The following is a 115,714-nucleotide window of genomic DNA, read 5'->3' as shown; positions in this document are numbered from 1 at the left end:
ATTATAAAAAAAAGTCCTAAAATCATAAAAAAAAAAAACACGTATGGGGCTTTTTACTGTCTCTTTATTCAGGCAGGCAGAAGCTAAAATGTGTCAGAGGGACATTTTTGGGCACAAAGTTGCATCACACAGTTCATCTTGAGCTCAGAGTGAAACTGTTGAACACTTTATAAATACTCTCTGTCTGTTTACATCGTTACATGTCACAACAAAGCCTCTTTCTGACCTGAGACAGAGTCAGCAGCTGGGACAGAGAGCATCAGGAGGAAACAGGGACATAAACACGCAGAGACGGAGAGAGGGCAGCGAGTTCACTGACAGTCGAGGGTTACATCATGAGGAGCGTAACATCCATCATGGACCCAGAATCAGGAAAAAACACGAGACTGTGCCGCAGCGCCTGAAGATGAACACTGTTAATAAGCAGAGTGCACGTCTGCTTTTTCTGCGTAAAAATAGACACACAGAGGAAGGACTTTGAGGAGGCAGAGAGCTGCACCCCGGGGGGTTAACACACAGATGAAGGGCGGACAGTGTGATGTGTGGAGGGTTATGTCATGCAGTGTGCAGCACGGACCCCGCTGTCAGCTGTGCAGCGGTGCAGAAGCAGATGAGGAGGAGTGTTATGTAATATTCCCAGAGCCTCTTTACTGAGTGAGAAAAAGTCTGCATCGATTAGCGTAAGCTGCCATGACTGCGGGGCTGAGGGGGTTAAAATAAAACGGTTTATAATCTGTTTGACCTGTGAGACGGAAACAAAGAGGCGGGGGATCGATTTCACTCACAGCACTGCCATCAGATCACCGACTGATTCAATAATCAATAAAAACAGTGATACCCGGCTTCATTTGCCCAGGGGCCACTTTTTAAAAATAACCTGGTGCCAGGGGCCGTTTACAGCAGGCCCTCACACGTTTCTGGGATTTTAGGACATTTACCAGATTTAAGGACGTTTGTAGGATTTGAGGGCCAGTTTTTGGATTTTATGTTGTTTCTCTGAGTTTTTAACATTTTTTTTAGGATATTTCTTGGATTTTAGGATGTTTCTAGTAGGCCTATTTTAGGACAGTTCTCAGATTTTGGGAAAATTCTTAGATTTTAGGACATTTCTCAGACTTCAGGACATTTCTCAGATTTTAGGACATTTCTCTGATTTTGGGACAGTTCTCCAATTTTTGGACAACTCTCAGATTTTGAGACAATTCTCGGATTTTAGGACATTTCTCTGATTTATGGACATTTTTAGGATTTTAGGACATTTCTTGGATTTTAGGATGATTCTCAGATTTGAGGAAATTTCTTATATTTTAGGGATATTTTCATTTTAGGACAGTTCTCGGACTTTAAGCTATTTCCAGGATTTTAGGACGATTGTAAGATTTTAGGACATTTCCTGCATTTTATGGTGTTTCTCAGATTTTAGGACGTTTCCAGGACTTTAGGACATTAGGGGTTTAGCTGGGACCTCGGGGGTTGCGAGGAATCCTCCATTGGCAATTATCCAAATAAAATAGTCGGTCTTGGTAGCAAATACAATACAAGATCAAATACAGGCAAGTAAATGAAAAGCTCAACAATTAAAACAGGTACATAAATAGTACAGTAATTAAAATATATGTAAATCTTGAGGAGATTCAACTTTTAATTTGGACTGACACAGAGCGTCCAGTGTCACAGAGTCTTCTCAGCTTTAATTTTGTCTTTCTTTATGCTCTAATCCTTTCTTTCCTTCTTTATTCTGGTTTTTTTTTTTGTATTCTTCTTTCATTTGCTGCTTTAATGACCTGATGAGAAAAATATGGTGTGGACAATAATCTCAATAATGTCAAGATTTCAGACTTTTTGTCCTAACGTGATGCTTTCACACACACAAAAGTCAAACAATGAAATCTTGTCAGAAATATTTTTTGTCTGACTGCACAGTGCTGCACAGATGCAGTGAGGGGAGGACTGGGCTCTGGTCCGAGGTCCATCTGTCTGCTGTGTTCATGGTGAATAATTTTGCCGGAAACCTCGACAGAAAAGCATTCGGCTCAGGACGACAGCTGGAGGCTCATTTTTTATCTCCGCTGAGAAATTCAGTGAGTTAACAGAATTTATGCGCCGTCAGTTTGAGACAGATCTCAGACGGGGAAAGCACCGTTTCCTGTTAACTTCAGGATGCTCGGGAGAAGAAAAAATAATCTGAATGAAAATAACATTCATTGAGATCTTAAATCTCAGTCAAAGTCCCCCAAAATGTCTCATGTCTTCTCCTATTCTTCTGTTTTTATGCCTAAAATTCAGTCTTTACTGATACAAACAGTTCATTAATAAGAGCCAAAAATGACTTCTCAGATTGTATAATTATTGTAGTTTTTAAGAATATTAAAGTTTAAAGTTTATAAATGTGTGTATATATATATATATACACACACACACATACAAGAAAAGGGTTAAAAGGTCAAATTCATCCCTCTTTTTTAGGGAGATTAGCATTAAATGAATATTTATTTGGTGCTTTTTGGTGCATGGTGCTTTAACGGTGTTCAGAATGTAGCATTAAAGTTTATTTTGAACAATAAACACTGGCATTAAATATTAGATTCAGTCCAAAAACACTTCTATAAGGATTTAAACTTAAAAAAATATCTTTATAAAGTGCAGTGATCTATGTCTGTATCAGATATCAGTTATGGATCACTGGTTTTGTCTCCGTGGCTCTAATACCGGTACCTGACAGTGATGGGGACGGTGCCGTATTTGGCCGGTTGCCACGGTAACAGCAGGCATTACTCACTCCTCCACGCAGCAGCTGCCCTCTGTTTGGCCCGCGGATATTATTGTGTGTCTCCACTCCCACGTTTTACATCTGCAATTCACCCTGAGAGCCCGGAGAGCAATCTGAGGAGCGAGGCAAAGTGCAGCGGCACTGGCAGATAGGAGAGGGAGTTACCTAACCTGACGGAGATTTGAGTGTCATAAAAGGTCAAATTTAAGAAGCCACTGTGGGGATTAAAGTCTGATTTTTCTGGAATTAAAACAGATGTGGTTATTTATCTTTCACCTCAACAAAAAAATACATTTCATTTCCTCGTGCAGAGCTTTGTTTTCTGCAGAAAAGGACTTTGAAAAGTCGCGCTTGCATTGCATTTTCTGTGCATTGCAGCATGTACAGATAACTAAGAATAGCATGAGTGCCTGGATGGGTGAGAGCATGAATGTCATGTTTTATTCACATCCAGAAAGTCTAATGCAAAGTGCAATTTGCTGCAATATCGAGCTGGGAAACAGTCCACTTTGTTTACTTGTCTTTTTCAAAAACATAAAGAAAAACGCAATAAGCAACTTGACAAGAAATGTCCTGCAAACTGCAAGAAATTAGTAGAACTCGAAAAAAAATCCAACTATATTTCTGGATATCATGAATATAATTAATTAAAAATGATAATTTTTCAAATTTTATGCATTTTTTTAACTTTCCTGTTTTTTGCGTTTGTTGTTTTTTTGGATGGTTCAACTAATTTCTTGCTAATTTCTGAGTAATTTATTCTTGAAGGGTATGAATGGACTCTGGGCGCGTGTAGTCTGCAGAGGTGGAACCTTGTACCTCCGTCCTGACGGTTTCAGTTCATAGTCACCATAAAGAGGGTGTGGCACATCATCAGAGAGCGGACGTCTCTCTTTCAGGACACTGAGGACTCTTATTGTAGCTGTTGTCATTGCGGGAGGCTGGCACACCTCCGTCTGAGCTGCAGGGGGCAGCCGATCATCGTGCCACATCCAAGTCTTTCTCACCTTGAATAAGATAGGTGCTGTGCTCTTAGATTTTAGGACTTTAAGTGATAGAAAATTGAAAGTCAGCCTTTTTTTTCAGTTGCACTTGTGCTATAATTACAGAAGCCGAGTCTAACAGGAAGTGTGGAAATCCTAAAAGGGATTAAAAAAGGTTGTGAGTTGAGTTCAAGCCGTCTGCACAAACAATAAGGAAGTGGAACGAGACAGAGCCGCGATGTACATCCTCTTTTTGGATAATGATTGGAGGGAGAATGTACCAGCTGCCTTTAAAAAAGCTATAAAATCCACTTTTACAGCCTCATATAAAAATGCTGAACAGTTCCTGCACCTGAATCCAACTTTAATGTGTTTATCAGATGAAGTGCAAAGTCTGATGACGGTCTTATGACTGAAATTTCATAATGAGGCTCATTGACATTGTGTGTATTTAAGATTTGCTATTAACCAGTTTCGATTCTGGAGTTGGGTAGTGGCGGGTTATTTTTTACTCCTTATTGATAAACTTTTTTGGTTTTATTTGCACACTTTCCTACTTCTGCAAAGCTATTTACCTCAAGAACAATACAGTTTTTTCTTATCTCTGATGCTGCTCCTTTTCAAAAACATGACACTTTGGTAATTAATGTTTCACAAATTGCAAAAAAACAACAAAAAAAAACCTTTATATATGTATATTAAAATATGTATAATTATCATAAATGCATATTTGTATTTGCATTTTTTCCAGTTCTTTTTAAACTTTTAATTTTTTTAATTTTCTAATTTATTTTTTACAAATTTCAAGTAATTTTATTGGAATTTTCACTAATTCCTTGCTATTTTTTTGGGTCAGGTGTGCAGAGGGGAGCAGGGTCAGGCCCTCGAAGAGACTGGGATCACCTGTTGGACAGTGAGAGCGGAGCGGACACCGGTGGAGACACTTGCGGAGACATCAGCAGAGAATGAGACCAGAGTGGACACTGATGGAGTGGACACTGGCGGAGACACCGGCGGAGACACTGGCGGAGAATGAGAGCGGAGCGGATCAGTCAGCATCAGTAACTCATCCCCAGGCACTGAGTTTATGATTATTTCTCTCTTTATTTGTTCATTTGTTATTTTCAACGAGCAACATGAAGAAAGGGCGCTAACAGGAGCAGCAAATTATTTGCTTTTTTTTTCGGTCGTTTTTCTAATAGCGCAACCATTGAGGCCCCTCCAGCGTGTGGCGCTCTAGGCGACCTCCTATATCGCCAATTTCATGGGTCGCCCTGGACAGTATATTTCCTCCTTGGTCACTGATGATCTAAATAAGTCGCTAAATGTTTCTCCTGTTGCGTTTTTTTAAAACAACGCCGCTGAGAGGGTCCAAAAAGCCACTAAATAGCGATAAAGTCGGCACATTAACATCATCAACAGTGTCCCCTACACTACAGCGAAAATGTATTCTCGGAAAATATCGTCCCTGGCAAGGAAAGAGTTAAAAAAAAGCTGCTGACTGATGACATGTTGTGGACTGATCTAGCAGCAGTTTGACTCGCAGCGTAATGCAGTGTGTGTAGTACTGGTGGAGCGAAACCATGGCAACACGGGCGAAATCAAAGCAATTTATGCTCATTATTATCGGTTCTATTTATTGGCCAAAATTTTATAATAGGAATGATGTCATCAGTCCCATTATCGGGCCGATAATTATCGATCCGATAATTATAGTGCATACCCAGGTATAACAAAACAAAATTTTATATTCTTTTCTTTTGCTTTTTTAATGCAAAAATACTGATTTTGTAAACTGACCAGTAACTACAACTTAAAGATAAATGTTGAGGTAAAAAGTAAAATATTTCACTCTAAAATGTGGTGGAGTAGAAGAATAAAGTGGAATGAAAACAACAGCCTCAAGTTAAGTAAAAATACCTCAAATTTGTACTTAAGTACGATTCTTGAGTAAATATACTTAGTTACATTCCACCACTGCAGATAAATAGACTTAAAGCAAGGCACCTGATCAGGCTTCAACCACTTTTCCAACTTTTATTTTTGTTTCGTAAAACTCACAAAAAACTCTAACCTGGGTCAGTGTGGACTCACGATGTGACCGTGTGGAGCTGACGCTGTAAACGTGCGTGCTGCTTCCTGCATGTTACTGCAGAGCCGCTGCAGTGTTGCCTGTTTGGCCAAAGTCCAACATGCGACTTCACGTCTGTCCTCCTGCCTCGCCGCACGTTCACACGGCGGAGGACAAACACTCTGCAGCAGGAATGTGACACACCTTCCTCTCAGAGCCGCAGAGGCTGCGCCCCTGTGGAGCTGCAGGATGGCCGCGCTGACACCCCAAATATCTCAGCAACTGCTGGACGGATTGTCAAGAAATTGGCTTTACACACTAATGATTTCCACATGAAGGTTCCTGCAAACCACTACACCACTATAAGGTTCACATGATTGTTTTTTAGTGAAATTTTTAAACAAATTCATATTCGGATTTTAGCTGCTGTTGAGCAGAAGATCAAGGATCATTTTCTAGATCAGAAACAATCAGCCAATAAAGAAAAGTAAAAAGTTCAACCATCAAAGTTTTTACAACGTTACAGAATAATCATCATAATGTGAATAGTCAACAAAATATGGCCTTATAAAAAACCACTTTAACCCCCCATCACTTTTCTTGTGCTGCTTCACAAGTATCTAAACCTTCCAAATCTGTGCAAATTGGTCGACTTTTTTCCACCAAAACATGGAAAAATAGGGCAATAAGCACCTGGCAAGAAATGTACCGCAAATTGCAAGAAATTAAAAGGAAAAAAATATTAAAATAATGTTTTAATTCATTTTACAGAATCACAGAATTAATTTATTAAAAAATATTTTCCCTATAAGCCTAAAAACTCTATTTATGATTATCATAATTATATATCTAAGGATATTTTACAGTTATTATTATTTTTCACTTTTTTTCTGGTAATTTCTTTGTTTTTTTGTTTGTTTTGTTCTCTTACTTTTCTTTTACTTTATTTCTCTTTTTTTTCTTCTAATTTTCAGGTAATTTTCTTGTACTTTGTGTTTCAAATTTTTGCTATTTTTTTAATAGTTTCTCCTCATGTTTCTCAGTGTCTTTTACCTATGTTTTTGAAAGGCATGAAACCAAAGTGTTAAAGACCAGTTTATAACAATGCATAATGGACCTGCTAAATTTAAAGGAGCAGTTCAATGTTTTCAAAAATCCATGCAAAAACCCAAGTGTAACTAAATATTCCTTTGAGCTGCTTTTCCTTGCAAATGAGACGGAAATTTCAGCAATATTACCAACTAATAAAAAAGTAGAACTCATTGCAAAGAGTTCTTACTCTGTCGAAGTGACACATACATTTAATGTTTTAAATGTTTAACTATTATCTCTACAATCTGTAATTCTGTGAGCGTAGGTGTCACTTTTTCCAGCCGCCGCAGAGATAAAATTCTTCTTCTTTAGTTTCTATTGTTAGCCAGGTGTGAGCTGTCTCTGCCTGCAGATCATCAGTCAGCTCAGACTCATCCTCGTGTTTCCTATTTTCTGAGAAAAGCACAATGTTGAATGCTTCTCTTTGCATCCCATGACGCAGTGACTCACAAATACATGAGCTGCACGCACTCAGAGGAAAATGTACGTCTGGTTTAGCTAATACATGACTTGTCCCATGTTTGCAGGATGTGCAGAAGCTTGCAAACATGATCATTTTTAACATTAAAAGGAGATAATATTTTTGTGTTTACAGTCTGTTCTACCTCCCCATGTGTTTTCCATTGAATTACCAACATTAATTTAGCTGATTCTTTATCAGCTGATGCTAAAACCCACTCAGTTATGGTTTGGAAAAGATCATTTTTGGGTTTAAAACACCTGCCTTTGGTGTCAGAATCAATGTTTGAAATACCGGCAAAAAACAACCGCTTTTTGCATTTTTAAATGGTTGTTTTTTTCGTATTTTTGCTTCTCCTTCAGCAGTTTTCAGGGTAAGCTCCCTGCAGAGTGTTCAGTGAGTGCAGGAACTGTAGTTATGATTATGATCTACACGTTGAGTCTGTTGCCCTTTAAAAAAAAAGGTTGAACTGTGACGGTCGGTATGTAAAGTCCTGCAGGCGGCGATTAACACGGAGCCAACATGCAGGTCACTGGGTCCTCGCCTCATATCGCGTCTTTATGACTTTCAGCTTCCTCAATGACACAAGTTCAAACAGGTGACATCACCAGCAGCCAATCAGACGGCCGGTTACAACGCTATGACGTGTTTTTATATTCTCCTGATAAACTGGTGGTTTGTTTAATTAAATATTTTGTAAAACTGTAACAAAGGAAGAGAGAATTCAACCTGCGGGTGTTTGTCAAAGTCTAATTTCTATTTTTTTTTTTTAAGTTGCCAGTTGTTTATTTCACTCTTTTGCTATCTTACTCTGTTGTGGTGTAATTTATTCTATTTTATTTTTTTCGCCCATTTTAGGCTTTTTGTATCTTTGCTCTGAGAGGTGCTGCAGATATTAAAAAAAAAATGTTCGTGAGACACAAAAATGACAACCTGGGAATCAACTCATATTGACGCCGGTATTCAGCACCTGTAACTGTAAGATTTACTCACATTTTTAAAGCACATTTTTACATTTAATCAGGAATAAAAAGTGACTTAAATGCCTCAAAACATCAAGATTTATTTTGTGCATTAAAAATAATCTAACAAGCATCTTGATGTTGTTTCCTTAAGACAGTTGTGTCATTTTACAATCACCTTCCCGAGTTTGACTCCACACAGTCACCTCTGCAGGACTGTGAAAGATAACGGCCTGCGTTCATGCAGCATATCTGCTCTTATATGTACTCAGTCTGCAGCCACAGAGCACGCTCCGCATTTACACGTAGTTCAGATTAGATACTGACGGCTGCAGTACTTTTCCTTCAGCTTCATGTGCATGCAGCATGTTCACTTTCATATAAAAACAGAATAAAGGACACAGATTTACAACAAAGGAGTAACAATAAAATATAAAAGCTGAAATTAAATTATTTAAAATGTTAAAAAATGTTAAAAATGTGTTTGAAATAAATACATAAGTTCAGTTAATCAAATCAAACATTGTGTCACTAATTTTTCTGTAAGCATTTTTGTTTTTTGTGTCTAGTCTCAGCACCGTGTCACTGTTAGTCAGTGGTGGAAAAAGATTCGGGTCATATAAAAGTAAGTAATTAATTAATTAACAAGTAAATAAGTAAGCTAAGTAAAAGTACTAATGCTTGCCTGTAAAAATACTCTGATACGAGTAAAAGTCTTACTTAAAAGTCTAGTATGCAGGTTTTGGTGGGATATACTGGCAGAAATGGAATATAATATTCATAAAATATTTTCTTTAGTTTATAATAAAATAAGAAAAGTTGTTCATTTGTCACCGTAGAATGAGCCGTTTATATCGACATACGGAAATCGACATGTTTCACCGCCACGTTTCTACAGTAGCCCAGAACAGACAAACCAAACCTTCAGTAGATTTACGTGTTAGAAAAAGTCAAATTATTGTGTTAGTGCAACTAAAACTGGACTTTTAAAATACGTGTAAACGTGTTTTATCGCCTGAAATTGGACTAAATCAAATTTCTCAGAGTCGGACAAACACAGCCAGATAATCTGCTTGAAATTTGACTAAAGCTGTCAGATAATTGTAGTCTTGTAAAAAGTATAATATATATTTCTGAGGTACAGCGAAGTAGAAATATTAGGTAAAAGAAAAAAAGTTACAGTAAATAAATTTAGTTTAATTTATTGATTTCTTTTAAATCACTTCCTAAAGCCCATTTTCATAGACTCAATTTTATGTGATGTCTTTTTATTTTATTTATCTCCTTTCGTTTATTTTTTATTTATCTTTTATTTATTTTATTTCTGGTTGTATTGCGTTCATTGCTTTTGTTGGTTGCGGTCTATTTGTTTGCATAATTTTATATTGACATTTTGCATTCTGCATCTTGCATTATTTGTCCTCTTGTTTTAAATTTATCCCAACTCGTCCTTTGTTTTGTCTCGCTTGTGTTGTATTGCCTTCTATATTTCCTATCAATGCTTTCGTTCAGGTTGTCAAGGCGCTTTTAAACTCTGTTTTTAAAGGTGCTTTATAGATAGAGTTGTTACCTGTGACTTCATCATTATGCTACATTACATTTCTGCAACATGTGAATTATTACTCAAATATGTTGCCCTCTGAGGGACGCAGTATTTAATATCCAGTTTACAAACATGTAAGTATAAATGTGTGAGTAATATTTAATCCTCTTTAATCCCCTCTGAGCTCTCTGTGCTGCAGAACACAGGATCCATTTTCAGAGCTGCAGAAACTGTAACAAAGACTCAGCTGACGCCTCGCTGACGTCAGAGCGAGGCAGAACAAAAGCCTGAACGCTGATAACACACATCCACCACGAGGCAGCCGGAGACACAAAGACGTACAGTACAAGTACCACACACTCAGACTGTACTCATCTCAGCGGGCGAGGACGCTTCCTGTCTGCAGATTCATGATTTATTTATCTGCAGATTTTTAACCTCATGAAACAAAAACAAAATGTTTTGAAGATTTGATATGAAGATTTGGGTTTTACATTTTGTTACTACAGTTTAACAATAGAGGAAAAAGTACTCAGATCTATTCTTGAAATTGTGCTTTTGTAAAATATAAAAAAGCACTGTTTTGTAAATGTACAAAAGCACAATGGTATTTGATTTGCAAATAATACCAATTATCACAAATAACACTAATAATAATACTTTAAGTACCAAATGTAAATGTACTCATTTGGCAGAACGGCATATTTTAGAATAATTCATACTATATCACTGGATAATTATTGTTCATGAATGTGTTCAAATGTTGCAGCTGGTAAAGGTGGAGCTCTTTTTTTATGATGCCAGCTAGCTTGTGATTTTCACCTACCGATCAACAAAATATCATCTTTATGCATAATAATACATTACAATTTAATTGTTGATCATATTTTGTATTAAATTATATGAATCTGTAAAGTAATTACATTTATTTAAAAAAGATAATAGTGACATAAAACATACAATATTTGTCTTTGATATGCAGTGAACTGGATTATTTACATGATAATATATGTGTATTTTTAACATTAATTTAATATTTTGTAAAATTTATAAATATCATTAATTAATATGTTATTTTTAAATATAAGAATTATTGTGAACACAGGTTTACTGCAACACCCCTGATTTATATTATATTAATGAATTATATGAAAAAAAAATCCAGTAATAGCTACAGCATTTAATGCTTCCTAAAAAGCATAAATTCTTCTTTATTTTTTCTAATTGTTTGCATTTGTACACAGATTAAACAAACAAGATAAAAAGCTTTAATAATGAGTTTGGAGGTGTTGGTTGAACTTGAGATGAGAAAGACGAACTGTTTCTCAGCTTTGAGTCTTTCTTTAAGATTAGTCGTAAAATTCTTTGTTTTGGATGTTTCGTTATTGGATTTTTACGTCGGCGTAATCTGGATTAATCTGAGTCTGTAAATGTGTCACACTGCGTCTTTTCCAGGTCAAACAAACACAACAAACCCTCTGTTCCCTGAACCCATACTGGTCCCCAGTGAACCCACTGCTGAGTGCCCAGTTTTCAGAGGCTGGACTGCTGCCAACCCGTTCGTCCATTAAAAGAAGACGAGCGCAGAGACACTGATGAACCCGCCATTGTTGTCCCACTTAGCAGGCGACCCCACACCTCAGGGAAGAGGACGATTGGCCGCGATCCAAACTGTGTCACGGGAATGTCGGTGGAGACGAGGGCGGCGTTGAGTTTTAATGAGGCTCGTTCCCAAGGGAGAATAAAAAGCTCAGAGGACGGTTACGAAACGCTGAAACTATCCTTTAGTTCAAAGATTTATCTCACAGTTAATTCAGTCTTAAGTGTTTTATCTTGACGTCGCTGGAACATGTTACAGAAAAACATCTGAAGTGACCGAACAGCATCATCTTTTAAAGTTAAGCTGAAGACGTTCATTTCTTAGCTGCACATTGTAGTAGTCTGGTTCAACTATTTTACATTTTTATTTTAATTTAATTTATTTTAATTTAATTTAATTTAATTTAATTTAATTTAATTTAATTTAATTTAATTTAATTTAATTTAATTTAGTGTATGTTTTTGCTTTTACTTGTTTATTGATAAATATAGTATTTAGTCTATTTTTTTACTTGTGTGTTATTGTCTTTTATTGGTCTATTTATCTTATTTTATAATTAGTTTATTATTTTTTTTATATTAATTTTAATAAATGTATATTATCCTCTTTTTGTGGTCTACATTTACTATTATTACTTTACTTAATTTTAACAATTTGTTTAATCAGTTCTGACTCACACATCTTTGTATTTTTTTTAGTTTATTCTTCATCATAATTATTAGTTTATGAGATTTTATTTTTAATGGATTTGATTGGCTTTTATAGTCAGTTGACGGCATTGCTTTGCGCCTGCAGTTGGACCTTGCACTTTGTGCTTCCACCTGGAATCAAATGTGTTATATAAATAAAGTTTTGCTTGTTTTTTTTCATTAGTGTGTTAGGATTCGTGCTCCTGCGTGCAGGACAATGAAGAAGCGTTCGTTGCATGTGATCAAGGACGGTCGAAATTTTGAAAATCCAACAATAATTTCTGTTTTTACAACAACAACATCAACAACAACAACCAAACGCCAAAACACCAAACCAAGATGGCAACAACCACGATGCCAAACTCATAGTTTCGAAACAGGAGTCAACAAACCAGTTGGTGAAGTCAAAATTGTTTTATCCATTTTTTTATACCGTCTATGGTACAAACTTTTTATGACAATACATCCAGTATTTATAGTTAATGATGTTTCAGGGTTTCGAGATATTGTACCTCACGGTGGCACAAGAGGGAACGTCAGTGAATCATCAAATTAATTAGGATTCATCCTCTGGGGAACATGAATATTTGTACAAAATTTCATCCAAAAGTTGCTGAGATATTTCAGTCTGATTTCAGCGGTGGACGGACAGATTCATCAGAGCTAAAAATGAGAAATATTTGCTGAATTTAGTTTGTTGAATATGAAGATTTGCTGCTTTCTCTTGTTTTTTTAAAAAAAATTATTTTAAACTGAATATATTTTGAACTGTCAGACGGACAAAACGTGAAAACGTCACTCTGAGAAGTTCTGACCGAGCACTTTGAAAACATGAAGGACGACTTCCATTAATTTATATGTACATTGAAGTATTGATCAATAATTCATCGGGTGAGAAAAATGCAGCCTCATTGATGAAGCTGCAGCTTTCCAACATGGAAAGTCAGTAAATTATTCATGTGCATACACAAAAGAGCAGAAAGAGGACATAAACTGTATAAATCCAAATAAAATATTGCAGATTAGATGTGTAATTATGAAACATGAACGCATCATCATCGGGTTTCCATCCCCAAAACTGATCGATAGTAATTTAGGAGACAGCTGGAACGGATTCAAACAAGCTGCTCATCAATATTTCACACAGTGATCAGAGCGGAGGAACGGCCCGAGGCTTTATGTGGAAACATTTGTCCCTCAGTGAAACTGGGTCACAGACGTTTGTTTTTTAATTACTGCTGGATCCTCAAACGAGAGGAGCAACACGTTTGTGTGTTACTGAGCTGCAGAGAAATCTTCTGTTTTCACTCAGCTGTTTGTCGTTTTTACGTGTTAACACAGATCTGAAACGCTGACGCTGACGAAACGGCGAAGCAGCTCACCTGCACCAGCTAAAACACAACCTCATGTCAAATTTATTTATGTTTATCAGAGTTTTCTACTGAACACACCACATTTTTCAAAATCGCCACGTTTCATCGAGCAAAGTCACACCTAGAGCTCAACTGTTCACCGTTTTTGACTCTCAATCACCTGAAAAAGGTTGATATTACACGTTTCTGCAAACCACACATAAGTTACATTTGGTGTAACTTTGTAGTGAATACGCTGAAATTTTAGGCACAAAATCCACTCGGATATTATCGAGGAAAATATCGTGTTTTTGGTGGCACAATCACAGCTGGAGAAGCTGCGGTGTCTCTGCAAAAACAAAATGTTAGAAGACGCAGAGTTGACTCGTTTTTGGTGTCGGCCTCGAAAGGTTATGATGTAGCAGATTCGTTATAACTTCGTTTCATAATGCTTTGGTCACTGTTTAGTTACGTTTAGGCACAAAAAAACCCTCTTAGTTATAGGTGGAAAAGATCATGATTTCGCTTGAAATACCCAGTTTTGGGTTAACTCGGTAAAAACAACTGCCTCTCGTAGCGAGGAAGCACAGCGACGCCTCACAAAAAAACAACAGGTTTTGTTTGTTGGTCTTGAACATCACATCATCCACCATCCCCTAAACCTCTGAATGACAAAGTCAGCTCATAAAACGTCACCTGAAACTTTGATATGATACAAATTAAACGTACAAATGTACAAATGTTAGCAGGAAAAAAGTCCCACTGGATTAAAAGCACATTTCTCCAAAACACACACTCCCTGAAGTAAAACAGCCCAAATGTCAGAAAAAATGAGTTGTCTGTTATTTTCTTGCAGATAAGCTGAAGGTTTAATTTCAAAAATGCTTTGGTTAATGTGTGTTTCAGGCACAAAAACCACAAGCAGACGCTGAATGAGGTGTTACTGCATCACAAAAAAAAGTTGAACATCTATCGTGGAATATCACCGACCAGAAATCCCTCATACGTGGGAGCGGCCACGCATGAGTGGCTTTCCTTTCCATTATCGCTCACATAAAACGACTCGACTGGAAATAATGACGACTAGTGCGAAGGCTGCAACAGAAGTTAACGTGCTAATGTTTTGAACATCCATCGCCGTGCTTCTTAAAATCGAAGTCACAAACATTTCGCAATTGCGTTTATTGTCATTTTGAAAATATTGCTAAGTTTTGCACATATCTGTAATGGAAACCCGCCTAAAAAAAAAAATTAAAAAATCACTTTTCATGCTACTAACCTGGCAGAAAACGCAGAGATGTCTCAGTAAAAATGATCACTTTTTGTGGCGCTCTACCTGCGACAAACACAGCAACGAGTCACTAAGAAACACCCACATTTTTGGGGGTAAAAAGCTGCTGGAAATACAGCGATGTCACGTGAAAAAAACAACCAGCTTTGTTGTTTTCTGGTCTTGAAAAGTCGTCTGCAGCTCGGCCTCCAACTCACAAACACAAAGTTATCTGATCCGTCATGTAACTCGTGTAAATATTATAAAGTTTCTATACTGCATTACAAGGAGTCTGCAGATCTGACCTTTGCCACAAAATTACTCAGATCACTTCAGCTCTAACTGGACCACCAGCTGCACAAACTCCTCGTGTTGAAACGTCCTTGAGCAATGATCCAGACTGCCGCTCCGCTGACCTCCGGCTGCAGAGGTCAGGAGAGAAAAAATAATCAATTATCTCTGATCATATTGTTTCTGGGAACTCTTCTTACTGATATAAATACCTCGTACTCTCCTGACTTTCAGGCTCACTTTGTCGTGACTAAACTCTGCTATTGATCTGATTAAAATCCATTTCTGCTGCCGTTTTCACGGCGACAGAGACTTGTGTAAGAGGTTTATTTGAACCATCGAGCAGCAACAGCAGCTTTCCTCTCTGAGTCTCTTTTCAGCCTCTAATCTCATCATCGTTACGTTCCTCGTCCCTCGCGCTTTTAGTCCCACCGGGATTAAAGGGTTAAAAGAAAACTGCGGCACTGTTACCTCGCCGAGGTTTCACTGTCCTCTGTTGATCGCATACTGTCAAAGAAACGAAAATACTGCAGCGTACATACATGTCAGCTGCTGACGGGGAAACACTGATGCATTTTAACTCCCTGCAAACAGTCTCCATTTAATTCAATTAGCAACTAACATAAATCCAATTTAAGCAATTTAACAAGACATAGCCCAATAATTATCAAAAAAAAAAGTTAGATTATATAATATATTATATATATTATTTTGATCATAATTAAAAATAGAGTATAGTTTTTTCTCTACTTTTTAAAATTATTTTGTAATAGTTTTTGCCGCTTTAAAAAAAAACCCAAAACTATTATTATTTTTTAAATATTTAATGAAAACCCCAACCTTCTGCATCCAGTTTCGATGGATTTTTTTCTCTTTAAATTACCTTAGCTTCGGTTTTAACTGAAAATATAAGGGTATATTATAATAAATGTTCCTTTATAATAAGTAACCATCAAACCCCAGTGCCCATCAGCTCACCTACCAAAAACTTAATCTGCTTTAATTCAATTACAAGCATTTTTTAATGAAAAAATACTGGTCTTAAATTTTGAATTAGTGTCTTTTCTTTCTTGTTTTAAACTTTTTTTTTTTTTTTTTTTTTTTACATTTTTACAAAAAGGAACATGCACTAACATATTACTCTATATGAAAAGCTAATAAAATAGATAGTAAATCCTAATAATTGATTTATAATAATAATTTATGGAAAATAAATAAATAAAGACGCATATAAAGGACAGACGTTCTCTGCAGAGCAGGGTCAATCGAATTAGTGTCTTTTCTTGAACAGAAATCCATTAAATCTCAGTCACTCAGTTCCCAAGAAAACCTGCAGCTATTTCCATCTAAAAGATGATAACTCCGAGCTCTCGTTTCTCAGAGTGGAGGCCCAACACGACCTCTCGCCTCTGCCCGCGACCTCTTCGCGTGCCACCCTGTCAAATCTCGTGCACGCCCCCCTCGCTCTCAGGCGGCGTGGTCTCAGGCCCGAGTGTTTGCAGAGTATCAGCGCTCGGCTCAGGAGGGCAGAAGACAAGCTGATTAAGCGGCAGGATTTTCCAGCAGATCAGAGCTGCTATTCCCGGCCGCGGTCGGCAGATTAAGACCCTCCGGAGCCGCCTGCTGCTTCTGGTCTGCGGGTGGGAACGATTCACGGAGAACTCGGGCGTTCCTCCAGCTTTCACTCAACTACATGACTCAGTTTTCTGGAAGCTGACCAGAGAAGCTCGTATTTATTTAATGGAGGATTTAATAACTTTCTCATAAGCCTCCTAGTGGTGATTTTAAGTCACACGTGGGGCAACATTATCTCATTGCCAAATTCACGTTTTACAGCTTCAGCTGCATGCAACACAGACTGATTTTTTCATGTGATTTCCTGCAGCTCCAGGCATCCATTTGTTTCTACTCTTGCAATTTTAGAGCGGGCCGATTGCTCGATGCCTGGCATTGCTGATGCAGCTGTCTGGAGAATCGCTCATTTAAACAAATTCACACTCAAATAAGCAGCAACCTCTGAAGCTACGAAATAAAGCCAATACAGAAGCGCCAAAAACTGCAGTTCATCAAATGGCCACTTGAGGCCGGCTCAAAGAGTGAGTCAATCCTCTTAGACCCCCCGTGTGTTAAAATACCAAACTTTACAACAGAAATAAACAATAAACAACAATAACGTTTTTTACCATTAACGACTGTATACGGGTGGGTTTTTTTTATATAACTACCCAAATGAATGTAAATATTTTTTAATATTTGAAATTACATATCTCTAAAGAGATTTCCTTATGTCACCTTCTGATTTTTTTTTTTTAAATTATCTCCTTTGTTCTTTTTTTTAAAAAAAAAAAAAAAAAAAAATTAAATATTTTTTAAGCAAATTTTAAGGAAATTTTTTCTTTAACTTAAAGTTGTTTTTTTTTTTAGTTTTAGTTTTGCTCTCTAAGTTGATTTAAACATTAATGACATCTGTATAGGGATGAATTTTAGATAACTCACCCATAAATGTTTTTTTTTTTTTTTTTTCATATTTGACATTATTATTTCCCTGTGTCATTTTCTAATTTTTTTTTAAATGGTCTCTTTTGTTCTTTTTAAAATTAATTAAATAAATATTCTTAGGTAATTTTCTTGTGCTTTTTTAGTATTTGTTTGTTTTACTTTTTAGTTTTTGGTCTCTTTAGCTAATTGCAACATTACAGACATCTTTATGGGGGTGAATTTTTACATAATTCACCCATTTAAATGTAAATAGCGAAGGGTCCACTGGCCCTCCACTTTATGCCTGTGTCACATAACTTATTTTAAGATGTTTTCTAGATAAATGCTGTATGAGACGAGGAAAAAGAGGAAAAAATAGTCCAAAATAACACCACAGCAGCTCTAAACCAGCAGGTTTCTGATCTTGGTGGTGAAATATTCATCTCGATGATTCACTGTTCACATTTTCTCTCCCTGAACGCAACCAGAAGATGAATGTGAAGGTTTAATCACAGAAACACCCACCTCCTCATCAGGGAGCGTTACTCACTTCCTCCACCTACACTCACACTCCCGCTGATACCTGCAACACACACCCGAAAACTCAGCGACAAAAATCACTCTTCTCTCCAGATCAACCACTACCACTGTTTTCACTGTTTACAAGCAGGGGATTATTTTATGTGCTGCCAGTTTTTTAAAGTTTGAACCCTGAGCTCCTCGATGCGTTTTCCCCAAAACATTGGGAAAAAAAGACAACGAACATCTCGGTAAGGAGTGTTTCTTAAACTGCAAGAAATAAGTAGAATTTAATATAAAAGCTAGGGAAAAATGTCTAAAGAAAAAAAGAAAAAAACTGGGAAAAAATGTATTCATCATTTTCATAGTTACATATTTAAAATTGTATATTTATAATATTATTTTAAATATTTGAAATTATTATATATTTTTAAAAAAGAACCATGTCATTTTTCGATATTTTTTTAAAAGTCTATTTTTTTCTGTTTTTAAAATTAATTAATTAATTTTTAAAACTAATTTCAGGTAGTTTTCTTGTACTTTTTTGTTATTATTTGCTAATAATTGGGTCATTTCGTCTGTAGTTGCTCGTTGCCCCTCTTTTCATGTTTTTGAAAGACATCAAGCCAATGTGCTCAAATTTCAAAGGGTTAAGCAGCACAAGAGTAAAAGTACTTAGTTACATTCCACCACTGCCAATATATTAATAATAAAACAAGGTGTGCTAGTCTTTGGCCTGTCTTTTTCTCACTCAGACACTCAGTCATAAACACCCAAATAATCAATAATTATATTAAGGTTTTGTTTGTATAGTGCTTTAAAAGGTACTCGATTACATGGTAATGAAAAAGTAAAAGCAATAGAGTATAAAAACGTGACACCACAGAGATGAAAAAAGAAAGAAGCGAGGGAGTTATAGATCACAGATTAAAAGCAGATTTAAATAAGTGGGTATTGAGATGCATAGACCTGTCCAAAACAGCAGACTAAAACAACCACAGACCTTTTTATAACTCACAGTAAGCCTCTGGGATTATACCGTGTAACAGGCCTGAAACGTCCCGACCGCCTCTGAATGCAGCAGGAGGTTTTGACTAATAACAGCAGCAGCAGTCAGGTCAGAAAAAAACTGATATAATGAGACACAATCACATGAAATGTCATTAAATGAGCATTTTGCATATCAGATTTCTGCAGTTTTAAACACGGACTGTCCGCCAGTGAAGATTTAAAAAACAAAAAACCTCCCTAATGATGAATGAGAACACCCAGAGTCCAAAAACTAAATACAGCAGTAATGATTTTCCGGAGCTTCTTGGTGCTCCGGAAAAGCTCTGGGAAAGCTCACGTCAGGACGGTAATAGTAATAGCAATTAGTCAGAGCTGGTTATCGAAAGGTGGCGGAGAGAAGAAGACGCTCGTCTGTGTTTTACTGCAGACATTTTTTTGGTGCTGAGCTTCAGAGAAAAGTCGCAAGTTCACCAAACATGTCAAAGTGTAAAAAGAAATCAGCGACGAGAGGATGGTTAAATAATTAGAATTACTGCCTCGTGGTTGTTTGCTTCTACTCAAATTTCTCTTCCAGTTTACGTCCACGTCTGTGAAAACATCACAGAAAATCTCTACAATCAACAGTTTCAAGATTAGTGTCACAAATTCAGTTTCTGACCAAATGTCTCCAATTCTGTTCCTGAATTATGACGCTATGACATTATGACATCACAGTGAAGCTGACTTTTTTTTAAAAAGTGACACATTATTGTTGGCTGATCTGGAGGGAGATCCGTGTCTCCCTGCAGGACACTTAAACAGGTCCTGTAAGGGATTAAACCTTTGACCCACTTTGTATTTCTGCTTGTGGTGCAACAGAAGACAGAAAAACTAAAATCTCTTCACTCATTTATTGTATTTACTTGAATACAAAAGTGCAAAAAAACACTAAAAATAAAAGTAATTATCTCCCAAACAAACAAAACACTGATTAAAAGAGATTTTTTTTAATAAAAGGGGAGACACAAAGTTTTAAATTCTCCACAAATTAAATCACTGTCGGTTTGAATTTCACTCTTGCTTGATGCAAGCAACAAACCGGTGCCAAGTGACAGGAGGACAGAATTATGTAACCCCAAACGGTAAATCCTCTTGGTGCTGCGGTGCCAGGCGGGACCTGGAGGAGCCCGGTACCCCTGCTGGATTATCACAGTCTCATTAATGTACACGCAAAATACACTGGAACGAGGCAAAGAGATTAGAAACCTCATCCTGTGTACTGGTGGTGAAATAAAGACAAATCTCTTTAGGTTCTGGGTTTGGTGGCGAAGGTGAGGTACCCTGTGTGACCCGGGATCTCTCTCTGGCGGGGTGGTGGTCTTCAAGGAGATGGACGCCTGTCCTGGAGGTGTTTTCTCTGCGCCGTCGGGCTCAGTCTGAGTGGAGGGGTCCGGGCCGAAGTCGGGCAGCGGCAAAGAGACGGTTCGGACGTCGTGGACTCGCAGCAGGACCTCAACGGTGCTGATCTCCTTGAAACCCTGATCCGCCAAGGCCTCGCATGTTCTCTGGACCTGCTCGATACACGGAGAAAACGAACACACCCGACCTCCTGGGGATGAGACAGAGAGAGGACAGACAACAAAACAATAAAGACAAGACAGTAACAAAGATGTGTTCTTGTTGCTATGACGACGGCACGCATGATCATGCAGCAGCCAGTAGCTCCTCGAATCCTTGCTACTTTTTTGCTATATTTTCCTATTTTTTTGACCCCTTCTGCTGAAGCACGACTGTTCTACAGTAGAGAATCAACGTCAGGAAAAGTGAAGTTTGGGCTGAATGCAGCGGGCCACAAGAGGATCTCCTCCACCACATCATACGCCGAGCGGCCAGTCAGACCAGAGGGGAGAAACTAAACTGAAAGCGCCGGACAAAGAGAGGGAGGAGAGCTGGCATCAGGGCGAGGCTGACCCGGCTTGGACCGAGAGCAGCTCCTCTACCAAACCTTCTTCTGGCTAATGTCCACTCATGAGAGAATAAAGCTAATGTGATTAAGGCTCACTCAGCAACGGGAAATCAGAGACTGCTCTGTGCACATCTTCTGAGACATCGTGGTCAGTTCAGGTCAAGACTGATGCAAATTAAACAATGCACTGCAGGATTTGAATGATGCCACCAGCAGCAACATGCCCAAACAACCGGATGAAATCTTCATAGTAGCTGCTGATTTTAAATCAACTCATCCTCCAACTCCAAAGATCAGGATCAAGGACAAACGGAATTTCGTTTTTTTTTTAAACAAAGTTTAAAAAATGTCGAATGAATCTACCTTCCCTCTACTTCCTCTGGGACAGCCAGGCTCATTTTTACCCACAACAGTGACTCAAAGGGAGGCTGTGTTGATTTTTCCACCACTTTGGTCCCAACCAAAGTATCTCAACAACTACTAGTAGATTAACGTTAAATTTGTACAGATTTTCAGAGGCTGAATCATGCAGAGTTAAGTGATCCTCTAACTTTTCCTCTGGTGCCACAGACAAGTCAAAGTTTGACTTGTCCAGTGAAGCACTGATCAGGTCATTCATGGTCCCCAGAGGTTCAATCATGCAGACTTCAGTGACCCTCTGACTTTTCTCTAATGCCACATACAGGTCTACTTTGACTTCGACTTTTCCAGTGAAAAAACCTCTTGGATGACCCGACTGGATGGACTCGTGGTTCTCAGATGATGCATCGGATTCACAACAAAAGTTTTATTCTGAGGTTGAACCGTGGGGACGTTGGCGATCCTCTTCCTCTAGTGCCACTGTGAGATTCACATTTGTAGTTTTCAGTGAAATGTCTCAAAACTATTCTCCTAAAATGATGACACATTAAAATACTCTAAATGTAAAAAAATGAATAAATAAATAAAATGTACAGTGAAAAAAATCATTAGTTTATTTAAATATCTGAACAACTTGTGTTCACTGGGATTTTTTTCAAAATGAGATGAATTATTAATTTTATTTATTCAGCACTTTCTAAAAAAAGTTAAAAAGTGCTTTACAAGACAAAAAAAAAAAAAATTATTGTGCAGAATTATCAGTGTTTATTTAAATATCTGAACATCTTCGTGTTCGCTGGGAATTTATCAAAATTAGATGAAATATTATTAATAATAATAATAATTATTATTAAATATTAATAAAATAATCATTAATACTTTATTTATTCAGCACTTTTAAAAACAAAGTTACAAAGTGCTTTACAAGACAAAAATAAAAAAAAACTAACTAAATAAAAATAGCAGACAAACAATAATGAAAACACTTTAAAACCATTTTAAAGTAGGCCTGCACAATCATATGAAATATTATTTTAAATCACAATATGGCCAAGCTCAACTACATCAGAATTAAACATGTTTACAGTCTGGGGGGAATTAAATGAAATGCTAAATTTCTGCATTTTATTTTTATTTTTTTTAAGTAAAAATAAAAATAAAATGCAGAAATTTAGCATTTCATTTAATTCCCCCCAGACTGTAAACATGTTTAATTCTGATGTAGTTGAGCATTTTTACGTTTGTCTTTGAGGATCGACTTTGTTTTGGAGCCAGCCGCAGGTGACCATTAAAGGAACTGCAGTTTTTGGTGCATTTGCTTCATAATTTCAGCCTCGGAGGTTTCCGTTTGTCCGAACCATTGTGCGTGAGAGACAAAGCAGCAGGAGTCACTAGTTGTAATTAACTGTGAGTGATTCTCTTAAACAACAAGATCACCGCAGATCCACTTAACTCAGGATCTGTTGTCACGACCTTGTCGTCTAAAAGTCTGTTTGTGAGACTGAACTGTGGCTTTATGATTGAGGAAACTTAAAAACATGACACCGTTTGTCATCAAGTTTCTCTGGTGTTTTTGGGACAAATTAAAGCATCAGATATCTCAGAAAGGAGTGACGAAGGTGTTTTCACTGTAAGAGTAATGTTAAAAAAACAGCCACGGACAAAGAAAAATGATTCAACTTAACTTAATCTGGACTCAGGAGACATTCAGCCTCCTCCAGGGATCCCATGATACTACTACGACTATTAATAATTTGTTTTTCTTACACCTACAAGCACTTTTCAAAGCATATCGTTTTCCCTAACAAAGCAGGCCTGTGACCTGTCGGGCTCGGGGCTGTAGTTTGTGGATCATCGGGGGATGAACGGCCGCTCTGATAAACACAGATCAGCTCTCTGCTGCGGGCCTCTCGGCTCTAAACGAAACCCCGCGGTGATCGGCGGCGGGAGGTCGGAACATCGAGCCAAGAAAACTTTCACCGGGTGACCTGAAGAGCGAAGAATGTGACTCTGACCAGCTGTCCTGGGAGAGAGGAGGGGTTAACGAAACAAAACGACTCGATATGTTTGAGTGATGTTTGATGATTTTGCCGTCAAGAGACGTAATTTAAAGGCGTACTGCACAGAAAAACGAGCTTTGTGAGCCATAAAGCAAACGCTGGTGAAATTATAAGATTTCTTACCAAACTTAAAAAAGTCGACATGTTACGGGTTGAAAATGGCTCAATGTTTCATCTAATGTTTTAACCCTTAGCTTTAATATCACACACTCTCATAACTCTCTGCACACAGAACGCACTTTTCAAAATCAAGCAAAAAATAAAAATATTATACATTAATAATATTTTCAACTTTCAATGAGTTAAAAAACAATAACATCAGTGTTAATCATAAGTATCAATTAATCAGTAATATTTTAACCCTTTTAAATGCCAGTTTTGTTGCCAGTATGTTTTTAGATTTAAAAAAAAAATCGAAAAAAAAATCACAAAAATTATTTTCAATATACTACACGCTAAGTAGATTTTCTTTTCCAATTATCACTGTTTGGGATATGTTGATGTTAAGCAGCAACATTGAATTTAACACATACACCATCATTTTTGGTGCTGTGTAAAAAAACTCACACTCATTCCACTCTATATATTAATATAATTCTTTCTTTGGGTTTATTTTTTTAACCAACATCAATCTTAATCACAAATATTAAATATTTATTATTTTTCAGACTTTTAACCCTTTAAGTGCCAGTTTTTGTCATGATGCCACTATGGTTCTACATGGAAAACAACACAAAAGTGAATTATTTTCAATATACTACACATGCAAAGTAGATTTTTTTTTAAATTACAGCCTGGGATATGTTAATGATTTGCAGCAACACTGATGAAGCACCTGATGGAAAACGTGTGTATTTTCTCCATTTGCCAAATATGGTAAAAATTGTTTAAAAAAATATACAAATTCCGAGGCAAAAGCCCAGAGTGTTTTTATGCTTTGATCGCTGGAGGATCAAAAATTGCAGTTTGAATGGGTTTCAATGGCGCATTTCTTGTTTTGGCACTTAACAGTCTGAATGTCACAATTTAGTTTCCACAGTGCATTTTAGACTTACTGTAGGAGCTGAGCTGGAAACTCCAAGACTAAACAAAAATACACAAACTTGGGAAAGTTTATACCATATGCATGAACGCAGCCAAAACAGCCCCTGAGGGTTAATCTTACTTTACATTTCAGAGGCGAAAAATCTGCAGTCTGCGGTGATAATGTGAGACAAACTGATGCCTGATGGGAGACAACATGAGATTCAAACTTCATATTCTGAAGTCATCAACATGTAATCACCCCAAAACTCAGAGTTACTGAGTGAAATAAAGTGGAGTCTGCAGAGGGCAGCCTTGCTGAAGAATCTGCAGCGTCTGGTAAACAGTAAACTTTGGGATGTTTCAGATAGCAGTCGTTCCTTCAGCTAACAGGACCAGTGTTCTCCCTTCGACACAGTCATAAACACAACTCAATGGTCTCCTAGCAACCGGGGTGAACACACAGGGAGGGGCCGGGTCGATGATTATACAAGGGCGTCTCGGGCGGGTTATTAATAGCTTTGAATATCAACGGTTCGTCCGCGACGACGAGCATCTATACATGCGTGAAACATATAAGTCCTTATCGGGCGGCTGAGTGTTTGCTTCATGGTTGCATAATAAGAGTCTTACAGCGAGCGGGGAGGGAGGGCTCGATGGAGTCAGGGTCCGTCTCAGAGACCAGGCCGGGCTGCAGGCCAAAAATTAGAAGAATTACAACTCTTACATTCTGTCCACTGCAGCCCAAGAGCAGATCTGACAAAAATGAACAACAAGGTGATGAATTTGGGCTGCGGGTGACACGTCTTGCCTCCTGTCGTTTCTACTCTGCAAACATCTCGCCCGCTAAAACAACCGGGTATCGCAGGGTTACTTTTGTTGGGCCTTTAGGTTGTTTTTCGGGGGAAAGAGGTGCTCAGCCGCCCCGAGGCTCTCAGGAGAAAACATCCAGTCAGAGCGGTGGGAAGTAAATCAAGCCTTTCCTTATGGAGCCACATTCACCGGCTCGCTCTGCCTGCAGCATAACCCTGTATGGTCATGGGACTGCTTCTACAATGGCTGCACTCTATTTATCTGTATCTGTGTGTGTGTGTGTGTGTGTGTGTGTGTGTGTGTGTGTGTGTGTGTGTGTGTGAGGGTCATGAAAGGAATATGTTGCAGTGGCACCATAAAAGGGATTTAGAGAGGAGGAGGCAGAGCAGCATTCCTCTTCATATTGGGGCTTAGTTTTTAAAATCGTGCTGCATTTATGCGTCTCAGGAAGATGAGCGTGTTTTCATAAACCACTGATCCTGTGCATCCTAACAGGACGGAGGACAGAGACTGTCGGTTTATCGGATAAATTCATTTGAGTAGCAAGATTTGGTGGCAGAACACAATATTGCTTTTTTAAATGCAACATCCACATTAAATATAGTTTTCTACAGTGTTTTATTTTAGTGTTTCCTCTATAATTCAAACATGTTAGAGCTCTGAGTTTTCAGCACCGTGGCATCCCTGCCTTCATGCTAACTTATAAAAATGACACCAATCAGTTCAATACAGTGAGGTCTATATCATTTTCAGTTTGGGAAATGTTGGTATTGGGTCAGTTCTTTGTATCAGAAGAGAAAAGTTGGATTGGTGCATCCTTCACAAATAAGGGAAGAAAAAAGAAAAAACGAATGCACATTTTTGCAAATCTGGTGTTGGTGTATTTGCACCTATTCTTTCTAGAGGTCGACAGATAAGACGCTAAAATTTACGCCGTAAGTATGAACACTGCCAAAATGATCAAAAAATTAAGAATGAAAAGCACATAAGATGCATCAAACAGTCTCTAAGGGTTAATTAATCTTAACATTATAATGTTTATTCATATTATGCAACAGTCCGGTGTGTGTGTGTGTTATAGCGGGTGGTATTATCATTTGTCGTTTATACATAAAGGACACTCTGTCCTTCAAATAACTGCTCACACTGAGAGCGTAGTGAGAAAGGGTTAATCTTTATGTTCTACCTGCATCATATAAGCCGTGACCTTCTGATCACCTCAGTGAACCGCCGACCTGCCCCGACATGCTGCTGCTGCTGGTCGTCACAGAAACCCCAACACACACACACACACACACACACACACACACACACACACACACACACACACACACACACACACACACACACATACGCAAGGACAAAGTTAATGAGAGCTGTGTCGGCTCGGATCGATGGTCGCTCTGTGAGTGCAGGGCGAGGCGAGACGGCCGCGGGGGGAAATAAACTCGCTGGCTGATATTTTTAAAATGTGCTCAGTCACAGTCATGTTCCTGCTGTGTCAGGACGAGTCACCGAAAAGTCAGCAGCAGGTGATGGGAATGTTCCACACACATGTATTTTATTTTTGTTTAGTCGACAGTGACCTCCAGTCATTGGAGGTCATATCCGAACGCATTCAGGGTTTGTTCTTATTTTGTTAGTACCCATTGATTTTTGGGATTCGCCATTTTTTTCTTTTTTTTTGCTCTTCTCTTAGATAAGAAAATTTTACGGTCCAGTGCACTACCAGGATACCAGGATAAGAGAAAAACATTTTCACAGACCACAAATTGTTGCCCAGCACCAGGAAAAATACGTTTTATATTACATTACAGTTTAAAAAAAACATGAATATAATTTAATCAAATTTAGATCATGTTTTAAAGTAATTATGTTATTGAATTTCAGGGCTAAATAAAAAACACTATACTTGGTGCATTAGTCCCAATTACTGTCATTTCAGTTACCGTGCGCCCCTCTGCTGACCACAGGTGAAATGTAACTAAGTACATTTACTTAAGTACTGTACTTAACTGCAAATCTGAGGAACTTTTACATTACTTGAGTATTTTAATCTCATGCCACTTTTCACTTCTACTCCACGACACTTCAGAGGAAAATACTGTACTTTTTTACTCCACAACTATAATTAGATATCTACTTTATAAATTTAGGGTTTTGCACATCACATTTTAGTCTTAATTTGAGTTTATCGTTAAAAAGATGATAATAATAAAAACGGTAATAATAAAAATCCCCCGCAGTGGAGTCTTACCTTGTTTCTTCAGAGCAGCCTTGGAGTGTCTCACCGCCTCCCAGGGGCTGGGGATGTCCAGGAAGACGGCGTCCGCTATCCCGGTCACTCCAAAACCGTCTTTGCACACGTCCTGGTTCCTGACGGTGACCAGATGGTCCACGCGGTGCTCCTTAAACTCCTCCGCCACCTTCTCCGCCCGCTGCTGGTGGAACTCCACCGTGTGCAGGTGACCTGTGGGGGCGATGGTGCGCAGGATGGCGTGGGAGAGGGAGCCGCTACCGGTCCCTGAAAATGCAGACATCAGCATGAGGGGATGAGTCTGAGAACAGCAGGTTTATCGACAGAAAATTTATAAGCAACTATTTTGTAGGGCTGTAGTCAAAGAAAATCTTGGTCGACTGCATTTCTACCTTCTCTTTAACAAACAGATTGGTCGATGGGTAAAATAAACCTGTTCCTAATCTCTAAACAGGGTTCACACACATTTTCATGAACTAAATTTCAAAACTTCTTCATGACTTCTCAAGGACCCGTGACAAAACAACCTCGCTGGACGGCTGCGGCTCACACGCTTGCAGTGTTCACACTGACAACATTGTTGCTGCAGAGCTGCTACAGAGCTGCCTGCCGCTGTAACTACTCTATTTCTATAATTATACACACATATTCTTCCACACATTTTTGAAGCCATACAAGACACTGTATTGTCAAAAACTTGGCCCTGAAAATATTTCACAATAAAATACCTTGTGTCAACAACTGAAGAGATTCTGTTGACAGATATGTCAGGGTGCTTTTATTCTGAAACTGAAACAGTAAAGGTTGAGTAAAACTAATATGTTTGTATTTCCTTATGTCTGTGACGGATGAATGCAATTGTGGTTGTAGTTGTATAGAGTCAATATGATTATGAAAACACAATTTTCATGGTCTATTTCTGCGCACAAAACCGCGTGAGTCATGCAAAACTCCGCCCCTCCAGATGTGCTGCAGCTGAGCAGCAGCCTTTCCATGCCTGAGCAGTGCTACTCATGCGGCAGTGCGGCTGCTCTAACCTGGTTAAATGGGCACCAAATTTAAAAGAAAAACAACCGATTACGCAATACTCACCAGGCAGTGTGGCTCCACACACACTCAGGAGAGTCTTGCTTCACATGATAAACGCCACCACGCTACGTCACATACACACTTTAGCTGTCTTAAAAAGGAAGTCAGCAAATAAGACATCACAAATCTTTTGATGCAACTATAAAATCATGCGGCTCTAAGACGACACATATTATATTTACGTTGTCAACAACTAAATTACAGAAATTGCCAATATGTTACATTACACCACATCACCAGATTACTGGAACAATTAATGTCATTACACACAACAAAATTCGATGACTTTTCCAAACTTTTCAGTGATTTGATCTAATTCCATAACTTTTCCAGGCCTGGAAAATAAAATGATCTAACTCCATGACTTTCCCAGGTTTTCCATGACTGTGGAAACCGTTTCTGAACTAACTAACTCTGCCACAGTGTGCTGAGTGCACTCTACCTGGGAGGTTTAGGTCTCCACCAGAGTGGTTTTCCATTTTTCATTTTCATTTTTTGCATATTTACACTACGCTACAAACGCCAGCAGTTCGACGAGGCGCTGAGTGTCTGTTTTGTGCTGAGAGCTGCACATTTGGCCTTTTACTGGGTCAAATTTTTTATGGCCTACTTCTTCAGCTGCTGCAAGAATTCACTGAAACACATTGTGATAAAACTATCCGCTGAACAGTTGGTAAGCACGAAGAACCAGGACAGATAACTTTGGGATCTGTTTTAGACGTCATGTTGCACATTAACTCAGAAAATGAACTTTCCCATTTTTCTCACGTCATTATCAAATCTTCACACCAGATAATAAAAAACGATCCAACTCGTCTTAACGTCTTGTTATGTCTCAGAAATGACGCTGAGAGCTTCCCTCGGTCTACAGTCTACACAAAGAGCTCACAGCTGTTACTAAAGCACGCGCGCACACACACACACACACACACACACACACACACACACACACACGCACACACACCCTCACACTGCCTCACTCGGGCTGATAAGTGGATGCTACATTTCTGAGTGTAACCTCTTCGGCCTGCAGCGCTCTGCTCGCTCCTTGATGCCTGCTCCTAATGTGCAGTTTGGTGGAGAGTAATGTGTGATTTCAGCAGATGTACAGTAACGCTGGTCATGTGACCTACACTTAAAGCCGAGGTGGGGGATGAAGCATCGAGAGCACAGCTAGAAGCCGGCAGATCCTCCACACCCCCTCCTCTTCTTCTCCTCCTGACATTACGTCACCGCCGCCTTTGTTCGAGTGGCGACAAAGAGGGCAATGTTTACCCCACAGCAGCACTCTGACTTGCTAAAACCTCGCACTGCCGAGCCGGGCGGAAACGACAGTAAATGCGGGAACTGCGGATGGATGGAGTAAAGTGAAGGAATGAGGAAACACAGATGTGAATATGCAGATTAAAACAACAACAACAGCTGTCTGTTACAAAACCAGAGAAATAAAGAGAGCGAGAGCTCATAACACCAAGATAAGGCTTCTGTTTGAACTTCCTCATTAATGATAAAAAACATTTCTTTATCATTTTGGGTGAAGGACAAACTGTGCTGATTGTCCTCACTGGACTTTATGTTGATATACATACAGTGACTCCAAAAAAATACACGATATGCTCAACAAAAATCTGTTTTGTTGACTGTTTAACCCTTAGGGCTCGCTTTAATATCACTTTTATCGCTCTGCGCACAAAATGGGCTATAAAAATCAAAAATATTATACATTAATATTATTTTCTACTTACATTGAATTATTTTTTAACCAACACCAGCTAATTATAAATATGAAATATTCATTGTCAGAATTGTAACCCTTTAAAATGCCAGGTTTCTGTCATGATGTTTTTAAATGAAAAAACAAAAAAATAATTATTTTCAAAATACTACATGCAAAGTTAATTTTTTTGGATTATCACAGCCTGGGATATGTCAATGATTAGCAGCAACACTGATTGTGACAGTGCACCTAGTGGAAATAGCATGTATTTCTCCATATGCCAAATACGGTAAAAATGGTGTTAGAAAATAGTAAAAATTAATTTGAAGGCAAACGCCCAGAAGGACACCCAAAAAAAACACAATGCATGTTTTTATGCTTTGATGTGGGGTCAAGAATTGCAGTTTGTATTGGTTTCAATGGAGCATTTTTTGCACTAAACGTATGAATGTAACAATTTTGTTTACTTGGTGAATTTTAGACTTATTGTAGGAGCTGAGCTGGAAATTCCAAGATTAAACAAAAACACTAAATCTTGCTAAAATTTATGCAATATGCATGAACACAGCCAAAATGATCAAAAAATGAAGAATGAAAAGGGCGTAAAATGTGCGTAACAGTCCCTCGAGGTTAAAGGGGTTTGGATTCAGTTTTTGAGGTTCTGTTTTTCATATTGTTTTTGTATTAGACTGCATCACTATATCATAGGCAAGGCCAAAATATCAATATTACATTAATATCTTGATATGAGACCAGATATATTCATCCATATATTCACATTTCTGATGATTATTTATCAAGAATCTCATTGTATCAATATTTTGGGAAAGGGCCGATAGACCGATAACCATGACGTCTGGCTAACAATAAAAGTCACTTCTGGGTAGAAATCCGACTTATCAGATGAAATAAGCAAAGTTTTGATGTTTTTTTTTTTTTTCAAACAGCAACTAATCGACTAATTGAATGTTAATTTTACAAAAAACAATTGTGTTCTGATCAACACTCAAAAACCAAAAGATTTTAAATTTACAATAAAAAAGCATATTGTTAAATATTTTAAATGATTATTTGGTTATTAGAATAGTTGCATTTATTTTTTTGGTTGACAAATTAATTGTTTAGTTTCAGCACTAATCGACTTCATTGCATTTCATAGATGTGACGCTACAGCAAGTTTTGTCTTAAAGGCTGTATAATTCAAAACAACTGCACCACAAACTGCAGCCTCACGTTGTTGCACATCGAGAACATTTCAATGGGCTGAAAAGATCGATCCTCGTCTGTAAAGCAGAGTTTACTGTTGAGAGGAAATGGCTGAGAGTCTCCAGCTGAGTGATGGGCGAGCCAGGGGCTCACACACTATCTGAACTCGAGCTGCATTAAACAGACGATCAATCAGCGCAGAATGCGACTCTGGAGTTCAGGCTTCATGCCAGCGTGCTGACGGGTTGAGTTTCCATCCAAGTACAGCGCCAAGTCCACCACAAGTACACTAAACATCAGCAGTTTTATATAAAATGATGTCAGAAATTTACAAACAGAAAATGAAATGTGATTATAGAGCCAACATCTTTCAAATTTGTTCAAAAAATTGGCATTTTCATTCATTGGAGAGGACAGTGAGTGCATTTCTGGGACAGGCTAATTTAATATAAAGGGATCTGGTGCTTTAAGTGTGTAACTGGAGTAAAATTGTTACATAGAGTACATGACAATCGGTTGGTAAACCAAGAGTACTACTGGTCAGAGATGCACCTACACGCTGACATTAAGGAAAGCTGGCTGTTGGTCTGATACGAGCCAAACAGCAAGAAAAAGCTTGATTTACGATCTGATTTGAAGTTTTACGAAGAGAAGGAACACATGGTAATAACATCTCAGCTGAGCAGAGATATTTCACACCAAAAACGCAAAAATGGCACAAAAATGATGAGAGGAAGAAATATTAAAAAAAAAGCAGTGAGGCACAAAACGCTGCCACCACACACAGAAAACTATAACAACCTCTTTCCAAAGCTAAAAATGCGAGGTTTTGAGTCTGAGCAGCTGTTGAGTCATGTTGTGACTCAGTGTTGACATTTGAGAAGAGCTGTACTGAAGCTTCATACATCACGTTGACATTCAAATTCAAAATCACCATTAAAATGCTATGAAGCTTCTTTTGTCTTTTCTACTCATTGTTTAAACCAAACCCTCGGCAACAGCGCTGGGCTTTAAAGGGATAGTTCACCCAAAAATGAAAATTCGGTCGTTATCTTGGATGGAAAGCCGGGTGAAGTTTTATAGTCCACAAAACACTGCTGGAGATTCACAGGAAAAAGGTGTTACACTAATCTCCCAAACAACTGAAGCAAATAGTGATCAGAATTTAAATTTTTTAAAAATACTTAATAAAACCACAAAAGCCAAACCGCTCGTCCGAGGCAATCCAGAAGACCTGAAGCCCCAACGTGCCAAGTTGTTTTGAAAAACATCACTTTTGCATAGCCTGTAGCTCCTACTGTGCGAAAAAGAAAAAAGATTTTGATCATTAGTCATGTGACTTGTGTATTCATCACATCTGTGAATACTCATTAATTTCACTGAGCGGAACTGAAGAAGTTGCGCTATCTGCAATAATTAGAAATAAAGAAGTTGTATCCGACCACGTGCACATGAAGAGGAAACACTACTCCGTTTGACCCCTTGGACGTGATTCAGCTGTACGATCTGGTGGCCACGTTAACCACCAGCTCTGACATCTGCTTTTTTTCTCCACTGCAGTTGGTTGTAGGTGATCAGAAGAGAAGAGTATTACGCAAACGATGATGAGCTGCCCTTTAACGAGATCTCTGTGAAGTAAATGGTCAAGGCAACCCATGAGTCATATCAGAGTTTCTATTCGGTACAAGACGTCAAGTCAGTGGGCAGCCACTGTACGAGAGGAAGAAGAGGAGGCAGATGATGGTGGGGGAGGGGGCTGCTGGCCTCAACTGTAGGTCATCTCTGCTTTCTGTTCTCAAGCACGATCAGAAGCAAAAAGCAGGCCAGAGGTCAGACAGCTTAACTTCCCTGCAGGCAATTTAGAGAGCGAATGTAAGACGTCCCCCATTATTAACCCACTTCTGTCTCTGTAGATTTCAGGAAACCTCTCAACCATTAAATGTTGGAGTGAAGGCTGACTGTAGGTGGCTGTGTTCGGGCTGATCTCGACAGTCAGTACGTGATGCACAGTTTAGTCGAGCTACTGTCAAAGCTTGATTACGTCATTTAATTGGACTACTGTCATTGTCCTAGTATACAAACACCAATGATTTATTGACGGAAGTATGTCCGACTCCGCCACGGCAGGTGGAGATACGCCCTCTTGCTGCTAGTTGCAATGAATCGGTATTATTTATAACGTCTATGATATAGACCAAATCACAATCATAACTGTTTATTTACAGTAATAATTATAATAAAACCACCGCGTCAATAACATATAATCAAACGAAGCTGGGAAAAAACTGCCTTCATTGATTACTTAAAAGAAACCTTGAAAAATCAATATTTTGTATATTTTCACCTCTTAACCCTGCAGTACCACAGTCCTTACCAACGGGGATAACAGTCATTTTACTCCACTGAACGACAGAGCTGCTGCTCTACTGCTGCCTCCATCAGCTGTTGTAGAGGGTAAAGGGGAGCAAATACTGAAATATACTGTACACTTACACTGGTATTGATTCAGTCCCTATCCCTAAATACCAAGGGAGGTCCACAAGGCGACTACGAGCACGTGCAGAAATCTGAGTCCAGTTAAAGTCAGTCTGTCAAGTGTTTACATGACAGAATAGCTCAACTTACAATCAAATTATCTGGGTGTGTTAGTCCAGTTTCGACAAAATTTAATTTAGCCCAATTTCAGTCCAACTAATATGTTTACATGAATTTTAAAAGTCCAGTTTTGGTTGGATTTACACAATAATTTGACTTTTTCTACCATCATGTGAACGGACTGACTGTATGGTTTGACCAATGTAAATGTTTTAAGACTTATTCTACAGCAATGGATACACATACTTCTGCATTTAAGCAGCCAATTGCCATTTTCTCTGCCCGAGAATCACATTACTCAGAATTTAGGTCACAGACGGTCATTTATGTCATAATGAAACGCCCCTGTAACGAGAACATCACAAGATGACACCAGACAAAATGAGACTCCTTCAGGGCAGGGAGAAAAACTGTTATACAGAGAGCTTTTTTAGTCATCATATCAGAAGTGAACGAGACATCTGATCCGACGCTGGCCCAATAAACTGGCAAAAGGACATGCTAATGTAACAAGGATTAATTACAAATACAGATCAACTGAACATTTTAACTCGAAAGAAGATCTGTTTGTATTCTCTATTTCTGTAAATCAAATCAAATCAAATCAATAAATTAAGTTATATTTTCTTAGTTTTTGAAGTGAAGTGAAGTTTTTGGCTTTAACTTGTCAGTATGAAATACATGAATACAAACATATTCCACTGATCTACAGGTAACATGCCAAGATGTGCTGCAATATGCCAAAAACCTCCCAGATAAAGACAAAAAATGCTAGCTTGTAAATGCAGATGTGATGAAAAAAAAGAAAAACTGACACTTACAAATACATTTTATTATTAAATGTGGGCAAATCTAACAAAAAAGAGCTTGTCCTATGTCAGCCTGAATGTACGATGGATGTAAACAATGTTGGACTCCTAATGAACAGTCCAGCTCAAAAAAATAGAAAATCTATTTGTGGCTGCAGATATTTTAATCATGGCAGGCCGCCACAAATAGATTTTCTATCTTTTGAGCTGGACAGGAGTGCTGTTAAAATATACAGGTTTAAGTTACTTATTTCAGCACACTCTTGGAGAGCAGAGAGTACTCTGGGCACAGACGGAGCAGCAGAATGTCAGGCACAGTGCAAGTGAAACTTAACAGTTTAAAAAAATTGCTTTCACTCGCCTCTGCAGCAGCTCCTCCTCTTATCCATCGATCTGATCAGCTTTGATCGGGTCAAGTGGTCCGTTTTTAATCTGCTAATCAGTGTACACAAATTGCTGCTGAGGAAAAATAACCTCCTAATGTTTTTTGGGTTTTTTTCAGTGTTCCAAGAAAACTGGAAACCTCAGAATTTAAAGAGGGGACACAGAATGACAGAAAGGGACACACATTTGCAAGTTTGCAAAAATAAAAAACAGCCATAATTACAACCTGGACTTAAACCACGGGCCTCGCCCCTGTTCCACCTATGTGCCCTCTGCCCGGCTGAACTTGCCATATTTGCACAGCCTCAATACTATGACTCAAAAGCCCTTGAGTTTCAATGAGTATTTACCTAGTGAGTATTTACTGAGCATACCGAAGCACTGATACAGGTGGAAAAGCTTCCAACACTCGGCCAAGGTGACTCCTCAACATGACCGGATGCTCCTTCAGCGAGCTCAACATGTGAGAACAGCCAACAACATTATCGCCTCTAATCGCTGTGTGTTTACACAGCTAGCTGACAAAAAGTCTCCCCTCCACAGGACAGCACGTCCTGGTTATAGACTAGCAAGCCGAGCGTTATGAGTCACCACTGTGTCGTACAAAACGCCTATTAGCACCTCACCGACACATAACGACGCTCAAGTGTTGCTCTGTGCAGCTAATGAAATGCTGCACGCAGGAAGAAATTTAATAAACTGGTACTTCATCTCATATTCAAACCATTATCCTCCAATTTTATATGTGATAAGATGGTTTAATCTAATGCATGCATGTGGATGCAGTGTTAAATATGCAGAGTAATGCGATACGATGCAGATAGTGCAGCCTTCTTGCTGACTAAACAGATTTCCTGTTGAACTCATTTATCACCCAAGAGAGCCTTCGAATCACACGCACACGCACACACACAATTTCCATTAAGTACAATCAATAAAGTGGCATGCGCAGGGGCTGGCAGCAGTAAAACATGATGGAGCACTGCACCACCGCACACATATTAACATCCTCTCCCATCCCCGCCCCTTCGCTGCTCTTGGACGGGAAGAAACTGCAGCTACAGCTCACCCGAAAAACACGCCAACACGCTCTGAGTGATTGCAATTAAACAAATGGGAGGATGGTGCTGAAGGCGCGAGACAAAAAGTGACAATGTGAACAAATACTGTATTACATAATTGTGTTTGGCACATCTGTGAGCCGTCACATGATGTTCATTATCAACAGCTGAGGCTCAGAACAAAACATCAGGCTGAAAAGGTGCGAACAGGAAGATTAAATTTAACCAGGCGCCTCTTAAAGCTGCAGCGGTGAAGATTTAAGGCCGTCATAAATAATAAAACATGGGCCGCATGAGAGCAAAATACCCCATCCATCATATGAGAACAGGGGTGACAGAAGTATTCAGATGCTTCTCTTAAAAGTACTAATACCACACTGTGAAAATACTCCACTGCAAATAAAAATCCTCCATGTAAAACCTTATGCCTACAATAAATAAAAGATTATGACATGCTTTTAAAAGGCAAATGTTTATTGTGAGCTTTCAGTCACACACACTAAGATTTTGCAAAGACTCTTACTGTGGAGATTATTTACCATTCTGCTCCTGGTGCAAAATATTATGTATTATATTAACAATTCCTTAAATGTCCACAAAAACACACAACTTTTTATTTTCATTGTAAATGCATATCAGTCCCAAACATCAGTTATTGGTGCCATGAACTACCAATAAACTATTTTAGTATTCGCCCTGAAAAACCAGTATTGTTTGACCCCGTGTCCTTAAATAGATCGAATAGACCCTCACCTGACTCGCAGACGATGGACCCCGGCTTCAGCTCCAGCATCATGGTGATGGTGGCGATGTCGGTGGTGTAGAGGATCTGCGTGCGGTGCGGCAGGGTGACGGTCCACAGCTCAGGTGTGGGGTGAAGCACGCGGACCCAGCCGCCTTTGCTGCAGGTGACCTTCGCCCCGTAACGCTGGCCGATCAGGTCCGTGGAGTGGCGAATGACTCCGTAACGTGTCTGCGTTTGGGCGCCCTGCTGCACCTTGACTGGCATCATGGATTCATGGCCCAAGTAGACGATGGCGACGTCTCCGTCCTGGATGAAATCTGAGTACTCCACGAAACTCATGGCGAGCACCGTCACTCTGCAGCAGGAAGGTAGGAGATTAAAAAAATCAGCAAAAAAATACCAAATGTTTATCATGAAATAATGTAAAATAGATGGTATGGTAAGTCCCAGGTATTTGCATAGATTTTTCTTATTCTGATATTTTCAACATACATGCAAGAAAAACTGTTTTTAGATCTAACAACAAAGAGTACAACCATCTTTAACTACTCCTTCTGACATATTTAAATGTACTTTAATACTCTAGCTTAAGTTATTACGTTTTTTTATTAACTGAGTTTGTTCCACATTCTTTACATATCGTCTGTTATGGCAGTAAACAAATATCCTCTATGTGTCAAAATGCATTTCAGGTTGTTTATTTGCATTTACAGGACGGTTGGATGGAAACAGCACTGAGACGTCTTATGGAGTGTCTCTGGTGGACATTCCCACAGTCAGCAGGATAACTGCACACTCGCTTAATACTTGCAACATCTGTAGCATCCTGTTGTTTAATCAAACTGCACATTTTTGATCCCAAAGCCATCAAAGTATAAAAATATGCATTGTATTATTTTTGGGTTTCGTGGGCTTGTGCCTTAGAATTTGTAATTTGTCATTTTTATCATATTTGGCATATGTAGAAAATACATGCTGTTTCCACAAGGTGCAGTGTCACAGTCAGTGTGGTTGCATATTATTGACATATCCGAGGCTGTGATAATTTTAAAAAGTCTACTTTGCATGTAGTATATTTAAATTAATTCATTTTTGGTTTGTTTTTTTACATCTAAAAACATAGTGGCATCATAACAAAAATCTGGCATTTAAAGGGTTAAAATTCTGAACATTAATGAGCATTTGATATTTATGATTAGGACAAAAGCTGGTTAAAAAAATAAACTCAAAGTACAAAAAAACCCCCCCATTTTTAAGTAGAATATTTTTATAGCCTGTATTTGAAAAGCGCGTTTTGTTTACAGAGCATTATGAGTGTGAGTATTAGAAACTGCACAAAAAATAATAATGTAGGCTTTAAAAATCAATGTTGCTGCTTATCACTGACATATTCTAGGCTGATAATAAAAACAAAAATCAACTTAAGATGTAGTATACTCAAAGTATTTTTTTTCATCTTAAAACATAGTGGCATCACAACAAAAACCTGGCATGTAAAGGGTTAAAATTCTGAAAATGAATGAATATTTGAGATTTATGATTAGGACTGATGTTGGTTTAACAATGAACTTAATAAAAGTAAAAATATAGGTATACATTTTCTTTTCAAAGCTTTATTTTAAAAAGCGCACAGCAATATGAGTGTGAAATATTAAAGCATGCCCCGAGGGTCACTATGTTTATTATCAAATACCACAACACCGAGACCGACGTCCTGTACTGGAAAACATACTTAATAACCCTGATTCTGATGCAGTAATGCTCCCAAAAAAACCTGTAAACATACTGATGTGCAATAATTATTGCGGTTCCTCTTTTAACTTTATGGTGTAAATGTAACCTGAGAAGTCAAAATATACAAACGTGAAACAACAATGATTTCTAATAAGTACACAACAATGTGATTCAGTTCTTATTGTCACTTTTGGCTTGTATTTCCACCATTTCCCTGTTATGTGTTTATTTTTATTTATACAGAAACTGGACTCTTGTCAGCAGTTTAACCTCTCAGCAGGTGGATGGTGACAGCAGCAGGACCGCCGTCTCCATGGTAACAGATCTCCAGGCCCTGGTCCTTTTAAATCACCATCACGCGCACAAACCGTTATTTTTTAAAAAGAAGAATAACCGTCGTTTCATTTAAAAACTCACTAACGTTTCACCTCAGAGAGAAAAGATTCACTTTGGTTTGCTGCTTCACGACAGAAAAGAGACGAAAACATGTCGGACAACATAGAGAAAATGTAAGAGATGATTTTTATGAGTTTTGTTTGTGTTTCTAAAGGAGAAAAATCCGGTTTTGTGTTTTCCGTATCGTTGCCCACCGTGATTGAGGTTAATCTAGATCTTTGATTAACTTTTAGTTAGTTAGCTAACTAGCCAATGCGATTAAGAATCAGTTTATCCTCAGATTAAAGTAAAGGGGGCACAAATCGATGGAGAAACAGACTTTAACGCAACACTTTTAACTGTTTTTAAGGTGACGTTATTTAAGCTAATTTAGCAACGTTAGCCCAACTGACGCTAACGGCTATCGAAGATGTTAAAAAGTCAGTTTTAATGCCGTTTGGGAAATATGGCTAACGTTAACCCTTTGAAACATGAGCACATTCGTTTAATATTTACTGAATTTACACAAAAAAGACACGGGGAAAAAGGCAATGACCAACTTGTTAGGAAATGTCTCACAAATGTCAACAAGTTAGTAAAAAAGTGACAAGAAAATGACCACAAAATTATTGTGCAAAAAAGGGTAGAGTGAGGTGGGGTGGTATTTTTATTTATTTTTTATTTTCAAAATGAGTACATTTCTTATAAACTACATATATATCATAAACTTGCCATGTCTCAATGCCTTGAGGAAAAAAACAGCACTTTTTGGGGGTCACTTTCTTTCCTTTTTTTTTTTTTTGAAAAACTTATTTTAAGGTATTTTCTGGTACTTAAAAAATATTTTTGTGCTGATTTTTGGGCCATGTATTGTGTGAAAAAAACATTAAATAATTAATTAACATTTCCAGCACTTTTAGGTCTATTTCTTCTTTTTGGCGTACTTTCAGGTAATTCTCTTGTAACGTTTTTGGAGCAATGTCTTGTGTGAAAAAAGCTAAAATTTTCAGTATTTTTTGGGGGGTCATTTTATTGTTTTTTTAAAAATTATTATTTACCTTTATTTATTTCACTTTTTAAGAACTTATTTTCAGGTATTTTATTTTTTTCGTCTTGTGAAGTTGCTCATTGCCTTCTCATGTTTTTGAAAGAAATCAAACCGATGTGCTCAGCTTTCAAAGGGCTAACTTTAACGCCTACTTTTTACATATCAAGAACACAATATCTAATCTCAAACATACAGAAAGGTCACAGTGCAGACAGTCTGTAAAAACAACTTTCCACCGAGTTTCTAAATGTTGTGTTTGAACGTTAACTGCTGCTTTCGCTTGCTATCAAGCTAACGAGCTAACATGCTAACGTTAGCTGCCATAGCCGCTAACTCCCCTCGGCGGGTAAAATAACCGTTACCGGACTCTGGACCTACCGTCTGCAGAAGAAGAATTCGCTGGAGCTTTTAAACGAACACAACCGCTGGTCAGTAAACGGTAAAACGTGATGTTAAAGCCGTTGAAAGTGCATGTGGACGGAGCTGACAGCTAACTAACCACCCATTCATTCCTCCGCGCACACGTGGTGTTGTTTTCAGAGGAAGTGGAGGAGACGCCACCGGAAGCCGATTCGCTTCACCGATTTGTAAACTCCCTCCGCCGGCAGAGTAGATTCGAAGAGGCTGCGCAGATGTTTTGTAAATCTGCTTCTCACTTCCAGACGCTACAAACGTTTTGTGGCGTAATCTTGTGAAAGCCCCACAATAATATTTAATGTGGATTTAAGTATTTATAGTAATAACAATCATCACCATCATAATAATAATAACTTTATTTATAGCGCCTTTAAAAGCAGTTGTTTAGAAAGCGCTTTGACAGACAAAGCAAAGGCAGGAACAAGCCAAACAGAGAAAAGTGTAGACCAGTCAAATAAAAACCACAAAATGTTTATAGAGGACGTCAACAGGAATAAAGCAAATACAAGTAATGAAACAGACAGATCCCAAAGTCAGTTAAAGAACTAAATGAATATAGTTTTAGAAAATATAAGAATAAAAGCAAAAAGATGTTAAAAATAAAATAAGACATAATATAAGAGGACGACATCATATCAGTGGGGATAAAAAGAAGCAATACCATATTGTAAAAACACACTATTACTGGTCTGGGACTGGTCTTTATTTATCAGAGGAGGGGGGTGGCTAGGGTTTGACTTCTTTTTTTATCCTCTCTGAAGCTACAAATATTTTTCAATCAAAGGGTTAATTTTTAAAATCAAATAACGACTAATTTATACTGGAGGGAGAAAAATTAAAAATATATGCAGCCTCGGGGAGTGTCAAAAACAAAACCAACAAAAAGAATACAAGTTTTAAACTTCATAAAATGAGAATAAATTGATTTATATGAAATGTCATCATTTTAAGCTTAGATATGTTTCAGTTTCTTTTTTATATAGATTGGAGCATGTTCTTTATTTTAATTTACAAATTAAGATTTTTTGCACCAAAAGAATGAATATGTGGTGTTATATGTGTGTGGAAGGAGTCCCCACTCCAAAACAGAGCGCGTCCAATTAAATGAATGGACTACAAATACCGACCAATGGGAGGAGAGACGGTCCTCTATAAATTACGGTCTGGAGACCCCATCAGTCTGACCGGAGCGCTGCTGGGACGCTGCTGGAGGTTTGTGAGCTCCTCGGCCGGAACAATAGGGATCTTTGTATCAACCCCTGGTAGTAGTAGTAGTCCTCAAATCCGACAACAGGTAAGAAAATGATTTAATACAACTCGAAATTCCGTCACACTGAGAACTATTTTTCATTTTTAACGATTAAATGATATCTGGGCGGTAGAGACTTTGCCTTATAAATATGAACGATTTTTTTTTTTAGAACAATGAGTCATGTTAGCGGTTTATTTTTTTTAATTAATAAAAGTGTAAATTAATACGATGCATTAAATTTCTCGGTGCACATTTCTGCACCTGAAAACGCCTTCAGGACACTCTGTTCACGGCAGGACATCTCATTGTCTCTGCACAGCTTCAGCTAAAATGTAACATCCATAATAATCTCGGCGTGTGCTGTCGGTTTATTTTTCACCGTCTCTCCCCTCCATCCTCCGCTCAGGGATCAACCATGCCTTTCGGTAACACGCACAACCAGATGAAGATGAAGTACGCCTCGGAGCAGGAGTATCCGGACCTCAGCAAACACAACAATCATATGGCCAAGGTCCTGACTCCTGCCATGTACGAGCGGCTGAGGAGCAAACAGACACCCAGTGGATTTACTCTGGATGATGTCATTCAGACTGGGGTTGATAACCCAGGTAAAAACAAAAGCCGCTTTTCGGCGGAACAGCCATCTGTTTTGCCTCATCGACCGCGTTTAATGGCCGCAGCGGCGCTCAGAGCTGCGCGTCCCTGTCAGCGAGCACTCACAGCTCTCTGCACTGTGACCCTGCCGAGGGATGACCAACATTTACAGACATATGGAGAGCTGAATCAGTCAGTCATCCTCCTCTTAACAGGGCCTCCACTATCAGAGCACATTACAAGCTTTTATAGCAAATGTTAAAGATTAGCAGTTACATAATGTATGCAGGGGCAGCTGATAATCCACTGCTGCTGCTTTCCCTGTTTTATTATGTCACTTAGATCAGTGGTTCCCAGCTGGTGCAGCCACGGGCTCCGGATTTCTCCTTAGTCATTAGTTTAAAGTCCACATTTAAGAGAAATTACCACATATTCAATTTTAATTGAGTAATTGAAAACAATGCATGGGCTTAGAGCAGAATGAAATAAAACATATTGCAGGACTAAGGTGTAATTAGTTAAAACCAGGGGCATTTCTAGGATTTTATGACACTGGGGCTTAGCCTGGACCCCTTCTTTTTATTTTTGCCATTTCCCCCCCCTTTTTTGTGATTAAATTTTTTTAAAAAAAAATTCCCCCAATTAGCCCCCCCCCCCCCCCCAAATTTTGTTGTTGTTATTTTTAAAGAAAACATGTCTTCCATACCCACCAAAATAAAAATGGTCAAAATGACACCACTTATCACAGCGAACAGAAATTCTCATTGGATTTTTAAATTTCTGATGGTCGCTTCATATATTTTCCCCGAGTTGCTCAGGGAGTCTCAAGCAAAACAAACTTTGCATCTCACACGACAAACAGGAAACCACACTTCAAAATAAAATCTCTTTGCTGCAAATTTACTGTACGAACCTGACATGGTCGCGACCCACCAGGTGGGAACCACTGAGTGTGTGTAGTGTGTGTGTAGGTTGAGCGGTGTGTGTTCAGACGGTCACTGCGGTGTAGCAGGCGTCCCCCTCACCCTGTAGACTGTGTCTCTGTTCAGCTGTGAGAATATGGCCAAGCTGACGCTGAAGAGGCTGTCAGCTGAGGACGAGTTCCCTGATCTCAGTCAGCACAACAACCACATGGCCAAGGTCTTAACCCTGGACATGTACAGAGAGCTGAGAGAGCGCGCCACGCCCAACGGCTTCACCGTAGATGGTGTCATTCAGACAGGGGTTGATAATCCTGGTACAGTAACGGTCTGAGACCTGCAGCACATTGAGACAGTGTTGGTGTCTGTCGGTCCACTGTGTCCTCTGTGACCCTGTCCCCTCTGTGTGCAGGCCACCCCTTCATCATGACGGTGGGCTGCGTCGCCGGAGACGAGGAGTCCTACGAGGTCTTCAAAGAGCTGCTGGACCCCGTCATCGAGGACCGCCACGGAGGATACAAACCCTCAGACAAGCACAAGACCGACCTCAACTCAAGCAACCTGAAGGTACGGCGTCCTCCGATCAGTCAACACGTCCAACTGTCACTCTGAGCTGAAGCTAACAGGTGTGTGTCTGTGTGTGTGTGTCTGTGTGTGTGTCCTCCACAGGGCGGCGATGACCTCGACCCCAACTACGTCCTGAGCTCCCGAGTCCGAACAGGTCGCAGCGTCCGCGGCTTCTGCCTGCCGCCTCACTGCAGCCGAGGAGAGAGGCGCGCTGTGGAGAAGCTCTCCATCGAAGGTAAACAAAACACCTGAAGCTCTAAGTGATGACGCAGGTGCTTCTGTCACAGACACACAACGCCGAGTCACAGACACACACACGCCGAGTCACAGACACGCACACAGAGAGTCACAGACACGCACACAGAGAGAGTCACAGACTCGCACACAGAGAGTCACAGACACACACACAGAGAGAGTCACAGACTCGCACACAGAGAGTCACAGACACGCACACAGAGAGAGTCACAGACACACACACACACACAGAGAGAGTCACAGACACGCACACAGAGAGAGTCACAGACACACACACACAGAGAGAGTCACAGACACGCACACAGAGAGAGTCACAGACACACACACACACAGAGAGTCACAGACACGCACACACACAGAGTCACAGACACACACACACACACAGAGAGTCACAGACACACACACACAGAGAGTCACAGACACACACACACACAGAGTCACAGACACGCACACCGAGTCACACACACACACACACACACACACACACACACACACACAGAGAGAGTCACACACACAGAGCTCTGCGACACGGTAACATCTGACAATTGTTTAGGAAACCAATATCCCTGAAAAATGTAAGTAAATGTAACTATTAGTCTTCATTTATGTTAACTGTACATGCAATTGATAAGATGTAGTTATATTTACTTGATTTTGTGAAGTTGTTGCAACTTAAAAATGACAAGTTTAGTTAAATCAATCTAAGTTTAGCACCTTCAGTATACCGAGCTGACTGTGCTTTACATCTGTATTCTGCTGGTTGTAAACTCGTCAATCATATTTGCATTTCCTGAAACATGTTAAAACAGAGCTCACAGATCTCCAAACTTCATCACCGGCAAAACCCTCTTTGTGATGAAGTTAAGTCAGACTAACTTGATTTACTGAAGTTGCTCACACTGAGAAAGAATAAAGTAGGTCTACTTGTCATTTTTAAGTGGCAAAACTTCACAAAATGAAGTAAAAACAGCTACATTTCAAGTAAACTTAAGACTTCGATATGAAGTAATTACACATGAAGATTTGTATTTGTAATTACTTTTTCAGGGCAATCAGTTAAGATTATTTTAGGTATAATCAACTGTGTCGGATCAGAAGGCTGCGGCCTGAATTCAGTGATGCTCAGTGAACGCCGCGTGATACTGGACGTCTGTGTGCAGCGGCGGGCGCCCTCTAGTGGTGGCAGCAGGAGTTACAGATTATTTTACAAAATGCACAAGTGCTGAATGGGTATTTCTGTTTTGGTTTGACATTTTAAGACGCGTAAATCTCTCTTCCTGCAGCTCTGGCCTCCCTGAGCGGCGACCTGAAGGGGAAGTACTACGCCCTGAAGAACATGACGGAGGCTGAGCAGCAGCAGCTCATCGATGACCACTTCCTGTTTGATAAGCCAGTGTCCCCTCTGCTGCTGGCCTCAGGGATGGGTCGCGACTGGCCCGACGCCAGGGGCATCTGGTGAGACTGTCGTCTTTATCGTCACAAAACCTTATGTTTTTTTCTTTTGGGAGATTTATTTGGACAGACTGCTGATCTGGTCCTCTGTCTTCAGGCACAACGACAACAAGACATTCCTGGTGTGGGTGAACGAGGAGGACCACCTGCGCGTCATCTCCATGCAGAAAGGCGGCAACATGAAGGAAGTGTTCGAGCGCTTCTGCACCGGACTCACCAAGGTGAGCGGGAACTCAAGTTCACCTGAAGTCGGACTCTGACTCGTGATCTGCGTAATGACCTCATCGTCCTGGTTCTTTGTTTTGTAGATCGAGACCCTGTTCAAGGAGCGAGGCCACGCCTTCATGTGGAGCGAGCACCTGGGCTACATCCTCACCTGCCCGTCTAACCTGGGCACCGGCCTGCGCGCAGGTGTGCACGTCAAACTGCCCAACATGAGCAAACACGCCAAGTTTGAGGACATCCTCAAGAAGCTGAGGCTCCAGAAACGTGGAACTGGTTCGTACGACCGTCAGATTTCTCTTCATTCTCACGTTTTACCATCAACACGACGGACGTCGTTCACGCACTTTTGTGTTTCTGTGTTTTTAAACAATGTCAGTAATGCCAAACTTTGGGAAGAAGTGGGCGGAACCTCAGTCTTGTTTTTAAAATGTGTGTCTTGTTCAGGTGGCGTGGACACGGCCGCAGTGGGCGGAGTGTTTGACATTTCCAACGCCGACAGACTCGGCTTCTCCGAGGTGGAGCTGGTGCAGATGGTGGTCGATGGAATCAAGCTGCTGGTGGAGATGGAGAAGAGGCTGGAGAAGGGCCAGTCCATCGACGACATCATGCCCGCGCAGAAGTAAAATCACCCCGACAACCTCAAACCTCCCCTCCTCCTGCTCCTGCTCCTGCTCCTCCTCCTCCTGCTCCTCCTGCTCCTCCCCTCTGTCTGAATGAATGTTTGACTCTGTCCCAAAATGCACTCTGTTCCACACAGTTTGTATTTGTTTGTATTTAAGACGAAACGGTTCCTGCGAGGATGGAAATAAAATAAAAAACGTTCTGGTTCAACGTGTTTGTGATCACTGAAGTCTGTCTTGTCTGAAGAGTCGTAGATTCATCAAAATATCCCAAAACTACACGTGCAGCGCCTCGAACTCGAGTTTAAACATTCACCTTCACAAGACCCTCAAAACGAGAGCTGAACATCGGTCCCTGAATGCAGCACGACACCACAGCTGATGTCTGCATGCTGCACTGAAGCAGCTTTAACATAGGAAATGTGTTGAGGGTAAAAATGCTACAGTTGCATTATGGGAAATGTAGGCTCTGGTGTATTTGTAGCTTTACTCGGACTAAAACAGTGAGGATCTTTTTCCATCTGCTGGGGATTTTTGTTCTCGTCTCCTATTTTGAGGCACAATTATAAAAATCTGAAGTTTTAATGTACTTTATTGTTCTGCAGAATATAAATGAACCAAAAGTACCTTAACCCTTTGAAAACTGGATCAACACCAACACAAGTATTTAAATATTTGAAACCAAAGCGATGTGATTTCTTTTGAAAGCATAGAAAAATGCAGTGAGCAACTCGTTAAGAATCGTTATACAAATTAGACGTTTTTTAAAAGCTAGATCATGTTTTAGGGAAAAACTGTATAATGATCATAATTACATATTTAAAATTGTTGCATATTTTTTAGGCACTTTTCTAGGTCATTCTCTTTATTTTTACATTTAATACCACAAATTATGCAACTAATCATGAAGGGACAGAAAAGAATTTGGGATTTGTAGTCCTGAGGACATCTTTGTATTCTGGTTACACCTGATATTAATTAGGTTGTTTTTTGGGGATCTAGATGCCGAAACTGTTTTCCATCCAATTTAAACTCAACACAAATTTTTTTTTTTAAATCTCAGAGACACAATACATCTAAGAATACTTTAAACAAATACTGCGTAACAAAGATAAAGAGTAACCAGATCAACAAATTACTAAAACATGAACTCACAGGTGGAGTATTTTTGTAACATACACGCCTGCGTCTATAACTTTTTCATTTGAACCATTATTGTTTTACTTTTTGATAATATTAAAACTGTTGTTTCAATTTTTCTTTCAAAAACTGAAGAAATAAATTAAAATACTTGAGTTAAAAGTCCAGTGTGCAGGAGAAATCAGCAGAAATGTTTAGCGTTTCATCCCCGGAAAATAATCTGTGAACTGTGTTTTCGTTACCTTAGAATGAGCCGCCTTTTTTGCCGAGCGTGTCCTCGTCCTCGGAGACCGCCATGTTGCACCGACATGTCTCTACGGCAGCCCAGAACAGACAAACCACCAGCGCTGGCTCTAGACAGAGCTGAAAAGATTTAGAAAAAGATCTTTAACGTGAAACTGCTTTATTCTGTTTTGTTTTGTTTTTTTAAATCACCACCTCTGTTTCTTTGGAGAGGCGGATGATTTAACTCCCAGTAAAAATTATAACCGGGAGAAGTTTCAGCTGGTTGCAATCTGCAAATCTCGCCACTAGATGTCACTAAATTCACACACTGTTCCTTTGAAACAGGAGCGACGTCACTGTCACACACATTCAAACCTGTGATCTCCGAGCAAACGGGTGCAATTTCTTTCAAAAACGTGAGGAAAAAAACACACAATGAGCAACTCGATAAAAAATGTTCCACAAACTGCAAGAAATCTTTACACTTAAAGAATTTCATTTTAAAGGTGAGGAAAAAATGTCTAGGGATAAAATAAAAGAGCTGGGAAAAACTTTTATAATGATCATAATTACATATTTAAAATTATATTTTTAAGGCACTTTACTCAGTCATTTTTTTTGAAACAGAAAAATTACCATTTATTATTATTATTTTATTATTACAAAATTTCAGGTAATTTTTTTTTTTTTTTTTACTAATGTCTTGCAAATTTGTTTTCATCTTTTGTTGCTCATTTTCTTCCCCTCACTTTTTCCAGGTTTTTTAAAAATAAAAAAAATGTATTAATAATAATAACAACAACAATAATATGTATTTTTTGTTTACAAATTTCAGGTAATTTCCTTTTACTTTTTAATAATTTCTCACTACTTTTTGGGTAATTTCTTCATTTGTTGCTCATTGCCTTCTTTTGATATTTTTGAAAGAAATAAAGCTCCACACAGAAGCAGCGAAATCAGCCAAAATGTTTCTATTCTCGTCTTTTCAGGACACAAATGATCATCGTGAGACGTTCAAGTTGACAGACACTTTAATTGAGACATGAGTGACCCTTAAACCATGTGAGCATTTACACGGACTCCCCATCATCTCTACTTTTCAACGAAATACAAAAGAAAAGAAAAAAAAAAAAAGAGTATTGCAGTGAAGCCGTCTTGAAAGAAAAGATACATTATTTACACTGAAAACAAAACAGAAAAAAAGCTACGTAATTTTTTTCTTTTTCCAGGAGAAAAAATAAAACAAAAAAAGATTAAATAAATAAGACTAGAAATGTTTCTTTTTTTGTCCACATTCACAGCATGACAAATCATATTCAACTCGTTAATGTCGACCCCGTGTGGCCAGAATAGACTGAGATATTAGTAGGTAATTCAGTGATTATTGCCAAAAGCCTTAATCTATACATTATAATGTTCAATACATACTCTGTATTTTGTTTAAAAAAGGAGACATTTGGAAACTGCTACTTGGATGATTGTACAGCTTAAATACTTCTAGATATATATATGTATACTTTTAAACCCTTTTGTTCATAGCTTTAACTCGTTGGCAACTTTGGAAGCAATGTTTTTGAAAGCGATGGATGATCCGGATATCCGTTTGAACCTGACGCCGTTGAGGGAGAGACGGGGCAGCTTGCAAACCTCCATCTCCCACTGGACCAGGTTCTCGGCTCGCCCGTCCCCGTGGACGCAAAGAAGCAGGAAACTCTCTTGCTGTTCGTAGTCGCAGTTGTTGGCGTCGAGCACCTTGCGAATCTCCCGCATGATATCGCAAGGCTCCATGGAGCTGGTGGTCCTCATACTCCAAGTGAATCTGAGGGAGCGGGGTTTACTGTCTTTATTTTCCCCTTTTTGATCCCCAGGTACATGGCGACTGTCGGGAGAAACACACACAAAGACCAGCTTTAGTGTCGAAATTTTTATTTTTTTTTTTAAAATTATAATCACAAAGCGGATTTCCGAGATTCAAACAGCTGCTTTGACTGTTTCACAAAAAGACGTTTTTATTCTTTGGTAGCTTTGAAACGTGAGCAAACTGGCTTGATCTTCTTTCAAAAACACTGGAAGTTAAAAGAAAATTACCAAAAAATAAAAACACAAAAAAAGGAAATAATTATAAAAATACATTTTAAAAGGTTTAAAAGGCAGAATATCACCAATATAGATAAGAATAGTTAATAATAATCTTAATTATTATAAATATTTTTTTTTATATATATATATTCTTTTTTAACTATTACCTGTAATAATTTTCTCTCTCTCTCGTCAAAACAAATAAAAAAAAAAGAAACAATATAATAAATAAATATAGCTATGATAATAATAATAAATAAATACTATTATAAATATGGCTATCTGGGCATTTTTTCTTTTTTTTTCTTTTTACTAATTTTGTGTCTCTCCCTTGTTTAAAACAAATAATTACTTTTACCTTTTCCTAATTTCTTGCAAACGCTGCAGTTCATTGCCTTTTTAGTCATGTTTTTAAAAGAAATCAAACCAATTTGCTCAGGTTTCAAAGGTTCAAACGCACGTCAAAGACGTCGTTTCGGGTTTGAAAAGGTTAAATATATCGTGCCTTTTGAGTCGAAGCAGCCGGTTGAAATTTGAAGGAGTAGTTTGAACTTTTATTGGCTTTCTTGCCGAGAGTTCGATGAGGAGGCAGCCGTTCGCTCAAAGAGATGAGAAACAGCGATCCTGACTCTGAATGACGCGACGAAACTCCAGCAAACGAACAACACGCTGTATCTTGTGCATAAAAATGACACATTAAGAAGGTTTGTTTGGTATTTTACAACCTGGATCCTATTTTCTCATGTTTTTGTGTGGAAGTAACTAACGGCAACAAGTCTGTTTAAGTATTGAGCAAAAGTTCTGCAGTTTAAGTGTTTGTTTTGTCTGACAACATTATAAAAATGATCCTTACAGAGAAAAACAGTTTGTCAAACAGTAAGATGTTTTTTTTTTTTTTTTTTAAATACCAGAAGCAGCCCCAAAATCGCCATCGCCAAACCCACCAGACTACATATATATTTTTAAAACAGCGATTTTATCATCGTAAAACAGCTGGACTGATTTTTTAGGTCAAAGCTGATACTGATATTAAAGTAAAAATCAATCAAATAACGATTTATTGGCCAATATTGCGTGTTTCTAGTATAAACATGCAATAGAATTACAAAAACACACTTTTTTTTGCAGTTATCTTTCAAACATGGTTATCAAACACTTGAAGATTTAAAACAAAGGCAAGAAATTTTAGCGTCTAACAATAAACTTCAAAAATGACCTCAGTGAACTGAAACAGAACATTTGAGCATTTAAAGATTAAAAATTATCTTTAAGCAAAAAAACATTTTATATCAGTGGACAACATACAGGCTGATACTGATTTAGCTGTGATGGGCCGATATCGTGTGATTTTATCGATCGATGTTTTGGTCGGGCTCTAGAAACCAACTAAAACACACAAAAACATCTTTTCACTGTACCTGAATTATTAGCTCTGCTTTGGCTGAAATAAACTCGTAATTTACCCAGTCAGACGTGATAACACGCAGGCGCTATACACACTCAAATGACGTTTATTTACATGGAGTCTAGTTAGTTTGGCGATGTTGATTTGGGAGTCGTTTCTGGTGAAACAAAAACGATTTTACTCTTTAAAAAAAGGTCTTTTTTTGTAGGGATCCTTTACAAAATGACGTCAGACAATCTGAGTCCGTCAGCGGCAAAAATCAGCACTTTTATCAGACATGCTGGTTACACTGCAGCCTGTCTCGCTCAAAAGTTTACCAGTTTAAGAAACTGTTGTCCCCATGGTCACCTAAAACACAAAAACACCAGTAAATAAGGTTGAGGTTGAAAAATTACAAACTTACCCTTTGAATCAGAACGTTTTTTGACCGTGTTTCTTCATCTAACTCTCAGCAAGAAAGCAGCTTTTCATAAATGTCTAAAACTTTTAATGTGAACATTATTTAGCTTTCGGCTGGTGTTTATTTCCACCAGCGTCCCACATTCACGAGCCCCAAGTTTAAGCCTTTCACATCCAGTATCATCATTACATCAAAGTCACAAAGCTCAGCATTTTATTTTGTCCGGAAACAAAAACAGCCACGTTTGATAATTACAGAGTTTTGCTGATCGGCTTTCACCACTTTTCTGACGATATTTTCAGGTTCGGAAAAAAGATTCTTTTAACCAACTGGATGAAAAAATATTCAGACAAAAATCACGAGAAGTTTGTCACTCGTTTCTTCTCAGAGATCACGTTTGTGCTCAATTTGTACAACTTGAACAAAAACGAAAATGATACAAAATCACTTAAACCTGTCTGTGATGATGATTTTAAATATGGTTTTCAAGATTATTATTATTTTTTTAATTATTACGTGCTTAAATATATCCAGGACGTAGCAGTTATGCTACCGTTTTTATCCAGTAATTCACTATTTCATTTTATTTTATTTTTAAAATTTATATTTTATTTCGTGCAGTACAGAGTGGGAAATATTGAACTCATTAAGTTCATACAATTAAAGATGACAGGGCTAAATTTCATATCAATTTTTTCTTTTAAATTAATTAATTACATTGAATAAAAATAATTAAAAAAAAAGATAAATTTGTTGCACAAGTGGATACAAAAAAGAAAGAAAAAAGTCCTTTTTTTTGAGACATTTAGAGTTCCACTGATTTATCAAAAACTCTTCAAAAGATGGAAACTCAAAATGTAAACTGTGAGCATAAATATTTTTCTGAAATAGAACAACTTGTTCTGCAGAAATTCAATATTTTTGTCCTTTAAAATAAAGCAAAAAATCCCATAAAAAATAAATAAATTAAAAAATTTAAATGTATTAAAATCTTTTTTTTGTTTATTTTTGTATCCAGATGGTTAAAAGACTCTTTGAGGATTAAGTGTTTTTTATTATCTGTATTTATTTCCCAGAAAATGTGTAGTTCTGTGACTGAATGTAATGTAAACTGGGGCTAGACACATTCATGCTGTATTATTAATGGCAGTTTTTTGGAGGTGGGGGTATTAGCTGCATTTCTCAGGGTGACAAAAACATGCAGCACACGAGCACAGAGCCATGCAAACACACAAATACATCCAAAAACGTGCCAAAATGCAACACAGAGGTTTTTTCGGGGCCAGAAACAAAGCAGAGAGGGCTTCCTACGCGAAGGAGGGTCGAGCAGCTTGCAGACGAGGACAAACTGAACGCTTATTTGGGGGGCAGGTAACCTCACCTTGAGCCCTCAAGTCTCCCGTTTCTCTCAAACTCGTTGAGACTCTGAGGCGCATGAGAAGATCAGAGGAGGAAGAGGAGGAAAAAAAAGAAGAAAAAAAAGATGTGGATTGTGTACGACAAGAAATCAATTTAATACCAATAAAAAAGAGAATATGTGACAGATAAATAAGGAGTGACACCGACGTGAAAGAGCCACCACCACTGAAAACACAAAACAAAGAAACGGAAGATTTTTTCTTAACTTCCAGAGAAAAAGAAACAAAAACAGTGATGGATGTTCAGACGGTGATCTCAAACTTAAACCAACACACAAATAAAAACTTAAAACACAGAAATGCATCTCGGGATCTGGTGCGAGCGCGTCGACCCAAAACATCAGGAGAACAACATCGACTACGGCCGACAGGTGAGACTCAACAAACCGCTCACAGACGGAGGCGGCGCTGCAGTCAGAGCATTTCTTATACGTTACTTTAATTTATTCCTCATGAACATATTTAAAATCTAAATCTGTTCCCTTTTAGCGGCTTTCAGGTAATGATATGATTCAAATTAAAATGATCAATACGTTTATGTATGAAATAAAAAAAACAAATACATATTTGTGAAAGTGAAACTTCATTTTTGGAAACAAACACACAATAAATCTAATTTCAAGGTCAATCTGACGCAGAATTACAGCTGAATATTAAGACCACATTAAAAAAAGGAGGTTTTAAAAAGATTAATTCATAAAATTCAGGAATAAAGTTATAATTTTATTTAATTTCTATGCATTTTGCATAAAATTTCAAATTGGTTTACATAAATTAAATTACAACTTTATTCTCTTAATACGACGATTATCAAAATTACAACTTAATTCTTTATAAATTACACCTTTCATTCTTAAATTTTTTTCTAAAAAACTACAACTCACTACTTTATTTTCATTTAAAATATGATTTAATTCTTATTAAATTATGACTTTATTCTCATTTAAACTACAACTTTATTCACATAGTATTAAGAATTTTTTCCCCAAATTATGATTTAATTCTTACTAAATTATTATTTAATTGTTATTTAAATAATGACTTAATCCTTATTAAAATACAAGTTTTACAAGTTTTTTTTTTTTTTTAAAAAAGACTTTAATCTTGTAATATTTTGTCTTAATTCTCGTAATAAAAGAATCAATTTAATCTTTTAAGTACTTTTTGCATCTAACAGTTTTTTTTCTTTGAATAGTTTTCTTGTTGTTACTATAAACAAAAAAGAAAACTTAAAAACTAACATACAAATATATGTATTCTTCAGTCATTTAAGAGGACCATGAGCTGTGGTTGAGAGCTCCAGAAAAAGACTCATAGTTGCTCAATGTTCAACTGCACTGTCACAAAGTGCATTAAAAAAATCCTAAAAAGTGCAACACAAAGCCTCACTTTGTTCTATTTTAATAAAAATGATGTCAGAATTTAATATGTTAATATAATTTGTGAAACATTATTATCTGATGTTTTTAAGGCGTTTGTGATTGTTTTTATTGACTGTTAGTTGTCTAACTTCACATTTTTATTTATATTTTCAGTGAGTTTTAAACTCTGAAATATATTAAAATTCAAAGGAAAAGCAACGTCCACAAACAGAACTAGGACACAGACACAGTTTGCATCTATTCTGGGTTGATGCAGATGGGAAACGCTCCCTGCGACAGGGAGAAACTCACGGCTCCAAAAATAAAACAAAATGTTCCCCGATAACGGTTTCTGTCCTTGAGACACATTCAGCGACTCAACATTATTTTTTTTTCTTTAAAATACGGCAGAGACTCAACAAAGCTCGCCATCGTCGTGTGGGAAACTGTCAGCGTCAGGAGGAGTCTGACATATGAAAAAAAACACTTTTAATTCACAAATAAATAAAGTTAAAATAAAGTAGAAGCTGACAACTTTAGCTCGTCGGGTTCATTTAAACTTAAACAGATTTTTTTTTTCATGATGTTTTTATTCATGTTTATATGTACCCTGTTTCACTGACTGCTCCGGACGGTAACTTACAAATATTTAATAGGTGTTTGATCAAAGGTTATTTCTTGATTAATTGTTTATATTAAAACTGGCTCTATTTTACTCTTTATCTATTAGTTAGTTACGAATTTTACTCTTTTAACGTCTTCATTTTTATCTGATTCAGTGAGTGTAACTTACAAATATTTTGATTAAAAGTTTTTTTCTCAATTAATAGCTTATACTAGTTGTATAATTTATGTAAACTTCAAAACCTTCAGTAAAAAAAAACAAAACAATTTAAATGCAAAACTTTCTAAAACAAAATGTTTCTGTCATTTGTGTTGATGCGAGTTTTATTCGGCAGCTCTGGTTTTATGAAAAGGACGCAGTGCCGAAAATAAGTTAAACAGAGCCACGTTAAGGCTGAAAATATATTGTGATATTTTTAAAATCTTCTCAAAAGCACTTCATCAATGCTAGAACTGGGACCCCGAATCCAACATTACAATTTATTATTATTTTTTACCAAAACTACTCTTTAATGTGACAATAGTCGACTAAAAAAACCTCCCATTTATCGCAATAAAGTTTGTTTTGTGTTTGTTTGATTATTTGTCTTTAAATTTAATTTTCTTCAATTTTTTTCCCCAAAAATGACTTTATCTCTGTACTTTATCTTAACATACTCAAATAAATATGGGAGAATAAAATTAGAAACTATGAGAGATTTTATCCACAAGGTTGCCAGAGAGTCATTTTTTTCCAGAAACACACACCGTTTATCTGGTGTGTGTTCAGTTTGATCTGCTGGTTGTTCGCAGTAACTTTTACTGGGTTTATTGGACAGAAAGAAACAGTCTCTGAATCACTACAAACAAAGAGAAGACGTCTGAGGAGTATCAGAGAAGATTAAAGGGTGAAATAAGCAGAAAGCTCCCTGCTCCTCTGATAGGACGGGTTTATCAGGCTCCCAGCATGCACTGCAGCCTGGAGAACAGAGAAAAACAGGACGAGGGGGAGGAGGAGGGAGGAGGAGGAGGAGGAGGGAGGAGGAGGAGGAGGAGGAGGAGGAAAGTGACTCCAAACTCCCCGACAGCTCAAGAGACTCGACAACAAGAGGACAAGTGAAGAGACAGGACTGACAGCAGGTCCTGGGTCGGTCAGAGAGGCTGTGAAAGTCACGAGACCGAAGGTGACGGAGGGACGGAGGGACGGGTGAGAGGGTGAGGACGGAGGAGGGAGGAGGGGTGAGTCCCTCCACATGACTCAAGACTTTATCTGAGAAGAAGAGATTGAGGGATTGAAACAGCCCCTTACTCTAGATCTTCATCTTCCTACAACTCTCTATATCTTCTGCTCCTGAATCTGAAAGAAAAAATGGGAGTCTGAAAAATTTCCTCCATCGTGACAAGAAAGAAAGAAAGAAAGAAAGAAAGAAAGAAAGAGAGAGAAAGAGGGAAAGAATATTAAAATGTAAATGAGACATGAGGCTGGAAAAAGAAAAAAAAAAAACGTGGGAGGAGGATGAGAAGGAAGGAAGGACAGGCTGATAAGAGACTGGAGGGCAGAGGACTTACTAAGGGTCTTTCCTCCCTGGGTGGAGGGGATGGCAGGCCCTGTTTTGGCCGTCTGCCGTTTGGCCGGGTCAATACTGACCCTGAGAGGAGAGGAAGAGCAGCAAGAGGTCAAAGGTTAAAGGACACAGGAAGGTTAGGAGGACAAAAACACACAAACTGTGACGAGGAGGAGGAGGAAGAGGAAGAGGGAGGTGACTGAACCTAAAAATGTCTCCAGGAGGAGGAAAATGACCGTCGATTAAAGCTCAAAATGCGTCAAAATGTACGGAGGGTCGAAACTGACAAAATGCAGAAAAATACTATCAGACAAGTCAAAAAAAAAACGTAAAATATTGTTAGTTATATAATTAAGTGGAGTGTATAAATAGATACGTGAGCTTTTTATTTCCATTTAGCCTCTAATTTGTTGGTTAAAAAAAACAATAAAATAAAAACTAGAAACACTAAAACTGAATTTAATTAACTCTATCTTTGAGTCACTAATTTTATTTTTTAACTTCATTTTTACATGCACCCTTGTTCAGTCACTGTTCTGGCCTAACGTCCAAATATTTTAATAAGTATATGATTAAAGGTTATTTCTCGATTAAACGTTTCTATTAAAACCACATTTATTTTACTCTCTTAATTTCTAATTTTATTTTTTAACTTTCTTCATTTTTACATGCATCCTGGTTCAGTGACTGCAACTTACAAACATTTCATTAAGATCTGATTAAAGGCTAATAAAAAAAATACTATATAAACACTAAAAATCAAAATGTGATTGTTTTTACTCTTTCAGTTGCTCATTTTATTAAAAAAGAAAAACCAAAAGATGCAACTAACGATTGTTTTCATTTTTGATTAATCTGCTGATTATTTTCTAATTTAATTGATTAGTTGTTTGGTCTATAAAATGTCAGAAACTGGAGAAAAATGTTGATTAGTGTTTTCCTAAACCCAAGATGACATATTCAAATGTCCAAAAACCCAAAAATATTTAGTTAACTGTCATAAAAGAATAAAGAAACCAGAAAATATTCACATATATGAAGCTAGAATCAGAGAATTTTACCTTTTTTTTTCTTGACAAAAATAAAATAAATACTCAAACCAATTATTCAATGATAAATTAATTGGCAATTTACCAGTTGGCAAGAATTCTTTCAACTCTATTTCTAACTAACAATTAATTGAAAAAATTATCAACATAAAACTTGATAATAAAAATTAATAATTAATTTTAATAATTCAATAAATAATTAAAAGAGTAACATAAAAAAAACAAAAACATTAATTTACAGTATTTATAAACAATTTATTGCATTTTATAACCAAATGATTAAAGGTTAAATGAAGAGTATGAAGCTCAAACATTTATTTCTTACACTCTGTAACAAACAATATTATTTATTGATGTGTTCTGTTAGATTTTGGACTTGTCTGATAATCTTTGGCTACATTTTGTCTCCATAGGAAATGAGGACAAACAGAAAAAAAAAACAAAGTGAGGTGATAAGAGTGAGATGGGAGGACGGTGATGATGGATGACGAAGACGCTGTCAGAGGAAGAAGACTGTCCAGCAATCAGCCACCAGAGGGCGCCGCTGAGCCTCGAGACGGCACCCTGCAAGGGCCAAAAACCTCCTCCAGTGCTCAGTTTGACCCCAGCTGACACCGAGAGTTTCGACAGCAGCTGGTTCTGGTGTCTAATCACTGAAAAAGCCCTATTTTTGGAATATATTTGCGTGTTATTTTTGGTGTCCAGACCTCTCATTTGAAGGAGAAATGAACTGAAAATCACCCGAAAAGACACCACAAAGAGTTACAAGTGTTTGAAATGAATATTTAGAGAGATTTCTGTTCTGAGGAGGATAAAAGGAGGATGAGATTGGATTATATTTGTTTTCAAAGAACTGTTTTGAAACAAAAGGACATCTTGTTAAAGGTTAAAGTCTTTCTTCAGACAACACACTGAATAAGCTACTGGTTGCTGTAATTTTAGTCGCCCCAAATAGATCCCTGCTTACAGCAATTTCATCAAGTGATGGGAGACAAAAAACAACAATTTTAACTCCTCTCGACTGCACTGAGGATTATATAAGGCTTCCAAGAAAACCTAAAAGTGTATTTTCCAGAGAAACGGTATTTTTAGTACAATTTTCCCTTTTTTGTGTCCTTTGAAAGCTTGGAAATCCTGCTGAGCCACAACATATACATACATATATGTTATGTCCAGGGCAGTGATTAAATAAAATAAATACAATAAAATAAGATTAAATTAAATAAAACATAGTGAAACTGGAAAAATAATCATTAATAAAGGGGTGTTTTTAAAAAGATCAGTTTTGAGAAGTTTGCCCTCTGTTATTACCTCGGCCAAAGATGTTATGTTTTGTTTGTTTGTTTGTTTGTTTGTTTGTAGCAGGATTACAGAAAAACACTTGTTGTACGGGTGCAGCAAAGAAACGCGCAATGTGTTGTTTTTCGGTGTATTTTTTCATATTGTCGATAAGATGTCAACTTGTTCATAAACACAGTGCGAAAGAATGACGGACTGTTAAGAAATGTTTTTTGTTTGTTAGTTTTCTTCATTTTTTCTTTGATTTTATTTTTAAATAGTTTTCAAGTCGAGTGGGGTTTGTATAAGCCTCCTGACACATTTTATGTATTTATTTATGTTTGTTCAAGTGGATTTTGCCTTAATGGAGGTCTGCGTTCTCAGAGCGGCGTTCGAAGTTTATAATGAAATCGCTTCAAGATGGGATCTGTTTAGGGGCAGTATGAACAGCAGTGAGGATTAAAGTAACGTTTTGTGCCTTTGATACACATACGGGCACATGAGTGTGTTATTAGGGTCGCCCGCAGATTTCTTTATAAAAACAACAGTTAGTGTTATTAGCTATGACTATAAAGACGTGGCGTATACTGTGTTATATAGTGTGTTAAACACAATTGTCTTATTTTCCACCTTTTCGGCCATTAATGAGTCAAGATTAAAGGTTTTATATCTGAAATGTCAAATAAGATATTTGATATTTTGTAGATGAGGTCATTTAAGTTAGATTTCTGTATCAACAAAGAGAAAATGTAATAACTTGCTTAATGTATTTCCAAAAAAAAGAGAAGGATGCATGCTCTGTATCTATGCTAACCCACAGCTCACATGACTGAACCACCCCGATGGGGAATTTCTACTAAAAAGGACTCAAGGAAGCTCAAAAGTCCAGTTCAGGAACACCAAATGTTCCCAAAAACAAATCAAAAAGCTGCAAAAAGGACAAAAGAGTCAACCCACAAACCTTTAAAAAAGACATTAATGCTTGACTTAAGTTCCTATATGTAATGCAAAGCGTCAAAAAACACTTAAAACCACTGGATAGACGAACCAAAGTCTTACACAAACACCACAATCTATACAAAGACTATTTTAAAGGCCCGAACATTTCCTCCTTTGTCTGACAACAGGAAAAAAAATCTCGTCTGACAGCCACAAGAAATCACATCTGAGCCAGAGGGAGTTAAAAAAAACAACAAAAAACTGTTTTGTGGTGAATAAATGCAGCAGAATAAAGTTTACGTCCAAAATGTGCAGTTTCAACAGCAGAAGAGTCGATAACAACAATCAATGTGGCGAGAAAACAAACCACAAATCAAATGGCGGCTGTAAGGAAGCGACCCCCATGCATGCATCGGCAATCGATTAGTGGCAAGCTGCTGCTTTTGTTGTCGTTGGTTAAATCGACTGATTGGTTGAAGGAGTCCGCTCTCCCAATCAGCCTTTATCCACTCAGACCAACCATAGCCACACTGGGTACATTTACACACACTGAAACTCCAGTTAGAAAACCTGATTAATGCAAAACTCCAGCTGATAAAAATCAGCATTTAAGTCTTATTTATGATGCTGTATTTGTTGAAGTTTAAATGGGAATAAAAACAATACATTTATGACTAAATCTTATTGCATTCGATCCCTCTGAAAGGAAATAGTTTTGGAGAGCATTTCACTTTCTTTCCAAGAGTTAAAAAGGTAAATGATAAATCTGTAGAGTAAATGTGAAGCCGGAGCCAGCAGCCGGTTAGCTTAGCTTAGCATAAAGACTGGAAACAGGGGGAAACTGCTAGCCTAGCTCCATCCAAAAGTGAGGAAATCCACTTAAAGCTCGCTATGTGTGATGGATGTGACGTGATGGATGTAGTTTGTGGTGGCGTTGAACTGTTTTTAGTTGTATTTAATTATTCAGAAAGCCCCTCCTGATTTATGTAAATAGGGTGGATCAAACAAACAAACAAAAAAACAGCGCAGATTTTGGAGCCTCATTTCGGCACCAGATCAGGTGTGTGACGAGTGTGAGGTTGAAAGAGAGAGAGAATTAATTGAAACTGTCAAGATTTAAAATATTCAATATCAAGATCAATTTTACCTTTGCACTTACAAGCTGTTGTTTCAGAAAGAAAAAAAAATATTTCCTAAAAAGTCTCTCAAGGCAAAATCCATGTAGTTGTTTTATGTATCACACAAACCAGCCCAGAATAACCGTGACCTTGGTTTTGTGCTTTATCTTTTTTTTTTTCAAAGTATCAGTTCAGATTCAAATTGCACGCCAAATGGAAACGGCAATTTTGAAAAAACTACCATTTATCGCAAAAAATGCGTTTTTACAAACGCATGAGGTTGTATTTCAAATGATCCAAAAAAGCCATATTTTGCAAAACTGCAATGGATACACTTTTTTTCCCATTTATAGCTCATATGAAATGTAACATCAGGTGACGTTAATGTGACTTATGGACGCCAAACGCCAATTAACCCAAAGAAGAAGAAAAAGTACAACAAATCTTCTGAGCTCTTATATGACAAAACATTTTGGCGATATTAGATCGGCTTTAACGAGTGGCTGCATTAGAAATAAACCTGCCAATGTTTTGGACATCCATCGCCATGGTTACTGGAATGTTGTCGCGAGAGAAGTTGAATAACATCACTCATTGGAAACACAGTCATCTGTGTTTTATCACAATTTTGAAAATGTCACTCAAGTTTGGCCCAACTCTGTATTGGAAACCCGCCCACTGTTTAGGCACTGGTGCTGTTTTAACTGTGTAATTATAGCACCGGTGTCAGAGAAAACCTAAAAAACATCCAGCAACACAAACATCTTGCAGCGGCATCACTCCAGCTGTGATTCAGCAAACTGCGATTTGAAATGAATGTAGAAAAGCGGCGTAAAACGAGGGAGCAATAAACCCTTTGAAACATCTCACTGCCCCTTTACTCGGACCACGCTCATCTTCGCATTCAGCCTTCATTTTGATCAAGTTTTTGACTGCATCTTGCAAAGATGTGACACTATTATTTCGACAAAATCTGTCCACAGACAGACAGACAGACAAACACCTGGCAAAGTACTCAGAACCGGTTCTGTGGTTGTTCCTGCGACAATCGGAGTCACCAGGGCCACATTTTGTCACGATGATACACACAGATTCACAAAATGCAAACAAAAACAGCAGTTTGAATGCCATCGCAGCGGTAGTTTTACAGATGGGACGATATACAATTTTATTGTGTATCATGATAAAAAACAAAATATTTCAGTTATCAGGATAATTACGCGATATCACACTATAGGGAGTGCCGTTATACTGTATATCATCACTCATGGAATCAAAATGCGTGGTCGAAACTGTGCAGTCGTGAATATTGTTTCAGCAGCACCTGGAGAGACTAAACAATAAAACAGACTGCCTACAGTCTACATATACACTCATATCAAAAAATGTAATCAAACATTGGTGTATTTTTTTCCTTTTTAAATGTTTTTCATGACAAAGGGCGTGCACTAAAAAGATGCATCTTATCTGTGATGCAATAAAATGAGAGGGAAATCCAGGCACTCCAGAAGTGTGAAAAACGAGGAGGAAATCACATTAATTGATTAATTTATCATTAAAAAGCCAACACTGTCTTCATCAGGGCTTCAAAAACAAGAGTTAATATATATTCGTTTTTTGAAGCCCTGACTCGTTTTTCACACTTTTGGAGTGCCTGAATTTCCCTCTTGTTTTATCCTGTTGCTTCCCGTTTTCCATGAGTCATCTCTCTTTATTATCTGGATAATATCGTGAATCTCAATTATTCTGGCCGATATAATCGTGACATGAACTGTTTGGATCGTCCCATGTCTGATCAGTTATGTATGGATTAAACAAAAAAGCTATAACGTTAATTACTGAAATTTAGAGGTGTTTTTAGGCTGATTTTGGTACTTTTGGACAGAGCCTGACTATCTGTTTCCACCTGTTTCCAGTTTTTATAGGAAGCTGACTGACCGTCGGCTCCAGCTTCGTATTTATCGCGTAAACATGAGATTCATTTCAATCTTATAAACTCCCAGCAAGAAAGCGAATATTATACCAAATTTTCCTTTAAACAATTTAACTAGCCCTACTGACAAATTAGATAATGTAAACTTGGAGTAAAATCACCACATAAAAACTATATTTAAATCACATTAGTCAGATTGTGAAACTGCGTGCATGTAAATGTACCCAGAGAGTTTTTGTTCCTGCTAAGCGGTGTGTTAGTTCAGTGCCAGCAGCCCCACACGTCTGTAGAGTTTCAGAGGATGTTTTTCTCAGTGAAAATGGTTTTTCGTTATTTTTTTTTTTTGGTTTTGTTTTTGGCACAGAGCGAAAATAAAAGGCAGTACAGGAATCCTACCTTTTGGTAAACCTGAATGACATGTTTCTACAACAGAATCAGACAAAGAAACAGTGAAAATGGTGAAGGAGGAGTGAGAAGAAGGAGGGAGGGGGGATGAGGAGCCTGAATGAGTGAACAAAAATGGGGTGATTGGAATCATCAACAGTGGAGGGGAAGATTTTTTTTTCATCGATTATCAAATGATTTCAATTCCTCATTTTAGGTCAGTCATTGCAGAGTGATGTCGCTGGCCTGGCTGCCACTTTAAGAGCCTTTAAATGCACAGAAAATGTGTTTTTATTAAACCAAGGCTTCAATTTATTCTTATTTTCAGTCTGCTGATTATTTTCTTGATTAACTCATTTATCATTTGGTCATTAAACCCTACAGCCAGTGGTGGAAGAAGGATCTTTTCATTAGTAAAAGTGGAAACACCACAGTGTAGAAATACTCTGTAAAAGTCCAGTTTTAATTAGCTAAAGAAGTATTATTAGCATCAAAATGTACTCAAAGTACTCGAAAAACTATGCAGAATGGCCCATTTCAGAATCAAAATTTAGTGATGCATTAATGTGTTAATCACTTTAATTTTGCAGCTGGTGAAGGTAGAGATGATTTTTATTACTTTATATGCTGCTGGGTAGTTAAACCAATAATAATACTTTAAAATGATTTATGACATAAAAGTACAATAAATGGCTTTCAAATGCAGTGGAGTAGAAGAATAAAGTTGCCTAAAATGGAAATACTCTAATAAGGTATCTCAAAATTGTACTTAAGTACTGTATTTGAGTAAATATACTTAGTAACTCTCCACCACTTTAAGTAAATGTTTTGTCCAACAACACAATCAGTTTACTAAGACAGTATAAAAACAGCCAATACTCAAATCTGAGAGGCTGGTTTATTTTATTTTTTGCCTGAATAATAATTTCTAATTTAAATAATTGAATATTTTTACTGGAGTTCTTCTGACAAGTTCCAGTTTGTTTGTGACTGGACGACATGAACCAAAAAAATGTTCCAGAAAATATTTTTTCACGACTATTATGCAAGAAAATAATCAGCAAACATATTTTTAAAGGGCGAGTACACAAACAACAAAAACTGTTGTTCCCATTCGTCACTTAGGCACAAAAACATGTGAAAATAGTCCAGATTGAAAATAAAAAAATTAAAAACTAGTTACGATGTAATGAATCACAGGACTGAAACTGGCGAGAATGATGTTATGGTTCGGGAAATGGTAATGGCGTATAACCAGTTTCCGGATCATAACACAGCTGTAACCATTAATATCAAAATTTCCATTAAAACTGAGGCTCGTTCAGAGAGGTTTCAGCGCTCTGTGGCGGGCATCCAGGCAGCGACAGATAAACAATTTAGACTTAAGAGTAAATCACATCGTACAGGACAGTGAAGTGTTCCCCCAGCATGTAATTAATCATCCTAACTCTACGAGGCACTGTGTTGATTGGCTTCTAATTCGAACAGACACAGGAGATTAAACTGTTCAGAGCGGAGGGCCGGAGTCCGCTCGCTTTCTGTTTCACAATCAATAAACTGTGAAAAATGTTTTAGAATAAACAGAGTGAACAGAGCGAGAGCTAAACTCCGACCCGTCGTGCTTCAGACTGAGTGAGGTGTGTCCTCGCCTTACCTGCGGGTGAGTTTGGAGGTCAGTTTGGAGAAAAGGTTGCTGGTTCCACGGCTGCGGGTCTGAGAGAGAGGGGTGGCGTCGTGGGAGAGGGTGGGCGAGGCCGGCGGCCCGTTGTACGTGGCCGTGCGGCGGTCTCTCAGCTGGCCGCCGTGGAAGGTGCTGCGGCTGGCGGTACCTCGCGGGAAGCGGAGACGGTCGGGCGTGGTGGCGTTGGCGATGCTGTTGATCGACGCCACCGGGTTCCTCTGGCCGCCGGGCGACGCGGCGACACTGCTGAGGTGGAGAGAGAAGAACGGAGACAGTTAAGATCAGAGATTTTATCCGAAATCAGACAGTTTTTCCACTGCAGACGTGTTCATCAACACACGTAGGTGTTTTTCTATTCATTAATGTGCTCAGAAAGTGTGAAGAAGCCGACTGATATTTCAAATTTTACTGACAATTTGAACATCGTCTTCCAAAATAAATAAACTAGTGTTTACAGTGAAGGTCATAGGACGCTGCTGCTGTAGAGTTCAGCACACAACTGCAATGGAAAAACCTGTTTTAATACCAGTTACACCACATTTCCCTCCTTATCTTTGAAAAGTTTGTTATTCCTACGTGGATCTCTAAAACTGCCATGGGTTTTAAGTAAATGAATCTTGCATGTTAGATGTCGTCAGGGTAGGACATTAAATGAAACGTCTTTAACAGTTGATTTTAATGTCCCACCCTGAGCATCAAGCTCCAGACGTGTACAATGAGGAGAGTGAGTTCCCTGATCAGTTAGACTCTAAACAAAAACAGACGATGGGTCTGAGGGACAGCGGGGGAGCCGGCGAGCGGTGCAGCTCGGCTCATCGTGTCGTGGACACCGACAGGTGAGGGGATCCGGACGGAGAAGAAGATCAGGGGTCAGAGTTCACAGCAGAGGATGGAGGAGAGATCAGGAGCAGAGCCGTGAGTTTAGTAACTGCAGCGGAGACACGAGGTCCTCCGGCTCATGCTGGCAGAAGAAGATGACGCAAACATGGAAAAATATTATCACACACAGAGTTGAAGAGCTCGTTCATCAAAGCGTGGCCGCTTGATTTCGGTGTGACGATACATATTTTTCTCCACTTGTGCCTCCGCTTATTTATCAGCGTCTGAAATCGACACCCATCGAGTTCCAAGTGCAGGTAAAATTATTATTATTATTTTTTTTACAGGGAGAAAAAATATTATTTTAAAAGTCAATGTATTTGTTTTGTTTTTGTTTTTTTTACTTTATTTTTTTGTATAAGAAAAAATATTATTTTAAAGTAAATTTATTTGTTTTTTACTTTATTTTTATAGGAAAAAACATTATTTTACAGTAAAATTATTTGTTTTTGGTGAATAAAGTTTATCTGCTGCAGTGAAAGTTTGTCTGATGGATTTTAAACAGTTTGCTGTTTTTCAGTTGATTTTTTTCTTCTGTTGGCCACTTTTAATTCTCTCTTGGTTGCTTGAAACATTACTTGTGTTTGTCTTATTTCTAAAAAAAAAAAAAAATAAATTATACATCAATATGATTTTCTGCTTTCATTTCATTTCTTTTAACCCTTTAAAAACCAGGATTCTGTCATGATACCTACATGTTCTTAGATGAAAACAAATTCACACACAAAAAAATGAATTATTTTCATATACTACATGCTGAGTAGATTTCTTTGGTTATCACAGTCTGGGATATGTCAATGATATGCAGTAACACTGAATGTGACAGGTCACCTGGTGGAAATAGCATGTATTTTCTCCATATGCCAAATATGGTAAAAAAAAAAAAAAGGGAAAATATTAAAAATTACTAATTTCAGGGCAAAGGCCCAGAATGACACCCAGAAATAATACAATGCATGTTTTTATGCTTTGATGGCTGGATCAGAAATTGCAGTTTGAATGGGTTTCAATGGAGCATTTTTTGCACTTAACAGTTTGAACGTAACAATTTTGTTTCAGCAGTGTACTGCCAAAATGTATGCCATATGCATGAACACAGCAAAAATTATTAAAAACCCCGAGGTTTAAGGAACCTGTGAGACAAGAAAAACAAAAAATCAAATGTGATACACTAATCTCTGCATCGTATGGCTTCTCAGATCCCTAAAAACTGCACACTGGTTTTTAACACTCAGACAAAATTTAAAATATCTGCTGTTATCTCGACAGCAACTACTTTTATCTTTTGTTGCAACTATTGTGAGGGAAACACTAAAAATACACTGCATTTCAGCACTTTTTTTCTTGTCTTTTACCTGCTTTTGGCCGATGGGCACACATTTCGGACACTGACAACCAAAAACAAGTTGCTGTCCTTTCTGTGCTTTGCAGGAAATGGTGTCCATGGTTTAGTCGGGGGGTTACAGAGTGTGAAGCTGGCTGGATGTGCGGGTTAGCGAGGGGCCAAACAGGGGCTGAGACATGAGAGGAGACAGACGAGGGGGGAGTTTGGAGGCCCTGCCGTCTTACTTGGGCGAGCAGTAGTCCAGAGCGTAGTAGGAGTGGGGCAGCGTGGCCCAGCCTGCCTGGCAGACGTACAAAGGGCCGACGGTTTGATACCTCAGCCGCACCGAACTGGACGAGGCACCGAACGCAGCGGCGGCAAAGCCAGAGGAAGGACTAGTGGCACAAGCCATCTCAGTCATGCTGGTCATGCCACAATGAAAACACAACATCCCCCCGAACCACAAACACACAGGCAGAAATGAAAAAATAAGATGATGAGAAAGTAAATACAAGAAAGAAAGAGAGAAGAGTAAAAGAAAGAAAATAAAGGGATGAAACAAAAAGGATCCTGTCTGGATTTTCTTTCCTAAAATGGTGAGACTCTGCTGTTAGAGTCCGGAAGGCTGATATTTTTGTATATGCATATTTACGAGCTTTGAATTTGACCACATTCGTGTTCATAATGAGGAGTTTTGCATTCTTGTTGGGTAGAAAAAGCTCTAAAGCAGCATTCAGACCACAAAACTGGCAAAGGGAAGCACTGACTGCTGGGAAATCAAATAAACAAACACTGGCTTCACAAAAAAATGTAAAAAGCTCAATAATCTCATTAAAAACTGAAGCTTTTTGTGGACACTGTACTTTCTGTGCTGACACAGAATTTCGTGATGAAACGAGGTCAAAGACAAACTCCCTCTCTCACCTGTTCTCCTTCCCGTTAGGGATGACGGAGAGGCGGTCTGTGTTGTTTCTGTCGCTGCAGACGTACGTGTTCCTCCGGGTCATACCTGCCGACGCAGTGTTATTCTGCAGAGAAAATCAGAAGAGACGAGAATCAGAAACACAGCAATAAGATTTGTTCCCAAGCAGTACGGCTGAGCTCTATGACCTCAAATCAATATCAAAATTAACTGAACATTTTACCTCAATTACGATTAATATAAGATTACTTTTTTTTGCCCTCAGAGTTCACTTGACGGTCAATATATCATTAAATTATCCAACGTTATTATCCAAGAAATTAAAATAGAGGTTTCATTTGACCTTGGTATGTTGCACTGTAATAGCAACATGATGCATTATTATTTATTAAACTATAAAGCATAATATAAGAATTAAAAGCTCCATCTTAAACAAACTTTGGGTAAATTCAAGTACGTTGTACTGATAATCAGCCAACCTCTCCTGACTGCAGGACTCTGACTTTGAACATTAGATGAGACACAGAGCAATGCGTCCTGGTGTTTCTAAATAATTCAAAGTCTGACTAAATCTGAAACTAAAACAATTTAAAGTCACTTTTTACTGCTGAAGATTTGTCTGTTCGTTCATTCAGACACTTTGGTGCTGTGAGGAGAAGCTCCGCTCTGTTTGTCTGTCTCACTGCTCTGTGCTGTTGGACCATCAGCTCTTTGATCTGAGATAATCAAACCACGTGGAAGAACATACGACTCGGTTGTTAAATACTGTATTCTCGAGTCAAAGCCTTTCACGGCGCAACATGATTGTACGACACTTCTGTGGCAGTGTTTTGGGGTGAGATTTTGCTCAGTGTCGTGAGAGCGTGAGACAGACCCCCCCCCCCCCCCAAAAAAAAACAAACCCAATAACCGACACGGGCAAGATTAATTTGGTTAGAGGTTCTGAATGTCGGTTTCAATTACTTTTCGATTAACTGCCCCGCCCTACCAAGCAGTTTTTCACTTACAAGGAATTTTGCTTTAGTTTTAGTGCATAAACATACAACTAACATATAAAGAGAAATAAAAATAAAGCAAAGTACTGCAATACTTCATTAAAAAAGTACCATTACATAACAAATACGCACAAAAAAGCTTTTTCTGAAAAAGTTTCTGTTTCTATTGAGACACTGACTGGACTGATGCTCCTGTCTGTGTAATCTGTTCAAAGTAAAAAGTTTATCTTTTCCTCTTTCCATCGTGATACAAAATCAGACACAACTGAGACCTCTCAACATCATTCATGCAGCAGAGCTCGACTGGATGCTCGCGGCCTAATTTTACCACGCAGAGCACCTGTGTGGAAGAATGTGCATTCATAATGTTTCTACAATCATTTATTCAGTTTCTCCTTTAAGGTTTAACCATCTGTATGTAATGTACCGTCTGTAATGTATTGAAGAAAGAATCAGAATAAATAATTTATCTGTTCTTATCTCTAAGAAAAAGCAGGAAACACAAGCATATGACTAAATATTATATAATATTCTGTAAAAACTGTGTAAAAATTTTGTGTTGATTTTTTTCAAAAACATGGGGAAAAAGGCAGTCAGCAACTTGAAAACACATTGACAAGAAAATTACCTCAGCTAAAATAATAATACTAATACTAACAATAATGATAATAATTATTCAAAAAAAGATAATTTTTTAAAAATTTAAATTAAAAAAAAAAAAAAAAAAAATCTCAAGACAACTATATTTATAATTACAATTATGTATTAAAAATTAGGCTACAGAAAAACATATTTACTATTATTATTATTATTATTATTATTATTATTATTATTATGTGAATTGTTTATTTTATTGTAGCACCTTATTCAGGTAATATCCTGTTTTTGTTGCTTTTCTTTTACTTTTGTTAATTTCAGGAAATTTTTGTTTCACAATTTTTTGGCTGAGTTTTGGCTAACTTCTTCTTTTCTCTATAAAGTGTTAAGAAAGCTCTGTATAGGACAGTGTCTTTTAAATATTTTCTGATTTCTGGGATGAAATGGTTGATCTTTGTTTCTCATGAGATGCTTGTTTTTTGCTCGGTTTCATAGTTCAGTTAGAGACAATTCATGTTTTCCTGATGAACATCAGAACGCTGCAGGTGTATTAATATTCGTTGATGTATTTAAACTGATACAATAACTCACGCTCGGGCCGGTGGTGGCGCCTTTCCTGCGGTCGGGGATGTCGGCCTTGTTGGGGTTGTTGGCGTTGCCCAGCAGCGGGCTGGCGGGCGGAGCGCCGCGGCTCCCCGGGGTGCTGGGTTTACGCAGCTGGACTCCGCTCTCCTCCTTGGCGCTGTTCTCCGCTGTGGTGGTCTGACTCCTCTTTGGATGAGACATCCCCGGAGGGACGTTCTGACCGACTGCACAGAGAGAAACAGGGAGACAGATGTGTGACGGATGACTCAAAGATGTTGTTTGGACCTCTGGCAAAAAAGACTTTTTTTTTTTTTTTTTTTTTTTTTTTATTTAAGTGTTTTATCCAAAAAAGAAGCGACCTACATTTGGAAAAGAATAATTCTGACACTGACTCAAACTGACTGAGGACAGAATCATCAGCACATTAAGGTATTTTTTAAGAGCCCACGGTGATTTAGTTCATGGTTGAAAAACATATCTGTCTCTTGTTTGTGTTTGAAAGCAAATAAATGAGCCTGAAGGCACATTTTACCCCCAAAATAAACTCTTTTTAACGACAATAATTTAGATAATCGAATCAGCAGAAATACCAAAAATGAACTGGTTGCAGCTCCTAAAGTGTGGTTTTCTTAAACTTTAACTAAATATTATTACTGAATATTATTTGTTCTGTCTGATCAGCAGCCAAAAATAATATTTTCATGTTTTTCTTACATATACAAAAAATACAAATAAAAAAATGGAAGAAGGGCTATGCCTCAAAACGTCACACGCGAGAATGTAATTTAATAAATGTTCATGGGAGCATTTTCTGGTGTGCAGACTTTATTTATTTGTTGCATTTTGCTTTATGCAGCATCTAGTCTTTACTACTTTTGAACTTTTTTCTACATGTTTTTCTTACATCCCAAAGACTAAACGCCCAGTTAGGATGTCAAGAAAAACAAATACATAAAAGTAAAATAATAATGAGTAATCGTCTGCTTAACTAATATTAAAAAGCACCCCACATGTGCCAAACTAATAAAAAATACTGGTATTCTGTGTCAGGAAAAAAAAAACACAACTTAAACACCACAGTGCTCTTTAAATTGGCGGTGAGTAGCTGCCACGTTAGAGCCGCAGCTTAAAAGGTTCTCAGTGAGGCTGTTTAAGCTGCGGCTCTCACTGAATAAAGAGCAACTCAGACTGAAGACATTGACAAAGCATTATATCACAGCGGACAGCACCGAGCTGTGCAAATAAGCTAAAGGTTAAAGTGCCTCCACCATGTGACTGTGTTTGATTTAACTGCTTTCATCAGCCTGACAAAGAGCTACTTACGGAAAAAGACATTTATTGGGAGCGAGAGGCACAACTGGAGTTTGAAAAAGGAGGCGTCCTCGCTGAGTTTTAACCAGTAAAGCTTTTATAATGTTTGACTGAGGAAAGTCAACACTGTGTCCTCCTCACCTTGTTCGCTGTAACGTCTCTGTTTGTGGTTGGAGGAGACGCTCCTCTGGACTTTGAGGTGGGAGGGCGACTGGCCGTTGAGCTCGCTGTTGGGCCGCGGTTTGGCCAGAGACAGGTTGCTGCTGGAGGCCGACTCGCTGGGCTCCAGCTGGGAGGAAGAGCGGACGTATTTAAGTAAAAACATAAAGCACATGTACATGAATGTGATTTATAATCAGCGGTAATAGGACTATGACTTTCAAATTACAAAAAAACAGGAAACTTTTACCCTAAAGCTGACCTACTGTGATGTTCTGCTCTGATAACGGGTTTATTTTAATGCATTTTAGGAGACGTTAGGCTGATGTTTGTACCTCGGAGGCCTTTCTGCCCAGCAGCAGGTAGGTAGCTGTGATCTCGTCATATTTCATCTTGGCCAGAGAGTCCTGGATCTCCTCCAGGTTGTAGCCCATCCCCACCATCACATCTACGAAAAACAAAAAACACACACGGACTCATTTATCTAATAATACAACCAACATTTTAAGAAATGTATACAAATAGGTGACTGAGAGCTCACCGGTTTTCATCCCAATATAAAATACGGCAGAAAAACTGCTCCCTGATGTTACTTCAAATTACTTCAAAACTCAGAAGTTTTATTGTAATTAATCCTCTGAAACCTGGAGCAACATCACTTTTCTTGTTTTGCTTTAAAGCACCTTTCACAAGTATTTAAACCTTTGAAACATGAGCAAACTGGTGTGATTTCTTTCGAGTTAGAATTTTTATATTTAAAAATATATATAAATATATTTTAAAAAATATGTAGCAGAATTATTATAATAAAAAACACCTCTTTCAGGTCATTTCCCTTTTTAAATTAAAAAATATATATACTTTTTTTCCCCTTTTTTTAAATTTTTTTTTACTATCTTTTAAGGTAATTTTCTTAGAAAATCACTGTGTATTTTGGAATCAGTAGAGTTGGTTTGCTCAGGTTTCAAACGGTTAATGGACTTGAAGGAGGGAAATCATTTTCACATTTTCATTGATTCAGTGCTTAGAATGGCAAAAGTGCTAACAGAGCTAACGCCGTTATTTGGGGAAGGGGAGGGGGTGTAAAAACAAAAAACAAGGATGTTTTTCTGACGGTGTGTGAAATGATTCAGGTGAGTGAATCAGGCTGCAGCAGCAAAGCTCAGGTAATCAGCATCCTGCTCTCCAAGTCTGCCTCCACCAATCAGAGGCAGAGAGATGCTGATTGGAGAGTCTATAACACACACACACACACACACACACACACACACACACACACACACACACACACACACACACACACACACACACACACGACTATGACGCATTGCCTCCCCCATCCTCCAGCTCACGTTTGCAGCAGCATGCAGGTGAAGCAGAGCTGTTTCCTCTGTATCTCCAGTCTGATCTGCTTTAAACATTTATCTGTGTGTGTGTGCATGTGTGTGTGTGTGTGTGTGTGTCGTATGAAGGCTTTTACCCTTTCATCTCAGCCCTACGCAGCCTATCAATTTTTAAAGCACTTCTTCTATCTGAATCATTTCTAATCGAGTCTGGTTTCTCGGTAAAAGGTGTTGAGATGAGTCAAGAACAGGTCGGTGTTTCATCTTTAACGGGAGATAAACCGGATTATTTGATCAAACTCCTTAATGATTAAAGGAACACGCCACCCACATAATAACCAATAACTTAATTTAATCAATTACGCAACCCACGCTACATCGAATTTGTGAAGAAAACATGTTTTCTTGCAATGCCTCCACCATGAATGAAGAATACAAAAACAGACTTCTTCATGAAATAAGGTCATCGTTTTATATGTTTATCAATAGCAAACTTTATCAAAAATCTATTTAAATCTGTTAAATATATATACATATATATGTACACATATAAACATATATAAGCAACAGATTATCGGCTGATATTTGCCATTTTGCAGGTAATCTGTATTGGTGTTTTTTTTTTATTACTGATGATCACAGATAAAATTAATTAAATTAAAAATGCAAAGAAAGTGTCAGCATGGGAGGAGCTTTTATTTTGTAAAACTTCAGGGAGACTTTTATTTATTCAGTTTTTATTTAAATTTTGACTTTATGAAAAAAGTTGCTGGGAAGTGACTGTATGTGTTGTTGATGTAGTTTCAGTTTTCATTAAAATTTGCTAAAGGCATTTAAACAAAGTTTTTTTTGGAGTTTGTTATATTCCAAATTTTAAATACTGACAAAAAGATTTTAGTTTTAAATGAATCTGTTCCAAATATTGGTTATCGGTCTCATTAACTACCAATGATTGGTACCCAAATTTACATTAAATCTCTAATTAACTTTTTTCTCAACATTTTTCCATATTTACAAAAAAAAAAAAAAAAAAAAAAAAAACAAAAACATTTCGGGGACATTTCTCGCCAAGCTGCTCATTGTCTTTCTCCCCCTTGTTTACGACAGAAATCAAGCCAATCAAATCAAAGGTTAAAAGCTTGTAAAAGGCGTCTGGACACAGCAAAAGAAAAGTGATGCTGACCCAGATTTCAACTTAAGAATCTATAGGTAGGAGCCCAAACTGCTTGTTTTAGTTTTCTGCAGCTTTAAGCAAATTTTCTATACGTTTAATGTTTTCAAAATAACAAAAACCCTACAAATTAAAATGACTCTTCCTGTCCGACAGGATCGTCTTGCTGTCAGGGTGGAAAAGCCTCTCAGGCAGCGCTCTGATCATCACGTCACACCGAAACACTCTCCGCTGAAAGCCGTGCTAATGCCATTATTCCCGGTGGGTTAACAGCTGTCCTCTGCAGCTTTTCACTCGCTGACATCTTCTAAATTTGGTCGAATTAAATGTGTCCAACCAACGTGAAGGAATCCACTCCGGCAGATGAGACAAATATAAGTAAGCTAAGATAAAAAAAACAAACCTACGCTGCGATTTTAAAAGATTGTCTAACTTTTTCTGTAAATGACCTGCAGAGTTTCATCATGTAAAAACCGTCTGCACAAAAAGAAAGAAATTACCTCTGACGAGGCAGAATCTGTATAACCGTCTTTCTTCATCCGCCTCTCTCTTCTCCTCTTTCTCACACTCACCCTCCTGCTCCCCCTCAACACTTTTGCTATTATTCTCCTCAAAATGTGCACAAAAATCCTCATCTTTGCAGCACATAACATGTTTTTATGATCCGCTTCTGACTAGATTTCATGATATTCAAATTTGAAAACTGCGTGTTTTAAACCCTACGAATACATAACATATCTTTCTTCACCCATCTGCTAAAGGAACGACTTTTTGGGAGCGGTTACGTAAATGTTCGTTATACAGCTTCACTCAGACATGACAGCAGCTGATGCCTCTCTGCTGGAGAACAGAGCCGAGTTAAAAATCATGTCAGGAAAGTGTTTTCTGTTCTCTTCACTGATGGATTTTAATATGTATTTTGCTGTTTAAGACTTAACTAATGTCCACGAATACATTTTCATTTCATTTACATCAATATAACGTAATGAGAAAGCAAATTCTCCCAGAGTGCATGAGCACAGAGTGACAAGATGTTTAGTTGGGACTCATTAAACTCCCATTTGCTCATGTTCAAGGTGTTTCACTGGAAATTGTTACTATAGACACAGTGCTGCTGATTATTCTTGTTTTCTGAACCACAAGTGGAAATATTATAATTTACGGTGTGAGCGGATTTTCCTTAAAGGACACAACTAAAAGATTGTTTCATCATCAATTAATTTGACGATGATTTAATCGTTCAGTCACAAAAAAAGTCAAATAATAATAAATATCAAATCATGGTTTCTAAATCTTAAGTCTTAAAATGTCCTGTTTTTTCAGTCCAAAACTATGTTTATTGTCAAAGAAGACAAAAAAATCCAGCAATAATGAATCTTTGACAGAATGGATATTTCTAGGGCTGAACCAAACATCTTTTTTTTTTTTTTAACAGAGGTTTTCAATTGAAGCTTTGAATGTCTGTTGTCATATTTCATCATCTCATCACCCTGAAAAAAAATCCTCAAACAAAATAATGTGGTTAGATGATCAGATCAAGATGAGTAAGTCCTCTTTTACTGAATAAACTTTCATGTGTAAATATAATCTGTGGTGCTGTTAGATTGCTGACGGTTCACACTGCAAACTGTTTTCTGACCGCAGTGAAAATGTTGTTTTTTGAAAGGCTAAACACCAACAAACAAGGACTGAAGCAGAATATTTTCTTAGATAAAACATGTTGTGAATTCTAAAAATGATTACATCTATTAATGCCGGAGTTTCACAGGAAAAAGGTGTTGCACTCATCTCTTAAACAATTGAAGCTTATGGTGATTGGATTCAAACATTAAAAAAAAATACTTATGAAAACCATAAAATGTCTCCATACTGCTTGTCAGAAGTAATTCAAATTTCCTGAAGCCCTGATGTGCCAAGTTGTTTTGAAAAACTTTGCTGACGCTTTGCCTTATCCCACATGAGGCGCTACAGTCCGAAATATGGCTAAAAACTTGACACCAGTGACGTTTTTCAAAACAACTTTGCATGTCGGGGCTTCAGGAGACTTGGGTTACTTTGAACGAGCAGTATGAAGACATTTTGAGGCTTTATTTTGTTTGTTTTTTTTAAACGTTTGAATCCTGGTCACTTTAAGCTTTAATTGTATAGGAGATAAATGCCTGAACAAATGTTCATGTTATATGTATGTTTTTGAGATGCTTCTTGAAAGAAGCCTTTTTATTTTCATTTAATTGTATGTTGTAAATGTATAATAGTGCTGTTTGTTCCTCTTTCCTGTTTGGGTGGCATTAAAGTTGGTCAATTATTTAAAAAAACAACAATTATTTTTACATGTAGATGATGTAATATCCTACTTTCCATGTCTTCACATTTTTGAGACCTCTGAAAGATTGACTAAAGATATTTTATTATCAATTAAAGCCTTATTCATAGATTTGTAAAATTAATGCCCTTCAAGACTTTTTAAGGATTCACCTTAAAATAATCATACAGCAGTCAGTTCAATGCTGAATGTCACTTAAACCAACTTTATATGACTGCCACCCTGACTTTTACATAAAAAATGTTCTCAGGCAAGACAAACGTGACAATTTTACAACTATAATGCTGTTTTATGTAAAACTATTGTTCACATCCCTCCTGCAGTCACGACAGTTTTAAGCATTTAGTGAGAGACTTCTGAAATATGCCGTTTTTCTTATTTGGGAAAAGGATTATATAAAGTTTTAAATGCATTATTTAGGATTCAGGGATTCCTCAGCCACATTACGACATCTCTTCTTCATCTTGTCTTTCTCCTGCACTAACTGGGTGACTGGGAGTTCGCGGCCGACACATGTGCACCGACAGCCCAGCTGCTGTTACATAAGAGTTCCCCCCGTTAACAGCTCTCATCCAGGGCACGACGGGGGGGCTTCTCTTCTCTCTCTGCATGCAGCAGCACGGCTCCTGTTTATTTATTCATCATCACGTTTCATCTTTTCTTTTAAAGCTTCTTCAGCTCTGAATAAGAATGAGCCGGGCTCTGTGCTGTGAAGCTGTGACCCCGCTGACGTTTAAACGCCTCACAGCATCTCAAAAACATACATATTCAGTTTTTTTGGCCACAGACAGAAAGGACATCGTTTTTTATTCCTGTGCATTTTTCTTGTCTTACCTATTCTCTTCTGATCCGTGATGTCCAGCTCTGGTTCAGTGTAAGGCTTGAGCTCGTCCTCTTCAAATCCTGCATTGATCCATCGATCCTTCATGATTTGCTGAAAAAGCAAAGCGAGACAATTAGACCCTGACTGATACTTGATTTCAACTGATTAACATGTTAGAGTGACAAAAATACAACAATAACAACAGATTTTAGGGCCGTACCTGACTCAGAATTACATCAGTCAAATTGGATTTGGCTGGTCAGTTTGAATATTTGACTATTTTTTATTTATTTTTTTTCATATGCGGTTTGAGAATTTGGACGGTGATCAATGAGATGTTCAGGGTGAAAAAGTGACGCTTGCAGAAAAAAGCCAAGTTAACCTTCCAAGCTAAAGCGTGCTAACTATGCAAAAGACTGATAAGAAATGTGGATTAACATTTTTAACATAATTTTTTTGCTGAAAGATATCAAAGGAAAGCCGGAGACTTCGAGCCATAAAGAAACACCCATTTTTTGAGTGTCAACCCATCAGACAAATCTTTATCGATTGATGAGTTGACATTATATCACTTTTAACAATGTCTGTCACAGACATGGAGAAGTACAAATATAGCTGTTTTACTAAACCTTTCCTGTTTCTGTTTCAAAATAAAAGCCTTCTGACAACATTTCAGAGTCCCCTCATCTGCTAACACAAGACTTGTTATTGTGAAATACTTGCATGGCTGTGTTGTTGAAAACGCACTGGCGGTGGCTGCAGCAACAACACTGTTGGTGTGAACACTACAAGTGTGTGAGCTGCAGCTGTTCAGCTAGAGAGCCGCTTTTCATTTAGAGCTCCCACTGAGCCTCCCTCTAAGACTGTACATCAACTTGCAGTTGCACTGCAGCAGCACCATGAAACAGGGCTTTTTGCTGTAATCTGATAGGACATCTCAGGCTTAAAAAAAGGGGAGAGAGAGGGGATGACACGCAGCAAAGGGCCGAGACTGGAGTCAAACCCACGACCGCTGCGGCGAGAATGCAGCCTCTGTGCATAATGCGCCTGCTCTATCAACTGACCTACTGGGCGCCCATTTCACAGGGTTTCTACAGTTTTTTGAGATTTTTTCTAATGCAACTCCTAATTTAATTCAAGACCAACGCTATTTTCATCAAAGAGGTGACTGTTGCATCACCATTAAACCCAGATTATTTCTCTGCCCCGTCACAGTAACGTCCATGCTGTGCTGCACCGCATCTCATGTGTTTGCACCTTTATTTTTAATTTGCAGCTGATCAATGGCTCTCTGGGGGGTTTTAATGAATGATGGAGCCAAACTAATTATTGCTGGTCGTACTCAGATGTAACCAGAGCTTCTGCGGTAATCCAGGGCAATCATGAGGCATCTGAGGCCGACACATGTGACCCTCAGAGTCGAGCCAACGTTTACTTTAACTCACTTACAATCAGAAAAACGCAATAAAACTGTTTCCTTCTCATAAACAGCAAATAAAACCAAACCTTTTTTTATTAAATGGGCCATTTAAAAAACCTCCGCACTGCCTTTAAACCTGATCCTGTTCAGCTCTCACGTGCCAAAAATAATCTTGAGAAGAAATTGTGTTTTATATGTTAATGATATTCTGCTGGGTGTCAGGCAGGGCTGCACGATTACAGCTAAAAAGACGATCATTAACACTTTTGTGACAACGTGATCGCTGCTCTGATTGATCTGTGGAACGATTCTCTCTCTCTAACATCAAACGCGACTATTTTCATCTCAGCAGACGCTCCAAAAGAAACCAAATGTCTAAATATTTCAAGTATCGTCAGATTATGAATTGTGGAAAATTAAATAATAATGTTTAACTTGTCTCTGACGGGACATTTTGACACATTATGACCCCTAATGAAATTTATTAAGTCCAAAGTCGTGTTTAAGCTCTTTTAGTATCAAGGCACAAACCCCAAATGTGTTAAATATAATCAAAAAATGATAAAAAATTGTTCTTTTAACTATCAGACTCAGTATTCTTTGAAATCTTTGAAGCTGCTGCTTATTTTCCAGATTATACACATAGAAATGCATTAACTTCTTAAATATGAAGCACTGCTTTAAGTTTTAATACTCTTCAGAGGTTGACAGTGTAAATGCAGATTGGAAATTGTTGAGGGGTGACATGCAACAATGATCCCACAGCTTGAATGGTAACGTTTTCTCAGTTTGCAGATTTAATTTTAATTTAAAGGTGCGGGGGGTCTTTTGGTTTTATTGTATGAGGCACTTTGTGTTACAGTTTTGCTTGTATGAAAAGTGCTATATAAATAAAGTGTGGTTGATTGACTGAAAAGAAAAAGAAAAATGATCAAAATGAAAAGAAGGCACCGCCACAGACACATCGACTGCGTTTGTTCTGTTTTGTTTAAAGCGGAAGATCTCAAGATCTAATGTTTACGATCAAAGTAAGTACCCTGCGTCATTAATGAAGACTGTAAAATATCCGGTGTAACTGGTAACATTGGCGTTATCACGATTAATGGTGGGAAAATCACCTCAACGTGGCCTCTCATGCGCCGTCAGTTTTTACATTTGTTAAGACAATGATCATAAATCTCCTATTTTGGTTTTGGCGTGAAGCTGAGATTTAGTCTCCGCTCGTCTCCATCATGAATAAATCTCCGTTAAATGAGGTTCATCACCTGAACTCACTTGAACTCGACAGTACTTCCTGATGACGGCTTCAACTCGACTAATCTGGTTTTACTGAAGCACCCTCGACTCACAGATAAAAGGCGGAGAAGTGAACAAGAAAGACAATTTTGGTACAAACACGAGAGTGACGATGCATTATTCATGATTACAACATCAGAAAGAAGGAGGAGAGTGTGGGCCGGGACGCACACAGGAAACAGGACACCGTGGGCGTCAGAGGAGATGATGCAGGAGGGAAGGGGGGGTTGTTGGAGAGGTGGAGGATAGATGGCATTCTCCGATGGTGCAGACGTGCTGGGTGGAGTGTGAGATAAGAACTGAGAGGTATATTTACATTTTCTGCGTCCTCCCTCACCTCGAGAGTACCCCGCTTGGCCGGGTTGAGCACCAGGAAGCGTTTGAGGAGGTTCTCGCAGTCTGTGGACATGTAGAAAGGGATGCGGTATTTCCCTCTGAGGACACGCTCCCGCAGCTCCTGCAGGGAGGACGAGGACAACCGGGACGTCAGCAAAACGTTCAAACATGCAACATGTTTGAACACGTGAAGAAATCAATACATGGATGACTGTGAGGCCACGATGCAGAGCAGCTTCTGATACCTCCTTATGGTCTATATTTGGTTACAGATAAGAGACGAAAACTGACAGAAGTAACTTTAAGTGGCTCTGCGGTCTTCTTTCACTAATCATTTCACAGCGAAAATTATAATAAAATACTATTACTACTACTACTAAAATAATAATAATAACCTTTATCTTTAAAGCACCTTTCAGAGATAAAATTCAGCTTAAAGTGCTTTACATGCGAGAATGCTAATAATTAAAACCTATCAATATACAGAAATATTTATAAATTTAAATAAATAAATACAAATTAAAAGTAAAAAAAGAGACAAGTATAATGACATTGTAGTCAGTGGAACCAAACTGTAAGACACAGAGAAAACTACAGAATTAATGCAACATTTGGACACAAAGAAATAAAGGTTTGCTCGTTTAGTAAGCTGCAGAAATGTTTTTTTATATCTAAACTGATCTACAGAGTGCAAAAGTCCAACACCACAACCAAAAACACACGTACATTTTGTGGCAAGAACTCTTGTATAAGTGTGTGTATGCAAAAAAAATATCTATTTTAAATTAATTTTACTTATTTTTCCAGGAACAGAGTACATTAATAAACATTTCTGTAAATATGCCAGATTTAGTCAGAGACAGGTTTTTTGTATTTTTTTTCAAGTTTAAAACAAGTTTAAAAACAATAATCGTTATGTGAAACATATCAATTACCTTAAAAGTAAAACAGACAGCCATAATTGTGACTCTTGACTGTTACACCACTCGTTTTCTTTTGTCTTCTTTGTCTTATTTTAACCGTCATTTAACGAAACATCAAGACTAATTCCTTGTTTGTGAAAACCTTGTATGTGGCAGTAAACCCGTTTCATATTTCGAAATATCATGAACTCAAAACACAATATTTACTGTCCACACTGTCCTACCTTGAGGTTCTGTCCATCGAAGGGCAGCGAGCCGCTGACCAGCGTGTACAGTATGACCCCCAGACTCCAGACGTCCACCTCCGGCCCGTCGTACTTCTTCCCCTGGAACAGCTCCGGCGCTGCGTACGGCGGAGAGCCGCAGAACGTGTCCAGCTTGTTGCCCATCGTGAACTCGTTACTGAAGCCGAAATCTGCGATCTTGATGTTCATGTCTGCGTCGAGGAGCAGGTTCTCCGCCTGAGATCACACACATACGAAGGTTATTATGATCCTTTTTCCCTGCAGATAATCTGTCCACTTAATGTTCTGCATATGAGCTTATTATGTGTTTTTAAACTGATGGACATTCAGAAGGTCTTACAGCTAATTTTAAGAGTAATTAATCCAGTTTCACTGTCAGGGTCTGGATTTAAATTGAAGATTAGCAGGATTAGCTGAGAATCTGACAAGAAGAAGATATTTCATGAAAAAAAATCTGTCTCACACTGGATTTAGGTTGAATGGCCTCTGAAACACCATCTCACATTAATGGAATTCACAACTTTGTGTTAATTTAACCAATATTTTCATCATCGATTAGTCTGCCCATAATTTCTTCAATTTATCATTTTTCCCAATGTTTTCTCCCCTTATCCTCCCACCCCAATAACGGAAATCACACTAATGGCAACGACCTGACAAAATTTCAGGGTTTAACCAAAAATGTAAATACGTAAGAAAATACTGAAAAAATGACAAAAAAACAAGAGTTTATATCCAACCAACAGCCCCAAAATCCAAAGTTATTCAGTCCACTATCATGACAACGAAAATCACATTTAAGAAACATGAAACTGGCAAATGTTTTACTTTAGCTTTGGTCCTAAAATTGCCATTTTCCCGATCAACAGCCAAAAACCCAAAAATGTTTTATCTACAATATTATAAAAAACAAAAAGAATCAGCAAATCTGCACATTAGAAAAGCTGAATCTAAGAAATACTGATTTAAACAATTCCCAAAACTGTTGAATGATTCCTCAGTTGCTTGACAAATTATTTATTCTTTCCTCTTTACCGTATTCATTTATTCGAGTGATGTGTTCGATATGTTGGCGTCTGAGCTAATAAAACAGTTAACATCCCCTTTGTGAATGAAAAGTGCTCAGATGGAGGCGAATCTCAACTCAAACATCTGCTCACATGCAGCTGGAGGCCAAAAAGACTAATGAGGAAGCTAAAGCAAAGAGAGCAGAAGAAGAAGAAGAAGAAGAAGAAATCTTGCATTGAGCCGAAGGACTGAAGGACGAAGGGTAAACAACACGTGATGCAACGTTGCTGACCGTCTCTATCTCAGCAGGTGACACTGTTTAAGTCAGTCTCACAGTGACCTACAGGCCTGAGGGATCGGGGTTCATTTTGTGGTTAAAATTTAACCACGTTGTTCATATAAGCCTCTACAATCACACCTGTGACGTATGTACACCTGACCTCAACACACGCATACACACACACACACACACACACACACACACACAGGTATTCACCACTGCACATGTAAAGCAGAGGACACACATCTCCCTCCTCATGGATCATTCATGAAACTCTGCACAGGAAACAGTTCAGCCGCGCAGCAGATTCACGGGGCTTCTCTCCAACGAGCAACTCCCACAATGGCGAGATAAAAATACAGAAGCATCAATATTTATACTCGGAGAAGTAAAGTGGCGTCACGAAACAGAGGAGGTCCATTTTACACTACGACGGGTGATGTGGTGCAGAACACGTGAACGGCTTCTTTGTGGCTTAATGATTGGTTTTAAAAAAGGTGGCTGAAGAGCTGAAAGAGAGAGTGCGAGAGAGAAAAAGGCAAAGCGGAGCCTCGTTAGCGGCATATGTGGTGTTTTTGGGATCACTGTGTTCGGAGTCATCAGTGGGAATATGGGAGTAAAGATGAGACTCATAAAACACGCAACACTGACGTCAGCTCTCTACACTGTGACCTTTCTGTCCAATATGAGTCAGATGTAATTAGCCTCAAAAGGTGGAGACTCTTTGCACATTTAAACTCTTGCAGAGGAAAACTGATAAACTGGAATACTGCAAACAAAATGTGTTAAATTTAGCTCTACTATGCAAATAACCATATAAAATATTAGGTTTTCTGAAGCTGGGAACTGAAAATGTGCAGACTATATACAATATAAAGCACCCAAATACTCAGATATCACCAAATGTGATAATCAAATATATTTAACAGCTGCATGTCACAAATGTCACAAATATATATATGTTTTCAGTGTGACACCTAAATCTGGAAACTTTTAAATTGTAATTTTGCATTTAATTGTCACTGAAAAATAAAATTAAATAAAGATCATGTGATTTTTGCTGCGGTCTGTACCAAACAAGGCTTTTTCCTTACATCTGTAATATGATTTATAGGCCGGCGCAGTTCATGTCTGTGTAAGAATACTTTAATAACTAAATCTGGGGTGTTCCTTACAAAAATGAACATGTACCTAAGATAAAATATATATTTTAAGTCTTAATAACTGAGACTTGTTCTGACTCTAAAATAAGGTTATTTAACATTTTGGTTGTTTTATCGCCATCATTTCCCAAACGGCTTGAACTCCAGAGAACAGAGTGATGTTTTTAATCATTTCTGCACGCTTTGAATCCACCTGTGATGTGGCTGCATTTTTTCTCTGGTGGATTGAAGCTTCTGTCAGTGCAGAAAAAGTTGATCGTTTCCTGCTACCAGCCAGCGTGGCTCCTCTGAACTCACCTTGAGGTCTCTGTGAACAATGTGCTTCTGGTGGCAGTACTGCACGGCCGATACAATCTGTACGAGGGAAAAAAGACAAGCGAGAGTTTAGTTAAAGTTCTGTGTGTTCTGCTCTCAGACTGTGATAAAGGATGTGGTGCAGGAGGAGATGTGGTCGACTCTGACAGGAAAGATAAAACAGAAAGCAGGTGGGGCTGAAGACAGCAGGAGGGTGAGAGAGCAGGTTTCCTCTGTGCAGCACATTTATCTGACTCACACTCCAGGTACCAGCCTGCACTAATGCTACAGAAAGACTGTGAAGCAGGAACAGTATCGGGGCACCGAGGGGCCAACAATCAATTTAGATTTGTTCACTTCTTAGATTAAGTTTTTATTTCTCTTTGTTTTGCATCTTCAGCTCCAAATTAAATTCAGCAACTGCGAAACAAAGCATCCACACTCCCCAGTTATGTGTAGAAATCATTTTGACAGCCTGAGCAGATTTGGAGGGCCGGTCATGTCAGTACTATCGTCCAAATTTGTTTTGTTCCATTTTGAATTTTTGCTGAAGCAGATATTTCCAAATACGCTTCATTATATTGTTGCTTTTGGGATTGAGCAACTTTTTTTAAAGCAGAAGATTTTACAGACAAAAAGGAAAACACACAGAAAAAGTTTTCATTCAGCATTCACTGAACATGTTTAAGCTGCATGTTACAGCAGTTTCGTCTTTAAAGGTCATGAAAACAATTTTCTCAATGAGAATAAGTCGCTGAGAGGGTCTGAAAAGTTTTCAAATCTAGCAAAAAAGTTCCTCTACAAAGGCTTCAAAATGACCCAAAGATATTCTGCTTACAAAAACATAAAAGTGGAGAAAAGCAGCAAATGTTCACATCTGAAAAGCTGGATCTTAAAAACGTTGCTATTTTTTTTGTTGAATAACTAACAGCTGTTTCTGTTGTTTGACTGGCAGCAACAGAAATTAGGGTTGCAATTTGTAAGCACTTTTAATTAATTAATTTGTATCAATAACAATCAATTATTATCAATTATTATTACAATCAGTTATTTGGAGAAACAAAATGCTGATTTCAAACAATAAAAAATGCATTTCTCCTCAGTTAAAGATAAAAGCAACATATTTCTATCAATTAATTGCTGAAATTTTGAAGTTCTTTTAAATTCTTAACAACTGATTAATCAATCGTCGATTAATTGTTATCATCCCTAAAATAAATGCAATGTGGCGTCTCTCACTTCTAAATCGTCCTTTTAACACAAAATACTTCAGTGTTTGTTCAGTGACTTTGCATCGTGTGTGTGTGTCAGGGGTGAGTGATGGAGAAAGAGGACGGTTTGGACGTGTCTCATCAGTCTTAAAGACAACAGAGACGTCCCTGTCCCAGAAGCAGGACAGAGGACAGCGACCTGTCTGAAGCAGAGCCGGGAGCAGAGGTGTGAAACCAGAACACTGCAGGGGGAGAAAGCTGGGTACCTGTCTAAATTTAGCCCTGGCCTCTTTTTCCTTCATTCGTCCATGTGCAACCAGGTAGTCAAAGACCTCTCCTGCAGAACAGAGACAGAGAAAAGAGGGAATTACAGGAAGACAAAGACAGCAAAAGACAGAGCGAGCGATGAATGAGAAGTCAGAGAATAAAGAAAAGACAGGGAGAAACAAAAAGTGAGTCACAACTTACAAGAATAAGCCGATAAAAATAACTTCACAATGAACTTTTGCTGAGCAGCTGGCCCGCGCCGTCACACATGTGCATGCTTCGAGGGTGTTTGTTGACCATATTGAGGCGAGCTCCTCCACACTGGTCCTCTCCTGGAGGCACAAAGCTGCTGCCGAGCTCCAGACCCTTCCCTCGGCCCACACTTCTGCACACTTCCAGCCAAAACGTGACTACGCTCGCCCGTGTGATAATTGAACTCGAGTGACTGGCGTGTGTGTGTGTGTGTGTGTCTCTACCGCAGCGAAAAGAGGAACTAAACAAAATAACAAGCAACAAAAACACCTCCCCCACTTTTCCTGAATCCTCGAAGCCCTCCCACTCTCTCGGCGCTGACCTGCAGAGGCGGTCAGAGTGTACGTTTCTGTATTCAGAGCTCCAGAAAAGCAACAATTCATCGCTGCTCTCTGACTCCAACGCTAAAGACAGAATGCAGCAGCTCACACGTCGCATGTCAGAGCCAAAGGGCGCCGTGTGTGCTGCACATGAGAGTCAGATGAAGGAACAAAACTGAAGAGCAGAAAAGAATTGTAACTTTTTTTTTTAAATGAGTGCTGTTTAAGACATACATTTAGAGAAAAAGTAAAAATCTGGATCATTTAAAACATTTTCTGGCAGATATTCCTGGAAAATTTAACCCTTAGGGCCCGCTTTAATATTTAACGTACTTACATCGCTCTGCACATAATATGCGCTTTTTTAAAATCAAGCTTTAAAAAAAAATATACAGAATATTTTCCACTTTCATTGAGTTTACTTTTAATTGACATCAGTTGTAATCCTAAATATCAAATATTCAGAATTTTAACCCCATTAAATGCAGGGTTTTTGTCATGATGCGCCTATGTTTTTTATATGAAAAAACCCCACAAAAAAATCTATTATTTTCAATATACTACGTGCAATTTTTTTTAATATGTCAGTGATCAGCGGCAACATTGATTGTGACTGTGCAACTAGTGGAAGTAGCATCTGTTTTTTTCCATATGCAAAAATATGGTAAAAAAAGGAGTAAAGCTTACTAATTCCAAGGCATGCTTGTAATTTTCTTCTGTATTTTATTTATTTTTCAAATTTTTTGTATTTCCATAAAAAAAGGAATTAGTGGTGGCAATTTTTTTTGCAGTTTCTGGGTAAAGATAAAGGATGTTACCCTTCAACAGAAAGGTTTATCTCTGTCTTTTCGTAATGTTGTCAGACACTTTGAATAACGATCTGAGCCCTTCGGTGACAAAAACAAGCATGTTTAGGTGTTATCCATCGACAGCGTGAACATGCTCAGAGTGGTTACTTCACACCGTTTTGCAGCATGAATGAGCAAAATTTAATACCAATCCATCCAGCAACTGTCGCCAAGGTGGAGGAACCAAACGAACAACATAGTCACTTCTAAAAAAAAAAAAAAAAAAGTCTTAATTTTGACACACTGAAGTCTCTTCCAGTAAAAATGACGCGAAACATATAAAATCAAAGATGGCTTAATGTAGCTTCCAGAAACTTTCTCTGTTGTAATAAATCATGTTTTAAATTTGCCTGTCGTTATTCCCCAGCTTCCTTCAGGTCTGCAGGAACATTTCCTACCATCTGCCGAGTCTGTATTTTCACTTCTCTTCACTTGATAAATGTTGTTATTCATTTTATAATCTATGACTTGAAAGTGCAAGTTCCTGAAGAGATCCATGGATCACATGGTTGAGGGTTCGCTTTGAGGCTCTGCTGAAAATCAAAGCCAAACTGAGAGAAATATTAGATTTACTTCATTTAAGATATAATGCAATTGGCCTCTGATCAGAGCTCCCATCTCTGCTGGTAATGTGATTTGCTCCTCGCTGAGCAGGTCTTCACGATTTGTCGTCTCTTCGTTCGGCTCAGCGGTCTGAATGTGACCTTTTCGAGAAAAATCAATGACAAGATGTGCCGCCTTTCTGTATATGTGTGACACCGCATTAGATGAGAGATTACAAGAAGCTTTCACTGTAAGAAAACTACAAAAGTAAACTCGATGGTGTAAAGATGCTGGAGCTCGCAATTAAAAATTTCTTTAAATCTTTTTCTGCTTTGCTATGTTTTTAGGGTCTGCAAAGCTTTAAAGACTCTAACATACTGCATCGATGTAACGATGAAATACTGGTTCCCTTCAGTTACTGAATAATCTACATTAGTATGACATTGAAAGCTTTTTCTGAAACTGTTTACCATCACTAAAAAGATATTCACTAAACACATGAACTTAATGAAAATATAGATTTTAAATTTACACTTAGCAGCCACTTTATTAAGTGCACATTACTTGTACCGGTCTGGACCCCCTTTTGCCTTCAAAACTGCCTTAATTCTTTGTGGCATTGATTCAACAAGGTGCTGGAAACATTCCTCAGAGATTTTCGTCCACACTGATATGATCACATCACGCAGATGCTGCAGATTTGTCGGCTGCACATCCACGATGTGAATCTACCGTTCCACCACAACCCAAAGGTGCTCTATTCGATCGAGATCTGGTGACTGTGGAGGCCATTTTCACCCAGAGAACGGCCTTCCTTCTTCTTTTTGTACCATTGTCCGTAAACCTTAGCGATGGTTGTGCATGAAAATCCCAGTAGATCTACAGTTGCTGAAGACCAGCACTAATAACCATGGTACGTTCAAAGTCACTAAAATCAACCTTTTTTTCCGATTGTGATGCCGGTTTGAACTTCAGCAGATCGTCTTGATTTTGTCTTTATGCTCTCGATTCTGCACATCACTATGTTTGCACATCCATCTTCACTTTTTGCACACATTTTTGCACGTTTTTTCTTTTTTATTGCTCTTTTTGGCTTTTTTGTTTGTTTGTTTTCTGTAAATACTGTGCATATCTTTGTTATTATTATTATTTTATTTTATTCTATTCTATTTTATTCAGTGTTAAGTGCCTTCCTTTGTATATATTTGCATCATTTTGCCTTTTTAACGAATATTTTATTCAGCTGCTGCTCTCTTATTTGCTGCTGTGACAAAACAATTTCCCTCACGGGATTAATAAAGTATTTCTATTCTATTCTAAATGAGCTGCTGCCATGTGATCCGCTGATTAGATATTTGCATAAATGAGCAGTTTAACAGGTGTACCTTATAAAGTGGCCAGTGAGTGTAAATAGATATTAAATCTCAAACACTGAGTCCCTAAAGTTTAGATGAACGCCTCTGCACCTCATCGATCAGGACCTTCACTTTTCTTTTTCTCTCTAACTTGTTCTGCCGACTGTGTTCTTGGCGTAAAGGCCACATTTATTCTTCGCCACACGGATCAATGCAATTAGATGCAAAAAGGGCAAATTGCAAAACTTAATGACCATGTTTGTGCTGTAATATCTTTAGTCCAATATCTTCGTCTGTGCAGGTGATTCGCAATTCATGCTCCTATCAGCAGCCGCAATCCATTCTTTGGGAATTTGCCCCTAAATGTGTTTCCATCTGCATGTTTTTAAGAGCATTTTATGTTGTTACACTTCACCTTCTCACCTCAAGTAAATGTTCCAGAAAATTATTAGGGCACAGTGGACCCAAAAAACAAAGCGTTTTGCTATATTTTGTCGTGAAGAATCTAATTTAATGTTTCATATTATGGATTTTAACTTCTGTGAGGAAAATCAACAGTGCGATTCATTTCTTTAAATGATATTTTGCAAATCCCGCTCAGATTTCTACCAATTCATGTTCTCCTACATTTGTCCTTTCAGGTCTGCAGACTATTCGCAGCTCCCGATGTGTATAAATTATTAACGCGCACATTAATCACATTTTGGTGTTAATAAATCATACTTGGGATGTTGGGAGCAGCACACAGCCTGCAGATTTCCACTGACTATATCTGGTCTTTTTGTGCAGCAGCTGTTGGTTTTTCACTCATGTCTTTTTTTGTTTTACACTTTCATTCATGTTTAAACATCAGTGTGAAAACATCGGCTTCCCTTTTGGGTTGTATTAATGCTTAAAATTCATTTTTCATTCAACAAAAGTGAGGCTGCATTTCTCAGTCAGACACGTTTGACATGTTGGAGGTGCTTGGTTTTCAATTTGCAGCGACAAAATGTTAATTTTAGTTCCCTCTCACCTCCACTGGCGTACTCCATCACCAGGTACAGCGTCCTCTCCGTCTCGATCACTTCAAAAAGCTTGACTAAAGGAGGGACAGAGAGGCAGAAAGAGAGAGAGAGAAAAGGACATTTTAAATTCAATTATGTCCAAAGATGGAGGATATTCAGACGGTAACTAATTCATGGACACAAACGGCAAAAATGTTTTCATACAGGCACCTAGAGGGGTAGAGTAGAGGGGAAAGTGGAGTCACATGCACCTTAATGTGTGTGTGTGTGTGTGTGTGTGTGTGTGTGTGTGTTTGTGTGTGTGTCGTGACTATAAAAGCACAGCATCGAGCCAAACTTAGCAGCACTCAATATTTACCATACAGTCCAAAGCTTTTTTTTTCTTTACTGCAGTGTGCTCAGCTCGAAGATGTGAAAGCGGGATGTGTGATGAGCGGCTGAGCAGCTAAATTTAGACGAGGTGGGACGGAAGACAATGAGGGAGAGACAGAGAGCGCGTACGGCCTGGTGAGCGCTTTACTATCGCTCTGGTAATTATAATCACATTTCTGCAGAGGAAATCATGGAGCGTGGGGGAAAGGAAATTAAAAGTAATTAGCAGGGAATCCCGTCTCCAAAAACCAAACGCACCACAGCAGGCTTGTCTGAGGTGCACGCTGTGTGTGTGTGTGTGTGTGTGTGTGTGTGTGTGTGTGATTTCTGACACTTGCATGTGTTTGCTGTGTGTGTTCATTGTGTGTATACTGTACACATAAGATCATAAACACACAGAGGAAAAAAAAACTTTTTAGTTTTTAGTCTTTATCTGACTTTTCAGAGGCGTGCTGATCCTCATGAACGTCACTTAAGCTGAAATGATCGCTCAATTAATTGTTTAGTTGATTAAAAATATAATCGGCAACTATCTGGATAATCAATTGATCATTTAGATTATTTGGAGAGAAAATAGAGCCATTTTTTTGCTGAATCAAGCTTCTAAAATGTGGTGATGTGCCGCTTCTATTTGTTACAGCTTTAGAAAGAGAAACTCCTTAAGTTGGGACAATTATTTTTGACTTTTGTCTAATTTCTACTGTTTTGTCTTTTAAACATTGATTGTCAGTATTATTGTTACTTATTTTGAGAAATGACCTTTTCCAATGCTACATGCTGTACTATGGATGTCAATATAAGAAAAAATTGAGCACACAAAAACTTGCTTTTACTACATGTTCGTCTCACCCAACGCACTTTGTATTCATTCAGTTATTTACTTGATTAAGAAATTATTTTTTGGCATATTTGCTGTCATTGGACGGATGACAGTGACAGCTGGACAGGAAATGAAGGCAGAGGAAGAACAGTACAACATCTAACACATTTTCAGCCAGAATTCAAGTTTTTTATTCACTGATAATTTTATCAGCTTTTAAATCTCTCTTTTATTGTCCTCTTTCTTTATATAATTATCCTCATGAATAAAAAATAATTTTCTTTCTGTACTCGTTTTACTTCTTACTGAAATCATCTTATGCAGTAGGAAATTTCAATGTGCAATTTTAACAATTTCCTTCATTTTATTTATCAAAGATTTAGTGAGGAGATCGAGAAACTAATAATCAGAGTTACTGATGATTAAAATGATCAATAACTACGACCCTGATTAGAATAGCAGCTGTACACAGTGAAATATACCATGGTATTAAAGTTGTACATTGTACATACAGAAATGCACAGTTTATATTATTTTCCAGAGTAACTTTTTACACACTTTTATTTTTTTTAAATGTTTTAAATATAGTAATAAAGCATTTGTTTAATGAACAAAACCCTTATATTTTTTATTATTTTAATGGTCACTGTAACTAATAATAATAATGAGAAAAATAATAAAACATAAATAAATGAAAATAAAACAATAATGATAATAATAATAATAATAATAATAATAATAATAATAATAATACAAAAATAAATAATAAAATTAAAAATAATAATAGGTGTTCAACTAAAACATAACTAAAACAATATCAACTCTGTAATACCGTGATGAGTTATTATACTGGGAAAGTCTCATGTTCTACTCCTGATCAACACCATAATGCCATGATTTCTCATCTCCCTGCTGCTCTCTGAGTTCATGTTCAACCCTTTAACATTTCTGTGATATTTTGGCTTCTTGTTGCTGCAGTGGTTTGGTGTTTGGTGGCATTTCCTCTTGCAGTCAGCTGTGTTGCCAAAGTTTGAGCAGCTCCAGAGAGTTTGCTCTCTTTGTTTTTTTTTTTTTTTTTTAAATCAACCTGGCTTTATTCTCTAATCCCAAAACAAAGTGGAGAAAATGATCCTTCCGGTTCTAGTCTCACCAGTCACATACAGTCGTCCACAGAGGACAATAAAATGTCCCGGCTGCTTTGTTAAACATTATTTCAATTAATCAATGCTGTATTTACACAAACTTTCACATTTGCCAGGACTGTTTGATTATGACGAACTCTCCTGTGGTGTCTGTGTGACCCAAAACAAAATGAATGAAGGATCTAAAAGCTGAAACAGCCGTGCTTATATGTTAAAACAAGCTGATGAAATGCAGGCTGACAGCGTGCTGCAGGATCGTGTAACAGAAAGGTCAAAGGTCAGACAGCTCTGCATGTCAAGTGTCCTTGGGCAGACAGCAAACTCTGACCCGATCAGTCCAAAATGTGACTGACTGAGAACCCGAAAACAGCCCAAACTTTACTTTTAGCACAACAACATTTTCAAATGTCTGAATTTACACATGTGGGAATCCCCAACAGATACACCACATATCTAACCTACAAAACCAACATTATAATACGTTATAATAATACATTTCCATATTTAATCAGATCTTATATATGTAAACAGACGCAGTTTGTGCTACTGTGCTGTGTTTATTTGTGTTTTTGTGTGTAAGATCCACTTACCTATATTGGGATGATTCAAAATCTTCATTATTCTAACTTCTCTGAAGAGCTGAAATGAAACAGAAGAAAATAATGTTTATATTTAACTCTGTGGGTTCACAGATTCAAGATTTCATTGACATTTCAACATAAATCACACAAGTATGTTTTTGATTCGGTGAGCTCAAAAACAAAAACCTCAGCTCAGCACAGTATCTATTTTCGGCCCTGCTCAGTAAAAACGTGAAATTAAAACAAGAGAAAAAGAGATAATATTACAAGAATGATGAGACTTGTGACACTGTGTTTACAAAAGTAAAGAACATAAGTTATCACAAAAGTCAACATTTTAAGGAGACCCAAATATCCTCTCAAGAACAGATTTTAATGCTGTGGTGAAACACCAGGACAGCAATTATTTTAGAAATCTTTCACGTTCCTCTGCAATTTTTTTAAAATTCTATTTTATCAGGGAGTTCATACATATTCCAGTATTCATATACAAATACATGATGAATACATAATAATACAAATATTGTTCAGAGAAATGCACCAAGCACAGTCTCAAAAAAACTTTTCTTCCGTCCATTACTCTCCCTTTCATTTGATTTTAAATAAACGAACATCTGAACAAATGAATCTAATGCTTTGTTTCTCGTCATGTCTACGTTTTAGAAAGTTTTATACCTGTTGTATAAATCATGTAAAATTGTTGAAATGCTATTTAAAAGTTATTCTTGATGATAAAAGTCACTTATTTATCCATTAAGTTTGACTCAGTCTCTGCAATTTCACTGTAAAATAATGCCTGAAAATATTGGGACATGCACCACAATTATTTTTTAGAAAGGCTGCTGTAAAATTGAGCATTTCAGGCCGCAAAAAACCAAAAACAAACTAGAATTATTCATTTTTTAGCCAAAAACGTGTTCTGTGAGGTCACAGTGACCATTGACCACCATATTCTCATTAGTCTAAGTGAACGTTTGTGCCAAATTTTAAGAAATTCCCTCATGGGGTTCTTGAGATAACAGGTTTGAAAGAATGGGACAGATGCAAGATCACCGTGACCTTTGACTGCCAAAATCTCCTCAATTGATCACTGAATCAAAATGACCGTTTGTGCCAAATTTAAGGAAAGTCCCTTTAGCCATTCTTGAGATATTTCATCCAAGAGAAAGGGGCAGACATCCCAAAATCATACTGCCTCTGGCGCAGTCTGCTGCCAGGACGGAGGCATAAAAAGCAAAAGCAAAAGCCTGGAGGGACTGACTGTGTGGAAATTTAAACATTTTTTCAGACTACACGTCATCAAGTTTTCAAAGCAATAATACCACAATCTTTCTTTAACAAGTATTTTCAGTTACATTAATTCAACAGCAGTGCGTTCCTCACTTATTAAGTGGTATTTCTATGTCGTAAAGCAATGATTCATTTATTATTTAATTTTAAATGGATGTTGCACTAACATGCACACAGATTACATTAATTTTTAAATGGCACTTCACTGTTTTCTCTGCCTGTGTCTGATATTTGTGTCACACTCCTGATGACGAGGAAACACACAGCCCAGGTTCCTGGGAAGAGATCACGGGTTCAGAAACCCAAACACTGCTCCTTGTGCCAACATCAACACATTTGTCAAGGAAATGTGATCATTTTGTCACCGCGGAAACATAACCACAACAACAGGATTCCCCGCAGCGCAGCGTCGGTTTGAACCAGCCTGAGAGGAGGCGATCTGAATGAAGTTAAACATGCACCGTCACATCTCCGCCCCCTGCTCTAATAACAAGACACTCAGTCAACACACGCGCTCTTCCTCCATCAGCATTCACGCTGACCACATGAGCAGATTTGTAACGGCCAAAAGTGCTTTTTAGTCTTCCTCGGTCTGAGGCACAAGAAGAACTGAGTGCTATTTATTATTGATCCGCTGTCAACTACACCTCGCCCTCTTCCCTTCCATAAAAATATAAAAAGGCTTCAATGTTTCATGAGGCAGGAGTGGCCACAGTGTTGACTCGCTGCCGAACAAATCTTGAGGCTGTGCAGCCAGAAAACGCACAAATAAATTCAACCATACGGACAAAATCACACAGCAGAGTTTAAGTTATCAGAGCTCAAAATACTGTCTTGAAACTGATTGTTTGGGAAAACATAAAAATGTGTTTCTGCAATTATAATATAAAATAAAAACGACCCTGCAAATCCTCACATTTTTATTTCCTTGCAAGATTTGTTAATTACAGTTTATTTTTTAATAGAATTAAAATAGTTCAGCACTATGTAAGATCTTTTTATACCTTCACTTATAACATTTTTTCAGATAATAAATTGCTTCCACATTTATTAATCTCCTATCTAACTGTTCTTTTTGAATAACATTTTAATTAATCTATGTATTGATTATTTTTGTGACCAACTGAAGTAAAATAATTCTTTTATAATGTAAAAATAATAAAATCAATTATTAATGAAACAGAGCTAAAAGTTAAGACTTGTAATTGCTAATTTTGTTTCAATTAAAAAAAATCACAAAATGTAATAATTATCATGTGAAACAAATGTAATGAAGTGAAAATTCCCACAATTTTTGAGACTGATTTGAGACTGATTAATTCATAAATCTGTTATATAACAACATTCTGCTGACTGATGAAAAATTCAGCAGCTCTGTGTAGATTTTTAAAAAAATAAATTTACTTTAGAAACATCATGCAGTAAAAGCATCTTGTTGAAGCGATGCATCCTTGTTTATTTGTGCTTTTTACTCATTTATACTTCTCCCACCCAACTGCTCTTTTTTAAAAACACTGAAAAAAATTAATGTACTGACTTCTTTTTCAACTAAGACAATATATTTGGATATAAAACGCCCACAATAATGACGGATGCACATTGTAAGTTAGCAAAGCTTGAAAATATAATGAAAATAATGCATTTTTGTTTTAATTTAATTAATAACAATATGAATATTGTTTTTTTGTGCCTTTCCATTTCTTTCTTTGAGCTGTAGTCTGTCGGCTCTCAGCGGGGAGCGAAATAAATGTCGACGGTAAAGCGAGCCGGGAGTCTGAGCAACAGATTCAAACCCACGGCGCCTTGAACAGGCAGATCCACCGGGGACGCCCTGATGACGCTGTGACAGATGGTGACAAACAGCGGGTGATGTTTTCACATTCAGTGTGAGGCTGCACGCCGAGAAACAGACAAAATGTGGAGAATATAAATGTTGTTACGTGTCTCTCATGTTGCCCCGTCTGCACCGTGAACCACATCTGGCTGTAAACTGTTGTTGTTTACCGTCTTTCTTATTGATGAGATTATTAATATTTTATATTTTCTGCTAATGGGGATGTACTATGTCTGCACTCTTATACTTCTGTCAACTTAAAAACCAAAAATGAAGTGGTTGTATAGATAATAAATACGACTTTAAATCATACGGTAGTAATTTAAAGAAATACTTCACCCTGAATGAACATGTGTGATTACTCACTTTGTATTTAGTGGAATTTGTGAGGAAAACTTTTTCATATGCCTCCTCAGTAAATTAAGAATCCAAAAACTTTCAGAAGCCATGCAGCGTAATCCAAGCCTCATTATCCAGTCGTGTGCTCAGTATTTCCCCAACAGACAAACCGTTCTGTAGAGAAACTGAAAATATCTGTGCTCTCCTCTCTCCACAATGGCGGGTAGTACCAGCGCTGAAACACTGTCTGTATCTACACGGCAACCAACAGGACGTGACCACAGGCACGACAGGTGTGACATTTTGCCAGCGTGTTATGTTTGAAATTTAAAAAGCAGCAGTTAGCAGTTAACTCAGAGAAGAAGACCAGTAAATGTCCGCAAATTCGGAAAATGATGAGCTCCTTACCCTCAGAGGACAAGATCAGCCGCAATATAACGCAGACGGGATACTGATCCTTTGGATGTTTTTTCTAATAATAATAATAATAAGAATAAGTCAGATTTTAAGTGCATTCTCTGTAGGTTATAATATTCTCACCTGCTGCTGCTGTTTCCTGTATAGTTGTGCAATTTGTTTGTTGTTGTATGGTGTGATGCATCTAATGATTTGTTTTTTGTCTGTAATTTAATGCATTAGGGAAGCCAAAGACAAACTTTTACGCTAAAGTGGATAATAAATCTAATCTAATAATAATAATATTACATTTTATTTATGGGCACCTTTCAGGACACTCAAGGTCACCTTACAGAAACAACAAGAAAACAGCATAATATCAGGCATAAGTCTGCAGACAAGATTATCATCATTAGCATGTTTTGTCTTTGTTATTGTTTATAAAGTGCTGCAAACGCATGTTTTCTGCCACACAAGAGGACAGCACTGTGCTGATAAACATCACGTCCGTCACGCCTCTTTTGATTCTAGGAAGCGAGCATGTTGTCTATAATCACACATTGGAGAGGCACGGTGTTGGCGTTGTTGTTGGTTCTGTGTAATCGATTAATTAATCAAATTTTATTTATATAGCACCCTTAACAGATAGAAACCAACTGAAAGTGCTTTAAAGTTTGAAGAAACAAACAAACAAAAACAAGAACATAGTAGTAAAAATGCAAAGGCAGCATGAAGAAGGGACTTATAGCGCAATCTCTGTGTAATCAGGGCTGATATCACAAACTATTGATCGATGAGCAGCTCCCTTATTTAGTGAGATAAAATTTCAATCAGCGGAGTTTGGCTTTAAAGAGCATAGATAAGTTTCTCATTCAGAGGGCGGTCTGTTTCAAAGTGGACTCCCTATAACTCCAATTCATCAAGATTTTTATCTGTTTTTGGATACTTTGTTTACGGTGGATGCATGCAAGAAAAACATTTTCTTTAAGAATTCAACACGATATGGGACTAGAAATCGATATACAAATGCTCTTTTGCCCTTTTGTTTATTTTTATTGCATATTATGGTTGCTTTATAGAATTGTTTTGTGCCTTTTATACACTTTCACTCTTTTGACTTTGGGTTGTTTATTAAAAAAAAACATATATATATTTCTTTTTTTCCAATTCTGGCTTGTCTGTAACTTAATTCTAGAATCATGGTATCCAAAAGCTGTATAATGATTTTTTTATTATTTTATATATATACTTATATATTGTTAGGTTTTAATTTGAATCACTCTCGCATGTAAAGCATTTTAAACTTCATTTGATGTATGAAAGCTGCTTTGCAAATATATTATTATCATCATCAGCATTTTTATCATTATTATTATTACTATTACTATTATTATTATTATTATTATTATTATTATTATTAGTAGTAGTAGTAGTCATAGTAGTAGTAGTAGTAGTAGTAGTAGTAGTAGCAGCAGTAGTAGTGGTAGCAGTAGTATCATCATTATCATTATTATTATTATTATTTTTATTTTTCTGTATTTGTTCCTAAACTAGGTTAAAAAGATTTTAAAAAGACTAGTACATCTACCTTGTATAATTATTATTTGGGGGGAGGAGTATTCCTTTAAAACCTCAATCCTGCAGTGAACGCCGCTGTGGGAGGCACTGTGATGACAAATCTCATTTCCAGTTCAGAGACAACTCAAGGGTTAATTATGAGCTCCAGTCTGCGAGGCCTTCAGGACGGAGTCGACCGGTTTGGAAGCCATGTTAACAAACTGAGCCAGGACGAGTCTGGCTGCTGCTGACGAGGAGGAGGAGGAGGAGGAGGAGGAGGAGGAGGAGGAGAGGAGCCCGAGGTCTCCTCACTGTCATTACACTGCCTGTGATCTCGCTCTGCCCGTCATCAGACTGAAAACAATCTCCTGAGCTCACAGAGAAACAAATCTGAGCCGGTTTTCTGTGTGACAGAAGGACGAGGAACTTTGCTGATTATTAGCGAGAACCAGCGACTCCAAACAAATATGTTTAGAGTAGTAAAGCTGTCTTATTATTATTATTTTTTTTAAACATAGCAGATTCAGTCCTTTTGTCACCTGATAGACCTTAAAAAAACAAACCTGGACATGGAAATACTTTGTCAGGTATGGTATGCAGTAAACAGAATTAGTGGAAAAACACGAGATGATTCACCACATTATACAGCCATGAGGTCGAGGACGCAAACCTGCTGCTGATCCAGTCATACCACCACAATGATGCAATGAGTCTTACACAATGCATCTGGTGATCAATACAAAGCCCCTTCAGGACAAATGACACACAGTAAGAGGATGAAATCACTCCTACAACCGACTCCTTTCAGTCCAAACTTCAGGGAAAGAAACTTCCCTCTTTCTGCATTTCTTAAGCCGCCTAAATTACAACAGATCCGAGGCTCGTAAACAAGATCCCGCGGGCTCGCCATTAGATCATTTACTGCGTGTTTCTGCTAAACTTTCATCCCACCAGGTCACAGACTTTGAGGTGAGTCACAACAAATCGGATTACAGCAACATCAGCTAAGAATGATGGATGTGCAGCAGTTTTTTTCTGTAATTGACCCACGGTGTTTATTTCAGTTAAAAAAGTATCCAGACTGCAGTGTATTGTTAAGATCAGCTTTTTGAGCAGGAGAGACTTCCTGCCTGATGCAGTTATTTAGTCCCTCTGAGGATTTAGTGTTATTGTTCCCATCTGGACAAACAAATCAACCTGAGGGAGTAAACACACTGCTTTAAATTAACGGCTGCAATCACGCCGAGTTTAGGACACTTTACAGAAAACCGTGTGTCTCAGAGCGCCTCAGAGGTTATGACGCCACAAATAACGAGACGCCTCTTTGTGATCGTCCTGCAGACTTCACCAGAACGTCAAACTTTAGCTCTGTGTTGTGAGTTTTCTCGTTAGGACGGTTATTTTGTGGACCTTTAATATGAAGCACTGAGCCGTAATAGATCAATCTGTCACCCCTCGTTCAGATTTATATTACACCGGCAGAAAAGAGGTTTTATAGAAAAACCTTCAGATTAGTGGAGGAAATATCGAATATATTTGAGGTATTTCAGCTTACATTTATATTTATTCATTTATTTATTTTTTTTTTAGAGTTTTAACAATTTAAATGCCAGGTTTTTGACATGATGCCACTATGTTTTAAGATAAAAAAAAACACAAAAAAACGAATTATTTTCAAAATAGAACATGCAAAGTGTTTTTTTTTAATTGGGTTTTTTTGGATTATCAAAGCCTGGGATATGTGCAGCAACACTGATTGTGACAGTGCACCTAAAGTGGAAATAGCAAGTATTTTCTCGATATGCCAAATATGACATCATCAGGTGGACAATAGTAAGAAATTAAAAATTTCAAAGTCAAAATCCCCGAATGACACCCAGAAATAATACATGTTTTTATGCTCTGATGGCTGTGGGACCAAAAACGTCAGTTTGAATGGGTTTCAATGGAGCATTTTTTGCTCTTAACAGTCTGAATGTAACTATTTAGTTTCCAAACTGTATTTTAGACTTATTGTAGGAGCTGAGCTGGAAATTCACAGATTAAACAAAAAAAACACAATCTTGCCAAAATGTATGTCACAGTCAAAATGATTAAAAAAACTGAAGATGAAAAGAGCGTTAAATGCGACAAACAGTCTCTAAGGGTTAATCATTTTTATGACGCACTGCAGAGTTACTCCCTCCTGTTTGAAAAAATGGTGCCAGAAATGACGTCTTAAGGATTTTATAACTGCTCTGCAACCACTTAATGAAAAGCAAAACCTCAGCACAGAGAGCAGAGGGTGTTTGTTTAATCAGGACTTCCAAGTGTCGCACTCCCTCCCTGACCTTTGACCTGGACGACAACCCTCAGCAGGTTGACTGAGGACAGCGAGAGGAGGAAGAAGAAGAAGAAGAAGAAGAAGAAGAACAGAGTTGGAGCGGAGAGCAGTTTGCCAGCAGCCAGTGACAGATGTGAATGTCGACTCAGCTCCTCCAAACTATTAAGAACAGAGGCTGAAAATAAACATTTAGGCTTCAGAGACGATATCCCCCGCTATCAGCCTCTCGCCAATTCTCCCGGTTACATAAGAGGTCAGGTCGCAGCGGTGCCGGCGCTCTGATACAGGTTGGCTGTTACAGCAGCACCGGCTCACAGGAACGAGAGAGCAGAGCAAAATAAACAGCAGACCCGATCCCTCTGAACCTGAACGCAACGTTTCAGACACAAACCTGAGCTCCCCGCTGACGTTCAGTCAGCTCTTAAAATACCAAAAGAGTGAGTGTTTTTATGGATCAGGCTGCTCTTTTTCTTATTGCCAACTGTCTGTGACTCTCAGCTCCAAACCCACTGATTCCTACTCAAGACGTAAATCTTTAACCCTTTGAAACCTGGACTGACATTCGTTTTTTGTGCTACCTTCATACGTCTTTCACAAGCATTTAAACCTTCGAAACGTGAGCAAATTGGTTTGTTTTCCTTCAGAAACACTGCAAAAAAAAGCTATTTTTTTTTTAAAGGTGACTAGAAAATTAGCTTTAAAAAATAGAAAGAATCATTAGGAAAATATAACTCAAATTATATTTAGAATTGTTTTTAATTATTTATTTAAAATTGGGTTACAGAAAAAAAATATGTATTGTTATTATTCTTATCACTTTCTTCAGGCCATTCTCAGTTTTTGGTCTTTTACCCTTTTTTTCTTTTTTGTGCCAATTTCAGGTAATTTTCTGCAAAGTTTTGGGTCATTTCTTGTTAAGTTACAAATTGCTTTTTTCCTTTTTTTTGAGAAATCAAGCCAATTTGCTCAAGTTTTAAAGGGTTAAGCGTAAAAGAGCATTTTTATTGACGGAAAAGTTCTCTCACCGGTATGTCTAAGTTGTGATGTTGCTCGAGGATGCGAAGACGAAAATGAGTTTCAAATCCAATCAGAGGAAAAGTAGGGGTGGGTTGTTTGCATTACGAGCTTCATATTAAAAATGCAAACGTGAGGGTGGTATTGATTTTCTCATCTGATTCTCTGTATGAAAGCTTATAGTTGCATTTCCCAAAAAAAAAAATCCCATTACACGAGTGACCCTCTTGGATTAGGACCAGACTCAATTAATGAGCTACATACTTTTTAAATAAACCACAAATCTAATCCATGTCAGGATTTCCTTTGAATATCCAACTTATCCACCAAAAAAAGAAAAAACACAGAAAGTGAGCCTTTAAATAGAAACATGTGACAGGAATGGGAACATTTAAAGTGTCAATTATGGGGGGGGGGGGAAAGTAGTTTCTTTTTTCAAGTGTGTTCCAGTTCCTTAAAATAAACATTAAAAGAAATCTGAGTCCTGTCAGAGACGCAGGAGGGTGGATGAGGATGGAGCAGCAGGACAAAAAGCAAAGTGAAAGCATTCATGATTTACTATGCGTGGCCATTTAACAGCGGTACAGATAATGTTAGACAAATTTCTTTAGCATTATTTGTTTTTATTCATCTTTTTGTATTCTATTTTCCTTTCTTCTATCTGGTGCTATTAAAGGATTGTGTTTTTTTAATGATGTGGCTTTGTGTGAAATTCAGATTCAATCCCTTGAAACCTAAGGAAACTGGACTTTCTTTCAAAAACATGGAAAGAAGGCAATAAGCAACTTAACAAGAGATGACCCAATAATTAACAAAAAAAAAAGTTACAAGAAAATTACATAAAAAAATAACCCCAAAGTGCTAAAACAAAATAAATATTTAAAAAAAAAATTTTTAATTCTGTAGCCTTCATTTCATAGTTTTAATAATCATATGTTTTATTATTCTTATTTTTCCCTTGTTATTTGATGATTTTCTGTATTTTAGCTAAGGCCATTTTCTTTTTTTTTCATAATATTTAATGACAAGGTTGAAATGCCTGTAAAAGGAATCCAAACACTGCCCAAAAATGTGGCAATCCGGGTTTAAAGGGTTAAGTCAAAAAAAAGAAATCACAATCTTTGTTGAGCAGCAGGAAAAAATAACCTGACAAATTCCTAAAAGAGGCTTTTTTTCCCCTAGACTGTGACAAAGCAGTAACCTAAAAACAACAAGGATTGCAGACAAAAGCCTCCCGCTTTGTGTTTCCGTGAACAGCGCTGTCATGACTCAGTGTTTTTCTGTCAGCGTCGTGTCACAGCCAACGCCAAAGGGCCCGGGCCTCTGAGATACAAAGGCCAGAATCAATGGAGCTTTGGAAAAACTGATGGAAAACCACTAGCCGATCGCTGAGAGGGACGAGGGAGAGAAGAGCCGAGCGACGGGTGGCGGCTGAACATCAACACATCATCACTGCCACCATCACCATCACGACCAGCAGCAGCAGTCACTGTCGCCGCCTCGCTCTGCCCCCGTCCCCTCTCCTCTGTCTGATGAGCAAAAAAGCCTCCGGAGCTGCAGAGTCGATATCGCTCTGACTTCCCCGAAACCACTTCCAGGCTGTGAGACTGAGCCAAAATGTACAGATCAAAACAACCACGCAACACACATCTCCCTTGCTAATGAGTGCACACACACACACAAAAAAACGAGGGTTATGGGCCGCTCCTTCTCAGCTCACTGACTTCAAACTGTAAAGTGAAACTGCTTTTCACTGGGAAGCAAAAAAGAAGCATTCACTCTCATTCTCTGATAATTTGCATTTTAAAAGCAAAGCCGCTTCCTGGTTTGGTTGATTTAACAGGGAAAACAAAACTGTCACTCCCAGTCGCATGACAAACCAAGCAGCAGGAGCCGAGAAAAAGGTGGCAGAAAAATCGCATTCAGCTTCTCTTGGAGGCTAAAAGACGTCTGCAAAACTACAAGTACACACAGCAAAAAGTGCTCAAAAGAGACGGTTCTGAGGTACTTGTACTTGACACAAGTACTACAAAAAGCCATTGTAAAGTAAAGCCATACCCAGGTAACATGACCTCGTCGGGGCATCTTACTTCGCTAACTTCACAGCAACATTAGCTGCTCGGTTTTAACGTTAGGCTGAGAAAAAAGCGAGCATGCAGGCTAAAATTCAACCGTGTTGTTCTGTTGGGAAATTTAAAAAAACTATGAGTATCCAAAACGTATTAATAATACATGTAAACTCTGAAGCTATGAGTAGAGGAAAAGTCCACTACCCCCTAGGCTAATTTATTCAATGTAAAATGCCATAGGCTTATGCTAATAACATTAGCATGTTGTATATGTGGGGGAAGCATGATTTGCAAGACATTTGTTTGTCTATGAACCTTGACGGTTATTATTTAGCCAAGTTTTTTTTTTAACTTCTGTTTAATGATGTTGTTAATCCATGTTTTATGGATAAGTTTGTTACTTTAAGTAAAAGGTCCGAGTACTTCTTCTTCTTCTTTCAGGCCTCAGGTTAGATGTTAAGAAGCATTACAGTCCAATGTTTTCATTCTAAACCTTAGTGGGACAGTTGATGTAGAGCTGAATCACCTCCTCCACTGCAGAAGCATCCCACTAAAATAATAAAAGCTCTTAACTCTATATGGAGGGCACATGCTCAGTCCCAGCATGCCCTGCTTCCCATTTACACAATTAATACTCAATCTGCTGCGCTTCATGAATTTATAAATGAATTCTGCCACAGTGTGAGAGAGTAACAGCAGAGAGCGAGAGAGAGAGAAGGGGGGTAAATTACCTTCTGAAGGCTGTTTGGGTTCAGCTGTGTCTTGTCTATTATCTTAATTGCCACCTGCAGAGACGGAGAAAAAAACAGAATTGAAACGGAGTTAAATGGGACATAACGGCAGAGGAGAAGTGTGAAAAAGAGGAAGAGGAATATGAAAATCAATCACAAAGCAAAAAGACAACCACACAGAAAAGGAAATTGAGTTTATCTTGTCTTTTAACACTTAATAAGCAATCTGAGAGAGCAATAAAACAGTTTCAGCTTCCTCCTTGAGACAAGAAATATGCTGCCGAATAATTAACGACACAATCAGGAGGGGATTGAGAGGAAAAGAGCACCAACGTTTCGTTAAAACGTCGTACACTGTGTTAAGGAGAAGCTTGCTCTTTCTGTTCATCAATTATGAACAAATCAAATGCTCAGCAGCAGCTTCTGAAAACATCCATTACTGCCAACGAGGTTTAGAGCAATGAATCTGTCAGTATGTGGAGCTGCTGGGGCCGCATAGTGTTTGAAATATAACAGATACTCATACAAATACCACCCAAGTTTTGGTACACAGATCAAGACAATGCTTTTTTTGATGCCTTACTTTAAGAAATAAAAGCAAGTTTCACCCTTAAAATATTTTATTTTACTCAGAAAAATAAGTCTAAGTTGTTAAATGCTGCCCAAACGGAAGCAGACTTTTAAAGAAAAACTGGCAAAATAATGAATTAAATCAGGAACTGTCTTACCAAAGAACAAGTAAACAACGCTACGGATCTGACAGGAAATTAAATGCCAACGTTTGACAGTTTTCTCACTTCACATTACGGTCTGTACAAAAGAAACATTGAGATATGACTTGTGATAAAAACTGAGTATCAGTACAGCAGTGATATTCCCCGCCAAAACCACAGAGGTAAACTCAGAGGAAGCCATGTGTAAAACCAGCAATTAAACTTCAAACTTCTTGTCTTAAGTTGCTGGAAACTGATAAAGATATTTTCTTTTGGTTTCAATGAACAGTTTACTGTCGTGTGCAGAGGTTTAACTAACTCACTGAAGACGACACTGCATCTCTAAATTTTGTACGTTTAAGTAAAGACTGGTGTTTAAATTCAGTAATAATATTGGCGTCTGCTGGTGTCGACATTCAGGCTCACACAGCACTCAGCAAACTACAATACCACTACCAGTACCCTTAAAGTCATAGAGATACCCATAGAGTACTTCATTGCATACTGTTTTTTTGTGCTTTTTTGTTAACGAAAGCATTCGTTTGTGTAAAATGCCACAAGATTCCACAGTAGATCACAATCTCAACCAGGCGCAACAGGTCCCGACTGGTCCCGACGGGTCCCAACAGGTCCCGACTGGTCCCGACAGGTCCCAACGGGTCCCGACGGGTCCCGAAAAGCCCGATGGTTCAGGCCAGGTTTGTGCCAAAAATGTGTGCTGACTGGCCGGGTTGGGTAGAGCTCAGGTTGTGGAAAAATCTTTTTGTCTCTTTTCTTTTTTTTTTTAAATAAATAATATCAAAAATCAACTTCACCACTCCACAGACTGTATGGCTTATAGCTCCAGTAGTGAGCCAATTTTTGTCGTCTTTCAGAAAGACCTCTTTCAGTGATTAGCAAAACCATACAACTAGTCATTTTTTCTAGATCTGGACACGAAAAGGAGTGACTGCAGATTTTTTTGACGAGAGAAGTCTCTACACTACTTGGTAGTATAGAGTATAGAGTTTTTCGGGTTGACACCTTAAAGCTATTGACTACCCATACAATACAAAGCACATGACGTGATTTAAGTATTTTATTATGGTATTATTCTCAGCTTTGTTTAGCCATCAGAGCTCATCTCTGCACACTGTAGTGAGTTTATATTTCTCCATCACTCAGCGCTACATCACGTTTCGTTGCTCTGATTGGTTGGAGTTAAATACCATTGCATCCAGAGGCATTTTGATCTACAGCCGTTCATAACGACCCTTGGAAATTAAAAAATAATAAAGGTTCAAGACTAATCTGGTGATGTCAAGCTACATAGAAATTCATAATTTACTTCATTTGTTGCATTTTCATCTTTTAATTCTACACGTACTCTCAGGAAAACATTACACAGATCTCATATCTACACTGAACATTTTAATTTAACCTATATTGTTTCCATTACTCCAAATCCGCAATACATTTCTCACCATATTTCTGAGGTTGCTGTTGTTTTAGTTCAAATAATAGATTTACTAGAGATAACTCTCAGAATAAGAGTATCTGCTGAACACCTAAAATGTGACGTCACTGTATAAAAACAGTGTCTGTGAGCATCTCACCTCTCTGCCGGTGAGGATGTGTCGGGCCAGCTTGACCTTAGCGAAGTTACCCTTGCCGATGGTTTTGAGCAGCCGGTAGTTGCCGACGTGAGGCTGCTGCGGCTCCTCGGAGCTGCGAGATCGGACGCCGGTCCGGCCCGAACGCGTGCTGATCTCCTGACGTCCATTACTGTGAGACGTGTGCTGTGGGAGAAAGAAACAAGTGCTGGTTACTGAACCGTACATGCTGTGAAACATCTACATGTATCTGCTGTGACTCATGTTGACCCACTGTGACGTTTCCACTTAGACTCTGCAGGAAATAAACTGAGGATATTTATAGTTCTGCATCCAGACAAGGGAAGCTTTTCTTCCACCAACCACAGATGGCTGATAAACGCAGTGTTTTCCAGGTGGTTTCACCACTTTATCAACCAACTATCAGAGCGAGGTATTACATTTACTGCTGGAACAATCGACACAGAGCTGAAATTAATTTCCACAGGATATTCGGTCTTTAAAACCAGGTTAAAAATGTCGTTCACTTGCTTTAATACTTGCTTAATACTCATCATGAACCACGTCTCCTTTACTATGTTTATGTCTTAAAATTCTATTTGGCTATCTTGCATTTTTGTGTCTTTATACCATTTTCCTTCTTTTTCTTATATTTTGAATGCATTATGTTAAGCACTTTGAATTGGCTTGGTGTGTAAAATGTGCTATACATAAAAACTTACCTTTCCTTGATGGTTTATCAATTAACTGTTTAATCATTTGGTCAATAAACTGTCAGAATATAGTGAAAGGCATCCAGCACAAGTTCCCAGAGTCTTCAGGGATGTCTTTAAAAATGCTTGTTTTGCCAAAACATTGGTTCAAAAGCCAAAGAAAGTCAGTTTACTGTCATGAAAAGCACAAAACTTAGTTCAAACCAAAAATTCAAGACGAGACAAGTGAAAAAACTTGAAATGCAACTGTCTGCAACATTCTGACAAACTGCATGTTTACACCAATGTGACTATGAGATGATAGATTGTCAGGAAAGTAGGGCTGCCCCCTGAAAATCGGAGATTTGAATCATCAGTGGAGACCCCTCAGTAGACTGAGATCGCTTATAGTCGAGTACTTCTGGGTACGTTTTAGTCCCTTAATTTTGCTGCGGAGTGAGCGCTCTCAACTGTGACGCAACTCTTTGGTGCAGGAAGCTGCAGACATGCAGGCAGCAGCACAGAGAAGGAGAGACTTTCTGCTTAGAATTGACAAATTTACAGCTCAAAGCAACTTAATACAACACAATCTCTTTTGTTTGATATCTAGTGCAATATCAGAGCAAAGATCTACAACGGTTTCCTCTTGTCCCAAACCTTTGGTCTTAACTAGGCTAAAGACACTTGAATAATAATAATTGGCATTCTTCTTCTTCTTGACATTATTTTTTTCAGCTGTAAAATTAGTGACTTATAATACATATTAACGCCCAAATTACACTAGTATCATTTGTATGAACTTAAACTATATTAAAGAGGAACTGATTATTCATTTGGGAACATATTCTGCTACTTATGAATTACTTTTTATTACCAATCAGCTCACTGGCTCCTACAAACGAATGAAGGTCACCTTAACGCATAAGGAACTGGGAACTAAACTGAAAAAAATGTGACCAGGATGAAATGCAGAGACCCATATCTCAATTTGAGGACAATTACTTGCTTGCTCCACATATTTTTTGTGTCTTTTCTTCCTCATTTTCTTGCCCTGTTCTCAACAAAAGCAGGTTAGCTGCCATAACAAAGACAAAACAGTATAAAACACCTAATATAAAACACCTCTATGTGCCTCTATGTTTAAAATGCCATATCAAACTGAAAAATAACATGTAACATTATCTGGCTGGCAGCTACAGTCACATCCTGTGGTTCGCATGCAGCCGATGTGAAAACAGGATGTACAGCAGATCATAAAGCGCCAAATAAAGGTGTCAGAAAGGTTAATGAAAAGTTGAAAGGGTCAATCCATAACAGCAGTCTGGTTCAAACACTGTTATCACGCTACTGTTCTGATTTACACCAAGACTGCTGCAACTATTTGTACTAATTTTTCATGATGTTAGTCTGTTTGAGAGGCTGTAAAAAGATGTAAAAAATAATATATTCCGAGGTAAAATGATAGCGGAAACTTCAAGAATACATTAGCTGTTTGGAAAACTCTGGTTTGCACCTTCATTGTGCAATCAAAGATAAACACCTCAGTGCAGGAAGGAGTCTGGTGATTTTCTGGTGGCTCTGACAGCACCACCAACAGAGGGATTGATTTTTCTGGGTGTTCAAAAAGCACCCCCTCTGTGTCCCAACATATAAAAAAAAAAATCTGATAGATACTCGCTGCGGCCTCGGTATCGACTATCAGACCTCATTAACAGTGGCAGTGCCCTCTGCCCATCCCCAACCTAACTGACCCCATTCACCCCAGAGACAATAACGAGGACGACGATGAAAGTGGGGAAATGAATAACAATGGTTTTGACTTTTCATGCAAAACTAGTGATAAAAAAGCCTGACTAGAGGTCAAAAATGATAAACAGGAAACATCTAAACTTTATGTTTTCATTCCACAAGACACCAATTTAATTAAAAAGATTTATAGTCACTGCATGAGTATTTCTTTAAGATATTGCGCAGATGTTACAGCTACGATCAGGCCTCTAGAGATACCACAGAATATAAAGTAACCATCAGATAAGACAAGGTCACAATAAAGCTAGATGTCTCCATATCAATTATTTTACAGGATATTAAATGCAGTAAACCACAATAAGGTCACTTTAAACTCTCTGCTCAGCAGCACACACACTTTAAGTCACTAAAGGAATATTTTAGGCCCTCTACAGTGATAGCAGGGAGATAAAAATAGGATAAGGTCACTGTTGAATACCACAGACACGCCACAAAAAAAGCCTCTGGGACACATTAAACTGTTATTTTTTTCCTTCCCACATATCATCTGCTCATCATAAAGAACACAGAAATATCTAAAGTTTCTAAAAAAAACCACCCATTTCCATTTTTCTGGCTAACAACTTCCTGTAAGAAAAGTCTCCTGGTTTAATTTGATCCTTTCCTTTTCTGTGGTTACTCACGAGGCTGCGGTGTCTCCTGGCCGCCTGCGAGCCCGTCATGTTTCAACAGGAAAACACTGATGATGCCCATAGAGATTCCCACTACACCAGATTTTCCCAACTCAGAGCCCAGATAACCACAGAGAGACAGAGAGTGAGACGGCAGGACGGGAGGACGGGGGTAGGGGGGTTGGGGGGGACGCACTGATCCCAGTCAAGCCTGCTGCAGGCGGACACACCGAAACCGGAAACCAGGACAGGATCCTTTCAGGTTAAAAGCATTGAGTCAGCTGCTTTCACAGTGGCAGGGAGGCACAGACTCTTTTTAAACAATCGCAGAACTCATCGGCTGTCGGTCTGACTACGATTTAGCCTCTGAGGGCATCAGCCAATATTTCAGGGATAGCTAGTAGATATTCAGATAACAGATATCTAAGCTAAAGACTTCCTGCTCAATGTTGTGGTAATTGTTTACTGTCCAATTTGCAACTTAAGATGTGAAAAAGGCATTAAGAGATCTGCATATTAACACAGTAGGCATGGCATGGTATGTACTATTTCATACCTTCCTGAAATTTCACCGGGGTATATGGTACTTTCAGCTTTTCGGAATAATAAATAAACCCACAAAATGTTAAGAAAAGTAATATTCTCACACCTTTTTTTCCTTTTTAAACAGAGAAATACAACTGCACACCTTTTGAATTCAAGTTTATCGTCATGTAAGACTGACATGGCTTAATTGTAGGGCTTTAAGTGACTCGGACTGATGCCAGTTGAATCGGATTTGGCTGTTTAATACGATTATTTGACTTTTTGTTTCTGTTTCCGTATTTTGAGTTTAAAAGTTTGCTCCATCTGGAGACCATCCTCAGACATACACTGCACAGCACCAACTTGAGGCAACCTCGGTCGACTGAGGAGTCTGACTAATGATTTGAACCGCCAACTTCAGAAGAGGCAGCACTACTTAGCTGCCTCATTAGCTCACGATAAAACACGACAGAAACAAAGTAAAACTCACCCAAACTGTCTTGATTACTCTTGCTAGTTACCTAGTTCGTAAGTCCACTATTCATACAATCACCAGCTCCCATTTGTTCTTAATAAATCTTTCATTCACCAAATTCAATGTAAAAAACATGCCGTTTCTTCCCACAGTCTCTCTCTGTCTGCTGGCCGCCGGCTGTTAACGGTCCTGTAACCTGTTCCACCAGTAGAGACCATAGACCAAGCTCTGGTGGTGCGTGCTGTGCACTACATAAAATGATTTTAACAGAAAGAGGAGCACCTGTATTTAAGACAGTTTCGAAAAAAACATACCATATACCGTATACCGTATACCATAATAACACCCAGACCTATTATATTATATTATATTTCATCAAAATAGTTTCAAATCGATTTTTCAGTTGCTAACAAGTGGCTAAATGGGACTACAGTGTTTGTCGGGGACGTTAGACATCATCACACCAGACACAGAAACTCATTAAACCCACTTGTCCGCCTTTACACACTCACACTCGAACTTGTATATTTACCTGTTTATAATATTTTTCGATCGTGTTTTAACATGTTTTTACAGTGTTTGTAGTTGAGACGTTCAAGTCGTGCAACCATGATGTAGTTCGTGTAAAGCCTAACAATAGCTTTTTGCTTCTAGCGATTTCATTTACGCTTCAAAACACACAAAAGTGGTGCTCATCTGTGAAGATCATCATGCTGAACAAAATGTGTAAGTCTCATAAACTTGTGTTTGCCACAGAGCTAATTTTTGGCGATAACTGCAAATCCCATTCAAAAATCCCATAAGGTTTTTCACGATGCTAATTTCCTGGTTGGTCTACAAAAAAATGTCATCCCTTCACAACTCTAAATGGTGGTAATCACTTATAACGAAATGATAATGTCGCAGAAACGTAGCGCCCACCCTCCGGTTTTCCCCTGGTTGATGATGTCAGCTCTGTTGCCGTTGTTACCTCTGTTTATTGAGTTAGCAACATTAACTGCTAGCTGCCAGCTCGGCCACTTCCATGAGAACCATGTGCAAACAATCCCGTCCCAGTCACTCAATCATAGATATGCTCTGAATGTCTCATACAGCACCTTTAATTGTTATTTCTTCTGTTTCATTATTGCTTCTGCAGGTTTCCAGTCGTCGTTCTCCGACTACTGACTTGCAGCCACTAAAATGGCCTAATTTACCTGCAGGGATCAATAAAATTTCCCCACTTCTTATCGCCCTCAGTTCTCGTGTTTGTGCAGTATATTCTTATCTCCAGCTGACTCTCTGCTGCTACCGTGATGAGTCATGAGATTCTGATATCACATGTGGACAGAACGTGTGGCTGCAGTTATACAGACGGGATACGGGGAGAAACAAAAGGAATGTGTGAAAATTACAAAACAAAATGACAATAAGGGGAGTATTATTTTATACAACTACCTGAATTCAACAATATGCGAAACAGAAATGCAAAAATGAAAGATAAAATGTGGATTACAGCTTTAAGACAAAGTACAAAGCAACAATAAATAGTAGATTACGTTTTTGCAGATGTGAATTTGCAGCCGACAAGTACATCAATATGATAAAATATGAATGCACAGTGGTTTATACTACTCAATTTCCTGTCATAAGCGTTAATGTACTGTAGCACTGATCAATTAGTCGATTGACTGATAAGTCAAGCGACAGTTATTTTAATGCCCACTTAATCCTTAGGGAACATTCATCAAGCTGAAATATCAAACATTTGCTGGTTTCAGCTTTAACTTGCTGCTTTTGCCTGTTTTATATGGTTGAGAATAAAATATATTTATTTTTTTATTAGCAGTCAGAAAAAACAAGCATCCTGAATTTCGGAAATTTATCGTACCCATTTTGGGCATAATCCTTGCAAACCTAAATTAGTCAATCAGATCACGCTCATATGACCATGACATCGAACATGTATGGACTGCTGCTTCTCAAATAATGTTTTTGACCATTGTAAAACTAACAGAGTTTTGGAAATTTAAAGAAATTATTTTGGGTGTTGAAGAACGTGATGAGGATTTTCTCTAGTTTTTGTTGCACTGTACAGAATAAAATTAAGATTTTTGTTGTTTATTAGAATCTCCTCATTAAGTTTGTTGTATAGCTTATCATCCAAGCTATAATAAATCATCATCATCATCATCATCATCCATCCTGCTGAAATATATTATAAAGCTAAAATTGTATTTTTCCCAAATCTTAAATGTGAGGATAATATGTGTTTTATTACTTTTATTTTATTACGTTTAAAAATGAGATGAGACAACTACAGACAAAAACAACTACAAAGCTAAAATGATTAACATCCTCTAGTTCCAGATTCTTGTTTGTGAGGATTTTCTGTGTTTTACAGCATTGTTACCTGAATATCTTCAAGGTTTTGGACCATTTTTCAGAGAAACATAGCAATTTAACCCTTTAAGACCTTCTCTTGTACAGCTTTCAGATGCCCTTTTGCAAGTATTTAAACCACTGAAGCATGACTTCTTTCAAAAACATAAAAAAAAAGGCAAGCCGCAACTTGGCATGTTACAAAGTGTAAAAAATATATCAGTATCTATCTATCTATCCATCTACACACACACACACACACACACACACACACACATATATATATACACATGATAAGAAAATGATCTAAAACAATTTATAATACAGAGAACATATACATTTAAACACTTTGTTTTTGTTCTGTTACTTTTCTTTCCTTTTTTTCAGGTAATTTTCTTGCTAATTTTTGGGACATTGCTTTGAATGTTGCTCATTGTCTTTTTTCCAAAATTTTATTATTTATTTATTTTACTTTTCTTTACTTTTTTGCGCAGGATTCAAATGGTTAAAAATGTTGCATTTTTCCCTCAATTTTTCCCTATTTTCTAACAATTTTGAATAATCAATACATTACTCAATAAGGACAATAACAGTTGCTGCCCTAAAGAAATTGACTTTAAATCCTCATTATGAAATTATGTAAATGATATGTTAATAGCAGCCCGAATATTTTTCTTTTTGCCAGCAAGAGTCATTAATTCCAATGTCATCACTATGACTTTTGATTGATATTTTTCTATTTATACACTTTTAATTTCTGTATTTAACATTAAAATCAAGGAAATTAATTTAATTTCTCTCATGTCAATTCTATGCTGCCAAAAATCACAAGTTAGAGATTAGTTTAATTTTGAAAATGCTGACCGGAAACTTCAGTGTCGCTACCTTGACAACGCTCTTTCAGACAGGAGATTCTGTTGGTCACGAGGAGGCGGGACTTACGAAGCCCATATTTGGAAGCTGAGCGGCTGAAACGTTTGAGTGACAGCTGGGGGAGCCAATAGCGAGCCGGGGACAGAAACTACTGTTGCCTGCCAGAACCAGCAGGCAAAGTACTGTAGTTTTGGGCCTAAATATCCCGACTACATCCAAATTACATACAGTTACTTCAAAATGTATCACAAAAACATCAATTACATGTAAATAAACCCCCACATGTACGCTGGATCGAGTTAAATTAGCGTATTTGACGTGGAGAATATGCTTGTTTACGATTTGCTACTAAAGTGTGAAACAATTAGCTATCATCCAGTTCAAAAATGCAAAATAATTTCAGTGAAATATCCACCTTATAACTGAAAAAAAATGTTATTTCTGTCTTAAATAAACTGATTAAAGTACATCTACATATTCAACAAGAATTTATACTCACACTTTCCGTCACCTTCTCGTTGACCGTAGGCAAAGGAGTTTTTGTTGACATGTTTTATTCGTCCTTTCTTCCCCCAGTCTCTAAAAAAAAAAATCCACCGACACCTCCTTCAGTCCTTCAGCCGGAAAAATGAAGATTATTGCTGTGCTTTGCAGCTCTGCTCTCCGGGGGGAAACAGTCTCAGCATGGATCGTGACAATTTTCAAACCGGACGTGTTAGAGCCGAGCACCTGAACTGTTAGGGACCGAAAAAATAAACAAAAAATCCCACTAAAATTATGTTGACTTCACTTATTTACATGACGGGAACAAACCGCTCATGGCCTCAACTCAGAATCCGTCTGTCGGTCTGGGTTTGGGTCAGTGAAGCTAACTAAACTAAGGCGCTGTCGGTCGCCACTTCCAAAAAAAAAAAAAAAAAAAAAAAGAAAAGAAAAAAAAGAAAATCACCCCGGGCTTTTTTTCTTTTCTCACCAAAAAATAACAGATTAAAAAGAAGCCATGGCGTCGAGTGTCACCAGCCGACGGTTGTTGGAGGGATTCAGACGGTTTTGGAGGCTGAAATACTCGCCGTCGACTCGGTTTCTTCCATCTCCGGCGGCCCAAAGTGAAGCTGCTCTGTCCGTTTTAGGTGGGACCAAAATGGCTACTCAGCGGCTGGGCTGGATTACGCTGCCTTCACGGACTCCTCCCCGGCTCCGACA

At 38.0% G+C, this 115,714-nt stretch overlaps 3 protein-coding genes across 15 annotated transcripts; 1 reads left to right on the top strand and 2 right to left on the bottom strand.

Moving 5' to 3' along the window:
- Positions 1–20,298: 20,298 nt before the first annotated feature.
- On the bottom strand, positions 20,299–40,822 carry trmt61a (tRNA methyltransferase 61A). Its single transcript, XM_042500377.1, is given in 5 exon segments — positions 20,299–20,433; positions 20,435–20,679; positions 27,550–27,816; positions 37,164–37,510; positions 40,691–40,822. Coding segments are annotated over 4 exon segments (900 nt in total). The 5' UTR covers positions 37,495–37,510; positions 40,691–40,822; the 3' UTR covers positions 20,299–20,376.
- Positions 40,823–41,846: 1,024 nt separating this feature from the next.
- ckba (creatine kinase, brain a) lies at positions 41,847–46,825 on the top strand. 2 transcript variants are annotated; one of them, XM_042500375.1, is made up of 8 exons: positions 41,847–42,023; positions 42,388–42,589; positions 43,908–44,062; positions 44,165–44,297; positions 45,601–45,772; positions 45,867–45,990; positions 46,078–46,267; positions 46,439–46,825. In XM_042500375.1, the coding sequence occupies exons 1-8, from the start codon at positions 41,859–41,861 to the stop codon at positions 46,615–46,617; spliced, it is 1,320 nt and encodes a 439-aa protein (XP_042356309.1). In that variant the 5' UTR covers positions 41,847–41,858; the 3' UTR covers positions 46,618–46,825. The 2 variants fall into 2 exon arrangements, with proteins under 2 accessions (XP_042356309.1, XP_042356310.1); XM_042500376.1 differs by lacking the exon at positions 41,847–42,023 and adding an exon at positions 43,625–43,812 and having other exon boundaries at positions 42,519–42,589.
- A 2,167-nt stretch (positions 46,826–48,992) lies between these two features.
- mark3a (MAP/microtubule affinity-regulating kinase 3a) lies at positions 48,993–115,336 on the bottom strand. 12 transcript variants are annotated; one of them, XM_042500625.1, is made up of 18 exons: positions 115,011–115,336; positions 107,169–107,351; positions 104,861–104,914; positions 93,317–93,365; positions 90,401–90,466; positions 86,067–86,137; positions 84,593–84,649; positions 81,824–82,060; positions 80,657–80,797; positions 77,636–77,735; positions 72,300–72,412; positions 71,947–72,094; positions 70,501–70,718; positions 68,320–68,423; positions 67,641–67,817; positions 65,166–65,438; positions 63,524–63,550; positions 48,993–49,858 (listed from the first exon to the last, which is right to left on the bottom strand). In XM_042500625.1, exons 1-18 carry the CDS (start codon positions 115,059–115,061, stop codon positions 49,513–49,515), a joined length of 2,415 nt encoding a protein of 804 aa, XP_042356559.1. In that variant the 5' UTR covers positions 115,062–115,336; the 3' UTR covers positions 48,993–49,512. The 12 variants fall into 12 exon arrangements, with proteins under 12 accessions (XP_042356559.1, XP_042356560.1, XP_042356561.1 ...); XM_042500626.1 differs by having other exon boundaries at positions 65,166–65,435; XM_042500627.1 differs by having other exon boundaries at positions 80,678–80,797.
- Between the last annotated feature and the right edge of the window lie 378 nt (positions 115,337–115,714).

Source organism: Plectropomus leopardus, chromosome 14 (assembly GCF_008729295.1).
Source record: "Plectropomus leopardus isolate mb chromosome 14, YSFRI_Pleo_2.0, whole genome shotgun sequence".
NCBI classification, from domain to species: Eukaryota; Metazoa; Chordata; class Actinopteri; order Perciformes; family Serranidae; genus Plectropomus; species Plectropomus leopardus.
Note: the sequence above shows the minus strand (reverse complement) of the source record. Positions and strands in the feature narration are given on the sequence as shown.

What these genes read in the sequence shown, in the direction of transcription:
- ckba (XM_042500375.1), top strand. Translation starts at nt 41,859, where the DNA reads ATGGGAGGAGAGACGGTCCTCTATAAATTACGGTCTGGAGACCCCATC. An exon ending in CCCGACGCCAGGGGCATCTG is followed by an intron (nt 45,773 to 45,866) that starts GTGAGACTGTCG and finishes CTCTGTCTTCAG; the next exon opens with GCACAACGACAACAAGACAT. An exon ending in TCTGCACCGGACTCACCAAG is followed by an intron (nt 45,991 to 46,077) that starts GTGAGCGGGAAC and finishes TTTGTTTTGTAG; the next exon opens with ATCGAGACCCTGTTCAAGGA.
- mark3a (XM_042500625.1), bottom strand. Translation starts at nt 115,061, where the DNA reads ATGTCAACAAAAACTCCTTTGCCTACGGTCAACGAGAAGGTGACGGAA. An exon ending in ACGAGAAGGTGACGGAAAGT is followed by an intron (nt 107,352 to 115,010) that starts GTGAGTATAAAT and finishes TTTCTCCCACAG; the next exon opens with CACACGTCTCACAGTAATGG. An exon ending in GCGCCACCACCGGCCCGAGC is followed by an intron (nt 68,424 to 70,500) that starts GTGAGTTATTGT and finishes TTTTCTCTGCAG; the next exon opens with AATAACACTGCGTCGGCAGG.